This window comes from Argiope bruennichi, chromosome X2 (assembly GCF_947563725.1).
Source record: "Argiope bruennichi chromosome X2, qqArgBrue1.1, whole genome shotgun sequence".
Taxonomy (NCBI): Eukaryota; Metazoa; Arthropoda; class Arachnida; order Araneae; family Araneidae; genus Argiope; species Argiope bruennichi.
The window spans coordinates 113,742,757-113,865,691 of NC_079163.1; the positions used below are offsets into that span (position 1 = coordinate 113,742,757).

At 30.0% G+C, this 122,935-nt stretch overlaps 1 protein-coding gene across 1 annotated transcript; it reads left to right on the forward strand.

The window, feature by feature from the left end:
• Positions 1–20,316: 20,316 nt before the first annotated feature.
• On the forward strand, positions 20,317–121,665 carry LOC129960215 (equilibrative nucleoside transporter 3-like). The gene is made up of 15 exons (XM_056073456.1): positions 20,317–20,644; positions 84,622–84,915; positions 97,974–98,127; positions 109,358–109,439; positions 111,294–111,436; positions 111,599–111,696; positions 113,050–113,100; positions 113,754–113,839; positions 114,831–114,879; positions 115,165–115,262; positions 115,613–115,708; positions 117,935–118,043; positions 118,669–118,754; positions 118,861–119,057; positions 120,284–121,665. Exons 2-15 carry the CDS (start codon positions 84,693–84,695, stop codon positions 120,408–120,410), a joined length of 1,599 nt encoding a protein of 532 aa, XP_055929431.1. The 5' UTR covers positions 20,317–20,644; positions 84,622–84,692; the 3' UTR covers positions 120,411–121,665.
• The last annotated feature ends 1,270 nt before the right edge of the window (positions 121,666–122,935 follow it).

Below are 122,935 nucleotides of genomic sequence, written 5' to 3' on the forward strand. Positions count from 1 at the left end.
ATAGAAAGTCATGTTAAAGACACTGCCATAGTTTAGTCTCGCATCTCTTGAGTAGATACGGTTAAATGTCCGTACCTTCTAGAATGACAGTGAATGGCATGGAAGAGATAATCCGAATTACTAGAACATCAGTGAATTCTATATGGCATGGAAATAGTCTGAGCTTCTATCATATGTCTTCTCGCAGCTATAATGGATAAGATATTTGTATTAAAAGAGAGTAATTCCTCCGAGTTTAAGGAAATAACATGGTGCCTTATATTAAGAAAACGACGGTGGAAAATTTTCCTTGAAATGCGAGTGTCGATTCCAGTGTATATAAGCAGTGGCTTTCCAACTTATTTAGATAAAACCAAAAATAAATACAAAATCTTGTTTGTTATGAACTAGATATTCTAATGAGATTGTTCAATTTTAGTTTTGAATGTAATAAAATTCTATGTAATAGAATTCTCAAACATAATATAAAAATTCTTAAAAGTTTCACACATTCAATATTGTTTAGTTTAAAACTGTTTGATTAACTCTCTGGTTTGAAGTAACACGAAGCTTATTTTACTATAGATTTCGTAATTTTGAACCATAGTCGCATACCCATGTCGGCATTACAGCTGGCATCTATCTCCCTTTCCAAACTTCCACACAAAATAAGAGGGTGGGAGTGGAGAGTTTGATCCTCAGTCAACACACCATTCTCCATACTCCAAAGCTACACTGCCGCCTGGGCGCGGTGGTCTGCTCGTAAGGTCTCGACTTCGAAACCGGAATGTTTTAGGTTCGAGACCCAATTCCACCGAAGAACCGTCGTGCAAGCGGGTCTTGTGCACGTTAAATCTGTCTGGGCCAAACGTCGTCCCACTGGTGGTGTGGTGTGGAGAGGGGGGGTGCCAGTTCAGGTGTCGTCTTCTGACCACGGTTCAAAAGTACGAGGACCGTCCCGAAATAGCCCTAATGTTGCTTTAAAACAGGAAGTTAATATAACTAAACTAAGCTACACTGCAGGCAGAATGTTTGATCGAAGAGAGCGAATTTTATTGACATGACAATACTGCTTTACAGTTCCTTGGTAGAATGAAATATCAAATCCTTTACCCTTTACTATCAGATTGCCGCAGTTCTGTAAAGCTATTCATTTGTCTATATTGTAACATTATGAAATAAGCTCGATATTGAATCATTTTTTAGTGAGCTTGTGATCCTTTTTTTTACGATATTTGCATATTTAATGATTGTCAACAAACTTATATTCTTAAAGGTGGCAATTATGTAAAGAAATATTTTTTGATTCAAAAATTGTATTTAAAAAAAGGGTAAAACTGATTCATGAAAAACAGAGATCTGTAGTTAGAAATATAATAATTTATTTCACACATTTTCTTAGGAAAGCAAGAAAATGGCATGTGGAATTCATCAAGAATTAAAAATTATATTTAAATGCAAAAGATAGACACATAATCTTTCAATGAAATTAGTTTCGATTCTGAAACCGGAACTTCTTTTAAGTGTTCATTTACTTATTTCATTTGTTTTGGATGACGTCACACTTACGGTAGTTAAGAGATAATAGAGATCTAGATGTATACGTGAGACACAGCAGCAAACGCGTGATAACATGGCACTTCAGCTATTATGGTGAATGATATTACAATCAGAAGGCTAATTATCGATAGTATGATCATAGAATTTTTAACAAAATGAGACGTTTGATGGTGTTAAATATGAAATTCCTAACAGATTTTTAATTCATATTAAAAAAAGAGTTCCGACTGTTCAATTAAAACAAAAAACACATTCTGGAAAACCTAAAATTAAATCATCCAACAAGATAAATACTCTACTACAAGATATAAAGGCACTGAAATAGAACATTTTCGACCTATTTACATAAAAGTTTTCTACAAACAGAAACTACGGAATGGGATTTCTCTCAAGCTTATTGGTTTTCTGGCGCTCTAAACTTCTAACAAAATCGAAAATAAGAACAACAATGCCAAAGATTTCGACACATTTGCATGTGAAAAGAAATTCTGCATTTGAAACTCTTTGAACACAGATGTTTGATTCTTCAGCATTTCCTTGTCAGTTCGAAAAGAGCAGACTCCCGTGGGATGAAGTTCAATAGTATATGTGAATAGGACTTTTATTGTGTAAAAGGCATTATCGGAAATGAAAAATTCTATTCCCGGAAGAGTAAGTACTTTATCTAAATATTGTTCTCAAAAGACACTTTCAGATTGAAATGACACTTTTATTTCTCAAACAAAGCGCGTTGTTTACTAATTCGAATTGGTAAATTCTCAATTTTTCCTTTTGTTCATTAAAATTAGTTTTCTATTCTATTGAGAAGGATCCATTTTGTAATATCCTCAGTTTAAAAGTAACTTTTTAATTTCTTGTATATGTAGAAAGAGTATTACTGTCTTCAAAAACGTCAATATCGGCTTTTTCATCCATCTCCACATTTTGCACATTACTGAATCAGAAAAACCATTTTTGTTAATATATCTCCTTCTCTATTCAACTATTCAACTTGGAAAAACATATGAAATTGTTTCAAAATTATATTCTTTATATCAAAATGATATCGATATTAAATGTTGGGTGAAATCATCAAGTCTGGATATCTGTCAGTAACTCAAAGACACAACTAAATATACGATTTAGATTGGTACATGAATAGTTCATCAGATTTACAGATCTGTATCCTTTAGAACAAATCCGTCTACAAGTCAACTATCAGTGGGTCTCTCTATTCACGTGTGCATAAAACTGATAATTCAAAAATACAACGCGTTATATGAATGAAATTTGGTATGTGGTTTTGACGCCAAAATTATATATTTCTATAAAATACAAGCACAATCCGTTAAAGGGAAAAGATCCAAACTTAGAACTCGCTTTTCTCCATTATGTTTCAAAGATAAATACAAAATAAAATTCTGGGAAAAATCTGCTAAAAAGAAGAAATCCAAATGGCCTATAACGTCTTTACCATATTACTAGGTTTTAAATAGAAAATAAAATTAATTAACTCCATTAAAAGGAGAGATCCCAACAGCACACCTAGTTTACTTCAGTTAATGACGAAGCTAAATAAAAGCCCGCCGTATTGTGTGAGTATACGAGGTAGATACAAAATTTCATTTAATGTAGTTCTTTTGTTTTAGAGTTATTGCGTTTAAATGCTTCTGAAAGTACAGACCGACAGGCAGTCAATATTTTGTAGGTTTTGGATCAAAATTTGTTAGGTGTCTAGACTGTAGGTAATAAATCTGTGTATCGAATTTTATCCATCTAGCTCTCTTCATTTTGTAGTTAAAGTGTTAACTTATATTCTGACAATAAGACAGAATGTCGGAATATAAGTTAACACTATATTCCACTGAAAATAGTGTTAACTTATATGAATGGATATCACTCAAAATTTGATGGAAATCTATAAATTTGGTGTAAAGACCATGTAATAAATTTCTTTCGTCTAACTGAGAGAATTTTTTAATTATCTTGCTGACAGAAAAACATAATGCCAAAAAGGTATTTTTCTAGCTCAAGGAGATTTGAAAAGTGGAGATTCGTCAAGCTTTCGAGTTAGAATTGATTTGATGAGTACAACACTTTCTCTATGCTACATATACGAGAAAGGGGGAGGGGAGGGAGAGAAAACCTAATAGTTGAGGGCATTTGCTTCCTAATCTCACTCATTTGTCGTGTGATTTCTGTTTAAGTGGATATGGATGCTTACATTTCTATTAACGATGGTGATGAATGGCGCACTCCACCAAAATGTCGCCAAATGATCTTCCGCTAGTGTGGACACGCTCTCGTTAACTTAAACCCGTTGATTTCAAACGCCATTTCGCTGGAAAAGTGTCTAAACTTGGTGGAAGCGTTACCAGCTCAGTGTCATTCACGTCGTCTAACCGCGATTCAAAAATGTCTTGGTTTGTCTTGCTGTTTTGCAACAAGGTGTAAATATATCTAAACAAAATCATCTTTTCTTCAACACCAAATTTCGAATGAAGAGAATCAATGCATAGTAATTTTAATGAGTAGCTAAAAGCTTGACACATTTAACAAAAAAGTATCATAAGCACCATAATAATAAGGTACTATTTTAATTATTGTTATTATCAGTTACTGCAAATTTTTTGCTTGAAATATTCTCAATGAAGGAGAAAAAAAAGTAGGTTTAATAAAAGATGCACAAACAGTCTGAAAATATTTTTCTAAAAGTTTTCAATTTATTGGCTAATGATATTCAAACGACTTCTGGGTGGTGAGAGGAGAAAATGTAGCAATTAGCGAAAATACAGGATTGGTTAAAAGAAATAAATAAACCGAGAACTGAAAATGTGGCTTGTTATCGAAATCGGATTTCAGACCGGACCTTTCACGAATGGTTCAAAGAACTGAGTAGCATATCAAGTGTATCTGATACCGTATATTAATGTTTTATTTAACACACGCTCTTGTTACGATAATTGTCTCATTACCGATTTATGCACGATATAATTAGTCAAAAACATCGCATTTAACCTTGAAAGGATTTTCAACCCCATAAAAAACCCTAACACGCTTCATGATAGCAAAATCGATCCTATATTTCCTTTCTCATCCTAGCTTATAAATTGTTTCTCAGATTTTGCCCTCTTTTCTTGCATTATAACTTTTATTCTTGATATTTCGCTGCCGAAATTCTTAAGATATTTCTGAGATTTCATTTTGAATGTTATTTCGTGAGCAGGATTTGAATGTTGAAGCTTTTACCTTTGAATTGGAGTTACCGGAATTGCGTCTGATTATTGTTCACAAATAATCAGACGCAATTATAAAATAGGATTTTAAAACTTCTGATCTGTGAAAATTCTTTAAAATCTCGAGATGGAATTATTTTTTTTTCTTTTTTTTTGGTGATTATGAAGCTTTGGCTTTGCTTACGAGAAAGAACCATCGGAAGTGGTCTCCCCGAAACTTTCTCGCATTCTCCTGACAAAAATTGTTATCCCCCCCCCTTCTCTCTCTCCACCCTGTATAAAAAGTTTAGAACTTGGGCAAGGCTATGAACGTCACGACTGGTCAAATTTTTATTTTTATGCTCTGTACATGAGAGGTTTTCGCTTCGTATTTTAGTGAAGAAAGTTAGCATTTGAGAAACCTTCTTGTGCACCGATTTGACAAAAAACAACAAACAAAAATCTACAATTTTAATAACTAAATCACTTACCAAATTTCAGTTATGTTGCTCTTTGTGTTTTGAGTTATATGCATGTGAACGTATAGACCAGATGGTCAACCTGTACACATCGATTTGGTTTTAAATTTGATACGGATCTACGATTTAGGTGCTAAACTTAGGTGCTGTGTACTAAATTTTATTCATTCCAGCTGCTAACACCTTGCAGTAATGAAAGAAACTCAGAAAAGACGGACAAAGTGGATTCTATACAACATTTGAAAGAAATCTTCAAATTCCGAATTTCATCCATTCAGTATTAACAGTTTTTTAGCTATTCTGTTCAAAGAAAGACAAGCATAATTGCAAGTGTGTGTGTGTGTGTGTGTGTGTGTGTGTGTGTGTGTGTGTGTGTGTGTGTGTGTGTGTGTGTGTGTGTGTGTGTGTGTCGAATTCAGGAAAGTCTGAAACTGAAACATGGAGATTCGTCAAAATTCCAATGTCGAATTTTCTGACGATTATAGTGCTATCCTTTAGTATATTACATATGCAAAAAAGTAAAAAAGGGTAGTAGGTGACCTTTTGGCAAATTTGGCAGCAAATGGTGTATTAATAGACACCAAAGTCGAATTCTTCTAAAAAAACTTTCATTTATAATTTATTGTCTATAACCCCTGTGTGCAGTATTTTCTCACTTATGTGATGTGGAAATTTGGTGAGGCATGCACCGTCAGAAGTGTCGTTTCTTTACATCTCACCATGGTTTGAAACTTTAGACTTTTCAAACTCCATCTCCTTTCTCTTATTTGAGTTTCAGATTAAGATAGAATCTACGATGGCAGCAAAATTATTAAAGATTTATTGAACTTTTTTCAATTGTTGAAACTGAAATATTTTCCTTACAAATATTTTAATGCAATTATGTGAATATAAATCACTAACATATATTATGATCCAAAACAAATTCAAAGAAAATTATGTTCGAAATGCTATTTTTTTGAAGTATTTCATAAAAAGAAATGTATCACTTAAAAAATGTATAGTGAAAAATTTATTATTTCTTTTTTCACATTTTAGCTATTGACTATTCAATCTTTTCTACTTTTATAATTAGATAAAACTGGGAAACTTAGTTATTTCATTTCAACAGTAGAGCATGAAAATCTTTGTTTACAAGTTGTTGTTGTTTTATTTTAATTTACAAAAATACAATAATATTTAAATGATCGAGTCTCATTCCTGAAAACTTATTAAGAGGTTTGTATCATTCTAAAGCATTTTAAGAATGAAAATATTTTCCGGAAAAGGACTCCATTTATCAGCATCGTTTATAGAAGTTTAAGCATCGGCATAGAGAGACTAGGAAAGATTGAACCGTTCATTCCAGCCATTCATAGAAATTTAAGATAAGAATTAATGTTATGAAATAATTTTAAATTAGAAAATCATACTTTTAATTTATGATTGCTATAATTTAAAAATGCTGCTTTTGTATTCAAACGAAATAAACTAGTCTCACAATAAATCAATGATATATATATATATATATATATATATATATATATATATATATATATATATATATATATAATGAGAATGATGCAATCACATAAATGACAGAGGAGCTAAAACGATGACGCAATCATGTGTTTCTACTATAGACTAATCCAAATCGCTTTCTTTACAGCAGTATTGTCTGCCCAATATTTTATGCTATTTTCATAAAAAAAATATATAAGTGATTCGATTTCTGGGCCGTTGCTGTATATAATATGTCAATCTATAATACAATCAACATCGCCGTCTGAAGCGGAAGATGGTGTTAAAAAGCATCCCCACCCTTTTGGTTTGCTTTATTATCGAATGTGACATCCTAACTTTTTTTGGTGTCTAGCAATTGAGACAGTCTTTTTTAATGCTTAAATTGACTCATTTATCACGATGCGAACAAAGTTAAGCATGAACAAGAATTAGTTATGGGATCGTTAATTTTACATTTCATTTACATTTTTTTAGTGTTAGATTGTAGTAAATGGTAATGAGCTGAGGTCTGCAATTTTTATTAATTTACATTTATGCTGATTCGTAATTTCTTCACTTCAATTTAAGATTATTACTAATATTTTCTTTCAACATTATTTTTATTTTGTATTTGGAATTGCACTCTTTTCTTTTAGTGGATCAGTACTTGTTTCAAACTGATTTTAGTGATTAGTTTTCATTTGAGTACCGGTGAATATAGAGAAACAAATGGACAGACAAAAATTGCATCGCAAAGAAACAAAACATTCGATTTTACTATATATTTACATCTAAAGTGTTCAACAAATAATAATTTATTATTTATTTCTTAGACATGGCTAGATACTACTACTATCAATACTACTAGAGATACTATCATAGATTTTCTACTACTATTTAATCTGACAATCATATCCAAGATACTGTTAACTGTGTAACAGCCCGTCTTGACAAAAACAACTTCTAGTACAAAAATAAAAGGCCACCTCTTAAGTTTGATAACTAGGTATATGTCGCACACAATACATTTTAATAATTCGGAGTTTCGAATTTAATGGTGGCCAAATTCAATATTAAATTATTTAAACTAATGCGCAAATTGTGGCCCAAAATTCTAAAAAGTTGTAGAACCAAAATAATTTTTCAGAAAATCTTTCAGTTTCAAATTTAAAGGATATAATGAGAATTGAGTGAAACCTGTGAATGGTGCTGAATTTACATTCTTCGATGCAAATTCAACAAGTAGTTCTCTACCACAAGCTGGTTAAAATCACAATTGATCAATGGAATAACACCTTCCCTACTCCATTCATGAATATCATTCCTCCGGGGATTTAGCGTAAGTCGTTCTTTTCTAAACTGAGTCACTCATTTGTTGATAGAACTCTTAGTCATGTGATCCTGTGGGGAGGGACTATAAATATGCCATTCATTGTCCACATGTTTTACAGCTGAATCAAATTAATATTTATAATTGCAGTACTTGACTTAGATGAAAATTTTTCATTCCAGTTCGTCATTGGTTTGCCTCTTCGATCTAATCTCTTAAATTTCTTATTAATATAATGTGAAAATGTCGTCTAAAATTCGAATTTTATTTTAATTAGTTCGAAATCAAAACTGAAATTTTTTTAAAGAATATTTTTATTTATAAATTTCCTAGGTGAAAAACAGTTAAAGCCTTTTAATTCCTTCTAGTCGTAACTTCTGTACAATATAATCATTTCAATAATAAAAATGTAACAAAAGGCCTTTAGGCACCTTAGATCTACGGTTTATTTTGAAATTTTACTGTACGATTGCTGTATTCAAAATGCTATATACTATTTATTAAAATTTCTAATGCATTTAATAAAATTATTTTTTTATAATAATTATACATTTATTTATCAAAATTAATTACTTTTTACTTATTAATTATGGATGATTTATTAAAAATATTCCATTTTAAAACTAAATATTTACAGCTATTTTTAGTATAAAAATTGCTTTTTCTAGCTTTATTTGATTTTACTAGGTATTTATTCTTTAAATATTTGGATAAATAATCTTTTTCTATGGTCCCGTCAACTTCGAATCAGGTAAATGTGTCTTTATAAATAGCAATAAAACTGTTCAGAATAAATGTAGGGCATTTATATATGCTATATATCTTCATAAGTCATTCCAATAATATATCATCATAAATCAAATCATACCGTTATAAATCAAAATATAACCGGAATAAAGTCATTCATTACTTAGATAGCTTGGTAAGTAGAAAAAAAAGTAAATCGTATAATTTCAGCGTTTTTTTCAATCTTATAAATTTAATGTTTTTGTATTACACTGTGCAAGAATAACTCTTTTGAAAAATTCTTTATGTTATATTTCGTATGCGATATCTTTTTATTTCTCTTAGCATTTAATTCCAATAAAATCTTGTGCTCGGTCATAGACTAAATGACCATTGCCTGAAGCTTGAATGCATTACCCAGTCGATTTAAATACAAATTATTAATGTTATTGAAAGTTTATAAATACAAATATAGTAATGATAAAATTTAAGAATCGTAATTTGCATACCAATGAAAATGGTAAGCTCTACTTTATAGGCAAGATCTAAGAAAACGCTTCGAGTCATCCTGTCCGTATGTGTGAGTTTTAGAATGCGTATCATATTGTCAATCTGCATGTTTCAAACCTCTCTAAAGGATCTACATTTTTAAGTATTTATTTTCTTATTGTGTTTATATGCCTTTTAGAATTTATTGATCTTCGTGTAGATCAAAACGAATTAAAGATGAGTTATTTAGTTGCATACCTTTTCTAAAAGGAAAATGTTTCATTATTAACAATGCAGCATTTAAATAATTCTGTTTTAGTTATATATGTAGGTTTTTTTTTCGCTTCAGAATTTCCTGTTTTTTTTTTTTTTTTTTTTTTTTTTTTTTCAATCGTATGCTCAGAATTGTGCTTGTATCTTTTTCGAAAATATCTGTTTTCGATTCATGAAAAAAAAAAAACTAAGCTTATTTAATTATTTTTTCCTTTTTTGTAAAAATTATTATTTTTCTCAATGCTGTTTTTTTCTACTCATTTTCTTCTGCCACTCTTTTGAACTCATAATGTATTCTTTTTGTGCTATTTATTTTGTTTACTTAAACAGCGCATTAAGAAATTTTGATTTCTATTCAAAGCGAAAAGTTTTTTTTACTCTTCTATTTAACCTGATTTGTTTCTTGTTTATACAAATTGAATTTTGCCATCGTTTTTTTACTCCCTTCCTAAAGTGCTAGAATTTTTAAAAAATTTATACTTTTGCGTTTTTGATGAGATTACTCTATTTGAATGTTTTCAATAGTTTATGATCAGTTAATCGATTAATTTAATTACATTTTGATTCCATACTAAAGGCGCCATCTGGAAGTGAATATGAGAAATATCTGATTCCGATACTCTATAATATTTACTGCAATGCTTCATAGATTAGAAAATAAAAAAATAATTAAAATAAAGATAATATCTCTTTTTTTTAGTTCACTAATAAATTATTATTTTTAAAAATAGGTTTGATACATTTTTAATTAACCTGCCAGTCTATCCCAGCTTTTTTATTAGAATTAGTAAATTTGCTTCTCCAGACACACAGACATTCAATCGGAGATAGATAAATTTAAAAAATTGCGAGGCATCGCAACTATGGGAGTGAATACTAATTCAAATTTATAAAAAAATTTCCAATATTCAAATCTATCAAATTACAATAATTTCAGTTCATAATTTCTGACCATTTGAAAGTTTTGTTTTCGGAATTTTAAATGGTGGTGGCAACTATTTTTATGTGTATTCTATTTTGCATAATAGTCATCGTTTATATTCTTTCTTAGAAAAATATTTCTCTTTAGAAAAGATATTTATGACTATGAACGATTATTTTATGCATAAGATGGGGAATTCAGCTTTCTCGATATCGCTCGCCAAGCTATAAAAATTATTATACATATATTTTTAGTTTTCTTTGTGAAAAATTCTTGCTTCGCTAGTTGCTAGAGTTAAGTCAAGCAGAAATGTACCGGTGCATTAAATTTCTTTAAAATTCTGTATATCATTAACGGTTGACAGTTTGAAATTAAATCAATGTTAGTAAAATAAAAAAAATACTGCAGACCTGAGACTGAATTCAAGTTTCTAAAATGATATATTTTAGTAAAAGCAAAAACTAATATTTCACACTAATTAATTTTTTTTTTATCCAATTGAAAATATGAAAAACCAATGGGAGTGTCCCTTTCCCTCCACAATTTTTTTCTCGTACTTTCAAATAAAGATACTATTACATTCTCCAGCATAAAAATTGTGAACCTGGACCTTCAGCAAATTAATGCCTATTCTAACGGGATCGTTCACATAATCTAGATGGATGAATTTTGCATCTAGTTTTATCATCAGATTTATAAACGGTTAAACAAAAATCAGCGGAAATAGTCACCACTAACTTTTCTCGCTTACCCCCCAGTAAAAGTGCTAATTCCTCCCCCCCCATAAAATATGCCGACCTAAGGTAAGGTCATGCACACTACATATTCTCTGAGCTTTAGTTTTAGTGCCCCACCGATGAAAGGGTTGTGCTTCATAGTATAGAAATGTTAATGAAATATATATTTTGCACGCCATTTGTTGATAGATTAAAACTAAAACTTGGCAAGATATAATTTTAATCACAAATTGCATACCAAATTTCATTTATCTAAGTCATTGTATTTTTGAATTATGTTTACATGCATGCAAAAGTACTGACCTACAGAGCAGTTCTCCCTTTGACAAATCTGAAAAAAAATCGGATAAAGATTTACATTTTAACTGCTAAATCTGTGTATCAAATCTTATCAATCTACCGTTTTACTATTTGTAATTATTGTGTTGACTTGTACAGAAACAACTAGACAGATAAAAAAAGAATTTCGTTTAAAATTTAATAGATATCTACAAATTTGATTCTAAGATAATATATCAAATTTCACTCCTCTAGTTCAATGTGTTTTTAAGTTATAATGTTCATAGAAAAACAAAAATTCTAAAAATATGTTTTTCGAACTCAGTAAGGTCCGCAACGGTTAGATTTGTAAAAATCTCCGATTCGTATTTTTTTTATATAGAAAACAATATTTTTTCTTTATATACTTCATGCATCAGAAAATAAATATATTCAGAATTAAGGTTTAACTACATGCAGGGCACTTCTAGAATTAAAAATAAGCAAAACTGCTATGAAATGTTGCATTTTACTCTCATATTTATCGTCTCTGATATATTAAAATGTCAAATATCAAATTTGCCAGAATTGTATTTGTATTGATTTGTATTAATGCAAAAAACATGTATACGTCACCTTATTTGCTCACGAATTTTTAATTATTGTCATAATTGGGCATTAGTGGCTGCCGCTGCTTGATCAAAATGGCATCGCTATTTATTATTTTTTTTACAAGTACTTCTAAAGGTCAACTTTCTATAATATGATTAAATTACATAATTAAATAATTTATTATAAATGATTAATATAATTAATTAATTAATATAATTAAATTTTTCAGCTCGGGACGAATATTTTTCCATCTTTGAATTTTTCAACGAAACATAAAAATATGTAACAATCGCTTGCTTATTAGATTTCCTATGAAAATTTAGTAAGCCTAACCGCTTTCAGCAGAAACGATTTAGAATAGTTTTAAAAGTACAGAAAACGTGAGGATTGTCCCAAGATTGGATTCGTTTTCACACATGAATTATTGTTTGAATAAGAATCTTGCTAGAGAGATTCCAAATTATATTCAGTACCAAACAGAAATTTTAATATTTATATTCTTGACACTTAAGTTTGTTAATTATATAGTTTAGGATATAAAGCTTATTCAATATTTTTACGGACATGAAAAGGAAATTTGTTGAGAGCATACGAAGTCTTCCAATTTTCACACACTTTTATTTAACTTGACTTGTTTCATATTTGTAAAGATGAAATTTTGTAAATGGGATTTTAATGATTTGCTGGGTGCTAGAATTTTGAAATTTTATACACTTTTCTTTTGTTGATGACAATTCGATATTTTAGTATTTTTTGAAATTAATTATAAGTTAATCAATTAATTTAATTACATTTTATTCCATTTAGAAATTGCAATCTATTAGTGAATTTTAAAGAACTTGATTTCAAGTTCCCATAACATTTGTAGTAATAATTAAGAGACTAGAAAAAGAATGGAATTAAAATAAATAAATTGTACTCTTTAATACACTAATAAAAATGCACTAAATATCTTCTTATTGAAATTATTTAGTTGAACGAAACCTCTCTTTTTCTAGATATCAGTTTTAAGTCTGAAAATTTTTGGAATAAATTTAATATTCTTCTGTGATCTACCGATATTCAAATTCGAATTAAGCTGCAATCCTCTTCAGCAGTGATTCATTACAAATTCTCCTGATTTTAACTCTAAGTTAATGCCATTTCCCCATACCTTATTATTCCTCTCATATCAGGTACCGATTCGAGATTAATAATATGGATGAATGTATGTCTCTGAAAAAAAAAATCTGCAGACCTACAAGACTGCAATACAAAATCTTTAAATGAAATAGACAAAGGTCTTTTTAGAGTTTTTAATCTCAGCAGGTAAAAACGGATAGAATATTGGGAAATAAAATTAAAGCGCTTTTCAGTTATCTATATTTTTGCCTCTTTGTACTTTCTGTGCTTTCAAGATTAAATCTGCAGACTACTAAAATGTGGTTAATATACACATTTTATTACTATGCAGAAACTTTTAGAAGTGCTCTTGTCAATGTTCTACATCAAGATAATTAATTTATGTATTTATTTTTGAACCATTCATTCGAGACTCATAATATGATTATCTTGACTTTCTACATTAAAACGATGCATATATAGTTTTCTACATTTCGACTTGAAGCGGGGCTCTTAAAATAATTATTCTGAAGTGGTCCATTAATGACATGGTTTTGACATAGTAAGGAATGACAAGGGACATTCTGGGTAGTGTTTCTATCTCTGAAAGTGAAAAAATCTTCTAGAGATTGGAAACTAAAGAAGAAGAATGAGCAGAAAAAAAAAGTTACACGATACGAATTCAATTTTTTCAATAAAATTAATAAAACAAAATAATAATATAAATTTAATGAAAGTAAAAACCATTAAGAGTTGACTTCTAGAAACTTTTCGCATACTCCCTAATAAACATGTTATTCTCTTCTCCCTAATATAAAAATTGTGGCCATTGAGTAAGGCAATGAACGCTAAGTCTCATATTTTTGTTCTCAGAGTATTGCACATGAATATTTTTCGTTTTTTAATATAATGAATAAGTCAGGTGGCCTGGTGGTAAGATCTCATTTTCGGAACCGATCTGTTCCCAGTTCAGGACTCAGTACCACAGAAGAACCGTCATGCAACAGCATCTGGTGCACATATATCTGATCCAAATGTCCTCATGCCGGAGTGGTGCTGAAATTTGGAAACAAGAAATGCCAGCCTAGGTGCCATCCTCGTCATCTAAACACGATCAAAATTATGAGGTCCGTCCCAAAATAACTCTAGTGTTGCTTTAAAATGGGACGTTAATATAACTAAATTCAGTAGTATAATGAAAAAGTCCAAGAATGCATTTTGAATGTTTCAATGTCAGTCGAATGAAACCAGAATTTTACACAGAACTGCAATTTTAATAACATGATCATATGCCAAATTTCATTTTTAATGGCATTGCGTTTTTTAGTTATAGGGTTTGCATTTATACAAATGTACAGACTAAATTTGCAATCAAAATTTGATGAAGATATACACTTTAGATGCCAAAACTGTGTTCTAAAAAAACTGTGTTCTGTGTTAGATACTTAGACACAGTTAGATACTGTGTCTAAGTATCTAACTGTTTGTGTTTTGTAGCTATCGTATTCACACGTTCACAGACAGACAGATAAACATTCATATTTCCAGTGAATTTATTTCGCTCAAAGTGTGATAAAAATCCACAAATTTAATGTAAAGATTGCATACCAATTTTCAAGAGTCTAGCTCAAAATGTTTCTGAGTTATCGAGTTTGTACACCGACAAACGTAGTCCAAAAATGTATTTATCATATTCAGAGAAATGTAAAAAATCATCAAAACCTTAAGTTCAATTTTTATTTTTTAATTTTTTTTACCATTACGATACTTTCTCTTTGTACACTTCGTTACGAGAAAGTATATATATATATATATATACCTGTTAGAATAGCGGGACATAAAATGTTCAAACTTCAACTGCCTTTAAATTTCAGATTACGAAATTTCCCTATGCAAGATTTAATGTGTGGGCGTTCGACGTCCAATCCGTCACAATTACAATTTATTTAACATTAATTTATATATTTATAATCCAAGCTGATCCAGGAGGTTTAAAGCTCAAAGTGAGTCGGCGGAGTTGGCTTTAATTTAATTTAGACTTGCATTGCGTTGCTCGGAGTTGTTAGAGAATAAAATTTGCATACCAGTAAGGCTTGCTTAATGCTACCTGTTACTTAATGTATCGTGATTCCTTAATAATATTATTCAGATATATAAAACTAAAAAACTATTTTATCTATATGAGATCATTTGTGTCTGCATAAAAATTAATAAATAGCTCATGTTTGATTCAACAAAATTAAAATAACTTATTAGAGTAATTTTCAAATTATTTGAATTAATTAAATGCGTAAAGAAAAATTTTTAGCAAATGATTTTTTCAACCTTTCTAGAAATCGGATTTCGGTGGCTTGTAAAAAAATATTATTTATTTCCTGGAAGTAAATGATAGGATAAAGATCAAAATCTGTATTATATATACAGGGTGTCCCAAAAGGTATGCAGCGTCTAATTTTTACAGATTCGAATAGAACACGTCAAGATGAGTATTTTGTTGTTTAACATGTGGGGGTTCCGAATATAGCGTCATAGTCTAATTAACCCTTTCTAGGGCCGTGGGAAGTACGCTTCACACCAAATTTATTAATCTTTGTATGAAATTATGTAGGTTGACATAAGTTCTGACAAATTTTTTTAGTAAGTCAGAAACTTAGATGCTTCAGTTCTTTATCTCAGGCACAATGATGTGTCTTGATTTGTTACTTAATTATTAATTAACCAAATTAATTAATGAATCAAATTAAATTTATCTAATAAGCTAAATGAATCCCTTTTCTTATTCTAATCTCAAGCCTAAAAATATTTTAACATAATATGACTAGAAAAAAATGGCCCTTTAAAGGGTTAAAGTGTGAAGCATGTGTCATGAAAACTTCAAGAAATGAGAACAAATCCAAGTGAAAATAAATGTTAACTGAGAACTTTCAATACAATAGATTTTCAACATGTCAGCCGTTCGAACAAATAAAATGGTGAAGTTTGGAATCGAAGTTCTCAGTTTTTTTCTGCAAAACATCTGTTCCAATTTCCTTGACCTCGGTTTCAATTGCTGCTCTCAAGTCATCCAAAGCTGAGGGCTATATGAGATATACTGTGTCTTTCAAACGTCCCAATAAAAAAATGTCGCACAAGTTAAGATCCGGGGAGGAAGGTGGCCATTCTCTATCATTACTTGTTTCGTAAATGGAATCCAACTCGATAAGTCTATCGTAAAAATGTTCCGCTAAGAGATCGAAGTGAGGTGGAGTCTAGCACTCTCTTGCATAAACTAATAATCGTTTATCTTGTCCATGCCATGCAAAAATGAGATGTCATTGTCATTCAAAAACTTTTCACTCTCTGAACATTAGGTTCTGTTCTTGCACGCATCTCTTCTCTAGCACATTGTCCAAGACAGTGCCGGTTTCCTTAAATATTTCGTACGTTCTTTTGATCATCGTGTCGTTTTTGTTATGGTGATTGCCGAATTTTTTCTCCACACTGTGATATGATTGCAATTCATGATAAGTCAGCACCATGAAAACACGTTCAATCGAATATTTGCTCATTGCAGAACCACAATGAATACGCCCATAACACAGAAATTTTTTAGCGAATTACACACGACTCATTCTCATCGAACCTGTTTTCTAGCCTTATATGCCGCTTCAGGAATTTGCATATTCACTTGAAGACACGCTTTTCCTCTCATTGGTTGCCACGAATTTGCATAACCACCTAGGGAAGCTTCCATGTTGGCAATCATCGTATGCATCGCAATTTGGAATACAAACTGTCAAATTCATAATTAACGTTTTTCGTGTAATTAGACTATGACGCTATATTCGGGGACCCCACACATTATATATCAAAATACTCGTCTTAACATGTTCCATCCGAATCTGTAAAAATTAGACGCTGCGTACCTTGTGAAACACCCTTAATTGATAACTTTTAATTGACTCTGTCTGATTACAGGTAAGAATTTGCATTTATTCACGCTCATAAGAAAAGTGCCAATAAATTTGTTAACTTTATTTAAAAAAAAAAAATGACTGAAAAGAAAGGCCTCTGCTGTATTCTTAAGGAGAAAGTGAGCCTAATTAATAATACCGAAAATTCCCAACTTGGGAATTATAATAACATCCTCCGCAGCGATTTCATTGCACCCACTGAACCACGCCCTGTCAAGTAATATCTGGCATTATAAGGATTAAATAGTAGCTAATTGATTCATATAGTCAGATAATAAGTTGACATCTCATTTATATTCGCTGCTGCTGTGTCCACATCATGAGTTAGAATGTTACTGAGGTGATATCTGATTGTAAATCCAGATTTGTTATACCATGGATTAAGTATTTCCAAATACTGTCTAAATATTTTTATTTGTCAGTCTGTAGATTTACTCTCAGAGGCTATATATGTTTGGAAGATATAGAAAAAAAAATTTAAAGATGCGCAGTTCTATATAGGCTTTATCTTCGTTTCCTTCATTTCATGATAGTAATCATTTACGAAATCGTTCTTCGCATTTTGAAAAGAAAAAAAAAATCCTAAATAACAGCTGCGTGGTAATCATTTACGAAATCGCTTTTCTCATTTGGAAAAGAAGAAAAAAAAGAATAACTGCTGAAAAATAGTTGCATTCAATAAGAGTAACTTTCAATACCAAAAAAAAAAGAAAAAAGGAGGGGGTTGCTGGAAGTGCCTACAAGTTGTCTTCTGATTGATTCTGCTAAGAAAATTTAATTGAGAATATTATTTCGAACACTATCCGGGAGTTTTTTGTGTAAAATATCAAGTAAATCCTAAAAAAAAAAATGATATAGTGTGAGTTTACGTTTCACCAATTGGTCCTATTTTATAAAAGACATACCAATTAGCCAAAATTTTGAGAGAAAGCCTTTTCTTTCTTCAGATTATTCCACTAATATTTTCAGCGATCAAGAGCATATAAGTTCCATTTCCTTTCATCAGAAATCAGTAAGTAACGACACTCTTGTTTCCCAAGACGTTACGTATCTTATAAATTACGAATATTATTTTTGAATTTGGTCAGCATAAGAGGTTTCATATTGCTTTGCGTTTCTCTGGATATTCCCAAATAAAATAATTACACTGATAGAATAATTTTTCTGCAGTTATTTAAACTAGTCATTCGTATAATTTCTTTGTTTGATTATTTTCAGACTAAGTCCAAAATTCTACTTTCATGTCTTGATAAAGTTTTGAGTTTGCCTTCAACATTTTTTATATCACTCACATCTTTAAAAAAATTTTGATGACTATTTAATATTTTCCAAATTCTTTTGATATAAATCAGGGACTCATCTTTCTGAAAACAAAAGATTGAATAACACTTTTTTGAAGATTTAATCAGCTTATTTGCTTTTGGTATTATTGAAGATTTATGCAGAAAAACGTCAAAAAAAAAAAAAAAAAAAAAGAAAGAAAAAGAATTCGCTGTACTTCAATGATTTGAAAGCCAGTAATCTATAATAAATATAAGAATGAATGATTTAAATTTATATACTCGGACCTTGAATCCAAATAGTAGTGGAAGGCTGTATAGCAACTTTATTTTCAAAATAAAATGCTCACAGATATATTTTGTTTACTTTTATAATAAACATTTAAAATGTACGATAATTTTAAAATTTAATATTTATATATATTATGATTTAAAATTAATTAATAATCGCTAATTTTTCCCCTACCCTTAAAAGTTTTATGTTCGCTATCAAACAAAAAGTATTTTAAAACATTTTATTACTGTACGAATCGCATTTTTCGTGCAAAATATACAGTAAAGATGCTGTAAAAGATGACAAAAATAAATAATAAAAGCGGAGTTCCTTTATTATTAAAAATACATGATGACCAAAATCAAGCAAAAAAACGAAGATCAAGCATTCTTCTGTACTTATCAGATTTCTTTGTAGAAAAATGCTTTGCATTTTTTTCTAAAATCTGTGCTAAGATACTTTATATTTGAAATTTCAAGGCATAGAGCAGTCTTTATGATTAATTTTTAATAAATTATCGGGTATTTATAAAGTGTTCGAAATCAAATTAATTTACAGCGCTGATATTCTATAGGGGTTTTTTTTATCTAAGATATTCACCATCAATTTTCATTTAATCCGTTTATATTGTTAAAAAAATCACGAGAAATCGGTAAATAGGTCTGAGAAATAACGAATAATGTCTTACAATAAAAAAAAATTGAAATTATAAAACTAATTTGGGGAGATGTTGTCCTGTATTTAAAAAATATCTCATTTCATTAAAAAACAACTTAATATTTCCATTTATATTCAAGATAGTGCTTATGAAGTATTTCATGCAAAACATCAAAGTTACTGCTAATCCATAGCAATCGCAACAAGTTAGCAAACCCTTCATAAAACGAGTAGCATTTTCTATTCAATTAATCGCTAAGTATATTCAAGATGGTATCAACTTAATAAATTTACTTGTGGGACGAAAATTTCTTTTTTTCAGCATACCATGTTTCCGGTAATTCTCATTTGCAATTAAATCGACGCATTCATAAAAGAATAAAAAGAAAAATCAGAGGTGTGTTCCACGTTTTTCCTCAAGGTGGGAAATTAAGGGACTACACACAAACAACAAAAAGGCGTTCTACAAGTCGCAAGTATTTTTGCCTCCATCACTTTATTCGACACCCAAAGTTCCTCACAACCCTGCATTGTTCACGGAAAGCGCAGGTACAGTGCACCTTTCAACTTCCGAGACTGATAGCAGGGAAAACAATTTCCATTCCCGTCAAATAATATTTAGAATAACAACTTTCTAGACAAACTTTTTTCCTGTTTAGTAAGGTGTGTAGTTCCATCTACCCATCACTGTCTCCAAGGTTTCTACAACCGATACGAGAAAAAAGATTATTTTTCTATTTTCGGCTGCTCTAAGAATAATTTTTTGTAAACACTAAACGGGAGAAGGGAAACTAAGAAAGGCGAATCGACAAGAAATATGACGTCACAACCCCACTTTTCACTACTACTGTGAGGGGAAAGAAAAAAAAAGAGGGGCCCCACTTATTCTCTGCTTCACTCTGAACAATACCTTTGCTAGTAGAAATCTCATTTTTTACAACTTCCCCTCAACGGCGTGTGAGTCACATGACTGGAAAGGCCGTCCACTATTGGCCGTGTGCCGTAATGATTTGCCGCCGTCGTATATCATGAGTTTTGTATAAGCAGCCAGCTTGGCTGACTTAGTTCGAATTCTTTGATCGTGGTTTTCCAAAGTGTGAGGAGTGCGTGAAGTGAGTTCTTCGTGATTGAGAGAATTATGTGATTGTGAGTGAATTTTCGTTGTTCCGAAGTTTTCGTCTTTCCCGCGCCACTATTTTGGTGGTTGTGAACGGAGAAGAATCGCAAAAGTTATTGCATGTGACTGCCAGTTTTAAATAACTTTATCTTATACAGCCTTAAGTTTCAGGCTAATAACTGATTTTTATTTTTTTGTCCCAAATTTGGGATATTTTTAAGGTAAGTTTGTACAATTATTATTTTAACTAATTCAGAATTACATTACTAGATGTTTCATTCCATTTTCCTTTATAAGTTGCTTAACGGATGACTAAGATTCTGGTTTAAGGACACGTGTTCGCATTTCCCTATCGAATTCGTAATGTATTGTGACATGCAACGTTTGATGTTTGTAAATTCTTTGTCTTTCATTTTTTTTTATTTAGTAAATTGAAACTGTCGAAAAATTAAAATATTTAATTCATTAAAAAAAGTGTATATTCTAGCATAAAGATTATAATATTTTTTTAATAGTAGAAAATATTCTAATATAATATTTTTTTAATAGTAGAAAATATTCTAATATAATATTTTTTTAATAGTAGAAAATATTCTAATATTTTTTTAATAGTAGAAAATATTCTAATATAATATTTTTTTAATAGTAGAAAATATTCTAATATAATATTTTTTAATAGTAGAAAATATTCTAATATAATATTTTTTTAATAGTAGAAAATATTCTAATATAATATTTTTTTAATAGTAGAAAATATTCTAATATAATATTTTTTTAATAGTAGAAAATATTCTAATATAATATTTTTTTTAATAGTAGAAAATATTCTAATAAATGTATTATATATGGTCAGTTTTATTGTGGTCTCTCGACCTCACGACTTTGTATTTTTTTTTAAATAGATGTGTCTACAATATTAGTGCTATAAAATCTTAGTTAAGGATGAATTCAAGACTTTTTCAACCTTTCTTGCTTTGCGTTGTCGTTTCTAAAACTTTTAAAATTGATTTCTTCATTGTAGCATTTCTTCGGTATTAATAAAAAAAAGATGTGTTTTTTCTAGTTCCACACTAACTTTCACTTTTATGTATGATGTCGTTTCATTGTTGTAAATGTGTAATATATTTTATACAAGGTTCTTAAAGTGGTTTTACCTGCGCGCCTTGTCTAAATTTACAAAAGATAGAATAATTTATGAAATTTTATGGTTATATGCATATGTTAAGATTGCGCAAGTTGAATTCTATTTCGTATATTTAAGTGGATTAATAAATTTTCTCTCGCATTTCAATTTTAACTTTTACCCAAAATTCTTTATTATTGTAATACAAGGCAAAATTTCCCGCCATAATCTTTGTACTCAGTTTATTCTTTTTTTAAAAAATTTAAATTACATACTGACATTTAACTGTTATGAACTGATTGATTTGTTGAAAATGAAATTGAAAGTACAATTGTTCTGTGTCTGACAAACTTAAATTTTTAATTATTCTCCATTATGTTACGTTCTTTGAGGCCTTAACTCTATACAATAGATAATCTACTCGTGCTACAGTTATTGTAGACGATCAGAAGTTGCTGACCTATTTTTAGTCATTATTGCCATTGCTGCACGTTCAAAACTAGATATAAACCTGAGGCCATTCACTTTTATTTATGAGACAGGGCGAAAATTGTGTGTATTGCATTGGAACAGCATTCTTAGATTGAATTGAATTTTTCAGATATATGCAATCTTGCTAGAAGAAGTTTTATACTGTACTGTATTTTGTTTTGAATAATATTATAAAAACTGTTAAAAATTTTTTTTGAAACGAGAAATCTTGGAAATTACATAAAGAGTGTGTGTGTAAGTCATAAATTAGCATTAATACTGCCTTTGGATAGTTAAATGTTGAAATTACATGAACATTTTCTTCATGTACAAGAACATTTTTTATGAAGATTTTAAAACGATTTTTAAGAGCTTTTAAGTTTATTCCCCTCAAAAAATATGGCTCTGTTAGACGAATTGATCCAACTTTTTATTTAATGAAAAGATTGATGAATGTATTCTTTTGTAAACGTCTATTTGAAATGTATCTCCACAATTAACTTTATGTAGATAACATTGTCTTAGTTATGCATTTTGAAGATAGTTTTTTTTTCCTTCTAGATTTTAATAAGCATGACATTCAACTTATCTATCGTAATTAATATCAAGCAGTTCAAAATGTAATTTTTATAAATGAAAATGTTTGTTTTAAATTGCATGCAAACATATATCAGTATTTCAGATTCGATGCGAAATTTTTTGGAACAGCTGTGTCGAAAGCGACAGTTTCATCCCCTCCCCCTCGAAGTATTTTCAGGATTTAAAAACCGCTATCATACTGACTCGACAACAATTTAAAAAAAAAAATTTCGAATTTTTTTTATTTTTTAGAAGTAATTGGAAATGTTAACAAAAATCTTGGATTAGAAAATCAAATCGTAATTAAATAAATTCATAGCAAACTATTTGTTTCCTATGGTTTTAATTTGGTTAAAGGAATCCATTCTCTCATTTTCAATGAATTTCAGGTTACGAAGTTTAAGAGTAATAAAGCGAGTAAAACTTATTTTAACAATTAATAAAAATGAGATTTTGCGTAAATGTTTTTAGAATTATGCTAAGATTTTTCTCCACAATAGAGACGGCAGAGTATCTGTAGATCAAAGGCAATTTTTGTTTTTTAAATTGTTTCATAATTTAAATATGATTTTTTTTTTTCTTTTCAAATCTTATATTTCGTTTGCAGAGTACGGCTTTAGCATTTATAGCTAAGAGAATAAGCATCTGGTGAATTTCAAACACTGTAATCTTGGGCTTTTTTCATCCCGATTTCGCATATTTTCCCTTCCTGTTTTATAAACTCTAGATTAAATCTTTGGAATGTTCACCAAGCCTTTTAATTTCGTACGGATAATTGTATTTATTGCTGCTTCTATCTCGCCAAATTTTGCAAATGAATATTTTTTTTTAACCAGACGCAATTCTTTTATAAAATTAAATACAACCTTTTTTTTTTTTTTTTTTTTTTTTGCTTTCTGGAAACTTTTTTTTAAAATCTGCGTTCAGTAATTTCGGTATTGTATTAATCTCAGCTGTAGTGAAAATGATACCTAGTAAAATACTACCGAATATATTACGATCTCTGAATAAAGGCTTATGTTTGGTTAAAATAGCTGTACATCACTAAGGCTGCATCATTTAAGAGATCCTGTTAGATCCTGTTATTGCATCTAGTTAATGAATTTGGATATCCTTCATATTGGTATAGAGGAGTGGATTTCGAATTGGCAGTAAATGGGTCCTATTGTACATAAATTCTATCGTTTATCGGAACTGAATGAGAATATCTATGTATGTGAATGATATTGGGATTCAAACTGTTAGGATTTTATTGCTGTGTTAAGAAATATTCTGATAGCTGCTTAGATTTTATTCTTATAATGCAGTAATTAGATTCATTTTGTGTCATATTAATTCCACTGATTAGAATACATGAGATATTAAGCATCATTTAAGCACATTGAGATATGAGATATAAAAAGCATTGCTTAGTTTGACCCACCTAGTTTTTTTAAAAATCTTTTTGGTTGTATAGAGTCTCATTTTAATGCATGTCTTGTGTGAATTAACATACTGTGCATCTGATCAGCAATCAGTTTCCAATTATTTGAAATTTATTTGCAACGGTAAACTTTGGTGAAGAAATAAACTTCGATTAAGTTCGTTAGATTATCTGAAAATGTTTGTTTCAAAATGTCGTGTACAATCTGTTAATGGAATGTAAAATTTCTAATTGATACTTCCCTAAGAAAATAAAATTGCACACAGAATGGTAAATGAAATTACCTTAGGAACGTGAACACGTGAATATGGAAAGGAAATATGGAAACTTGCTTTTAAAAATTGATATTCCCGAGTTTTTATTGTAAAGAATAAAACTAAATTGTACAATACGCAGTCCAAATATACAGAGGAACTTCTGATTTATTTAGTTAGGCTAATAAAACTATTCTGTAAATTATGTTTAATGATATGTATAACAATTTTTGACACCTAATTGACTTCAAATCCAAAATTTTTTTCTAAAACATTTACACCTTGATTTTGCTTCCGAGTTGATGTTATTACGTACATTCACATCAAGAGCTGTGAATGTTGTAACGTGTGAAAACTTGGCATTGCTCTTGAGCAATCCTTCGTCTACCCCAGCAGACTTGAAAATCTAAAAATAGCATTTACCGTTGACTTCCCAACTATAGATGATGAAAAGACGCTTAGCAAACTGTTTATTTTTCCCTCATCTGAAGTCGGTATATTTTTTTGCTGCTTTTGATATTGCTATTCGTAGACGAAACATAACTGTTGTGTTTGTTTTCCTTTTGATTTAAAGATAGTTATTCATTCATGAATATTTGGATTTATTCAAATATTTGAAACAATTTTCATTTCGTACAAAAATTCTCAAGTAAATATTTAACTTTCTTCGCTTTGAAAACGCATTAAAAAAAAAAAAAATCTTATTCGGTTTGTTCTCAAGATAGTCTCCCCCCACCTCCTTCTTTAAATTCACGCTTTTATAAATTTGTTAGAAAAATATTTATTTTAGTGATGAGTTTTGCTTTAAAATAAAATTATAACTGTGATGTACAGAATATTACTGAACTTCACTATGAAGCCTCGCGCCGAGAAGGTACCGATTTCCTTAGAGCTGGCCATACTCTGACTGATTTTTCAAAAGGAAAATGGTTTCGGGTTATCTCCCCCCACCCTTCTTTCAACCTAATACACATTTGAATATAATTACGAGATTTTTGATTACTTACACGCAATCCAAAGCAAGAAGGGTGCTTTGATCTCGGTGCAATAATAAAAATAGTAACATTTGATATCCTGCATTAGTCAAAAACGATTTACCATATTAAGCATTTTTTATAAAGGATCCGAATTAAAAAAAAAATGGAGCTATCATTCTTGTAAGTCGCATATCAAGTCATATATATATATATATTGACTATTGAAATATTGATTATGTAAAGATTTTATTCGTTCTTTTTATGTATTCCGTAAGTCCGTATTATATCGATTTGTGCAATGTAATAAATAGCAATATGCAATATAGTTTTGTTAGAAGTTTGTTTTAAGATTCCGCAAGTCATCTCTGTACCAGGCCCCACTTTTGTTCACGCTGCTAATTACATGGAATTTTTGTAGTTTTTAGTGTTAGCGATGCATTCTATAAAAGTTATATTGACTATATCATTTTGCGTGATCCTAGGGGTAATTTTATTTCATTATTTATAGTATATTCTTTCATTTACTAGTACTCAACATCCTGTAAAAGGGATCATAATTTATTTGAAGCACCAAATATATACTGTATAAAATATTTTATTACAGTATTATCTGTAGCTTTGTTTTTCGTGTGTGATTATATACATTGCCGCAATGCAGATTCATTTGCTTAACTATATATGTATTTATAATATATATATGCTCTGGCAATTGCTTAACTAATTTGACATAATTCTGTCATAAAAACTATAATGTAGTTTAACTACGATTCTGTAAATAAAAAGAATTGAAAATATAGATTGGATCTCATAAAATCCTTTCAGAATCCAAATGAAATGATCATGTATTTCAAGTATTGAAAATCAGCCTGAAAGACATTAAAACTGCAGATGCGGGTTAATGAGTTCCTGCTCTAAAATAAAAACAATCGTCAAATACATTTTAACACAAGTTCATTCGAAATAAAATGAAGCTCGAACTTCGAAAAGGGGTTAAATTTGATTTCCATTGTGAAATAAATAATTTGATTTAAATATATAGGTATATTTTGTACGGAAATTTTTGATAAAATACGGTTTATAAAATTTGAATTTTGTGTAATTTTTATATCTGTCAAACTACAAGGGCGATGAAGGGATTCTGAAACGAAACCCGTTTCCTAGACACGACTCTAAAAACTGGTCATTCATTTAATACCACGGTTGACCTGATTCTGATATCTAGGATGCTGATGCAATCGTTTGAGTCTTGCATTGCACGTGTGTGATGCTTATATTTTTATTGAAAGATTCATTTGTAATACACTGATGGTTCTAATCCTAGAGGATTCAATTTTAACTGATTAAATGAAATACCTTGCAAACTTTTTATTTTTGCTTGAAATGAACAAAATTGAAGTGTTTGCTTCAAATCTTGAAGGCAAGAGGATTTTCCTGTTACAATAATGTTTCACCTTCTCCTTACGTTTTCAGAATTACGCTTTTTAGAAAACTATGTAAGCCTTTTCTCGCCTGTATGCTGGAAGAAGCTTGATATTTAGATCTAAACTTAAATCATGTAGCAATAGAGAACTTAATTTTCGAATAACTTGTGAATTGACAATAGGTTTCTTTCAACAGAAATTCAGTACTCAACAAGTTATAAATGAAACTTAAAAGCTTAATAAACTAAAACGGTTTGACGTAAATAATTAATTTTTATATACTTCAAGTTATTTTGTTAACGTTTTCCTTTTTGATAGTTTTGATTCTTGCTTATATATCTATTTTAAATGGGTTACTAATATGCCATATTTGCTTTCACAACAGCATCAGGAGGCTTCCATGTTTATTGGCTTTGATCGGAATCGGACTTAAACTGTATAATGTCGGGTCTGAAGCCGTTTTATATTTCTTTCTATAAACCAGTGAACATTAAAACCTGGCTGTGTGAAAATACATGCGAAAGTTTACAGCTTCAGAATTTATATTTTTCAACTCGCTAGTTCTTTCATGCGGCAGTTTAATTCTACTAACATATAAAGAATTTAGATATTTCCTTTTAATTCAAGCAATATTCGAAACAAACATGATGACTTGCATTGTTCAGAAAAAGCGTACAATCTTCCCTCAATTTGAAGATATGATATAACAGAGTATCACCCGTTGTCCCATATTTGAAAATAAAAAGTGAAGTCTCAAAATAATATTCTGTATTTTTTTTTTTTTTTCCCCATGAGAGATGCAGTGAAAAAGGTGAAAGAAAAATTACTTTTTGCTTTAGCTTGGACAAGATCGATTGCATATAACTGTTAAGATTCATTTATTCGCAATTACCTTGTTTCTTATAAAATGTTACCAATTTTTCATCTTGTATTAATCAAAAAAAAATATCAAATTGAGATCTGAATAAGAATAATTCAAATTTAAATGATATTTAAATCTCTCGACGCATAAAAGGTAAATATCATCGGTTTCTAATTATAAAATTTCAAAAATAGCTTTCTGAATAATTATTTCTTGTCCATCATTGAAACTGTTTCACAGTAAAGAATGATCTATAACAATGCAGCGACATGTTTTTGATTTTTGAAATTTTAATCGCAAATTCATTGACCGCGGGGCAGAAGAATTAGGAGTGACCATTTTGTAGCTATCGAATTTTGGTTCAGCTTGCATTAAATCAAATATTGAGATTTTAATTTGGAAATCTGACATCTTAAATCCTGGCCTTTAATAATAATCGGACATTAAATTTAAACGCAAACGCATTTCCACGCAATGTTGCTAACATGATTGAATTCGGACGATCATATGATTGGATTTCCGTTTGTTACAACGTCTTCCCCAATTAAATTTCTCCAATAATATTTCTACGTTCTGTTTATGCAAATATTCATTTGATAATGTCTTCACACTCAGTGTTATTTATCTTTATTTTCTTGGATATTCTTAGTGCTATTTATAAAGCTTGAAATTTTTATTCCTTGGACATGTGGAAACGTACTGAAATTAGAATGTGAAACTTGACTTTTATTCTTTTCGTGTAACTTTTTATTAAAAATTAATTTTAATTTCGATCTAAATTCTTTATTCCATTTTTAGTAGAACGTCATACTTCCTCATGATGGTGCATGCTTCCAAATTTTTCTATTTTCGAATCAATATCGGAATTTCTTCTGTATATTGTTTTTATTTGATGTGTTAGAAATAATTGAAAAAATCCAAGATGGTAGGAAACTGGAATGTATATTTTATGACCATTTAATATATAGAATTCATCGCAACTTTTTAAATATTTAAATTAGTTAAGGGAATTCTTTGCATAGAATTTGGAACTTTTTAATGTGCTTTTGGATATAGGATTTAGCTGGAATAATTTCCAATATTTTAAATGAGTTATAATTTCAAAACTACTAGATTGCGAAAATTAATTTTGTAAATATCTTTTGCGTGATACGTTCAATTCGAACTATCTAACTTGTAATTTAACCAACAATAAAAATGTGAAAATATAGTGCCTTCAAAATATTCCTTTAATTAGGATATGCAATTAAATTTAAACTCTTGTTGTATATCTTGGACATTAGCTATTTATTGTGTATTCTCAAACATTTATAGGAAAAAATTAAAGCTACAAAGAAAAATTAACATTACAATGTTTTTCTTGGATTTTCCTGTTCATACTGTAATTTTTGAAACCGATTTTTCCTTTTTGTCTCTTTTAACAATTAGCAGGAAAAATATTCTACATTTTTGAAATGACAAACCTTGATAAAACAGTTAATTCCATTTCTTTTTATTTATAAATTTTCGACAATCTGACCACTTTACTCTCCTTTTAAAAACAAGCTATTTTGTTTATGAAAATGAGTGGCAAACCTCTAATCACTCTTTAGCTAAGTTTTGCGCACGCAAGGATAAAAATATACCGATTCCTCTGTCTGGCACTTTCCAAAATATAGAGTAAATATAATGAATCTATTGTAAACAATCGTCTGTTCTATAGTTTTCGAGTGAAGAATGCAGCTATTAAAAAGAATTTATTCCAAAATTCAGTCGTCCTGACAGTCGAGTTTTTAAGACGATATAAAAGCCATGGAAGAAGGATGGTTCCAGCAAGAACTTTTTTTCACTGGAGCCGTTTTAAAATATTATTTCGCCCCCCCCTACACACTCTATTTCTTCAATGTAAATATCTTTTTATAGCCTCATTAAATAATACTGAAAATTTAATGCCTAACAACGAATGACAAATTTTGCCAATTGCTCAGAATAAAAATCTCAATCGTAAATATATTTTGTATTTGTAGGTTCTTTTGTTTAAAAACTGCTTGCCCCTGATTTGAAGGTGTGATCCAAACACACAACTGAATGAGCATTACCTTTGCTCTTAATTTGTACGATTTTTTCTTTGAACGTTGAATCGAAGAATTTGTCTTGCTTTAAATTAAAAAAAAAAAAACTTTCGTTATTCCCATCCTATTACGATTTTTCCTATCGCAAGTCACGAAATCCTTTGGAACCTGCGTTTTTCGACTACAAGTAACTTCTGTTTTCTACTCAGCAAAAACTGTTTTTCCTAAATCGTCTTCAGTATTTTCCGAAAGTTTCTTAGTCGATTTTTTCCCGCCCGTCTCCATTGGCTTTACGAGATTTCTTTTATCTAATCTAATTTACTTCTTGGAGTTCATGAAGTTTTGACTGATGCTGGTTTGCTTGAGTGGGCGGAGATAATGTCGTTTTTATTTTTTCACTTTTCTCGTCTGTTACATAATTATTTTTGAAAGAAAGCGACGCGACCGTAGCAATGATATTGTGAATGCCAACTCCACCCTTTTTTTGGTGAGTTTTTGACTTACTAACCTCGACTTCTGAAAGCTTTCGACTGGGCTTGAAATTGATATATATATTTTTTGGCTTATTATTTTTGTTGTAAGTCTCAATGTTTACTAAGATTTTTGTTGTGAAAGCAAGTAATTTAAATCCAATTTAGTTTTAATATTTTTAGAAAACTTTGTTAAATATGCCGTCGGCAGTTCGAATATCTGTCTCGTACATTTAAAGCGAGATTGCATAGTTAGTTTATTGTTTGATGGGTTTGATACAATCTAATTTCTCAGACATCTTCTAATTCTTTAATAAATGCATGTTGCTGTATTGTGCATCAACGATAATTCCTAGAATGAGTGAATTTTGTTGAAAACAATTATAAAGTTGCTTTTAGAATTTCAAACTGAATTATTGATAATCAAAAGCATTTATTCTATTCAATTTTTTTGGGGGGGGGAATTTGTGCTTCCCTCTCCCAGAAATGTGAGATATTTTGATAAAAATACTTGTTTTGCAATTTTATATTGATGCTCCATTTGTAATTACCTCAGTGTGCCAAAAAGAATTAAGTTATTTTCATATATAATATTGAAATTTTGGTGTTTTCTGTGCTTATTTATTGAAATACAAAATTAGTTTATGCTTTTTTTTATTATTATTTTGTAGAGATAGGAAAAAAAATTGAGCCTGCTGTCCTAGAAGCATAAAGCGAGAAGATTTAGCTTTCCGTTCTGTTGCGAAATTTTTTTTTCTTTAACTTAAAAGTTGACTCAAGAGCTTAACATTATTTTTATGAAACGCGAAAGGAAATGTGTAAACATTGTGTTATGTTCAAGGTCTTTTCTTGAGTTTGACGACATTCATAACGTTCCTTGAAAAGAAATATCTTCTAAAAATGTATGAAATATACTTTTGGTAACCAAACAGGAAAATAATGCCTTTAAATGTTTTACGTTTTTACTAGGCAAAATGCTCATCTTTTCGCGGTTTTTGAAAATTCATTAAATTATGGGCAGGAACTCAACTGACATATTCACCACAGTGATGTAGGAAACTGGAAAAGTGACCGTGGGAACGAATTCCAGTTATATAGCTTCGAGAAGAGGTTTTTATCGAAATATAGCTGAGTAAGCATTTATTTTTTAAGTGCGATATTTTTACATGATATTGCAGTTTAACGTTAGATAGAAATTAGTTACAGAAATTAGGCCTTCAGAAGCATGGAAAAAAACCTAAGCCTCACGGAACTCGGAAGTTAAAGGGCTTTTTGTTTGAATTTAATGGTAAGGAAAGTAATTTTAAGAATACGAATAAATTGAATGTATTGCATAGATATTTATTTCAAAATTGTTTTCATTACTATTAATCAGAAGTTTCTGCTGAATAAAGCACATCTTTATTTAGATTTCCTCTTAAAGTTGTATTTATTAGTCGTATTGAACTTCCCACTGTGCTAAGATATGCCTAATTAAACAACTTTGGGAATGCGCCTATTTAAGTAACGTCGCTGCCTATGCCATCGAACATCTTACTCCACTCCGTCTTACACTGTCATGTGCATCTTGCATTTTAATTGGATTCCACAGTTAAACTAACGCATCGTACGTTTAGCTTTAAATTAATTACCTTCTAATAAACAGAAAGAAAACGTTGCAGCATAACATCAAAGCAAGAATAATATTCATGCATGTTTTGGCATTGAACAAATATTTAAGAATTAAAAATATTTTACCAGCATTTTTCCGCGCTGTGCATCTTTCCAGTGAAACTAAATCGTCCACCGAGTTCCGATGTATCTTTGCCATTATTTTTTAATTTCTATTAGTATTTATCAAATATTTCTATTAAAGTATTTATTTATCTATTAAAGTATTATCATTTTTAACAGGTGACGTATTTTACTAATTTATATATATAATATGAAAATTAAACCTATAAAATGATTGATGTATAAGTACTTATTTATCGGTAAGAAATAACATTGCCGCATTAAATACTACTGTCCTACCCAGTGTCCAAGGAATTTTCATGTTGGTGAGAATTTGATTTACTAAACTGGTATTTCATTTTGATTTGCCTTCTAACTAGCAATGCCTCCTCTAGATAAAACACCGTATCCCATACCCCTGATATTTGTAGCCATTATGGCTACTGAATGGACATAAAAACGACGCCTTTGTTAAGGATCAAAAAGAAAATAGAGATCTGCTTATTATACTTTTTAAGAAATACAAATGAAAACTACCCTAATACAGAAACATTAACACAGAAAAACATGAGAATATTTACGGCTTTTACACTGAAATTTGAACAGTAGGTTAAAAAAAATGAAATGGATATTACATTAAACACCGAAATGAAGAAATTATGGGGAAAAAAAGGAAAATATGGAAAGGAATACTAAAACATAATTGAGAAAAAGGTATTTAGATTGAGAAAGAAAAATATTTATTGCTCACTCATAAATATACACACATAAACAAAAGTACTCAATCAAAATGCTCTAATGCATTTTGAAAATTCGTCATTGGGAAAAAATAATAAAATGGAAAAGCCCTTCATTTCTCAATCTAAAGTCGAAGTAACAAAGCATTGCGCTATTGTTAATTTTCAGTTTGCAATCGCGGTTCAGGAGTTCTGTCTGCCGAGATTGTTTAATTCCATTAAGCAGTTTTTCTTTTGAAGAGAAGTGATTATTAAAACTGTTGAAGAATTTACCATCACCTTTCACAGACAGCAAAGAATTATTGAAAAACTGTTCAGCTTTAAAGAATGAAATTAATTATCTTTTAAGGATCTGGAGAACTTGTTTCAGGCGACTCCCTGAAGCCAATCTAATCGGTTAAGATTTCTATTATATTGCTTGATTTGTAAAATTTTTATTTATAAAGCTTCTTAAGATTCATATCAGTAATGTTTTCATTTTGAAGATTAATTGGTTAAAATATATATTTTTACATCCTTAATCATTTAAAGAGTAAATTTTTTAGAAATGGTATATTAAAATATTTTTGGAAGTGAAATAGGTATCATTTTTTAAATTATTAGATAAAATTAATTTTTAATGTGATTAATAATCAGGAAGTCGAGGCGGTTCATTATGGTTGGGGGGGGGGGGGTTGAAGACATGTTTCAAGGAAACGCCAATCTTTTTAGCTTTAGATTTTGACTCATTATCTCAGAATAATAATGATTGTTAAAACTACATTATGTAATCCAAGTTTTATAAGTTTTTTTGTAGTTTTTAAGAATAAAAGCAGCTGTAATTAAAAGTAATAAAAAGGCTTCATTAAACTGGAGTTTTAAAAAATCGTAAAACCTTAAACTGTACGTTTAAAAATCGCTTGAATTTGCAAGAGACAATTCCCCAAATCTCTTCTCTATATAACTTCTTGATTTCATTTATTAAGGAAAAACTGAACATTTTATAAAATAAACTTGGGTATGAAAAGTCGCTGTCTTGTGGGAATGCTACCAATGAAATGTAATTAATAAATTGTTTTTCCCGTTGGTCCTTGTTCTGGAATGTTAATGAATCTTGGATTTAAATTGAAATTTGTCTTTCTCCGTCTTTCAATTCTTATTCTGATTTTCGTAAGATTTATTTTGCATTTTCTCTTTAAAGTAATCTGAAACAAAATGTCTTTGCCATAGGAAGTAAATGGATGAAATGTAATTTGTTGAACTTCCACACACATTTTGCTCTAGTAATAGTCTTCATAAAATATCGAAATGCGCGACTTCGGAATAATCCGAATTTCCTGTTGCAAAGTTAATTACTAATCTATTTGCATCTTTTCCGCACTTTCGGATTCTCAAATGGTAGTTATATGAAATCGCCTTCAAGTGCAGTAATTTACGACTTAATTAAAAGTTTGAAAATATTACCATGTTAATTTTCCGTCTAAATAAGATACGTTGGATAAATTCAAAGAACGAGAAATAATTCATAGTTAATTTCTTTGGATGTTCGCACATGCTTATTAGAATGAAATTAGAATAAATTATTTCTAGTTTGCAAGGTTAATATGCTGTAAAAATTCATTTAATTTATAAAATCTAAAACTTACCCATGACTAATTTTATATAATATTTGTAAGTTTATTAAACGCTTGACAGTCCCATGGTAGATTAGTGGTCTTTGCTTGGGTTCAAAACCTGATACCACCTTCATGTATGTGAGCCTAGTATACTTTGTCTGCCATTGAGTTTGAAATGCCTTCAAGTCTTGAGATGCAGAAGTTTATAAGAGTGGGTTGTCTGCGCAAGCACCGTCCACATCAGCAGACAACAGGTCTGTTTTAAGACAGCCTTCGTGTAGCTTCACAACGAATAGTTAATCTGATTTATCCAAAGCCTGGCTGTCTCCAAATGCTCTTAACTACACAGTGCCATCTGGAGTTCGGGTTACTGAAGTTGAATAAAAAAAAAATGCATCAAAACGTAGAGATTGTGAATTAATTTTCCCAGTGAACATTTGATATTATCAGCATAATTTAACATAGGACTATTTTGGTGCAAGAAAAATGTAACTAAAAAGTAATGTAAAATTAATTATGGAATATAAGTTGTCCGATCAACTAATTTGCGGAAGACATTCATGTCCTTGCTTTCTTAATTTTTAAACGCATGGCCAACGAAGAACAAAAATGCTGTAATTTGATACGTCAGAATAATCTTTGTTTAAGCTTTAGTACTTCTGTTTACGATAGTTTATTCGAAGATGACTTACTGATAGATATGTTTTCTGTCCTTGATTATTGTCATTTAAAGCAAATTTTCTCAAGATTCAGACAAATTAAAATTCATTCGAATTTCAATGAAATTGAATAGATTTAACTGCTTTTGTTTTAGAGGAAGGTTACAATATTTGATACATGTACAAAATATTTAATTCAAAATACGTTTATTCTAAGCATATATTTTACAGAGGTATTTTGGGTATATTTTGCAATACTTACATTATTACATTTAAGAATAGTTAGCTTCCTATTCACATCTTGAAAGCACTGTCGGTAAATAAAAAGAAAAAATGCATTTATTGTATATATAGCGCAGTCAAACGACTTCAAACGTGGTATTATTTTTGACTTCGAAATTTTGCTAGCGTATCAGTTTCATTGCTGATGCTGCAATAAAAATAAACATTGGCTTTTCCTGTGTTCGACATGCCAGACAACCGAAAAATTGTACACAACTTTCTTTAAAGAAAGTCGCTGTTTTTTTATAAACTAATAGTAACTTCCTATGTTATATATCCCGGATGTTGTAGGTGGCCTCTGTGGATGACTGAAAACATGATGTTGGTCTATCATCCAAATGTATCGCATTTCTGTTTTCATTTTTAACTTTCGACTCGCGTCCCTGATTTTGGTCGGAACTGATCTGCGTCTGGCTTACCCAACATCCTGTCAAGGTCATTCAATGCGATGCCTCCTCCTCTTGCAATGCTGGAAAACATCTGCTCTGTGCAAATAAAACGATGAATTCTTGACTCTTCGTCTTGTTTGTAATCTGTCTTGAACGATATGTCCTGTGGCGTATCAACAACTTCATGCACTATAATTTGCGTTAACAAGGAAACAAAAATGCTGTTATCATTTTTGTGCTGTACTGTTGGCAGTGCAAAAAAAAAAAAAAAAAAAAAAAAAGCCTTGTAAATTTTATGAATGTGAAATTACAATTTTTAATTGGAAATATAGTTGAAATAATTTATAGAATATTTCCATTTGTATTATTAAATCTTATTAGTGATATTGCACATTGTTGCACTACTTCTCGATGTCTTTAGGGAATGCATCATCTCTGCATAAAAGCAACGTGCTATTTGAAGCAGTGTTTATCCGGGATAGTTTCATTTCATGAATAAATATAATTTATTTTGAAATTCAAACATTATATCCGGTTTGTTCGATTTAAAAATTTCGAGCAGCATCTTTTCTTATGTAAGCATAACTATATTATTAAATAAAAACAATTTAAAGGTAAAAATTATTTGATTGCGTAAAATTCATTGAAAGCATCTGCAAAATGCTCTGCCAACTTCCATTTTCTCATTAAAGATATCTTATACAAAAGCTCGATATATATATATATATATATAATATAAAATTGAGAACTTCACACAGGCTATATTCCATTAATTTCCAAGATATAATTATTTAAAATAGTTCCACACTTTAAATTAACCCATTTTTTAATACTTGATTATAAAGAATGTTTGATGTTTGATTCATTAAATTGGTGCATTTATGTTTCTATGGGGGTTTTCCCTCTTAATTGTACTGCATCCAAGATTTTGATAACCTTATTAGAACTTTAAAAGACCAATAATTCATGTAAAAATCATAAAAATAAACACATTTTACATTTTCTCTAATTAGCTAGCTTAGCAGAAAATAAACGGAATGTTTTACTTTCTACTTGGGCAGCAGATGTTTTTGACTGCAAACAGTATGTTTCTGAGGTAACTTATTAGCAACCCTATATCAGTTAGGAATGCTGTTTTCCACAAGTTCTTCGTGGAGTAATCTTGTGAATCTAATTAAAATCCGTCGTAATTTAATTAATATTGCGGTTAATGTATTCCGTGATACTGTTGCATGTGCTTCAAAGTATAATAAGTTGGGATAGAAAATAAAAATCGCTTGTTATGAACCGGTAGCAAATATGTTTATCTTCCTCTTGATAATTGCGAGATTTTAACAAACTGCCCTCTTTCCGGTTCCGCTTATTATCGGTGCTGGGTTCAGGCATCGACCTGATAAAATGTAAAATAACGAGGTATTCACCGACGGTCTTATAGTTTAAATGTTATATTACGCCGTCAGAAGAAATCAAATGTTCTATGAGAAATAAATTGAAATAATAAGTATGTTAATCAGATAATACAAACTATGCATGCGAATACATTTTTTTAATGTTATTATTTTAAATATCAAAATAATTAATGCTATTAATTTAAGAACTTACTGTACGAATGCACAAAATTTTATATTATGCGATTTTTTATTATATTTACTCCACTTTGAGCAGTAAAATAATTATTTTAAAATGGTACACTTACATGATAAACTAACATTTTGAAATAATGCATATGCTATTTCTATCGATAAATATTTACGTCAAGTTATTAATCACCATTTTCGTTATCCATTTTGTATTGATTGGATAAAAATGGATATTTGCAAGATTTCATTAGAATATCAACGTTCTACTGCATATTTTGTTTTGAAATATTGAAGCAATAAACCAGACAGAAATAGCTTCGTCATATGGCTGATTAAAGGACATGAGAAATCTTATCGGAAAAATAAGCGAAGTTCATCGACCGTAGAGGATCTGTGATAGTAATTGTGTCCAAATATGCAAAAAAGATTTTAAGATGCAAGATAAGAAGGGTGGAGTTGATAATATTTCAATGAATATAATCGGACATTGTTATTTTTTCCCCTCAAAACATATCGACTCTTTTGATAAAATAAATATTGATATCTGAATAGCTTCATTTACTCTATATGAGGATGCCTTCTTAAAAAAAAAAGTTTTATATTCATAATCGTTATTAACTAATCTAATTTCAATTTCTTTTTTCAGTATTGTGCGACTTTAAAATTCCATTATTTTATTTGAAGTCCTTTAATCTAGTTTTTCATTTTATGTTAACACTATGCCATTCGCGTGTCTAACTGGAATTATTTTGTTTTGCGCCGATAGGACTTCTACCACTGGCGGTAGAAGATCGTAATTTTTATTCTCGTAAAATAATTAGTTGAAATAATTTTAATATAAATAATGGTAAATGTTAAAATAAAATGAAATAAAAATTCGCGTGGCATCAGCATTTGCACGATTGTTTTCGCATTACACCAACGTAGTGCCACCGGACGTCTTAGTGTTAAGAAATTACAATTGTCAGAATTTTTAAACCCATGATAGTGACTTTGATAAGCAGTAAGCATTTAAAATCAGCCATAAGTTGCCAATGTTCATTATAGAACTTTAAGCAGGAAACTTATCAACAAAGTTTAAGCTAAATGTTAACCAAACATTAACATGAGAACTAATGAAAGTACATACTGGGTTACAAAGTATATAAAAGCTTTCTGAAAGAATTACCAGTTTTACCTCATGTTGCCTGCTTTTTAAAAAAAGTCTGCCAAACGTTCTTTAACAAAATCGTTAAATGCTCTGAATGTAAAAATCTAATTTATCAAGAACACTAACCCGAGAAGCGTATCTGTGTTATTAGTGCTTAGAGTATAACATGTTCAAGACTTAGTTCCACCGAAGGTTGACAAATGAACTCCAAAGGTTGTGAATATGACAAATTGGGATATTACATCGAGATGTAGAATTTTGGATAGTGTGGTAGGGGCTGGATTCTGTATATTTGACCTATATTAAAGGTGACGAAATTTATTTTTAAAAAACGAAAACTACTTAAATAACCATTTGAAACTTGCATGTGCAATAATATAACTTGCTTTATTATATGGATTATCTGAAGCTGGTATTCTCCATGAAAAGACCGATTTCAAGTTACTCGTGAGATTTTGAATTGTTTACATTATCGGTTATCCAGTTTTCTAATGCCTCATCAGGAGGCAGTTGCAATCCATATTTCCGAAACAAGTCTTGAATATTTTCCTGTGGGAATTGATCCGCGTGCATTGCAGCAGAAAGTTTTAAGTACACCCTCGGGGAATCCCTGAATTATAATTTTAAGTGCCAAACATACAAGAATGAATTAAAGGAAGTTTTAGAACAACATATAATTTTCGGACAGTGCGAAAATTTTCTCTTTAGGATATGGTTATAAATCCCGTTCGAAAATAAAAATAACAATATTTGAAATATTTTTTATTTTTGTATCTCAAGCGGCAACAGAAAGTGAACAACAATTTAATTAAATCTTTTATAAGAATATCTTAAGCACGGAAAGATGTTTTTAACACTTTCGTTTTAAGATGCTCCTTCTATTGTGCAATTACGGAAAGATGCATAAAATTATGATTTATTGACAACTTAGTACTATTTTTGAGTTTTCATTTCAGCCTTTATTCTTTTTATGAGCTTTTAATATTTCTGAGAAACACTTGCATTATTTGCGGAATTTTCGCGAAAATTTTTTTCAGCTGAATAAATTCTTGCACTTTATTTTTGGAATAGAAAATTTTTAAGTGTTCTAAAGTTTAATTCTTTCCACATTTTCTGACTCGTATTTTGAGTTTTAAATCCTGGAATATTAAACTAAAACAAATTTTTCCTTTATACAATAAAATGATGAGAGCAAGGAAACTTCTGGATTGTTTTTAATCATAATTTAAGAGATTTACGTTTTAACCTTATAACATTTATCGCCCAGTGAAATCGATTCGTACACACGTGACTCGCGTCAAGTGCGCCGCGCCAGTTTAATACTAGAAATCATTTCAGTTCTTGCAAAAGCAAAAATGACTTTACGCCACATTATAGCATAAAACTATGTTCTAAATTGTTTTGTTTGAATGTACTTCATTCATCTTTTACACACCGATTACATTAATTCTTTTATTTCTGCATTGTTTAAATCATTGAGATGCAGAAAGATCTCAAATGCTCAGCATGTGCAGAAATATTCTTTATTCGCTGTTTTTTATTACAACGACCCCGACTGAGATGTAGACATAACTTAATTCAACGTCGTCTAATTTACTTTATGTGAAGCATTAAAGGAAGTCGGAACAGCCCTCAGATAAATCGAGTTCCTGCAGTTAGGCGGAATTATTCTAAAAACCAATTCCCTCTCATTTGAAGTACTTCTCTGCCTGAGGAAGCGTAAATGCATTTAATTTTGAGTCTCGCTTCCACCTCCGGAACTGACAGCCAAATGGTACAAGTCGTGGCGGTTCTGCATCCTTTTAGAAACTGTAGTCGAATATAAAAACTTTTCTTGATCATGTAGTTTTAAGTACGTGATGCTTTAAATTTACTCGACTACAAGCAAAAGTCGGCGTTAAGCTATGAAACTTGAATGAAAAAAGAAGTTTTGGTTTCAAGTTCCTTCGTCGGATAAGTATTGCTGTCTAGCATTGTACCACTGAGTCAAAAAACCACTTTAAGTATTAAGCCGGGCTTCTGATCTTTAAATCAGTCTTTAATAGCATGGGTTTAGTCTCTCTGGAAAGTGATTTCTTCTCCCCACATACTTACAGCTGCCAATTGGAACAAAACACAGAAGAAAGATACTTAATGCCATCTTTGCATTTCGATTAGTGTTTCAATAGATGAAATGGCTAAGAAAAGCCTTAGAATTTTCCGGATAACACCCTTATTTCCCTTCTAGTTTTTTTTTTTTTTTTTTCTTTCCTTCCACTCGTGTTTTTAAGAGGGGTAAAAAAAAAGTAAATGAATCTTTTGTTGCTTTCCTACCGTATCATATTTCCGCATGGGAAGAATGTATTGTTAACTATTGCTTTCCTTTTTCTGTACAAACTTTCAAGTGGATTCTTTTAAAAGCAGTAAAAGAAGGCTCTTTAAACCGTTTGTTCTATTTAATATGTCTTCAGATTTACTTTTTTTTTAACTAATGGCATTAATAAATATAAGAAAAGGGGACAAGTGTTTTGTTTTGCTTCATAATTTTATTTATTCCTTGTAAAACCAAACATTTCTATAAGAAACCGCTTAATCATGATTGCTTACAGCATGCACGGAAAATGTAACTGGAGTGGGAAATTAAAAAAAAAAAAAAAATGTTAAGTTACAGCAGTAACATTCATTTCTGGACGTTGTATGCTTAATGGCGCATTTTAGAAAGAACTATCGCAAGTAATTTTAAAATCCCAAATCGAACACGCCTTCGTGTATGTTAATAATGTATAAACAAAATATTTTGTATAGTTTTGTTGCAATTATATTCCTTTTCCATGAGCTGGCTATCGTTATTCAAATGTTACTTTTTTTTTTTTTTTTTCAGACTAGAAACTTTTAGCTGTAGTTATCTGAATTTGAATCTCGCATTGAAATATTGTTAATTTGTTGCATCTAACAGATATCAGTAATCAATTTAACTGTCAAATAATTGCTGCAAATATTCGGAAAATAATTAAATTGATTATTGATTGATTCATTTAATTGTCATTGCATTTATTTTGTATGCAACGATGTCACTGTCTTTTGAAAGTACATTTATATTATTAGAAAGTATTTTAATTAACCCTTTAGAAGGTCATTTGTTTCTAAATTCCTGATATTTTGAAATGTTTTTAGGATTGAAATTGGTTTAAGAAAAGTGATTAACTTTTAAAATTTTAATTTGATTAATTAATTTAGTTAATAATTAACAAATCAAAACTCGTCATTTTTTTGTGTGAGCTAAGGAACTACAGCATCTAATTTTCTATCTTATTGAAAAATTGATCATCTTATTCGAACACTTATCATAATTTCATACAGAAATTGAAGAATTTGTTTGGAAGCATATTTCCCAACGCCCTTGAAAGGGCTAATATAGAAAAGCAATTTTTAAAAGTTTTGCAGTTTCATTTTCTTTTCTGAAGGGGGTGGAGGGTGGGATGAGGTGAGATTCCATATCAGCTAATTGATCATTCAGTAGAGATCATGCTACTGATGGTATGAGTGCGGTATGATTAAAAGATGCATAATAATGGCGCATAATTCAAATATGTATTCTTGAAAATTTATTGGAACTGTTTGTATGAACAGTGCTGCTGAAGATATGTATTACTCGGGATCATTAGATGTGTTAATAGCTGCCAGAGATTTCGGGATACATTTTTGAAGTATTCTTAAGGTGAATAAGAAACTAAAACAGATGAATTTTTTTAAATTATAAAACTAATGAAAAAGATGCGAAATAAAATCTAAATAGATCTTGTAACTACTCAAATCTAACTTATTCTGGGTCGTTTTTACATAACCAATGCAAGACGCAAGTTCATTCATAGCTAAAAATAATTTAATTACCATCAAGGTTGCACTCCTATTGATAATTCTCTGTATATCAATTAGCTGGGAAAAGTTAAAATTCAATTAATGTCTTATAGTATGTAATTGCAATTCAACTTGGTTTTAACCATCCAAACACATCTGCTCTGGGGTTAAGTCCTAAATCCAATTTGTTCAATTTAAAACAAGGTATTAAATGGGTGGTAATTACCTGCTAATTACTTATCAAGCGAGTTACCCGAGACCAACCTCATCATTGACTTTTTTTTTCCCGTTTGAAATGTAGATATACCCCAAAGAAAGAAACGAATTCCAAAGAGGATTCTTTATCTGATTAAATTTAATTCGAGTTAATTAACTACCCGTTCCCTTTTTTTTTTTTTTTTTTGAAAGGTTCGAGCTTTTACAAGCAGTTTCGTCGCGAATTTTCTCTGAGGGCAGCAAAAAAAAGCTGTTAATCTTCGTGCACATGCTTCTCCAGTGGAACTGGCATACTGTCACAGAAATACTAGAAGGGTTTTTTCTCTCTCTATCTAGCTTTCTTTCTCAAGCGAAAGCTGGAAATATAGCGCAGGCTTGTGATGGTAAGCAGTTAAGAGGATATTCTAAGAGGTGAGGGAGGTTTTCTGTGTGCGTAACACATAACACTTTATCATAGTTTTGAGGGAGAGGGAAAGGAGAATACAGTGAAGGTTTCTTGAAATCAATACACACCATATTGCTGTTAGGAGAGTGATATTGCTTGGAAAGAAAATCTTGGCGGGAAACTGGTGCTTCTTTTAAGCTTGTTGAGCATGAAACGTTCTAGAAACTCTCCATAGAAGGAAGGGGAAAAAAAAAAAAACTATTCGCGTGTATTACTGAGTCGCATAAAAACAAAATGAAAGAACCACGAAGTATTTTAAAGTGAAAAAGTACAGGTGTGCGTGTATTTCGTGCTTAAGTTTCGGTTTAGAACAAAAATGTTTAATATTAAGTAATTGCTTTAGAAACGCGGCATACTTTTTCTCTCTCATATAATGAAATACGCTTCGGAAACTAATCATAAGTAGAACTATTTTATTTATGAAGAAGGGATGGGGAAAGACAATTACATTTTATTAAATACGTTTAAAAATCGGATTATTTTGTTCTATCTACAACTCTCATTAAGTTTACTGACTTTGGAAGAAATGTTTATTTTTTTAATACTAGATAAATTGCAATTTACAAGATATCAACAAAGTTTTTCAGATTTTATTGAGAAAGAAATAAACAGATCTTTTGGAAAGAACAGATTGTGGAATAAACATTGAAGGCTTTTTATTTTCCCTAGTTAATATATTTCAATCCCGGCACCAGTACTTGCAAAGACGCACCTTAAGACGGTGCTTAGTTTCTTGCCATGTTCACTTAAACTTGCGTCATCAACTGTGGCAAAGGCATCAGCTCTGATTTCAATTATTAATGTACTGTATCTTTAATATAGCTTTATAGAAAGATATTAATTTGTGTCTTCCTGTAAGGATAGTAACCTATTCTGGAGTTCAAATTTTATTTACGCAGCAAATGCCTTTTCAGTGTTTTTTCATTTTAAGAAATTTTAGTCAACCTGTATTTTGTGTTTAAACTTAAATACCACATATTCAAATAAACGCCGAACTCATCAAAGCACTTGTTTGAAATAGTCCTGTTTGGTCTGATTTTTGAGGTTCAGAATGATTCCAGATTGTCTGGACTTGTAATTTTCTTTCATCGGTATTAACAAGGACAGTATTTTATACCTTGTATTCGCAGCTCTTATTAAAGCATAAAATGTTAGAAAATCTAAAGTCACCTGAGATTTGTTGGAATAATCCAAGTTAAGATTTTGGAAGCTGCGATGCACGGAAGCTTGATAATCGCAGTTTTACGTCTGTCTGGATCTTTATCTTTCACCCAGCACTTATGACTAGAAACAATTGATGCTCTGCACCAAATTGGATTGAGCAAACCGAAGACGCTCTTCCATTTAAGATATTATCTTTTATTTATGCTGCTTAACCGAGCATTTTGCGACCTTGCAAATCGATCTGGACTGAACGCTGGCTATCGTTAGTTTCCCCTCTTATGAAATTGCACACTTCCTTTTTAAAGCAGATCCGTATTTATGACGAACATTAACTGGTTCTTTCTATATTTGCTCTTCATTAAGTATGGAAATGCTGTCCTATTAACACAGCGAAAAATATTCCCTTCTAAGGTGAAAATTGTGTAAGATGTATTTGCTGAAACTCAATTCTTTTTTTTAGAACCCAAATTTGCTTTACGTCTCTCCCTATTTTGCGATCTGTTACTATAATACGCTGAAACATGTTTCCTATAGCAATGGGAAAACTAATCCCAGTTTTTCCCCCAGTTAGTCCTGTTATTAGATATGAAAATTCACGCTGTTAAATCTTTTGAACTTGACCACAAATAACGAGTCTAAGAGTCTTGATGTGTATAGTAAAATAAAGGAGCGAAGTCTTTTAATCATGCTACAAATGTTATATTCAGCATTTCATGTTTTGGTTTCAAAAATTTTGCTTCGATGAAAGAAACGTCATTTTTATGTGAAAGCTCAAAGGATGAATTATAGCTTCTCTTCTATTTATTGTATAACGGGTACAATTGAAGATGAACCAAGTGTAATAATGGAAACGAGTGTATTGTTATGTCTATTTTTTATTATTAGTTAATTTGTTTTACCTAAGCATAATCAAAAGCCGTATATTTTTATACCTTTAAAGAACAGTGAATACCGTCAGTAGTGTTCTGTTGAACCGATCGAGTATCTTTTCGTAAAATAAGGCTTTGATCAAGTTTAGTTAATCAGGAAAACTGATTCCTCTTAGGGCTTCCCCCCCCCCTTTTAGAGAATAAGCCATATTTTACATCTAATTGAATATATGATATTTAACATCTCCCCTTTAAGTCTTGATTCTTCCTGTTTATAAGAATGCATATTGGTATGAGATGGATATAGTGAATGAACAATTTAGTCGGTGTAATATCCATTTTCAGTCATTCCGCGTCCAAGCTTTAAATTTTTATATCCGGATACTCGATATACTGTTTAATTACGCTTATATCTTCTTATAACCTTTCTTCCTGAGGTATTTAAAAAAAAAAAAAAACGTGAAGAACATAGTTCCGATAGCAAGCAATGGATGGCAGCTGAAGATAGAAATGAAAGATTTTTAATTAAGTTGTTTTAATTTTCAAAAAATTTCCTTCTCTGGAGCTATTCTGACCTCATACATAATTTTCGATAGAAAAATTAAATGCTGATAAATTAATTCGGGGTATATAAAGGATTAAACCATCTCTATAACTAAATCTTAATTCTTTTCGTGTGGTCATTTGATATTCTCATTAGTAATCTATCATTGTTTGTTAAGATTCTTTCGAGTTTAAAAGGAAGAAATGCAAGTCTGATATATCCATCTGCAATTCTATAGTATAATCAAACTGAATGATGTCCTGTTTGTTACCTGCATAGATAGATCATGCATATCATGCTCTTTTGTAATGCTCTTATTCATTTAAGTATTGATAGATTTAAACAGCTTATAAAACAAAACCACTTTGAAATTCGTGAATTTCCTTTCTTTGCGAAACGAAGACTTCTTTGATTTCGTTTAGAAAGCCCATTAATTTCGAGACACTAAATGATGACAAAAAAACATCATATCGTATTGAAGTTTGTGTCTTGCTGGGGAAAAAATACAGCTTCGAGATCAAGTTTACACCACTTTTATTTGGTTTTCTTGGCTGCGAAAGATCTTTGATCGAAAATCGATTAACGCTAGATTAGAAATGAAGGGAAACTTATCATTTTTATCCTTAAGCCAGCGATAGCTAAAGAATTTTATCCAATAGAATTCTTTGAGACTCGGGTATTGCTTGTCATTTAGAATGTCCATTACTTTTCGTGGGCAGACTTAAAACCGAAAGACTTGTCTTCGATCAATGCCAAGCTCACTATTTTTGTAGGCATTCCTTATATTTTGGGAGGTATAGTAATTTTTCTAATTTTTGTATTGCAATCTAAATCAGCCCTTAATATGTATTTGTTTTTAGGTTTTCAATATTTCACATCTATAATGCTGTTATTATACATTTCGTACAAAATCAGACTGCAACTTATCTTTTCAACAGGGAATGTAAAAATGTTATGGTTTGTGGGGAAAATTATTACAAACTCCAGTTTTCAAAAACTCTTTTGTAAAAAAAAATGATTAAAGCCTATTTTATTTGTAAAGTATAATATCGGAAAGAAAATGTTGATTTCACTTCATAATTTAAAAATTTTTAAAAAGTAAAACTGAAAGTCAAGCTCATGCAAATTTAAAATCGGCTTTTCATACGCTTTGAGTTTTTAAAGGCATTGTGTATTCATTTTTGCAGTTTAATTAAAGGGAAAAATGGAATTATTTTTTACTACTGTAATTAGTTTTATTTTATTTTTCAAATTTTATTACAAAATTGCACTGCATTAATTGTTTTGCAATTTGTGTTCATATGAAATAGTGGTGTCTACCAGTTAATTTTAACTATTCTCATTTCAATTCACTGTCCTCAATAATCATTAATATTTTAAATCCAACCCGTGCCTAGCCAGTTTTGGCTCTTGCGCCATAAAAATCCAATATCCATCCATCCATCCATCCATCCAACCCGTGCCATTCGCTAATTTTTATCTGTGTCACTGTTTTCCGAAGACATAAATTGAAATCCCTTTTTTAAATTTAAAAAAAGTTAAGTTTGACTAATTTATTTTTAAAGACCTTTAACTATCAAACTAAATTGCGAATTGTTTAGAAAATGTTCAATACTCAAATTACGTTTTCATTTTTTTCGTTCGATATTTTTATAGATAGTTTTAAATTTATTTTGGGTAAAATTTCCATCAAATTTTGCTGCTCATGCAATTTATATTTCATGTTGAAATTTTGTAGCTTGGGTTATAAGGTAGCATTAACAGCATGAACTGCGAATTCCCTTGCGCCTAGGTAAGCTAAACCAACAGAAAGAATTCAAGATAATTTTCTAAGAATTTTTCCTACGTATCTTTTAAGCTTTCCCCATCGCCGCTTACACATTTTTGGTAATTTTCTGCTCTTTAAACATCCTGGCCGATGCCAAGCTGTTAACAAATTTCAGTATAGAGTAATTTGTTCTAATTGCCTTGGGAATAAGGCTGGTAAAGGTGTTTGCATAATGCAATCGGTGCAAATTTAGAAATGTTACTTTTAAATTCTTCGGCTTGAACGAATCAATCTGAACTTTTCGAAACTCCAGGCAAATTAAGTGATTGCTTGGATTAAAAAATAATTTTGTATGAGTTAAAAGAATGATTTGAGATTTTCCCATGATTTATTTTGCATTACCTTTTGTTAAACTTCGATGAGTTTTCAATCTTTGAACTTAGTTTTATTTCTTGCCGTAAAATGTTTATTAATAAATTGTATATAAATTTTGTAGAATGATCCGAAATGTTGTTGTTGTTGTTGTAGGCTTCAAAGACGATTTAATAATTGATTGGGCTGATTTAATAATTTTGATTGGAATGCAAATTTTAAGTAGCTTCGCGAAATTTTAACTTTTGACGTTATTTTTTACATGATTGTATTTAACACAACTCTATATTTGTGAGGGGGGGGGGATTTCGTAACCGATTATATTTAAGTGTCTTTAGTTGACTCATCAATTTTCAGTATTAATTATTTTTGATTTCTTATGTAAGTTCATAATTCCTTTTGCGAATGCGGATCTTAACTCTCCTTAGTTTGGTATTTATTTCAGATTTTAAAAGACCAAAATTTTCAATTGTGACTCTTTTAATTATTAAGAGTTGGTACGGTACTTAAAATACAGTATAATGTTGTATCTTTGAGGGTGTGTACCTTTTATCTTATGCCTGATAACATAAACTAAAAAAGGAATTTAATTCACATAAAATGATAAGATTATTTTTAATTCTCATATTTTAGTACATAAAAAATAAATCATTTACAAGAGTTTATAGTTTTTAAAAGGTTATTTTTTTAAAGTATATTCATTGTTACTATTTGAATGGGAAAAAAAATATTTATTTCATAATTTGAAAAGAATGTCGTTTCTTTCCGAATTCATTTTTCTTATACTTTTTTCGTTAAAGAAGCAAAGTTTCCTTGGAGATCCTTTCTATATTTTTTAGTTTTGGGGCCATCATTTGATTATAGGGTCTGCAAGACTAGTTTTTCAGGACGGTCAGTGATAATCATTGATTTAAATTTTGTTTTTCTTTATTTATTCCTGTTCTTCGCTGAGCCTTGGGAAAGGTCTCGCATTTTCAGGGGGTATTCCTGAGGAGATGAATGGTATATTTAGATTGACAAGAGTTTGGGTAAGAATTTATGTTGACGAACTTATAATGACTGAATCATGCGTGAGACATGGATGTCTGTTTGTTAACATCCATTTTTTGTCTTTATCTAGTTGCAATACGTTTTGAATGGGCTAGATGCATCCTTCTCTGATGGATACATTGGATTATTGTTGTAATGGTAACCGGTTCTTTTTTTTTTTTGTCATCTCAATAACAAGAAGCTTACATGAGTTTCGTGGTTGGCAAGAAGTAATACAGCAGATTTTCAGGAAATGGTGGGATCAAGAAAGTGCTTAAATAATTGAAGAAAAGTAGTCTTGTGAAGTAAATTAATATCTCAAGAGAAAAATCGTATACAAAAAAAATCTTAAGATTATAATTAAGAGATTCCGTATTATCGTATATCAAATTATAGATTGAAAGTATGTATTAAACTCGGAAATATTTTAATTAAGCTAGTTTCAAGAATAAATTTTCAATTTAGTGAGAAGTTTTTCAGAATTAAATGAAATTAGGCCATAGACTAAAACCATTTACAATAGAACCCAGGATCAAATATACATATCACGTAAATTACCATCTTCCTCACAATCTGAGGAAATGATCTTGGATGAAAATATCTAATTTCCTCTAAATAAGAAATGTTGTACTTCTGACGTGGTCAAAGGAACAATATGGTACACTTTCACATTTAAACTTTATATAACTCATTTTTTGTTTGGAATAAAAAAAAATGCACAAAAGATTATTAGCCAGTTTATAGTGTGCATACGCGAATATCGTTTCTCATAATTGTATTAAAAATGACTATATTATATTTGCAATGCTTACTTTTTAATAGTGAAACCGGATAAATAGTTTTATAGATCGAAGTATGTATTTCTTTACAGTTACAACAAGTTAAATTAAGTAATTAGTAGTTAATCTGTGTAATAAACTCACATTTTCACATTGTTTCTCCCATCGGCACCACAGACAAAAGTGGTCAAAGGTACAACTCTCTTCCCTACTAAGTAAAAATTTCTTTTCATTAAAAATATAGAAGCAAATAAAAAAAAAGCTTCATGTGTATAATAATACTGCAAGGAAATTAAGTCACAATACTGTAAGAAGATTTCTTAAACATTGTTAAAAAAATATTACATTAAGAATATGATTGAAATCTCATTTAACTTGTTGTATTTCTACCAGTATCTCAGGTTCTTATAATTTTGTTTTGAAGTCCAAATTTTTAATGAAACTCTTTCCTTTTTAATACATTAAGAGAAGCATATATTTATAACCTTTTATTTTTTCGAAATATGTTAAGAATTATGGTTGTTAATATTTTGATTACTACGCATTTAAACTTGATAAAGTCTCAAAATCGTTTAGATACACATTTAAAAAAAACCCTTTTCCACAATATTGTACAACGGATTTTCTTTTTGTCAGAGTAATAAGTTCGATTACGTTTTTTAACCATGATAACATGTGCTTTTTTCCCCAAAAATGTTTAGCAACCACTTTCAAATACTCTTGGATTTGTTATGAATAATTACTTTATCAAATTTTTAGGGAATGCATGGATTTATAGGGAGCTCAAATTATTTAAATGTTACTTTTCTTCTGTTAGGAAGCAACAAAATTATTCGATACATACAACTGATCTTTCCTTTTTCATCCAAAAGAAAATATTTTTCTGGTTTCCCTTGAGTAATGGCTCGAAGCACCTGGCCGAAAGGGAGGGTTAATATCCACCTGTCTGTGATAGTCTTGACATCGATCGCATTTTCTCCTTTTATTCTCCTGTTATTAATTAATGTACCTCTTATATAGCAGATCCTAACTACTTATTGACCGTTTTCTGTGCTCTAGAGATACGTTCGGTATGAAAGACTTATTTTTCTTTATACTAGCAGTGGAAATAAATTACTTTTATTCTCCGAGGGTGATTTAAGTGTTTTTAAAAAGCAGAAAATGCCCAAAATTTTTATGTATGCGTAAACGATGATAAATTTTGGATGTATTATTTCATGGTATTTTTTAGGAAAAACGTAGGTTTAAATATTATTTTCTTATAGAGGTTTTGTTAGCGATAATGTGGCTGATAATTTTTGCGGAGTGTGTAAAAATAAATGCATAATTAACAAGTGTTTTTTTTTTTTTTTAGTAAAGTTTCAAAAATGTTTTTTATCCTTTAATGTGTGATACGGGTAACGTTGTTCAAAATTTGTTTCAATTTAGAAAAAGAAAAAAAAAAAAGAATGCTAAGTAAATAAATTTATCCTTTTTGTTTTTACAGACGAAATTTGACGAAACAGGAATTTGGGAAAACTGTAATTTTCGCACTAAAAGTGTAAAAAGAAGTAATTTCTTTCTAAATATATGTAAATCTGATATCGACTTTTTCGCATTTTCTCGTTGCTCAAATGATTAATTCTCAAATATTTTGTTTGCATTTTCAGGGAAAACGTCAGTGATGTTCTTAATGTTCAGATGAATTTCATTATGTTGTATATGTAATTACACATTATTACTTCATAAATATAAATGAAAGCTAATGACGTAAAGCTGAATTTGTCAACAAATGGGACGTTAGACAAGAAATAAAAATATTTCTGGAAGAAATGAAATATCTCAATTTGGACACGCATGGAGCTGTCATCGTGTTTACTTTTGAGAAGTTATTATTCAATCATGTTTTTTAAAGAACCAGATAGTGACATCTTAATCGGACAATTCCGTCTTTTAAATATTTATTCCGTTTAAAAGCTGACATTCAGTTGAGTCTTTCAAAAGTGTCACTCAAAATGAAAAGATCCATTTCCTATCCAGAAGCAAGCATCCATTGTGTTTCTAATTGACGGAAGAGTGGAAAACTTGTACAAAGAATTCAGCCAACGCAACTCAGCGTGCAGTCATGGTCAATTTGTTCCTTTTTCATTGGTCCCACGAGTGTCGAATGTTGAAGAAAATGACTACTTTTAATGACTGCTCCCAATTGAGTACAAACTCTCAAGAAAGATAAAACTTTACGACGAGAGGAATGAAGCTGCATTAAGTTTACGATGGTATAAAGATTACTGGAACTCCCTGGAAGTTAAATTTGTCTGGGTTCGTAAGAAAAGGATTAAATCTGCATTATGCCTGTGGGATTCAGCATATCCATGTCGCACACATATGCACCAGGAAAAGTCCTGGAGTTGGGAGGAATTCCCTAACGTTGCTGTGTTTGTCTGAAAATGTCAGAATTCTTAATGATTAAATATTATATAGATTATGTATTCTGTATATTATGTTGCAGTCATCTGCTGGAGTTTTTAGACATGAAATCCTTAATCGATCACAATTTGGTATTTTTCATATGCTCTGTGGTATATGACAACATATATCGAATGCAACGAACATTTTAAATAGTCTTTACTGCTAGATTAAAAGATATTAAGTAGATTTTTTTACGGCTAAATTAAAAAAAATTTCTGACTTGAAAGTTTATCTTGCTGAAGGAGACAAAATTGTGATTTTTTTTCCCTTTGATTTATGCCAAAAACTAGAAATGTTATTAATTTCCTCTGAGTATAAAATGCTACTCTAGATCTCAAATTCTGAAGCTTCTGAAAGCCGAAAATCAAGGAAACCCCAATGACATCATATTTGCACACCACAAGCAATTTGATTTTACAGTTTTTTATAAACACCCAAATCTGTTTTAGTTTACTAAAATATTATGAATGTTTAGAATAAAATCTTAACACTACTTATGAGGTTTTAAACTTAAAATGACAAGATTCTCTGATAGACATACAATTAAATATTTGTTGTATGCCGCTGCATTTATGCTATATTCCGTTGGATATCAATATTCAATTTAAAACTCGTGATTTTTACTTTAATCATACTTGGATGTTCTTTTAATAAATATACAGTTCCACTAAATGTGAAAGAAGATATTTATTCGCCATCACTCTGAACTAAGTTTTCACGAAATTTCGAAATCGGTTACAAAAACAATAGCAACACAGCTTGTCTTTTTTTTTTTTTTTTTTTTTTTCCCCTCTTTTTTTCTCGAACTGGGCGGATGTCATACTTCGTCGTGGCAAGGCGGCATGCATATCCTTTGAAAAACTCTCCTTAAAAATATACATAAAACCTGAATTATTCAGAAATCTGAATAGTGGGAAAGAAAAAAATATATATATGTCTGCTACTGTCTGCAAGATAATTTCCGCCACTTTGTCTTTGTTTTCAATGCAGAGCTTAAATATATTCAGAAATATGATTAGTTTATTAAATTGGATACTTCAAAGGCGCAGAAAAGCTGCGCATTGAAGATGATTTATGTTGAATAATGGAGCATAAAGCAACACGTTCTTGAAAAGGGGGGATGCTTTTTTTCCCTTTTCTTTCTTCTTACTGATCTAAAACCTTCGGACAGCCACAGGTATGTCTCGAAATCTCGCATAAAATACATAAATAATGAGCGATGTTGGACATTTTGTAATTTGTCAATGCCATACAAATCAGGTGATTGCAACACTTTCACTTCTTTTTCTTTGAAGCATAAATTAGCACACAGTTGCATGAACGTGTACGTTAAATTACTTCTTCTTTCGGAGAAAAAGTTCCTTCCTCAAACTCTAAATATTGCATGTTTGCCCCTTTTGAAGTATTGAACTGTGCATATTTTTTGCCATTCAATTTTGGTTGATGCCTCATTAGCCAACGCTGCTTCAGTTGGCGATTTCAAACAGCTTGATTGTGAATGAGAAGATAATCACTTCTTTTGCTTACCTTTCAACACAGATTGGGCAAGAGGAAACTTCTTGCTTCTTTTCTCCGGAATATTTGGTTTTGACATCTTAAAATATGTAAATGATTATTAATGCGGGTTTTTTTGTTTTTGTTTTTGGAAATCGGATAAGTTCGCGTAGTTTGTTTAACTTTTGATTCTTTCACCATAATTAGTCTTAAAATGAGTGTTTCTTTGTGCATCCGAGATTCGACCTAGATCTTGTTTATATATTTCAAAATTAATGTTTTAAGCTCACTTTCGATTTAATTTGTAATTCGAATTTTCCTCTGGTTTTCAGACGTGTTATTAAAGCTATAATTATTAAGCTTTTCTTGTTTATGTTTACATCTTGATTCCTCTTCCGAATTAAAGCCGACTAAATATTTTTAAAATATATAGCGGATATTTCATATTAGTTTATTACGCATGGTTAAGTTTCAAATGTTTAAGTTCTCTTATCGCCCATATCAAAAGATGCAGGTAAGATGTGGTTAATTTATTAATAAATATATGTTGTATGATTTTTTTTTTTTTTGCAATATAACAATGGACTGTTGAACATCTCGACCCAACTTTGTTGGTCATTTAGCGTGTATTCACATATATTTCTTTCATTTTTAATCTGGTATTTTTCTTTTTTTGGCATGGTAAAATCCAAGATTGCTTGAGAATAGCATGATTAGGTTATCAGAGTGAATGCATTCATGTCGTCACCGTGGATTATTATTCCAATTTCTCCAATGTTAAGGAATAAATATCAAAATAAAGTTTTTTTTTCTTTATTAAAAAAAATCAGGCCATTTTTCTGGGAACATCAAATTAAGGTTAGGAATTACGAATAAGTCAATTTGTAGAATTTAATAAAAATTAATGAAACTCATTCATCTTTCTTGTATGATCTCTATGGGAGCATAAATAAATAAATCGTAAACCCTTAACCTTTTACATATTTTTAAAACTTATTAAAGACAATCGTAGGATTTTAATAAATCAAACAGGCAGAATAATTTTACTTGCTACTGTAAAAAAAAATGCATTCTACTTAAACAAATGTTTCACTTTCATCAACTAGAATAAAATGAAATCAAATGTCTTTGAGGGATTTCTTTAATTTATAATAAATAAATTTGAGCAATATTAACTAATTATATTTTACGTATTTTCCTCGTATAGTTAATAATTATACATCACATTCTGATATATTTTCACATCTATAATAATATTTGATGTCAAAACCTTTTGAGTATGGTAATATAATTTTTTTTATCGAATATTTCGAAAGAAATAGCTTTGCTTTTCGATTTTCATAAATGCATCAAACATCCATCAACGGCATGGCTAAATTTTGTAATAAGTTAAGTGTAATAAGTTTTGTAATAAGTTTTTGTTTTGTTAGTTCTTAATAATTAAAGTTCTAATTAAATATTAAAAAAAAGGGACCGCAGGTGCGCATGCCCGACCGCCAATGTCTACATGTACCAAATTTGGTAGCTGTAGGTCAAACGGTCTGGCCTGTAGAGCGCCAATACACACGCACGCACACATTGAGCTTATTATAAGTATAGATTATATTTTGTCGAATAAAAATTGGGAATTTGAATTATTTAAAAGCTAATTTTTTTAAATGTAACGAATTTGTATATATATTTTTTAATATGAGCTGTTTACTTGTAAATAAAATCCAGGACAAAAATCCAAATGTGGAGCTTTCCGGATAGCTAATCTAGACCATATGAACACCCTATTTGATAAATTTTGAATGAGGTTAATCATTGAAGATGTTTTACAAATCCTTTCACATTTCATTATTTCTTTAACCGTTCTTTGTGCAGATGTTTTTTAATCGCTTCGGAGTCTAGATTATCATTGGGAAAGTCTTCTAGACATGTTCCCAAGAATCCCACGCCTTTGAATGCCCAACGGAATCCATTTTCAAATTGCTGTAATCATTAGTTTCTTCTGTCGTGGGCGTATATTATGTCGAACTAAGAATATCCTCAGAATACAAGGTTATTGTCCATCCTTTAATTTTAAATAAAGCTTTGCGAATACAATAATCGAAGTTGCTATGAAATATTGAGTTCAGATATTAGTCAAAACTTTCACTGCCTTGACTGATTAAAATTTTTTTACTTGTTTCCTTATTGATTGAATGAAAGCTAGTATTGCCATGCAGGATTTTCCACGAATTATTAGAAAACTTATCGTTTGATTCCCTTTTACTCAACTCAACCGATTTATTTCGTATTCTAAACGTTGAATATTTCCATTTCTCTGAAAATAAATGAGGACAAAGTAGTTAACATCTACTAAGATTTTTTTGCGAAAAAAAAATCCAATTCAATTTTGATTGCATTTTAATTTTTTATGCACTTAACTTGATTAGTTTCGTGTTTGAAAAATCAAATTTTTATTTTTACATTCTTGTTTTAATGTGCTAGTTTTGAAATCTTTTACCCTAGTATATTCTCTAACGATTCAATTTCAGCATTTTCTGAAATGAATTAATCGATTGATTTATAATTTCGATTTCATACTCGTGGGAATAACTTGAACCCTTAAATACGTGATTTTTGAAAATTTGAAAAATAGTTTTCGGCTTTCATTTCTTGAATTCATGGGAAAAATGCTTAAAAAAAGCATTTTGTCACAAGTATGATTTACGACTAAGAAACAGCTTATTACTAATCGTCAGCACTGCGCTTAAATTTAGAAAATAAAATCTGTAAATGATCAAAGACTTAAGTGTACCTAACTGTTCAAGTAACAACGTTTAACGCCAACGCAACGTTACTGATTAAAATGTGGTATTCTCAATTGTGCAAACGAAATAGAAAGGACATGTACTCACAAATGAAAAATATTTTTTCCTTCAGTATTCGTTCTCTCATGAAGAATGCTATAAACAGATTTTATTATTTTTTTAATATATATCCCAATGATATGAATTGGCATTAAAGCTTCAAACTTATTCTTATCCAATTTTGCCTTCTAAAAATATTATTTGTTGCTTAAAGGCAATGCACGAAATTTAATTAAGGGAAAAAATAATTTCAAGCATCCATAATTATTATGAATCATAAAAACAAAAATGATTGAAATAAAATTCCTTTTAGTAGCCAGATAAGAGTTAAAAACTGATTTTATTAAATTTATTTTCAAAGGAAACGAGAGTAGTTCGTAATTATTTTCAAAAATCATTTTTTTTTTCTTCTCGAAATGTATTGATGCCTTGCATGTTATATTGTGTGCTATAATTTTTGTGGGCCAAAGCTATGGTGTCTTATCCAGAAATAAAGATGAATGTCGAATAGAAAAACGACTCCCTCTTTTCCGTTTGTGGATTTCCTATTAGAGTGCTTAACGAAAGATGATGGATGATTCTTGTTCGTTTCGGATAGGATTCACGCCTTGCTGACTCTAGATTATTGTGTTAGTGATATGAAATTCTCAGATGTATAGTGTATTCTAGAGAAATATTCCATAATCCTAGAAGGATTTTTTCCTTGCTTACTTCTGTTATTCAAATATAAATATTTAGTGAATGAAATATATAATTCCATACTTTGTTCAGTGTTCTTAATTCAAACATGTGCATTATTAGTAGTTTGCTAAAGCATGTACCTATAACTTTTTTATAATTAATTTTTCTTTCAATTTTAGGGAAATTGCGACGTTTTTGTATATTTAGAGAATAATTTACTTTACTGTCTTTATTGCATTAGTAAATTGCCGCTTATTATTCAGTAAAGCAAAACTGTTGCACCGCCTATAAAAATTTGCGTGAAAATTATTATAGACGCATATTTGTTTATAACAATACTTACAATATATCCAAAGTATTTGATAAGATCATATATTTTAGATTTCAATATGTGTTCTCTTGGAGAATTTCAAAGCGCTATTTTGGTTCTTATCAGGTGTTCTTTAATTTGTCGTAAAGTACAGTTGAAGTCATCCTTTTATATTTTTCTGTAGTTCTTCAGAGATGGCCATTAATGTGACAAAGACTGTGCCCTTGACATAGCTCCAAAAGAAAACGAAGAGTGATTTGAGAAGTGGGTATTTTATACCATTGCTTTTTTGATGTGGCACCAGGATTGCTCCCACAATAATATCAAGTGCATGTTGAATACAAATGGATGGTTTCATTTATTCAAATCAGAGCACACAGTTTGCTTTTTCCTTCATTGACGCCATTTCGGACAAAAATGTCTTCTTTTCATGAATCGGTTGTACATTTTTAAACAGATAGAAGGAGCTTCAACTATTGCAAAAAAAAAAAAAAAAAAAAAATAGGAACTGTTCAGTGATACCAAGATTACATTATTACATTCAATGGTTATTTTTCAATAAATTTTTATGAGAACAACATTTTGTTCTACTCTTTACTATTCATATATTTATTTTAAGAAATTTAGAATTTTTTTTTTTTACTTAATTGGTTTTTTGACACTTATATATTTATTACAGAAATCGTATTGTGTGTGCGTGTAATAATTATGATATATTTTTTTATTGTGGTTAGTGGCATGAGATACAGGTTTAAGAAAACGAGGACTCGGAAGAAATTCTTATTTTATTTATTTTTTTACTTTATGTAAAAATTTCCTGATTTTTCCTAATACAATTTTTCAGAATTATGAAGGAGATTATATTTAATTCTACTACATGCGTTTTTGCCTCTTCAAAATTTTAATAATTATCGAATGCAAACAATCAATTATAATAGTAATTAATATTTACTTGAATGCGTTGCCGATAAACCCTCACTTGCTTCTTATACTAAAATAAGCAGCAAGCAATAAGTGCACATTAATTTATTTTAAATAATGAGGTTTCAATACCTTGAATTATCATTCTATCTAAAAAAAATTTTAACCCCCCCCCTCAAATTAATAGATTATAAGTGAAATAAACAACCATGCAAGTGCAGAAAAAAAAATCTTGCTGTTTCTGAAAAAACTAGCATTTATTCCAGTTTCGTTTAAAAAACCTATCTCCTCCTGTATATAAGGACCTTTTAATAAATCAATGTTAAGTACACTCGTTGTTGTATAGTTGACGTTGGAACGATATTAAATTTGCCCGAACTAATTTCAACCACCAGCGAGGAAAAAAAATCCTAAAAGCGCTACGCATTATTCCCCTCAGTTTGTAATATATGTATCTCATCATTAATATTTCGTGTGGTTTACGTTTTGCACGGTTGACTAAGAGGGGGCCGAAAGTAGGAAAAAAAATCGTAATGGAGTTGCAGATGGTTTCCGTTAGAAGCAGGGTAATTTTTTGGGGTCGACGGTTCCCCCTTTGGAAAAGGCAGTCTATCTGCATCATTATATACACGTACACCGGAAAACAACGGAATTTTCCGCTTCCCACACCCTCCAACTTTTTGTGCGTGCCTTTGGAAGGCTATAATCGTCTTGGCGTGATTTGTGTTTTGATTTCTTCAGTCGCCCGTTCATCGCATTTTTATGGAGCATTTTTTTTTTCCCCCCTTCCCGTATTCTCTTTCGGAATTTCGAACTTGTTTGGCATGTGGGATTTTAATTATGAGATTTGGTGATTTTGAACCTGGTCATACATAATTAAAATAATTTCTTATTAATGCATTCTAAAATGTTAAATACAACATATTTCAAGGTTTTTCGTTTTACTAAATACAGTGGACGGCTCTTAATGTGATCATTCGCTTTATATTCATCTGGTTCCGAATCGACGTATTCAAATGTACACAAAAATATTCTTTTAATGTGATCACTACATCATTTAATGTTATCAGTTTTGAAATAAAGAATTGAACAATCCTTCATTTTCCAACTTTAACGATGGATATTTAGGAAATATCTCGTTCCATTTGTAAGGAAACATCTGGCAATCATTTTCTCCATCGGATGAAATTCGTATTTCTTTATCTGCACTAGAGCGGTATGATTTAGTTTAAAAGTATAGATATGCTGCCAAATTTGGGTTAAAATCCGAACATTCACAAACCACTGTTAACCTACGACTAAATCTTGAAAGTAAAATGGTTTTTAAAAAGTGATTTCAGTGTTAAAAGACAAAATTAAAACTCTGAATAAGTAGGAAAATTTACCTAATATGAGAGCACAGCTTTGCAGGGCAGATGAAAATTTCAATCTCTTTGTAAAAACCTAAAAACCCGTTCGCCATTTATAAACAAGACCAAGAAATGCTTGTTCACGGGTCATTTGGGACGAATGTGTAAATGCGTCAAGCTCTTGCTATTTTGAAAGCCTGTCCGCAAGTTTTTTTGTCTAAAATTTTTTATTAATGTATTAATTACAGCTGCAGATTATATAATTGAATGCACAATTCAAGCTCGTAGTTGTTCGTTGAAGAAATTAAGTGATCCGCAATTTTACATCAACAGTTTTTCGTTTTAGTATGTAATGAGCATTTATGGCATCCTGTTCGTTTCAAATCTTACGTAAGGGTTTTAATCGCATTTTATTGTGTAATCTGAAAGAAATTTTATCTTTTTCAGTTTCCAACATCCATATCTAATCGAAAACTGTAACTTATAAAAAACGTAATTTTTAATAATAGGGCTCAAATTTTGCAAAATTTTTATTTTATTTGATACTAAAAATGCGCAAGGTTTTTATTTTATTTTTTATTTATTTTGCATTCGATCAACTACTGGTTTATATATAAATCCATTAGTATTTATATATAAACCATTGGTCAAAGATTATTTTTTTCTTTAGCTTCTTGGGTGTTACCTCTTGCGTTCTTTTGAAAGGGTTTTGAAATATAAGGTAAAAATGCCTATTTTGCAAGAATCCTGCATTGTATTGTCCGAACGGTCTGCAAAGCATTGGTCGAAGAGCTTTCTAAGGATTCAGAGGGCATTGTATGATTCAACGAAAAAAAATCCACTCCGTATATACGTTATTTGAAATAGGTTAAAATAAAAATTTTTTTACTTTAACATTGTTGTGTAGAGTATGTCAAGGAAAATTGTGAAGTCCAGAAATATGTTTCAAATATTTGGTTGAAAATTTTAAGTTGTATCCGAAACTGTGCATTTATAATTCTTAAGTTTTTCAGAGTTAGTTTTATTGAATAATCTATTCTGTTTTCAAAGAATAGAAAAATGCATTCTTATATTATCTGTATTGTTGAAAGTATAATCTGTATTGCATTTTATAGTGGGACAATTGTTGTATCGTTTTATTCAACTTCTTTCATGTTTCTATAGATGGAATTTTCAATCAGTTTTTCTGAGATACCAGAATTGTAGTTTCGCTCAGTTGTTTGTTCTCTATTACAGTAGATTTTAATATTTTCAGCATTTATTAATTCGTTTAATTTTATGTGTGGTTGGTATATTTGGTATTAGTAAGATTGATTTATTATTAGGATTATTTTATTTATCCTGGCAAGTTTGTATTTATTTTTAATGTTTTCATTTTGGGAAAGTTTTTTTGCGTGATTAGATTTACTATAGTAATACTGTCTTTCTAAAGAATCCCAAATAAAAAAATGCTTTTCTTATTCAATCAGAGATATCAACGTAAAACCTTAGAAATTTAGCGCGATCGTAAAAAGTAATTTCATAACTATTAAATTTACTCCTCTTTATTTTCAAAATGAACATAAAGAGGATTCACTGTGTTTCTTCATAAATGCCTGTATTAAATATTCAGAATTTTTTTTCTTTACAGAAGATTATTCCATATTTTAAGATTGAAGTAGAGCAGATTTCTGATGCAGAGGCGGCAAAACCAGATATCTTGTTTATTAAAAAAAAATGACGCGCATTAAAAATCCGCACTCACTCATTCAGAAATGGGTTTCAGCTGCTCTAAATTAAGTTTCTCGTGAAAGTAATCACGAGAGGGCCGTTAAAAAAGAAGAGGTGTACTCGAAAATAAGACAACTTCTCACGCAAAATAAGGAAGTAAAACTCATTATACGCAATAATCAGGAATGGAAAAAGGGGTAAAAGAATACTTAAATGCTCTCAAGCTTCTGAAAGGAAGAATAAAGGCCTGCTTTTAAAATACCTCTTCTCTTTTTCGGTTTATTTTGTTTAGGTTGTACAATATTTAAACTCGCGTCTTTCCTCTTAAAATAGATTCCATAATTTTAGTCGAGTCTTAACCAGATACTTTTATCTCGCTTAAAATATCTTTCGTGCTGCGAGAAAAAGCAGATTGAATTTTTCAGAATACGCATCGGTTTACATAGTTAATAGTTACCCCGAAAATGCCGTGTAAACTGAAATATCGAATATCGAATTCATACGGCTTCAAAAACAAAATAATAATAGTACGGTAATGTTTATTTTTGCATTGTGTACTATATGTATATGAACAGTGATACACATTTTTTTTTCTTCTTATTAAAGAATTATTTTAAAATAATCGAAGGAATATTTCTTCGGCGAATATTATTTCACACCACATACTTTAACGTTATATATATGATATAATGTTCACGAATATGAATTTTAATGTAAAAAGAAAACTAAATTGATGAGAACAGAGAAGTAAAAATGTAATTTTAAACACCGACTGAATAGAAGCGCTGTGTCAATTTATATAGAGCAAAAATCAATAACAATTTTTCTGAGCATTATGAAGAGCGATTGCAAAGTGTATAGTGAATTCTAAATTTCAATTGTCGTGACGTATATGATTGTATCGCATCACAATGAATTGATTCTAACATCAAATCGGATCGTGCGATTTTAATATGCAAATCGAAGACTCAGGCGTATTTCGTGTGGGCGAAGGCATCTTGTGAAACGGCTCAGTATTAGAAAATGTGCCGTATCTCTTGTTTAACTTGTAGTTCTCATTTTGATTGATTCGGCTATTTCAGTTTATTTTTATTTGATAAAATTCTCTTAGTTGTGATTTTCAACGCACTTGTTTTGGGGGTTGAAACCATTATTATTTACTTAATTGAAAAATTCAATCACTTAGTTTTCGGGGTTTTCTTTTTTAACCAATTTATTTTTTGATTCCGTTTGTTTCACAAAAGAAATGGGTAAAAAGTTTTCCGTTTTTATTCGCAATTCGATTTTTTTTTTTTTTTAATGTTTAATCGGGGGAAAAAAACAAGTTTACTGGTGAAATAAAGTAGCGAAATCTTTCGTGTTATGTGATTTTTACCCCCAAATTTCTCAACAGATAAGAACAGTATTTATTTCGAAACTTTGATAAAAGCAAGTTACTTATCTGATATTTTTAGCTTTTCTGATAAATGCTTTTCTTGAACGTTCCCTAAACTTTTTAACTACTCAATCGCTCTATTTAAAATAAAATGAAGGTAAAACTGGATATTACCTTGTGTATTCATTGAAGTATTGTAATTTCGTACTTCAAAAACGTCATATGAAAATCTTCATCGTTTATTTTAATGACTTTGTATAATTTTTAAAATACATTTTTTGTTGTTGTTGTTGTTGTTGTTTACCGTTTCTCCATCCCCTTTCATCTGTTTACGATGTGCGTTAAAGGAATCGGGGGGGGGGGTTACTAAGACTTGTGCAAGTCTTCTATGAAAACTTTTCCTTCTGATTTATTTCTGGAAATAATGGAAACGCTTCAAATATTTTTTGGGATTTGCTCAAGAAGTTGCGTTATCGTTTTCAGTTTGTGCCAAGAATTTTTCTGCGGCTTTTAAATCGAGAATTAAGTTATTTCTTTTGTTGACGATAATATTTTACTTTTATTTCATTATTTCACTTTTCTTTCGTTTTTCAATGAAACACGTAACTTCCAATGTTTTAACTTTATCGCCTTCCTCTTTAAAGCCTCCCAAGTCTGTTTAAAATACTGAAGTAGTGTTTTTTTTTCCCTGTTGCTTTTTTAAACAGGGATATTCCACGTTTCAAAGTTGTAAAAGGCCCTGCCTTAAATCTGCATTTTCTCACAAAGATTTGGTGTTCACAAATGATGCGTGCAACTTCACACATAATGTACAAACGTTATTTGGTTTTTTCCCAATCTGGGAAGTTTTATCCAATATCTTATTCTTTTAAATTATGGCATATCTAAAAATGCTTTATCAGAATGATGGATTCTTTACAGGGAATGTCAATTGTATATTTGATTTTGGGAATTAAATGAAAAGAGAATCTTAATGTATGATATAATATCAATTATTTTTATTAGCGAAATATAGGTGATAAATGGAAATTTGTTTGAATATTGACTCTTCTCCAATGGTTTAGCAGTTTTTCATATTCTTGCAACTTGTCATGTGTTAGATGATAAATCGGTGATTAAAAAGAAAACTACTTTTTTGAAAAAAATTTGTTGAATATCTATTGAGTTTAAGGAATAATAGGTCTGAAGATTAAAAATAGTAAGAAAAAAAAAAAAGCAAATGATGCCGATCAAGTACACTAATGAAAGTGTTTAATTAAAACCTTTCTATTTATTTTCAAGTTTACTATGCAATATTTTATTAAAATATTCTATATACAGAACATTCTAATTTCTTTATTAACTTTTTCTAAAAATAGTCATGCATAGTGTATGCTAGGAGATAGTTCGTCGAGATTTTAATCGGTTTTCCCGTGTAGAATAGAATCGCCTTGGGGGAATTCTGTTTTCATCTAGTCTACCTTCTCTTAAGAGATAAATGGAAATCGAATGATGAAAACTGAGCGCTTTCGCTTAACTAATTGCATTTGTGATTTAAATAAATGCACCAGAAGGCGAACGAACTACCCTGATGCTATTGAAAGTCTATTTCTGCTTTGTTGGGGGAAATGGGGATGCGAGCGTTTTGTGCCCGCATTTCCTATCGGCAAATTAACAGACATTGCAAAAGCACCTGTAGGAGAAAAGATTTCGTACTCTCTCACCGGAAGTGCTGTTTCAACAGACATTTGCGCTAATACAATGTTCGACGTGACTGCTAGTATCGGTTTCCTCTGAAATGAGCAATGGTTAATAATGTGGCTAATCTTTTTTTTTAATAGTTAGAGAACTGAAATGTTTTCTACGATAAAAAGCTATTTCTAATTCATATTTTGTTCTTGTTCCAGCTGTGGAAACTTCACAATATATCGAATTATGAAATTGCAGGATTTATCTTCAAGAACCGCGGATTTCAGTAATTCTCGATGACCTATGTATATTTTCTAAAAACGATGCAATAATTATTCTTGAGTAAATTTAATGATTAGATTTTAAAACATACTTTTATATTAGTATATTAAAAAGCAAATTTTTTGATAACTTATTATAAATACTATGGAAATGTTGGAATCAATTTTTTTTTCTCGGTTGCAATTTCAGTTGGCTCTATTTTTATGGATTTAAAGTGTAATTAAATTGATCGATTAACTTACAATTAAGTCCTTAAAATATTAAATTTTTATATTATCAAGAATACAAGTGTTCAAATTTTCAAAACTCTAGCATACAAGGAAGCGAGTGAAAATATGAAATTTCATGCTAACGATCATGGAACATGAAGATAAACAGGTAGGTAAGATAATAATTCGCCAGAGCTAACCAAGAATGGGCAATGAAACGCTTCTTGATATATACTTAATGCCTACTACTTTCTGTCTTAGGTATATCTAGTTTCTGTAATCCTACCAACCCCATAATGACGATCCGAGCGGCGATCAATGCCTAGTCATTTAAAAGCGAGAATAGCGATTTCTTTGTGAAAGATTTAAAGAATTGGATTGGAATAAAATCCGAGTTATTTCTTCTATATCGTCGCTTAGCAAGCCACACTATCTCAGTTTCACAAAGGCCAGAAAGATTTGAATTTTTCGCAAGTTATAGCAAATAATTTTTTTATGCATCTAGTTGAAACACATGTGTTAAAGAGAAAAAAATCCACTATACTCATTATTAATAGAAAAAAAATCGGTCTGTTGTAAAATTTGGAAAATTGAGATGGAGTTTTCTTGTTAAGCGACGATATGGAGTTGTTTTGGCTATACCAGCTTCATTACCTGGCTTCGACCTGAAATAATTATTTATTCTTTACATTTTATTAATCGTGATATCACAAATTTGTTACAAGACTATTGCTCTTCATTGCTTGAAATGCTAGATTGGAAATACAAATATTTGTTTGCTTTTTAATTTAAATAATGATTTTTATTTCAAAAATAGTCACAATCTTTTCCCTTACCTAATTGAATATCTTTAGAAATAATTATTTTTAAAGTTAAAAATGACACATTTGGCCTAGAAATAGACCCAGAATGGCGTTGCTTATTTTCAAGAAAGGAATTAGAAAACCGATTTCAGGAGATTTCTCTTGGTGGAAAGTGTTTGTGATTGACAGATACATTATTTTAGAATATTTATTAACACTTTACATAACTTGACTTGTTTTTAAAAAATTAATTTTCAATCGGTTTTTTCAGTAACTTTTTGTTGTGGTATAGGTTTAAAATTTAGTGCATTTTGTGTTTGCATATCTATGGTAATATTTTCGAATCTTGAATACGAGTCAATAAATAAATAATATTTTGATTCTGTATCAGTGACACAGCTTAGTTTTAATCTAATGGAAAAAAAATTGATCTAAAATAAATTGGAAAATAATGAAAGAATTTCTACTGTTTAATGCATTAATAATTTTAACTCATTCTAAACATTATTAATATCCTTGCTTTTCTATGTAACTTATTAAACAGAACACGAAACTTTAATGAATATCAAGCCTTGCGTTCATCTTTGAATACTTGTGACTCAGTCCTTAAAATTGTTAGGTTGCCTTTGCGTGCTACTGGTAAGTAAACATACCACAAATGCCAAACCGTTTAACTCATCAAGAATTATAACCCATGTTTTTTCTACGAATATATTAAAAGAACGCCACTACGAACCGGTTTGTACCCATCCTTATATCAAGGAAAGTCAGTGGCTTTAAATTTGTTTTTATTTAGTATTGCTTACTTCTACTCATCAAAATTAGTCATTACCATTTAAATCCTTCCCCCTCCACCTCCTGTGAATTTTTCTTTTCCAGTGGACTAACCCATTATGTTAGTCTAGCAGTAAACAAGGATATAAAAAATCAAAATGGTGTGTACAGAAAAACGTCTGTCGCCTTGAAATGGGAGACATATTTTGAATGTCGCTTCTGTCTAATTTATCACTTTACACATAAAATTCCCATAAAATTGTTACTTGATTCGATGAATACTGGCGTGTTTGTAGAGTTGAAGGATGTGATGTCAAGGTCTATCATCTTTTTGAAAATAATTCCTTCTTTGAATTGCGCAGTTTTATTGAGATCGGTGTGGGATCTATTTTAAAAATGTAGTAAAGCCGATTGTGTGGGCATCAAATAAGCCAATGAGTAAAATTGTAAATTCTTATCAATAGATTGTTTGTCGGCAGTGAGAAACATAATTTGCTGATAATCATTCTGCATTATCAATCTCCAAGAGAATGATACCGTCAAAAAAGAATCTATTTACTGTTTTGTACATAAAACATTTTCAACATGCTTTTAACTCTGTATCTAGATGTTTATAAATAGTATAACAAATCCTTTTTACTTTCTTGTATACAAAATAATGCTTATTATTGCAATCCCAAAAAAATTCGACCGCATTGTTTTGATGAAACTGTGCTTAACGCCTTGTTCCTTTGGCCTGTGACTTGACTTGCCTGAAATCCTTCTTGGGAGCCGTGGTCATTCAGAGTCAGATCTGTGTCTCTTATACCGTCATTTCGTTGACTCGCTGGCCTTTGATGTCTAGCCTTTCGCTAGAAAGGCCTGTCCACTTCAAGTGTCCGGCGCAACAACGGATCTTTGTGTTCCCACACGGGGAGTATGGCATATTTATTGTTAATTTGCCTCAACGCAGACTATGAGAACTTCAAGATTCGGAATGAAACCATTTTGGTAAATACGCATGTCTGTGAACATAAAATCGAAATTAGACGAATGTGATTTAGCTGCTGATTATTACTCCGAAATAGTATATCTTATTCTATTTTTGGACGATATCTCTCTAAAGGAAATATGTCTGTCCATACGAATTCAATAGCTCAAGCACAACCAGTTTGGCGAGTAAATGTGATTTTAATCTGAATTATAGATCTGTCAAATTTTGGACCATATCCATTAAAAAGTTGATTGATTTTCGATCTACCTATTCGTGTTTATGTAAATGTAATTACTCAAACGCAGAAGATCACTCGGTGATATTTTATGTGATCATGTCACCAAAATTGCCCTGTCTCGAACGTTAGATCCAATTTTTCAAAGGGAAAAGGTGCAAACTACATATTTGGTTTTCTTCGCTCTATTGGAAAGCTATACCCTACGCGAAATATTATGCGCATATACAAGAAAGTCGAGAAGGGAACTCTTCCACTGATTTTCTCCATAATGTTCATTCATTGCAACGCGTTACTTTTACTAATATGTATTTTCATTGACCGTGTTAACACGTTCGTTGTCAAACATCTTAGATTATCCCTTTGCTATCTCTTAACTGTAGTAAATGGGTCGGCTAATTAGATGCGAGTAACGCGGCAGCGAACTTTTTAACCAGCGTTTATTTGACGGAATGCAATACAGTTCTAGATTTAAAAAAAAAAAAAAAAAAGGTTATATGAATAGTCATGTATTTATAATATGGGTACTATGGCATGACAAATTTTTATATTGATACTTGTTGCTATTTAATAATAAATATGATAAAAGGCTTAGTATTAATGCAAAATAATCGGTATATTAAAATGCGTTTACTGCAGTCGTGCAGTAATTTTTTCCCCCTCTTTCGTTTATCCACTAAGATTTTAAATCTGTTTTATATTTAAAATATTTCTTTTCAGTTGATTTATGCCCGCATCATCTAAAAGAAGTTTAAACGGATAACATTTTTCGTACTATTTCTCTCAAATGTTATGGGCATAAATCTTTTCAGCACTTTTTTTTCTCTCGAAAGTTGGATGGTTAAAGTTTATCTGAGCACGTAAAACTTATGAAATTAGAAACTTCCGTAAAATCGATCACGAAGCAAAACCGTTTGTCATTCTAGCTGGAAGGAAAAGGCCTCTTTTGATACGGAGTTTCGCTGCCATATTTCATCAAACTAGTTATTGCTAATGTACGTTACAGAACATTTCTGCACGTCTTTATAATATAGATGTGATTTTTTTTTTCAGTTTTATTGCTTAGGTTTGGTATCGATAGATTTTTTTTCCCTCACTTGTTTATATAGCGCAGAAAATTTTTGCTGAGAAAAACCTTTTGTGTTAAAACTTTGAACATTAAAGCACTTTTTTACTTCAGATAAAATTTCTTCTCTAGAGTAAGCTTAATTTCTTGATTAAGCTTACAAGTGATATGTCTTGTCAATCTCCTGCATCGCATGACAGAATTTTTATATTTAAAACTCTGAGTTAAAAATTAACATTTCAATTAATAATTTACGTGTGTTCCACAGGTATTCATTCGGGCTCTATGAATCGCATGCTACACGTGAAATCCTTTGCTTTTATTATCTATAGCTCAGCGATGGTTCATACTGGTCATATAGCTGGCCATAATGTCGAATTTAAGTAAAATGTTTGACCTTATGGAATGTAAGCAGTCAAAGAGGGGTTTTTTTTGGAGGGGGGGATTAAACGTGCGCATTTTTCTTTTTAGGTCTGGGGGCCCTGAAATAGTTCTTGGTAGAGTAATGATCCACTGAATATTACAAAGGGTTTATACAAGGTTTTGCATTCTGTTAATTGCTGGTTAATAAAGTAATAATTTAAATCCTAAAAATATCAACACCGTTCATCGCACTAAAGTATCCGATTATTAATACTTTATATTGTAAACATAACAATTTCCTGGTAGTCCTGCAAGTAGTTCAAAAGAAAATGCAAAGAGGTCATTAGTGAGAACAGATTTTTGAACTTTTCCAGCAATTTCTATTTTGACATTTGCAACTTTTACAACCATTAGGTCCACAACATTGTGAAAAATTCGAAAATAAAGCATTTACAATTAAACGTTTTCTTTCGATGTTCCTTATGCGTCTAATCGAAATCTTTATATAGAACTCAATTATTATTTGTAAAGTCGTAATTTTCATCGAAAACTGTTTACTATATTGTTGACTCTAATCCCTTTCATCTATTAGATGTAACCAGGTGCTTAATCCTTGGGCTGTTTTTATTATTATTATTATTATCTGATTGGATGACACTTTTCTCATCGGTTGAAGGTGTTGCCTTAATGGTTCAATTAAGAATTCATAGAATACTCGAGTTGGGTTATGTGTAAGTTTTGCATCGAATTATAGCGTCTTTGAATGATGTCATTTCGGCTTAATTTTGAGAAGCGATAATTCGATTTCCATATGACGCGCGATTATGGCGTTTAAGCGAAACAGTCGTTATAAATGAAAGTGTTGCATCTTCTGTTATTCAAAACGACCTAGAGATCTTGAGTAACATCTGAGATAAAGTCTGACTTAGCTCTTATGTATATGGGAACATATTACCTTCGTTTCGTCCTTTTAGAAAATTTTTTCTTCATTAGTGTTTCGATTGAAGTGAATATCTCATAGCCAGTTGGATAACGTGAAGCATTCGTTGTTAAAGCACGCGTCGGATTTGTTTTTGAATAATGCTGGTTAAGATTGCAGCCTGAGAATAGAACACTTAGTCTTCAACAAAATCAGGCCTAATCTCTTTTCAGAAAAAGCAATAAAACCGTATATTTGTTGATTTTATTGAGCTAATAAAGGACTTTTTTTTTTTCTTTTTGAAATTCTTCAAATTACTCTGTTTTATTCAGATTATTGAAATATTGATGTTAATGGTGTCATTTACTGAATGCTATGCTTTAAGCAATATGTTTTACTCCATTTTTGTTCAATTTTAAAAATCGACGCTTTTTCTTCTAAAGCCATCTTCTCGTTTGTACCTTTCCATTTTATTGCTTTCTGCCTCTTTGCTCACTCAACTTATTTGAGATCTGGTTTATTCTTCCGTCGGGTAAGAGTTTCATGATCTCTCTTCTACTGACGGGGCCAACATTTGCCGGTGCCTTTTTACTGTTTTGGGGTCTATATGGAAGGCTTCTGTGCATCTTTCAAAATGTTTTGGGGTGGTTTCGGAGGAGCCCATTTATTGGGTTCCCGGTTGTTGGTTGGGCATTTTCGAAGCTATTTTCCTTTTGTTCCATTGCTTTCGTCGTTTCCCATACATTCCCTCACTGCAATACCCGAAGGGGAATTTTTAGACTTCGACTTTTATTTTCCTCGTGTGCGGAGGGAAGGGGGGGGGGTGGTATAGCGAAAAGAGAAGGGGAAAAACCATTTTAGGAATATTCGTACACTTTCTTGTGGTTTGAGAAAGCTTTTGAGTCCAACTTTAGGGATTGGTATTGTAATCCTTTTGTATACAGATTTCTGATGCTTTAGCATGATTATACGATTTATTTTAAATATTCGATTCGATACCGAACTTGAAAGCTACTGTGTTGAGTGGATAAAATTTTTAAAGCTTGAAAATGAAAATGTTTTTATTAGTGTACTTTCCTACTTTTGTCTTTAATGTATTTTATAATTCACTGACATAAATATTAAAGAAATTAGAACCCCCCCCCCAATTCACTACATGCTGCTGTCTCTTACATGAAAGTAAGTTATCGATTAATAATTATTTTCTCAAAATATAAAAAATGTACAAAATTTCAAATTTCTGAATGAGTGAAAAATTTATTATGAAATCATTTTCTTAAGCATGGCTTCTTTCCTAATTGTCAAGTTAAATGAAATTGTTTAAAAGTCGACTATTAACTAACTAAAATTAAATCAAAAACTAGGTTTCAAATCAGAGAAATAATTATGTACTCAAAAGCCTGATGGGAAATTCTCGACTTCGAATCTATAGGACCACACGTTCCAAACCTAATTCTGACAAATATTCTGTCATAATAAGTATCCTGATATGCATTAAATATACCAGCGCCGTCAAATGAACTTCCATTGATTGTGTTGTTGAAATTTGGAGGGGCAGTGGTTGGTAGATTAATTATTGCCTCCATCATATGAGTACAGTTCAAAATTGCGAAGTCCTTTTCAAATTTAAACTAAACTGAGAATAAACGATATATTCAAAGCCTTCAGAAAATGTTCGCAGTATAACATTTCTCGCATTCTTTCGATTTGGGCTTTGTACCTTTATGCAACAGTTTTATAATATTTAACGAGTGCAATAAATTGCAGTTTTCGGGTCTGAACTCGTAATTTTGGAATGCCAAAGTAAAACGAATGATAAGGGATTTATGGTACGTCATCTGTATTTAAATGTTTCATCTCAAGAAAATGCGTGTTGTAGCAAATATATTTCGGATAGAAAATTTGCTCTAAGCAATTTATAAATCACTTCGTAAAATCTCAAAACTCTTATTCTATAAATGACTGCGCATTTCAATGTATCAAATAATGAAGAAAAAAATATTAATGAAATATAGCAAAGTAGCCACACTCCAATTCAAATGTTGTGTATTTAAATTGCTTAATAACACCTATAATCGTGTATGCATGCAAGAAATTCTTTATGTATAAATTTCCACTGTTTCAACCAGATCATTTGTTCTTATTGAATTTTTTTGTACCTCTTTAAAGCACCGAATTAACGATTTCGCATCTATTGCATTCCTTATTACAAGGTAATCACCGCTCAAAGTTATAAGAAGTCCAGCAGTTTATTTGGCGCTCTTTTCCTGCGATTTGGTATAAAATGACCATGGACTGGAAAACATCGAAATGTTTACTTTTAAAAAAAATTCTATTATGACTTCCAATTCTAAATATCATGTGAAGATAATGGAATATTTTCTGAGAATGCCTACAATACTCTGAAAAAAGATAACTCCAACTACGTTACTTATAAATAATATAAATTTTTATTCGATTATATAGAAATTGGGACATTCTTCATGAAAATTTTATTTCGTTACTTGATTTTTTTTTTCTGTTGTAATCTGTAAAATATTTAAGAAACATTGAGCTCCTATAGAGATAATAAAAACTACCTTTATCCTGAAAGCAAACATAAAAGCTACACTTTATACGCTTTAAACTATTGAAACTCAGTTTTTGAATCGTAAATGAAAAATAAAGCGTTGTAAAACGTAACTTGAAATCCGATTCGATTTCAAAACATTTTTCGTCCATAAACAAGCTTTTTACTTTCTTGATATTTGACCATCACACCCAAGTGTCCCAGTTTCTTTGAGTGTAGATTTCATTTACTCCCTTGTAAATAAAGTTGCACAAATGTGTTGAATGCTCTAGGCAAGTACTCGAAACTATCCTAAGTGTTTTTTAAAGCACCTGTGTTTGATGAAGCTGACTCAATAAAACTTGGCTGGCATTTCAAGATTACGCATATATTTTAGTCTTAGTTTCGATTTAATAACAACCTGTACTTCTCCACACTGAGTAATTTTGTTTAATGTACACTTTTATTTTGTTTGACTTGACTATTTTTAGACTCTTCGTGGTATGTTTGAGTTTTCAGTTAGTACACTTATATATTTGAGCTTGCTGATTTTTCCGAAATTCTCAGCATTAATATACTTTCATGTTTTATATTTTTAATATAAAACTATTTGGGTATGAAATAATTCACAACTTTTATCGTTGGGATCGTTTTTTAATTAAAATGAGAATATCAGTTAAACCAGATTTTTAAAACCGCCGATAGCCAATTTTCTCCATGAAATGTAATCAATAGTTGTCAACCGTCTGATTTTCAACTTTTCATTTAGTATTCTTCCACAGTTTTACTAATGTGTTTTGGCAACTGTTCTTCGTATAAATTCTTTGAAAATCTTAAAAAGTAACTCTCAATTTTTTTTAAAGAAGAAAAAAGCAGAAATATCACAAAATGAAAATATAGAAGTTCAAAGACTCAACATTTCCTAACAACGGAGTATCAATAAATTTTCTTATTTCAAAATTGTCTGCATCTACTCGTTTATTAAAATTTTGAGCTGATTAAAACAGAAGCAAAAATTTATATGGAAATAATATTGATATCATTAAAAACATTTTAAATTTTATGATGGTGTAGAAATATTACTTGTGGAATAAATTGGTTCCGAAATTGTTGCAAAAAAAAAGGTAAAATTTCTGTTAATTCCTAATGAATTGAATATTTAATTTATGCCTCTTTGAAAGTTCACATTTTTTTTTTTTTTTTTTTTTTTTTTTTATCTTAAAGAATAATTCGCAGAAAATTTGGTTGAAAGTTCGGTCCATGTGTTTAGGAGGTAATGTGGAACATGCATACATAGATAGCCACAGACTTTTATTTATATTAAGATAGCATTTCACTATTTTAATTTTTCAAAACTTAATTATCTGTTATCGATTCACTTAGATGGGATCCGTGTGCGCGTCGCCATCTGCTGGTGAATTTGAGAAAAAAAATTACTTCACAATTCCGTAATACATAATTATGAATTATAAATTAAATGTAAAATAATTAAAACAACATCTTTTTGAGGATACTAAAATGTTTTTAGTCTTTTCATTAAATTTGTTCTTCTGGTGTTATTTCTTTTCTTCTTAGTCGAATTCATAACTTATTGATAAATTATCTTGAATTTATCAGTAAGTCAAACTTGTTGTTGTAAGAGTTATATTGGTTAGTAATAGGCTAACCTAATATAAATATTATAATGTACGGCATAAAATGGTAATATACTCTACTCTCCAAAGCGAATTGAACATATAATTCTTACTCCAAATGCGATGAGTGGATAATGAAAGTGAAAAAAAGCAGTGAATAGTCTGCATTATCATACAACTACTATTTATTGCAATTTGAAATTATACTGATGATGATACAAATAATTTTTAAAAAAGAAAAGTTCTTTAGGAATAATACTTTGTCTGCTTCTCTGAAAACGAAACTATTTTGATCGGATAACAACCAAGACTAATAAGTGTCGCATTAATGACACGTTTGATTTTTTTACTATTAAACTATTACAAATTGGCCGCTTTTGGCGATCAACTGATTAGCCGGGAATATCTGTGCTTAGTTTTAGTTAAATGGCCCATGCGTAATTTCACGTTTCCCTCACAAATATTTTTAAGCATAAAATTACGGTAGATTTAAAATCCGTGTTTTAATGTCCTCGTGCATCTATTACATATCGTGTATATGAACTAGCCTAATGGAGTCAAGCTCCTTGACATTACCGTGCCATTAAAAATGTAATTGTCCCCGTTATATATCTTCTAATTGCACATTTCGGGCTGTTGTAACTTCATTTTCTTATTTCTTATGTGAACATCGCAGATAATTAACTATCAGTCGACCTCAACCTTCAACAATAAATTAATCAAGCGATTAAATATTTGATAAAGCAACAGAAACCTTTTGAATTTAATTGCAACAATGAAAATTATTGTTGGAAATTATAGAAAAAGCATTTCAAAAATTTCAAAGTCAGTCTGTCCAGTGAAGTGTCAGCAGACACATACAGATCTTCTCCTTTTTATTTTTAGAGACGAAGGACTATTTATCTCGTGCAGTAATTTGAACAATGCGCTGCTGATATATTGATGTCATAGTGATAATTTCTGAAGGAAAAAAAAATGAAAGAAAGAGCCTATAAAAAAGAATAGCTTCTTGATGAACTATAATAAACTACACCCATTTCAACTTCATTTTGTTATTTCTGTCGACTAGAGAATAAGACAAAACAAAGGTAACAAACCTTTTCACGCCTGATAATCTTTCCACCAAAGCACTGCCATCCGTATCTCACATCAAAGCTATATGTACAGTAGCGTATTCCTTCCGAAATCTTATTCGTGAGATAAATAAGCATATATTTGATTGGATTGCTGTCAGATATAAATGGGATTTGTATCTTCAGAAAACATTACAAATAACAACTATAACAGATATTTTCTCCTCCATGGCTGCTGCTGGTGTAATGACAAGTGTAATCAATTTATGTTCATAATCCTCGGTAAACTTCTAAAAATGACCGTCGGAAGAAAGGCGAGTTCATGTGTTTTTGCTGTGTTTAAATGTCTTTTTCGGCGCAAGAATTTTAAAATAAGAAAACATTAACTCATTTTCCTTTTGGCTTGGTCACTGTTAGCAGTATACCAATGATATGTCAAACGTCCTGCCAATTTCACTTTTGAATCCGTTGTGCACCAATCAAGAGGAAAGGGTGCCATAAAACAGGCAATTAAATTTTATTGGTACACTATCGTGTAATCTCGCCATTGTGTAATCACATCTTCCCCCAAAACGGAGGAAAGAAAAATTTGCTTACCCAACCTGGTCCGCAAGCAGTCATTTACTCTCCATCAGAAAAAGTCAAAACTTTTAATTCATTATTCAAGAAGTTCGCCTTAATTCAGTCATCTCTAGTAGTTATGTAAAGTTTAATTAGGTTTGTAATGGGACTGTGACATCATTTAACCCTTCAAAGGGCCATTTTTTTCTGGTCATATGTTAAAATATTTTTTCAGGCTTGAAATTAGAATAAGAAAAGGGATTCATTTAGCTTATTAGATAGATTTAATTAATTTGGTTAATTAACAATTAGGTAACAAATCAAGACACATCATTTTGTCTGAGATAAAGAACTTTAGCATCTAAGTTTCTGATTTACTAAAAAAACTTGTCAGAACTTGTGTCAACCTACATAATTTCATACAAAGATTGATAAATTTGATGATAAATTGATAAAGATTGATAAATTGATTCCATTCTCATATCATTATTGAAAAATGCCTCATGTCAATTTCTTTAGGTGTCGGATATTACCGGCTTTTGTTATCAAATAATTTGTTAACTGTTTTCACTTATAATGAAAATTCATATTTTGATATTCAACGAGTATAATATGTGGCGAATTTAGTGCCCTTGGTTGATAAAGAAGCTAGAATTAAGAAAACGTCCAAAACGTTCTTAAGTATTTTGTAAATCTTTTAAACACGCTATCATTGCTTTCAGCGTATTTAGATTTTTCTCGTAATGTAGTTTATCACTTCCAGAAGTTAAATTCAAATTATATTTCCAAAAATCCTTTTTACAGTAAAAATTTGAACTCTGAGTTGTAATTCTAGGCTCCAATAAATTTTCTGAGCTGTTGGAATCGCATTTGATGAAGTATAAGCTCCTAGCTTAGAGACATCCGGCATTTCATCTCGTTATGGATCTCGTGGCGCCTAACTACAGACGGCTTTTTTAGTATATTTTCTTTACGATATAATAAGTTTGGGAACGAGTTGCTGGATTTTTTTTTTAAGTACTGCAAAGGAATTTCTCTGCACTCAAACCCATTTCTCGCCTGCTGTCCTCTTAAAGCCTTATCGCACATCTTACGAATTTACGACTCACTTAACCACCCTGGTTTCAGAAGTAGTTCCCTCTAAAGGTTAGAATGGTTGTTTGGGATAGTTAGGTTATATGCTATGCACATAATATAACCTTTTTCAAGAGTTTTATACCTTTCTGTTTTCTTTTGGTATGTTATATAAAACCTGGAGATAAGATATTTTATAATTTTTCAAATATTTGGATACGCTGTCTTTATTTTATTCTAAGATTTGCATTTTTAGATTTTCACTCCCACACTTTCCCTTTACCTCTTTTATAAAGTTATAAAAAATATAACTGAACGCATTTCTATGATTATTTTTTAATGAAACTTCAAGGCAAACAAAGTAAATTATAATGTTTATCGTTGATCATTAACTCCTGAATTGTGATCACTGTGAACCGATGGTAAGATTCGGCTTCGGGATTGGGGATTTCCAGGTTCGAACCTCGATTCCACAAAAGATCCGCTGTATGTGACCTAGTGCACTTAAATCTGACATTGAGAAAGCTTTGTAAGGGTATGCCACCTCGGGTGTCTTTGTCATCTGACCGTTTGGTTTTGAGATGCATCTCATGATTTTAATTATGTTGTTTCAACATAGGATGTTAATGTAACTTGACTTTCTCGCTAATTACAGACGTTAAAACGCTGCAGCGTTCAACTTTCTCCAGCGTTGCCGATTTCTTAACGAAATGAAGCTTGCATTTTGTATCCTGTACCATAAAATTATGTAGTTCTCATTGTACTGTAAAATGTAATAACATAAGTGTAATATAGCTCTAAATTCTATTATGTTGAAATAATAAGCATTTTTTTTTTTTTTTTTAGTTCTTGCAAAGAATAGTTTTAGCTATACAGGTTGCATTAATTGTCATAAATGGCAAGAACTTAAATTCAAATAAGCATACTTTTCCACTTGATGTAGTTAGCGTTGAAATTTCTTTTTTCTTATATCATGGAGATATGTTTTTGGTTAATTTCCTCTTATCTTTTGTTCCTGTATTCTTAATTTTAATGCCCAGAGATAAATTCCTTTTGACGAAAATAGTTATACTTTTAATTCCCATTTTAGTAGTTTCATATTCATATTGTCATTTATATATCAATATCCAATTATTCATTTAAAATCAATACCAATAGGTGTTAAGAATTCGACAAACCATCTATGTTAAGGTAAATCTTTGTGTCCGGCACAACCCTTTTGGATTTTGAGGTTCCGTTTACAAATATGATGTATATCAACCCAATAAAGGAGAAAAAAATGATTAAACAAATAAAAACCTAAGTATGAATACAACAAAGGAACATATGCAATATGTATTCTCATCTATATATTAATTCTTAGTTTGCACCACGTAAATGCATATTTATATTTCCTTGCTCTAATTTCAGCAATTTTGTCTCTTATCCTACTTAAATTTAAATCTACGGATAATTGTTCTGTGTGAAGCAACGTTGTGTTGGATAATCTTTCATGTGCTGTTGTAGATCTTAAATAGTAACAAAATCATTTAATGAGTTTCTAATCTAAATATAAGGTACTCTGCTTTAGGCCCTATTAGCTTTCGGGACGCACGATAGTGCCTAGCATTCCATTTAGATTGTATAGGACATAGGTTCCCAAAGTGGTCCAGGTGGACCCCCAGGGGTCCATAGGAGACCACACGGGGGTCCACGTAGACGTGAAAAGAAAACAGGAGTTCACAAGTTGTAAGTGGGGGTCCAAAAAATTTTCTGGTTTTCATAATAAGGAACAAAAATTTTGGCTTGGATTTACCTATCAACGTAGGCAGGTAGCATCATTGACTAGGTAGGTACTCAAAAATATTCGAGACGGTGAATTCTGAAGGTGAAATTTAAAAAAGGCTATCAAACATTTTGGCTGAAGGCATAAATCCCCGAAAAATATCATGGGCTGTGGAGAATTGCGAGAAAATTTTTGATAGCTTTTCCCTCGTCCTACTTGTCGAAAGAAGTTTTAGTGCCGTTACCAACCTGTTAACAAAAAGAAAAAGGAGCAGATTGAACATCACAGAACGGGGAGATTTGAGATTACTTCTTACAAAACAGAAGCCAAATATTGATAATTTGTTGTCAATTCATTAAGTACATCCGTCTCATTAAAAGTATGACTATTTTTTATTGTTGATTTACATTTCAGAGTTCATTGTTGATTTTTTGTCAATTGTTGATTGTAATAATAAATGTTTATAATTTTGAATAACCACAAGTATTATTTTAATAAATAGGACACAAGAAAATGTGCTACTTTTTTTTCCTTCTTAACACCCCCAATTTAGGGTGATATTTTTTAGGAGTTTTGGGAATACAGTAGAAATGTAGCATCAGGGGGTCTACCGAAAATAGTAAAACTTTGAAAGTGGTCCACGAGGAAAAAAGGTTTGGGAACCTCTGGTATAGGATCACTATGAGATCTTAATTTCACACTGTGATCTTATACAATTTTATAATTAATAGAAAAATTTATATTTGGACATTTTTCTCGGTTATAAGAATAAAATTAAACTGATTTCATTTTCTATTGCTATTTTAAAGCCTGTTTTGACTCGTGTATATTTGGAGTTTACTCTTGAACTTTTCTGCGCATTTTAAAATTTGATGTTTATTTCCTTTGAATAGAAATGAGTTATAAAACTAGCATAAAAATGTCTTCCTGTTATGTCAAAATTTATGCGATGGGAAATGCGTGTTTCACAAGCATTTCGGACATTTAAATTCATTTAAGTATAACGCATGATTTGCGGCTGTGTAAATTTGTCTTATCGAACAGTTTTGTTCATGCCATTTTGATAAATCATATTTCTGAAATAAAATATCGAATATCTATCTTGATGTCGTAAGTTTTTTAAAAATGAAATAAACTTACCGCTATTTTTTACCACAACTTGACTAAATTCCGTTGGTCTTCAAGCCCATTGTGACTTGGATTCGAAGACACTCACATTGAATGTGCTACAATAAAAAAAAATCTTCCAAAATGTTTAAAAAAAAGTTTTAACAAGCCTTTATGAGCAAATTTTTTTTGTGAAATATGGATGCCGAAACAAAATTGTAAAAACATATGATGTCGATAGAAGTACTCTAAGAAATAAGTAATTTCAATCATATTTATACAATTGCTCGCATGTTTTTAAATTCTTAATGAATGTTGAGTAATTTTAATCTTCATTGACTTAATTTCTTCATAATATTTTCTGTGCCTTGAGCTTTTGACGTCCATAAATTGTTTTTAGAATTTTATTTTTAGTTCATTTACAAAAGTGTATTTTTTAAAAATTATTATTTATGTATTTGTTAATTTACTATCGTAAAATCTTTCAGTGAAATGTTAATCAAACTAACTACCAGATAAGATAGCACTATACATATAGAATCAAATTTAATTTAGTCACTCAATTATTTGTAAGTACCAATATACAAAATTTCAACATCAAGGAGTGAGTGGAAAATCGATTACAAATAATTGCCTTTACTGACATGAAATCAATCAAGTTAAACAAAAGCGTGTAAAACCAATATGAAATACAATTTTTGAGACGAATAGGATACTGTATTTATATATACAAGACGGATATTTTTTCAGAACTTGTAATAGATTATCACTTTTGTCCATTTTTTTTTTTTTTTTTTTTTTTTTTTTTAATGCTTAAAAATGTTTTAGCCAAAGCTATTTTGAAAATACGCTGCCCGATCAATTAAGATTAATCATTCGAGTCGTGAATTATTATCTGATTAAAAGATATATAGTACAGTTTCTTTGAATTTCGTTTAAATCTATGACCAGTAGTTTTCTATCTTGCTGTGAAAGAATTTCAAAGATCAACCATTTCATGCGTTTTCAAACTTTATGCACATTTGTTTCAGTTAATGTGATAGAAAATCATGACTTTCAACAATGCTTACATCATTCTCCAATTACATATGCACCCTTCAATAATTTAAGACATCTAAACCAAAGATGAATCTTCAATTTATCTAGAAAGCCTCAGTGTTTTCTCTGTGTATGATTTTTCTTTGTGCGTGTTTCTGCAAGTAAACGATTTGTCATCCAGTTTTATATCCCTTCCGGGTTTCTCCTTTTTGGATTTTCATTTTTGGACTTTCTTATTCAAACTGAAATATTATTTTATTGGCATATGTTGCGGAACTTCCGTGTAAGTTTTGTGGTAGCTATTGTATTTCCTGAGATACTGGTGACGCTAGATAAATTTGCTGTCAGATACAAAAGTTCCTTGTTTCCACCATCGGAATTGTTTCTTCCGGAACAATGTTATTGCATTTATTGGCTTGCGCGTGTAAGAAAAGAAATAAATCTTAAATATTTCATTCTTATTTATCCGTTTCTGTAAATATAGGTTTGAACGTAATTTTGTGACTTTTAGTTTGCACATTGCATGTGTATTGAAATTCGAATCGTTAACAACAAAAAAAAAGTCTTGCTTTGGAAGTTAATTAATCTGTTATTTCATAATTTTTCTTACAGAAATCTGAATTCAGTGTTTGTTTTGAATTATTGAATTGTTGCCCTGTATTTAGAATGTACTAGTATTATTGGATTTCTACAAATATGCGTTTAGAAAATATGAGTAGTCGTCTAAATGGAAATTAATCAGTTCTAAACACTTTTATTTGTTAAGCCTCCAATTACTTATCTCGCGATTTCTACTGGTTTGAATCGGTGTATTTATGCCTATCTTGCAGTTTTTTACATATTTGAATAATGACGTGCAATTATCGGCTAACATAATGAGTTTGCCTTGTTTTAAAAATATTCAAAATTGTTTGCAAATGTTGTATCTAAATCTTGGTTTTTAGGAAAGCGGCAGTCAGAGGATTAATATAATATTGCGCATCTACCTTCTCTTTTAACATTTTCGGGCCGTTTACAACATTTTTTGCTGGTTCTCTCATAAGTTTAAAGTAAGTAGTTTCCAGCAATTTATATCTCTACAATGGCCTGGTGAGATTCGGGAATGCAGGGTTCCATGTTCAAACCCCGATCCCAATGAAGAATCTCCATGAAAGTAGATCTGGTTAGACTACATTCGTTCTCTGCCAAATGTGTTGCGCAGAAATTTGGAGAAGAGGATGCCTACTGAAATGTTCTCATCATCAGACAATGGTAAAATGAAGTCCGGGTCGAAGTAATAAATTTTACGTCAGTCAACTAAACTAAAGCAATTTGCATCTTTTCCAGATTACATTTCTATTCCTCTGATCCTTTGTAAAGTGTGAAGGAGAGATTGCATCTAAATAAAGAATTAAATTACTATTAAGGGCAAAATTTATACAAATAACAAAATCGAACAAAAAAAATCGAATTAAACGTTTTATGTGGTACTATGTACGTTTACATGATATTCAATAAAATAATTCGCTGAAATAATCCCATTTTAAATTTCTAAAATTAAGAAATACCTATTTGAAATTCAGTTTTAGTTCTTTTTAGAGAAAGTTGGATGACAAAAATGAACATAAATCTTAGCTGGTTTATTTTTAAACAGAGATGTTGTAACTAAAATGTATTTCTCAAAGAATTTTTTCTAGTTGATTTCATATTTGTAATTTTCATAAACAACTTATTTCTGCAAAACAATGTTATGTATGGTTAAAGAATACTGTTTATTATTATTATTTCTTTAATAATTTGTAATGTGATTTGAAGATAAAATTTAAGGCTACGATTATAAAAAAATTAACACAAACTAAAGTCGTCAAGTTTTATGATTCTGTCTAACAATGGATTCATACTATTTTTATATTTAGTATGTATTAGATTTGTGTGATATTCATTGTTTTTATTTTATATCTGATATGTGTTTAATTTTAACATGTATCAATTTCAGTTGCTTTTGAATGAATTTTTCTATTCTATCTATGAATGTCATATTAAGTTTATTGCAGCTATGGCTCGTTTACTATAATTACGCCATTGTTGAACTTATTTCTAACTTAAAGGTCTGGAAAGCTTTTCAATATTAATTTGCCTGCGAGTAAACAATGTTTTCGGATTATTAAATTATTAATTAAAATCTCCTTCTCCCTAATTTTCAAGGACTCGGAATTATAGTAGCGTAATTAATTTCGTGGACAGAAGACGCAATAGTGATCTTTCTTTTGAAACTTGATAGCCTTACGCAGAACGTAAACAACGTGCTTAACCTTTTCTAACCTAACAAAATTTTCGCGATTTCTTATCTATGAAAAATGATTTCATTTGAAATTTTATGATTCGATCAATGAATTTTGAAATTTCAATTTACTAACACGTAACTAATAACTAAGTTGCATTCATTATCATGTTTGAATATTAATTGGGAGCTTTTTCTGACATTTTATAATGGAAATAAAATCTCGAAAATACTTCTGAAATGCGATTTTTTTTTATTGATATTGATTCATTCACGTGATACAAATAATTTATAGTGTTGGGAACAAATTGCCGCGATTTCAAGGGTTTTTGCCTACAAATTATACTTCATTTTAGAGGAAAATAAAATATATTTGCATCAAGAACAATTCGGTATTTGCGATACTGTGTATATTTTTCAAAACATAATGAGCACAGTGGCTAAAAAACAGTGTTTATTGGTTTTTCTAATCCGAAAGCATTTCCTTTATTTGAACTTGATTTATCTTATTTGGTGCTTTTCTAATTTTTGTAAATTAGACTGATTTTAGTTTTCAAAATCATGCATTCAATAATTTTAAATTTAAATCCAAATATTTTATGTCCTTTGGCTACCTACATTTTTTAAAAAAAATCATTCTCATAATGTTAGTTTAAATTATAATAGTTCTGTCGATTTTACGGTTGTTGAAAGATAGCATCTAAATTTGGTTTAAACAGCATGAAATTGGAATTAAATCCAACTGCTCTAACTTAAAAATATTTCATTTAGTTTTTATCAATATGGTAATAATTGTAGACTTAAAAAACGATTTTCCAGCCGCATTAGTTGAACGAAATTTTTTATGCTAATATTGTTATAATTTTTAATGTGAAATAATAGTAAGAATTTTAGCAAAAACATAAGACTTCCGTAGTATATCAGTTATCATTTTTTTGTGGTAATATATGGAATATCAGATATAAGTGCAAACCATTATTAAACACTCTAAATCCAATTTTTAACATCACTTTCAAATGTTATAATTCATAAGTACATTTCAATTTTAGTTACGAACCGAAAGAGAAAAATTATACTGTCGTTCAATTGAAATCGTGCAGTGAGGTACGAGGAAATCGTAATTCAAAACTATATTTTAATTAATAATTTTGTCTTTGGTTATAGATTAATTCATCTTTTAAAATGTTTACGATTTTATTTAAAACCAGTAAAGCGTATTCTTGTAAAATGACAATAAATATTCGATTAGTGTTTTTCAGTTAATGTAGGCAATCATTTCATGTAATTTCGCAATTTCAAACTGTAATATAAAACCATGCTTTATGTATTGTTTGTATAATGGGATTTGGTATATGTCTGAGCTCTAATCTATTTATTGGAAACTATTTTTTGAAACTATTAAAATTTGCCAGTTCTAGACAACAATGCCTACATATATTATCCCTTGTCAAATGGTAATATGAAATTTTCCTCTTCGTTTTCGAACTGTGAAATAATAGCAAAGTGCGGTCAGAATGGGCGAAGATCGTGATGCTAGGTCATAAACAGACTTTATAAATTATTTATCAATTAATTTAATTTTTTTTGATACCAAATGTTTTTTGCAAAATGCAATTTTTTATATTTATGCTCCAGATTAATGTTAAGAATTTAAATTTCAGATTATTTATAATGTGCAATCGAGAATTTTAAACAAATTTCTATATTATAATGAAAAGTCGTTTATTCTAAATATAAACCATATTTCTAAAAATCATACTATAAGATATTATTGCTGTCATAATTCATTAAATATTTATAATAAATTGTTTTCATAAATGTTCTAAATTAAGAGCATATATTTATAAACATGTTTTTCTGAAAATTTCTTAATAGTGAGCATGTATTTATAAGCATATTTTCCATAAAATGTTTTCTATTATGAACACGTTTTCATAATATTGATCTTTTTATATTTTGTAGGTTGGATCATTCAACTATGCTTCTATGTATTGACATCTTATCATAACCGTTGATATCTTCAAGTAGCAAAGATGCCGCTAAGAACTCCTTATTACTCGGACTATAATCCTACAAGTGATGAGCACTCATCTGATCAACAATACCTAATGTCAAGTGGCGCGAGAGGACGGAATGGTCATACCGATCCCAGTTATTACAGTGGGGACACCATACCACTTCGACATATTTCAAGCAACACTGGTGGAACCGGGGAAATTTCCATCACACCGGCCAAGAAACGTATAGGAACATTGGGTAAGTTGATATCCCGTCTATACAAAGCTATTAAAAACTGTTACATTTCAATAAGAAATATTTCACAGGCTTTAAAAGAACAGGAATTTAGTAACTATTCGCTGAAGGAAGGTGGTTGAAAACAGAATCGTGTAATGTTTGACTAAAACAGAAGTTGTGCCAAATTCAGCTAAAACTTCCGTATCAAATACCTTTCACTTCAAACTACACTTAATCAAATTTAAGTTCTATTTTTCCATGTAGTCCTCAAGAAATAAGCTCCCCGTAATGAAACTGTGGCAAAGAATACTGATCGAATGACTTGCCCAGAAATTGCAATTTATCCTGCCGTTTATTCAGTATAAATTGCGGAAATTCTACTTGAAGGGATATATTTTTGCATATATTGCTAAGCAGATTTTTTTTTAATATATTAAATGCTCCAAAGCAAAAAAAAATTTCCTTGGAAAAGATTTAAATAAGTACAACAGCAATTTATCTAAAGAGATTAGCTTTATATAGGTGTTATTTTAGATGATATAATGCGAATTTCCCAATATTTTTCAGAACCAAAATGTTAATGAATGGTGTGGGCGCACTTGCCAAAAAATATCTTATAGAATTAAAATTGAATATTCATAGGTTCAATTCATTTCAAAACAATAAAGCTCACCCTATTCTGGAAAATGATAACAATCTTTCTGTATCGTTATAAATTCCTGGTTGGTGTTGACACATTGAACATACTGATAACGACTGTCATGTTAAAGTACTTTGCTTCTTCCATGAAAAACCTTATTGCCAACGGTTATAATAACGGTTATCGGATATTTCAAACATTCCTTCTTATAAAATTTTTTTGTCTTTTAATTTATTGGTGTCAAATTTTGTGGAAGAAAAATGTTGATATACACTGCATTATTATTTGTGTACTTTATGTTAATATCCCGTTTAATATACGACTTGAATTTTTGCTATGTCTAGACTTGGGCGCCGGCAGTCTGGCAAAAAATAATAAATGGAATGTCTGATGAGCAGATTAACGCCTAAACAGGTTGAAATTCAGGTCGCTAATGTTGCAAATTAAACGGAATTGTGTTAGAGTACTGAACTGCATATGAATTACTCACTAAATTTGCGTTTGTCAATTTATTTCAGAAAGAATAAAAAGATCTTAGTCTTTTGAGCTAGATGACTAAAAGAAAATCTCCGAGCATAGATCACAAAGAGTTAACTACTTTTCAGATTTTTGTTCTGGGACGCAGTAAATTGAATTAAAGCTATTCAATTGATTCGTTGTCTAAGAACCTCCCCCCACTCACACGCACACACACAAAATCATTAGTCTGCTATATTTCTACGTGTGAATGGTTTCCAGTCGTGTTTTAAATAATTGCAAAATAACAAATTGCCCGCTAAATGCATGCAAATCGAAACTACGGAAATTTTTGTTTTCGGCTCTTTCTTTTCCTCAACCAAAAAAATATTCTTAGTGCTTCCGTATCCAATAACTGTTCTGGAATAAATTCCGAATATATCAAAGTAATTGTTTGTTGTTTCTTTTTTAAATTGGTTATGTTTGCAATCGTTGAAACCTTAGAGAAAATAATGTTAACTGAATAGCTGGTATATATTGAAGATAATATTTTTATTTCTTTGCCCCCTTTTTGTAAAGGATTAAAATATTACATGCTTAAAAGTTATCTTCTATACTACCTATTTAAAATGTTTATCTCTCCATTCCTTTTATTTCCTCATCGTCAGTTCTTATTTTTAGAGCTTTATTATATTTGATAGTTCTTTATTTTCTAAATTCTATTATTTATACATTTTATAGTCTCGTCTGCTGCTTGTGAAAATGTAGAAATTTCTCATTAAAAAAAAAAAAAAACTTTTTAAATTTGCATAGACTAGTAACTTATATTTTAATTGATTATCGTTACGTAATATTGCTCATATTTGGTATTACTCTTGCACGCAACTGTTATAGCTAGAGTTAACTGACAGCTGCATTCAAATTCATTTTGGCATAGTTATCTTCAGTGAACTAAGATGTTTCCTCAAACCAAAGAATTCAGAATACCATTTTATTCTTTAATTATTGAGGTTGTGCTCAACCATTATTTGGAACATTGCGATCTAAATGCAAAAGCTGTGCGAAATACTCTTATTAGTTGTTTTTAACCTTGATTTACTCTATTAGATTACTAAGTAACGAAAGGAACATATATTTATTTGGGTCATTTATTATTTCAGTCCAAGTAAGGAATACTTCAGCATGTCCAAGAATTTTTCTAAATGAGTTGCTACTTTATCTTAGTTAGATTTAAATATTAAAATCATTTGTTTGCATACTAACTGTTGGAACAAATTTTATCCCTTTGTTGGTTCTGCTACGAGAGCACATGTTGCTCCTACCCCAAGACTGATAGATGAAGGAAAAAACGAGGGTAGAGCTAGCTACCTATGATTGTCAATTCATTGACGACCTGGTGGTCAGTGTATTAATTGCATTCTTCATTAATGTATTACTAATAATTTTCTAAACTTGACTTGTCTATTCAACTGTTGCTGTCACCATCGTTGATCAGATATACTTTGGTTTTGAAAATGTTTTAATATTTGGTAAATTAAGCTCACCTGCTGTATTTGGCTGTATTTTCCAAATAAAAACCGTTCTGAAGAATTTTTTCAAAGTTTAGTATTAATTCAACTGGCTTTAAAAATGCGACTAACTTAAGATGACCATGAATGTATGTTTATATGTCTGTATCGGCTCATATAAACATACCGATTTTCTTCACATAAATACAATGAAGCAGAAACATTGTATTTTTTTTTAATAAACTTCTTTTTAAATAAATCTGTAAAGTACAAAGTTAGTATATGCATTAGCAATGAAATTTTGCTTAAAAGAAATTCGTATAATTTCTTTTTAAGCACCGTTCATTACGTATGAAATGGCTGGAGTGTTTAAAACTTAATATCAACTCAAACTATTATTTTTAATCAAATATCCTCCATAATATTCTTTTTAAAGTTTATCAAACGAGTAACAAATTTCCATTCCATGCGACACAAATCATTAACTTTGTATTTTAACTAGTTAGATAGCTTTCCTGCATGTCATGCTACGTCTCTTAACCAAGCGTAAATCTAAAAACGCTTTCAATCTCGTAATTTCCAAACTGTCGTATCCATAAACTTATCATGCTGAAGTTTAAACGGAAGCCAGATCTCTTTTTGAAATACTCTACACGGTGTTCTGAACATTTTCCTGGTCTGATCAATAGACTTTAAAGTACTAGTCAAAATTTTGCCATCGTCGTATTATGCAGCTGTATAAACTTTGGAATGAGTGCTAAAATTGAGAAAATATGCAGATTGCGAAGTGATGATTGATAATATAGTAAAGCACTTTTTATGTATTTTTGATTTATGTCATTCCACCAGTCGCGATTCATTTCTATCCATTGTAAAGAAAAAAATACTTCAGTTGCACATCGCTTTCCAATTTTCTAAAATTCGCAAGTCTTCTGCCTTGATTATTATTTCTGTTACTGTTAAAGGAAGCTTTTCCTACAAAGCAGCGGACATAACGTCCTTTTAATCCGTGTGATAAAGGGAACGTGAAACATATAATATGCCATGGCATAAATTGAGAAACATATAATTAGTAATAAAGATATGATTTTACTCACTCTTATGATTATAAAATTTGTTTTCAATATTTTGTAAATATACCAGTACTATTTTTTTTTTAAATCTGAAGTTACTTTAAAATTAATTTGCAATAGTAGCGCACAATTTGTCATAATCAGTTTTATTTTTAAAATATCAATTATACGTCTTTTCATTTATGTCGCTGCAACGTCAGTTCCTAAAGACATATAAACGGCGCATTTTGTATTTATTTTTGTATGTATCTGAGTACAAATCCAAGGTAAAAATTAATTTAATGTGATCTAAATTCAGATTGTGATAGTTTGAAAAAAAAATGTTTTTTAACTGTATTTGATGAAAGTATTATTTTTAACTACATTAAAAGAGGTCTAAGGTAATTTGTCTCGTTTCATAACATAGGTCTGCAAAAAAAAAAAAAAAAAAAAAAAAAAAAAAACCTTTTTGAAAATTATTTAAATATTTTTATATAGTTTTCAGTGCTGACTCCAGAATGGAATTTTTTTCCTTTCGCGTTCAGGAATTTTTATAAATGTATTCAGATTTTTAGGGAATAATTCAAATCAATATATTTTGACATTTTTATTTTATCGTCTCATAAATATGTATTTCGCATTTATATCCTAATTCTGTCGCGATATAAATGAGTTCATTAAAATTGTTACCATTCCATATAAAAGTTCTCGTTCTGAAATGTGCGCTTTTTATTTTTTCGTCTGGAGAACATACAAATATCGTCTCTTTACAAAAGTCAACTATAGTTGGTTATCAAGGCATCTTCCCGATATCATCTTTCTGTTTTCTTTGGAAAATCTTTCACCTTGCTGCATTCTGATTACTTTAAATTTTCAAATATTAGGCTAGTTGCAAATAAAGGAAATGAAAATTTAAACTCGCATTTATATTCTTATCTTGAAATTAGTTACATTTTCTGCAATAGATTTGCAAGCAGTTTGTCTCGCTAGTTTCCAGAAAAAAAAAGTTAGGAAGATTTGCAGGCTTTTTTCTTGAATTTTTCAATTTTGAACTCAATTATCATTTTCCTGATGCTAAGTTTCGCAAATACCTCTTCCTTCAGGTTTGATTTGTGTAAATCTGAGAAGCTGTTCATTAAAGAATTTGAAACTTTCTCACCTTTTTGGTAGTGTTTTAGCAAATTGTTTTTAAAGCCTAATTATATACTAATGAAAGGATGGAAGCGAAGCATTCTATGGATTAATGAAATGTTCCCTTTCAATTTATTTGGCCTCCAGATTTCAATGTGCTTTTCTTTCTTTCCAACAGTTTTATGCCTTATTAAAGGGGGAAAAACACTTTTTTTTTTCATAAAATCTTTCTTAATTTCTTTATTTTATACCATAGCACAAATATAGTAGAAGAAATCCGGCGGTTCAACTCATTCTTTGGAAATTATTTCTCTCAGCCGCAACACAAACTGGAATTTAAAAAAAAGCACTTGTATTCAATGCTCAGAATTCTGTGAAAGTACACAGCATCAAAATATAATTGACATTCGTGGGTGGATAGAATGTGGAATGATGTAGGGGGGAGAGACTGTATTCGAGTTTAACTTGATTTTTCTGGCTTTACTTTTGTGTTTGACAGAAAATTTACCATTTTGAAGAGGTACTGCTAAATAAGTTTTTCTTCTATAATTTTTATATAAAGAAAATTGTTTAAAATACTTAAATATATTTCAAAAGTTTTCGATGCTTTTATTTTTTATTATGTTATTCTAAGATATTTAAAAATCAAAATTAAATTTACTTCTTTCTGTTTTCATCAAAATTGATCGATATAATGTTAAAAGCATCGAAATGGCGGGTTATTAATAAGATTAATATAGTCATGTCATTCAACTTTTATTAACTGCATCTTATCTCAAAAAGATGTCATATTGGTTTTATAATATTTTAAATTATATTCGAGTAATAATGATAAAACATTCCGAGTGGTTAGCTATACTTCTAAGTGGCGAATTTAATTGGCGATGATCCTGCAGTTCAAAAATTTCGCTCCGTACTCAAAAAAACTTTGCATTTCTATTTCGTTCATTGCGACTGGATCTTCTTATAAATGGTTTAATACTTTTAATTGCTTTCTCGTTTTCTATGATTTCAGTTTATAATTGAAACTACTCGAGAGGGTGAGATTAGCTTCAAATCGTGCTCAACCATAATCGGTCTGCTACCGAGAAGCGATTCTCGCATTAAAGATGCAATTTTTTTCAGCTTACTATATTGCAAAATAATTCCAAATCAAGTATTTGGAATTTTTGACTCTCTTAATCGTCTTTTATTTTTTTACGAACAAATGTGTAATTTAAATCTTTATAACAAAAAAAAAAGTCTAATCTAGTCGGATTATTCGATAGTTTTTAAAAAAAGTCCATTTTCCAAAACTATGCATTCTATTGGTTGCTACAAATGCTATGTAGTTGCCATGACAACGCGTCATTTTCGCCTTTTCTGAAATGGGGGATCAAATCTCCAGAGCGTAAAATTTCGAGATTTGAAAATTTCTTAAACTGTACACCTCTCTTCATGTAATTTTTTTGAGTTTTATTCAAAAATAAGATGTCTTGGAAATTCTATTTATGGCCTCTAGACCGTTATTTTACTTCGCTTTATTTCTAAATAGAACCCCTGCTCTTTGTATACTATAACGCCTAAAAACATTTTTCGGCTTTAGTGGGAAAAATGTATTTCCATTTTCAATTTATTGAATAAATGGTGTGTGAACTTTTCACGATTCTTATATTTCCCGAAAAGAACATATTACATTATCGAATAAACCAAACTATTTATTCTAAATATTTAAATCTTTGATTATACGAAGAGAGGCACCTCCTAACATTTTTGTTTGGAATAAATCGATCTAATATTTTTTTTTTCTTTCCAAGTATAAAGATAGAGGAAATAATGAGTTTTGTAAATATTTGCATCTGCTATTTAAAATGTTTGATTATTTAGAACTAGCCGCATGGAAAAAAAACCCCTGAAATCTTACTCATTTGGCGGTGGGGAAATGGAAAGATATTTTGTTGATAAAGTTAGTTTTTAATTAATAATTAAAATTCTAATTCAAAATTCAAAAAAGGGACGCCAGGTGCACATTCCCGACCTCCAAGGTATGCATGTGCCAAATTTGGTAGCTGTAGGTCGAACGATCTGGTCTGTAGAGCGCCAACACACACACACACACACACACACACATTGAGCTTTATATAAGTATAGATTAAAAAGTAATAATATTAACTAAAACAAATCTCAACAAACTTGGTCAGTGTGTAAATATTCCTAATAGCTGCGTTGTTTTGGAATCATGGGCAGAGGATGTCGAGAATTAGTCCTGGTTCCACTAGCAGATCCATGGTGTGCATGAATCTTCTGTACGTTAATCAACTGAGGGTCAGAATGTGCTCTAGCTTAGGCGGTGGTACTAAATACAGATTAATATTTTAACCACCAAGGTAAATCGCAGATTTCCAGTCCTGGAAGCCAATATGATTCAATCGCCATGAAGTTTCTTTGAGATAGCTGGTAGTCGGCATCCTGGGCGCTAATTACGAGACAACTCGTAGGTGGCAGTCATTGTTAAAATCACAATGTCTGCTACCTGTATCCCTTGTATGGCTTCAGTGCGGGACGTTTATCTAACAGATCATTCAATCAATGCATTTTCCCCTTTACACCATGTTCTATAAGGTTGAGAAGTGATATTCTTTATTCACACTACATACTTTTTATGACTTCACAGGAAATATTGATTGGTTATTTAACAAAGTTGTATCTATATTGATTTTTTTTTTGGAGCTTCGATAATATATTTATAGATCTTTTTTTTATCTTTCAAAAATATCCTTTTTTTCAATATAAATTTCTTTTAATTTTCCACATTGTCGGTAATATTGATTTAAAAAATATATATATTTACTTCTTTTCTTTTATTCATTTGTTTCTCAGGCCGCGGTGGCCTGGTGGTAAGGTCTCGGCTTTGGAACCGGAGGGTTTCAGGTTCGTGACCCGATTCCAACGAAGAACCGTCGTGTACGGGGGTCTGTTGCACGTTAAATCCGTCATGACCAAATGTCCTCCCGCTGGTGTGGTGTGGTGTGGTGTGGTGTGGAGAGGGGGGTGCCAGCTCAGGTGTCGTCCTCGTCATCTGACCGTGGTTCAAAATGACGAGGTCCGTCCCAAAATAGCCCTAGTGTTGCTTCAAAAGGGACGTTAATATAACCAAACCAAACCAATCATTTGTTTCTCAGCCGTTTTGAATTCAGTTATAAACATAATATATTTATTCTGCGAGATAAATTTATTTTGTAAGTGATAATTTTTTCTGCTTAAGCACAAAAGATGTTTCTCACAATGTTCTTAAATTCTGCCATCCATTTTTCTTGGTGGCTCTTCCTAAGCAATTCATTTCTTTTGTTTCTAAAAAAGTATGTTTTAGAAAGGAAAGACAGAGTCATTGTATGAAAATGTCTTTTCTTCATCGTGGTAATTCTGAAGAGCTCTGCCAGTTGCGAAACGGATTTATTGTCGGAGATTCTTTGCCGTTTTTTGAAGTCGGGATGTCCTTGATGTTTGCTAAAGATTTTGAATAATAAAAGGCAGCACGCATTTTTTTATCGTAAAAAAATTTACCAACTGAAAACTCGCTCTCGTTGTTACTCTCCAGTTTTCTTTCAGTGTGGCATTTATAATAACAAATGAATCCTGGAATCAAAAACTCAGTTATGCGAGTTTTATTTAGCTTGTTCTACACGTTTGCATCGGAAATCCCAGCAGCCATTTGATCTAATGTTTGATTCAAATGGTTTGTGTTATAAAAACGAATGTTCCTGTTGCACGGTGTGGTGAATGTTGATCCATTTAAACTCGATTCAGCGCTTGGTGGTTTGAGTAGACAGTTGATGGTGGAATAAGTTTCAGTTGTTACTGTTGTGGTGGTGGTATTGACTCGTTCTAATTTATTAATTAAAAAAAATGATTTTTATATTATTAACGGCTGTGAAATGACTCGTGCCATATAGCTGTAGGCCTACTCTAAGGAATGGTATAAAAGACTTGCAACCAGTGCAATATCTTTAAACACGAATTTTCGATGCTTAAAATTGGAAGCACCATCGTGTGGTGGGACTTCAAATTATGTACATTGGAAAGTGTTCTTAGTATCACTCGCAGATAGTTTTATAAAGTGTTCTATTGATGCAAATTCTAGTGTCATATTAAAATCAAATGCAAAATTAAGGAAAAAAAATATAATAAAGCACTAAAAACATGCTTTTATAAATGTGGGGAAAAGTATAAATATTTTTATTTCAGTAATTGACTTCTTTCTAGTTTTTAATTTAATTCATTATTAAAAAATGTAATTTTGTTCATTTTTTCATATTATATAACTGTCACCTCTCGCATGAAGTGAGAACTTAGTTTAATCGATTCATTGATAGTTAAATTTTAAATAGTGTATAGCTATCGAAAGCGCAAATGGTTACAGAATTTCAACTCCGTCACTGGTAGCAGTGAGTGAAAATTCGATTAGTAAATTCCATTTTTACATACACGAAATAATGTTAAATGAAAGTGCGTGGTGAGCTCACAATAGCTAATATAAATTAAGCATCCATTTCAGGAAAATGAATTTAAAATTCGAATTCCATTTTCTAAAATAAAACTCAAAGTGAAATTAGTTATCAATGAATAAATTAACATTGAATGCAATACTGAAAATACTTTTTTTCGGGTCGCATTAGTTTTTAATATTGCTCTTAAAGATGTCCATGATTTCAAAAATATTTTCGGTAGCGTTCTATTCATTACTAGTATTCATCTGAGCTTTAATATTAGAAACACTCAGTTAAATCAAAATCACGGAATTGTATTTTTTTTTTAAATCCTTCTATTACCTCTTATGCTTCCAAATTTAAAAAAACTCTTTGGTTAATGTGAATATTCTGCTTTTTGACAGTGGGAAAAAGTCTACAAACACTGTAGTTAAGATGGAAAAGATTTCTTAAAATGTAAACTATACATAGACAACTCGAAAGAATGATGCATCATACTAGACGACTTATGCATTTAAATTTTCATTATGCGATTGGAACATTCTGTACTCCGAAAAAAAACCCAATCCCATTCAAACATCGTCCTCTAACTGCTCTTCTGTTACTACAACTATTACTAAAATAAAAAACAACCAAAAAATTTACATTTCTAATTCCCAGCCAGCTATCGGCTACCGTAAAATGAATTGAATCAAAACCGACTGTTATACAGTTTTTTTCGTATGAATTCTTGCGAAAACTATTTTTCAAGAACAATTCGCTGCGAGATTTGAAAATACGCAACAAGTTTGATGCTCAACTGTGATATCAAAGATTTTGAATGGGAACATCCTAATCAAATATATCTGTATTATGAATCTAACGGCCAAATATTAAAAATAAAAAAAATCCTTTTTTAGTATAACATTTTTCTTTTCCGTCTCCTAAAAATCATTTCCTTCCTCGAGAAAAATGAATATTTTTGAAAAAAAAAAAAAAGTTTGCTGAAAGGATCCATCTCAAGTATGCAATGCTGTTTTGCTGAAAAATGAATGGACATTTTAAGTATCTTCATACTTAAAGAAGCGACCCAAGTGTGTCGTATATGACATCAACTTTCTCCTCTAATTTATTCGGTGGATTTCTTAGTTAGTATAAATATTTGTTTCAGCTTAAATGACAACCGATAATATTGCCAAACTTTTAGTTGATCTCAAAATATTTTGAATAAAGTCTTCACATTATTTTGAAAAGTTCTATTATATGTTTCCTGAAGTATGTGTGGGTTTATTGCTCCTCCTGTAGTTTATGGTAGATTGTTTTTCTCTTCTGCCCTGATAGATCGCTTAATAAACTTATCTCGATTCTTATAATGCATGCTATCTGATATAATGGGCTTGATTTACCTAGATTTGAGGATTAATAATTTAAGTAAATAAAATTTCTGAGAGTAATTTTGGAATCTTAGTTTATCGTCTAAATAGAAAAGTAATTGTATTTTCTATTCATTCGCTTTTTTTTTTCAATGAATTCTTGATTTCAAGTCAAAACAGTTTCCCATACAAACAGTGCATTCCATATGCATAGTGTCACTGTTATATCTAAATGTCGAATGTCAAATTTTCCAAAATATTTTGATTCAAAAACATTTCTGTAAGTTTGCTACATCTGTTCTCAAATTGTTTTATATTGTATATTACTACAAAAGGACAATCGTCTATAACATATCGCTAGTGGCCCCAGTTGTTACATCAAAATTCCTTGCGCTTTACTGCATGATTTTTAACGTACGAAATCTTGGTATAACAGCGATGATAATTCCACTATTATTTTTTGCCGAAATAGATAGTCTAAGAAGAATAGAAATCTCCTAGTTTGGACCGAAATTTGTGTTTCAAATTAAGTTGAATCTAAAGAATAGCTTTTAGGCCGGAGATAGTGTTTGTAAACTGGATGATGTTTGTTAGATTCTAATCTTTTTGATATTTCAGGGTAAGCGGGAATTTGCTCAACCCGTGAAGGAATCTTTTAATTGTAAATATTTTTAAATGAATCAAGCTATAAAAAGACAAATCAGATTGAAAAAGATTGAGAAAAATTTTAATCGTTGTAAATCTTCAAGATGAGGCTGTTTTCCTAAAATATTTTTATAAATATGAAGTCTTAATTTTTCAAATACTTTCTCAATGTAAGGACCCATTATTTTTTACCATTTGCTTTTAGTTCAGTGCTAGTATATATTTGTCAGATAAGTATGGGCTTTTTGAAGATCACATAAAAAGGAATTTTCCATTCCGTTGGTACAAAGAATTGACATAAATCACTTACATTAAAACTTATCGATCGCTTTCATTTCGTCAGGAACATGATGAGAAAGAAAATTCAGCTTCACTGATCTTGGTGCATTCCCAAATGATAAGTTTCATCGCAATGTTAGTTCCTCAAACTCTTTTTGTTGAAAAGTGCGACATCATATTCTTGATTTCGTTATTTCGTCCAAACTTGGAACGACGAAAGGCAGCTTCATTTCTTATCGTGAACGCTCTTAGATTCTCAAAATTCGCTTACCCTAGTGGATTATCATTATCGTGTTGGACTTACGAAAGCATCTAAAAAATCATTTTAAACGCTTCAGCAAGTATTCTTTAAGAATATGCTGTGAGGTAATACTAAATCAAAAAAAATTTGTTCTGTTTGTGAAAAACTGAATTTATCTTGCACAAAACCCACAGTATATAAAGCTAACTTATAGACATGACACATTTCTATGGAAATATGGTCTTCGACGTTTTTGGAATCGATTTTATCATTAAGATCTATCAATTTTCTTTTCATACTAAAAATATTGTAGAATTATTATATCTCAAGCTCTTTTTTTTTTCCCTATTTTTATTGTTCAATGATTCATTTGTTTTACTTCTCAGTATTTGGCACAGCTTTTTTTTTTAAACGGAGTTCAGCTTTTTTTATTACAAACCTGTGTCATGTCTGAACTTAACATCATAAACTGCTGTTGAATTTTGAAGCGACATATTCATTGCAGCATAGTACTTGAAAATGTTTTAAAACTGTTTGACACTAATAATTTTGGAATTTTCTCCAATTTAGAAAGTTTGAATTGCATGGATTTTCGATCACCCTGCTTATTTTGTTGCCGTGTGGTTTTGATATCGTATGTTGATTATATCAACAGTTAATCGAGTTATGTAATTTTCTTTCACAAATATTTATCTCATTATCTGAAACCCTTTCATTTAAAGCTTCATCACATTTAAAACTACGATTTTCGCATTGACAGTTGCTGAATAATCACTTAAATCATCCTGTTCACTAAAATTTAGCACTCCAAAAATGTATCGTTATTTCTAATCGTTATATTTACCAAATATTGTGCGTGAGCAAACTCTTTGAATGCTAACTTCAAGATTTTTATTAGTAAACGGAGAATACATTTTGATTCATAACAAATTAATACAAAAAGTTGGCATAAAATAGTACATAATCCAGTCCTTACGTGATTTAGAAACAGTGAAACGCAGCCGCCGTATTCTACAAGATTAACCTCTTTGAAGCCTTCCGATACGAACCATATTATGCTGTTCGAGGCGCGACCGGTCATCAGGATGCCATCGACGTGGCCCTTCTAATTATATACTGTTGATTTACTGAGAAAGAACTGATGAACGATGAATTTAAACCTGAATATCTTAATGTTCTTTCATGTATAAAACATCTGACAAAATTTTCACCCTATGCATTGAAAATTAGCTATGTCATGTATAAATTTTTCAGATGTATTTACTACTAAATTTGTGTTACTTATTGAATCCTATTTTTTTTATTTCAGATGTCATAAACCCTATGGAACAAGAAACTTTGCTGGACCCTGGTCCGGTGAAGTTAGCGCCTTGTTGGGAATCTCGACATGCCCCAACCGATGAGCTTAACTTTAAAACTACTACACCGAAAGGCGAATTAGATGGCAAACCACCTACAGATAGGTAAGTAAATTTTTCGGGTCACTTGAACAATAAAAAAAGTAAATTTTGATGAAAAAAGTTTACATTTCATCGATCATTCGATTTTCTGATATGAATATTTTTAACATTCTTTGGTGAAACATGTAATTACTAATATGTGAATACGAAGAAAGCACTAATAACTAACGCAATATTATCATACATTCTGAAAGAATTGCGAAGATATTTTATTCATAATTAATTTGTAAAGATAACTAAAGTTTGCGTAGGCATTTATTGTCACTGTTATATCATAATGACATTTGTCAAATTAGCCTAAAAATGCGTTGAATCCTGTTAATCAAGCGAATTTGGAGCAGTCAATCAATATTAACTTTAAATCGAAGGCGCATTTGAACAAAAATGAATCGCTGTATCTATGCGTACTTAATGACTAAATATTTACACATAGAATACCGATACTTCCCCAGCGTTTTAAAAAAAGAAAGTTTAAACTTGGCATTATACGTATATCTTCTTTTTGTCCTTACTTTATGCGTTGCGTGAATAGCGTTTGTTATCTTATCATATTTTACTAATTTGATTTGAATGTGAGAAGACGAGTCAAAAAAATGTATTCTGCAAAGATTCTATCACTTCAAAACAAATTGTAGGTATTAGTTTGGTTTTTGTTGCTGAAGTTTCTTTCTTTTCTTTCTTTTTTTTTTCTTTTCCCCATTTAACTTCGGATTAAATCTGCGAGTAAATTGCACGGCCGGTTTCCTTTGTATTCAAAAAATGTTAGAATGAAGAATTGACAAATTAATTTTTTTTTTCATGAAATAGCATTTAATTATTTTCTTTGGATTATTTTAAAAGTGTGATAAACGCACTACAAGATTCCGCCGTTGCATAGACAGTGGAAAACCTCTCCGACAATACTATATACAGACTTCGAATCAGTTGACGACCAAGCTCTATTTGTATAATCTTTCATTTTATAATTTTTGAAACCATATGAGACTAATTAACTTCACTGAATCAAATTGGACCTTGAGAACTAACACACTAAGGCTCATCAGCAAAACTATTCGCTTAGCCAATTCAATTAAAAGTCAAATTAAGATTATTACTTTTGACAATTGGTTCGTGATTGTACTCCTGTCATTTCAGCTTGTAAATGGACTACTTTCTATTGGAACTCAAAGTTAGTATGTGTAGTGATACTGCTTTGTAATAAATCAAAATTGTTTCATTTCTGTATTTGTGAAAGATAGCAGTTTTAAAATGAGATATTCTTTGAGCAGGAGTCAAGTTAACTCGATATTGTCATTGAAGGAATGAGTGGGGTAGCCGTTATAGGATTAAATAATTTTTTTTCTTTACCCCTTGGTCTACAAATCCCATTACGAATTACAATTTTTATATTTGTATTTAAATTAATGTAACAATTTTAAAAACAAAAATCGCATAGATACGCATTGATGTCTTGAATATTCTTTCCGTTTTCATTCAAATGGAAATAGCAATAAATATCCAAAATAAAATATCATCTTATTAGGAATTTGAATAAACCTCAGTTCAAGAGTTAACTTGGATTTCGCAACGAATACCTTTTCAAAACAATATGTAGTTCCTATCTTTGTTTCATAAAATTATTTTTTAAAAATACGTTTCCTTTATTGGGTAATATTACTAGTTAGATTCTAAAACTACGACTCAACGAGGAGGGGGGAAAACGTATTTATAATTTTGCTACACGGTAGTACGGCTCTTCCAGTTTCTCTTATAAATTGAGTAATCTAGACTAGCGGTTGTCATGAAGACGTCATTTCATGACAGGAGATAATTTATCCAACGAAAGAAAGGGTGTGAAGTGAAAGTATTTGGCCTTCTGTGTCTTTATTGTCCCGTTATCTGCTGCGCTGATACTAGTTTCTCACCCTCCACACATATACACACGCAATCGCGGCGCTTTGAATGACAGCCAACACTTTTCTTTGCTCGTCCCGATCTTAACTCTTTCGGAAACTTTCTTATCGCTTTCTCTTCCCAAATATTATCTGACTTCTTGAGTTCTTTAAAGTCCGATTTCTAACTTGGAGGGAGGTGGAGAGAATTTATTAAACTGAGAAAGGCGTGGGTGAGGTATGGAAAATCGATTCGGATCTCGATTCCTTCGACAGCGATTTCAAGTTATTTCTATTATCAGTTCTATAAATGAACTTTTCTTTTTTTCTTTCCGCATTATAGTATTGATTTTTCTTTCAGTTCTTTCTCAGAAACCAATGCAAAGTTAGGAGCTTGAGTTTTTCACTCTATCGGTCATTGAGTTTTTAGTGAAAAATGGTTTATAGTAGAAGTCACTGAGATATGGATTAAACGTGCTGGCGCCATTTATGCCAATTTTAATAGTCACGTGAATGATTTCACCATTTGCTTTTGGACGATTCTTCAATACTAACAAAAAATAAGTAATTGTAGCCAATAAGTAAAAGAATTTTGGATTTGAATTTTTATGATTTACCTGTTACTGAATTTTCTTTTATTATCTTTAAATCTAATATTGTCTAACCTTATTAACACAAAATGCCCAGCAAAACTGTTACGATACTGCATGATTTCAGAATGTTGAACAGTATTGTGCAGATATCGTACAATATTTTGTTCTAATAGGAATTTTCTTTTTTTTTTTTTTAATTTCAAGGTGCGTAGCGCCATGAAAAGTGTTTAAAAAGTGCTTAAATTTGAAAACCATTTTTAAGCACCTTAAAAGTGCTTAATTTTCAGAAAAAGACCTTAAAAAAGTGCTTAATTTTCTTATGAAGACGAAGAAAGCTTTTCGTTTTGTTTTGTTCCTCCATAAGTTGAATATAAATATGATAATTCGAAATCATGGTCGTAAAGGCTTGTTTATCGGATGTATCAAAAAAAGAAAACCAACAAAAGGGAAGAATTCGAAGAAGTATTTCCAAGGGTTCCAGCACGTTTTAAGATAACGATTAATGATTTTTTTCTTCAACAATATGCATTGCCATTTATAAAAATACTGGAATAGTTATCTGGAAGGGGCAGTACAAAAATGCGTACTATGCGAATCGAAAAACATTCCAATTCCAATTTTTAATGTTTTAGATGTTAAAGAATTTATTTAAATTATGCTGCGTAAGTTTATATTTAAACTTTTATATGTTAAAGCAGAATATGCGATAATGTCCGATAGAAGGAAAATATGAAAATAGCAGGATGAATTTGATACGATATATCGAACTTGGAAAAAGCTGCTTTAAAAACACTAACATATTCGATCATCATTCTCATTAATATGTCGTTTTTAAGCAATCACTTGAATGACCTACTACAGGTATTCAACTGAACTATGTTGAATTGAAATTGTGTTAGTAAACCGCGTAAAATCTAGAATATGGAAATTTTTAACTTGAAGCCTTGAATTTTCAATGATCGTGATATCTTTCTCGCTATTTTTTGAATGTGCCCATCCATTTGAACGTTTGTATTTGTTGGACTAATCTTGCTAAATTTTTTATAATTAAGAAAAAAAGAAACTGCTGGATCTAATACTAAAAGATTTTTAAAAGAATAAAAAAAAAAGTTTTTTACAATTTTTTTCAGGATTTAGATTCTGTTATTTTATAACGATTTTTTTTTTCTTTTTATAACTTTTATAGAAATATTTTCCTCAATCAAATCTCTTTATATATAAAGTCTTGTCCTGAGCAACACTCAGCATAAAACCATTGAAGTTAGGAGCATGAAATTCGGAAAGTTATTTTTTTGCATTAGAGGCATACTAAGAACGGATGTCTCAGACTTTTAATTCGAAGTTTAGTTAAAAAATAGAATTTCAATGTGTTTTCATCATAAGATCAAAGCATATTATCGTCTAAAAATTATTTTAACGTTGTTTTCAAAGTTAAAAAAGAATAGCTTTTAAATATTAATTTTGTTTGGTTGAATGTAATTTTTTTTTTTAATTTCTGAGAAATTGATTTTGGACACAGTTTATAACAACGATTTTTATTATAATGAAATTCAAAATATTGATTTTTCGAATCGTTGAATTCCATTATTCTGCAGCTGTTAAAATTGTTGTAAAAGAGAGAGAAAAAAATGCTTTCTTTGCTTGTTCATTGAATAAAATTTTTCATGTGATACGTTTTGTTAAATTTTGAAGCAGTGCGATATATTGTCTCGCACTGGATTCAAGAAAGACTTTGTTTTAAAAAAATGCTTCAATTGGCACTTTTACTTTCTCGTATACAAAATTTAGAGAAAATATTGCAATCGTCAAAAAAAGTCGTACTCGAGATTTTAATGAATCTCCACGTTTCATACCTCTTTGAATTCGAAAACGCATTTTCGGAAAATTTGTCTGTTCTGAAAATTTCTGTGACAAAAAAAAAAAAAAGTCTGACAAAATTTCTGATTGTCTGTGACAAAGATAACACAAACACTTTGAGCTAAATGGATAAAATTTGGTGCACTGCCTTCACACCACCAAACTAGTAGGTTTCGATCAACTTTTTAGCAACACCCTTTTAGAGGAAATCTGTTTGTCTGTCTGACTGTTCGAATATAAGTTAGCATGATAACTACAGAACGTAGAGCGCTAAATAGTTAAAATTTGGTGCACAGATTTAATATCTTTTGTATAAATATCTGTCAAAATTTGAACCAAATCCAACAAAGGGTTGACCGCTTGTCGATCTGTACTTTCAGATATGTAAACGCGATAATTTAAAAATGTTGCGGCTTAAATATATCAAATTTCGGATGTAATTTTGTAACTAAGTGTAGTTTTGAGTCAAATTTTTTGTTTTAATCGATTGGGAAGAATGCAGTTAAAACCTAAATTCGCTTTTTGGATACTTTCGACCGCATGCCAGGGATGCTTATTTAGAACATGGCATTGCTCTATCATCAATTTCACAGCAGTTTTGCTAGTCGTATGATGATAGCCATAGGAATGCTTTAGTTCTTAGCTGTATAAGATTGCAAATAAAATTACTTAATAAAATGAGTCAGCGCAGTTAGAAATTTACTTTTTCCATTCCAGCCATGTTGGATCTTAATTGTTGTTGCTTATATAAAAATCAAATACAAAATTTGTAACCGTGCTGAACTTTTACATCACTATCGACATTTTCAGAAATGTATCAGTCTGAAATTTTAATTTTAAGAAAAGTTGAAAAAGCTCGCAGATCTTTATTGTTAATCTTATAAAAGTTTTACTTAATTTCTTTGGCATTAATATTTTTTTTCATTTTTATGATAATTTCTATGTTTTTATCAAATCCAAAAAGGCATAATTTTAAATTAGAAGATGTTATGCAAATACAGAAATAAATATTAAAATTTAAAAAGTAAGCAATTAAAATTAATTTTTTAGAATTTTTTTTCAATACAAACTTAGCATTATTATAAAACAAAACAAAACAAAAATATGCTTAAAAAATACGCAGTGTACATATGCATACTCATACAAAGGGGCTTACTTTTGGGGAGGGGTTAAGGTGCTTAAAAAGTGCTTAAAAGTATTTAATTTTTGCAGCAGTTTCTTACTACGAACCCTGAAAGTCAAAAATGTTCTGCCTGAAACACGATCGCGATTTGAGAAAAAGCAACGCGATGTTTAATATTTATTTAATGTTTCAATTGGATCCTGCATGATTAAAGAGTAGCTAAATATTTATTCTAGTGTGACTACTTTTAAATCTTCAGGAGATTTTCATTTTCTTCAAAACAATTTTCTTATTGCTTACGATCCAGATAATTAACAATTACAATTACCCCTCTTTTACACTTTACAAGGCACCCGAAGAATAATGGTGTAAATAGCTGGAAATCACTTGTTTCTACAAACAGAGGCGGACTTCTGTATGAAGGGGCCCGGGTGCAAGAAGCCATTTGGGGCCTTAATTTTTTGTGAAGTAAAGAAAAAAAAAAAGTCACGGACACATATTATTAATGCATGTTTATTTAATACGTGATTTTGTTTTTGCTAATACATCAATTACTTCAGAAAAATTACAATTTTTTGCAATTTCTTTTTCGATTAATATAGCAAGGGCGTGTAAGCGTTCTGAATGCATGCTTGACCGAAGATAATTCTTTATTAATTTTAATTTACTGAAAGGGCGCTCAGCACTTGCTATAGTAACTGGCAACATAACGAATATTTTTAACGCAGTTAATATATTTAGAAATAACTCATTATAATTATTATTTAGTATGTATTGCAATATGTCTTGTGCGTTATTTACATCTCTTTCATTCAAAATCGAATCCCGTAGGAAACAAATTTCCTGGATTAGGTTTTCATCTACTTCTTTGTTAGAAAACTTTGTAACGTTTTTGGAACATTTCTCTAATTCGGAAATGTTCCAAATTAAATTTCTAAAATTTTTATATCGGTGACTAATTTGAAATCAGAAATAATATTTGGAATACTTTAAATCTATCTTCTATTTGTACAATAACAGTATCAATTACTGTGTTAAGAAAATAACTCCTAAATTTCTCTGCCGGGTTTTTTATAACTTCATCATCTGCTTATTCGGAATATAATCTTTTTCTTTTTCGAATTCGTTTTACAGGAAAATGTTCAAATTACGTGCTAGCACTTTTGCTTCGTCTAAAAATGTGTTAAATTTTGTTCTTAAATTTTGAATTTCAGTTTTAATTTTATTGACTAAATTGAAAGCCGAGTCAAGAACAATTGGTTTTTGTTTGAAACAGTTTATTGATAGTGTTAATTTTGGACAATATTGCAAACCATACTGTAAAACATAAAATAAGTGGCATTTCTAGTATTGCATTTAATAAACTTTTAGCTTCGGATACCGCTGTATTATTACTTACATCAATAAATTCTTCTAAGACATTACAAGCTTGTTCAAACTGTGTATACACAGCTTGTCCATTCTAATCGCACAATGTATTTGTTCAGTTTAAGTATATTTATTCCATTCAAGCTTGTGAAAAGACTGGCATTTTTAGTAGGAAAGCTTAAGTTGTATCTTCTCATGGTGGATTATTTTTTTTATTCTCCCTTTTTAACTAAAAAGTTAAAAAAAAAGTCAAGGAAAACTAACATTGTTGTCTAATGGTCTACTCGGTTTCCTTTTGTTATAATTAACGTGTTTATTCTGTTTTCGGGCACGCCTTGTCCAATTAGTGATATGCTTGCGAATGAAAGGGTAAAAGCGAAACAGTTACCTACTTATTTACGATACATTTCTTACTCTAGAGAGAGGATACTTAATAAAATTTATCATTGCCATATAAATATTTCATTTTATCTTTACGTTGCTTATTAATTGTGTAGACAAGCACTTTTGAATTCTGAATTGGGGAAAAAATACTTATAGCATTTTTTAAAAGTGAGTTAACACGCTCATATTACTTACATATTTATTGTACTAGGAAAAACATACTTGTGACTGTAGGTGTTTTAAGATTTTAAGTCATATGTATGATTCTTATTCCGCAATAGTTTTCCTACTGTATGATTTTACTATTTTTTAATAGTATTTAATCAAATGAAGTCGGGAACATTAATCAATGTTTTAGGAAAAAATGCCTTCCAGTATCTAAAGACGTTGATATTAAATTTGAAATTTATGGTTGTAAAAGTTTAATTCATGAACTTAATTGGTTTTAATTTGTCAGATTAAGTGACTTCAATTTAAAATATTAACATGCATAACATTACACCATCCTGTCTCTCGTGCCTATAACATGATTATTAACATACATGCATCTATATTTTATTAAGTTAAATTGCGTAATGTCTATTCAAATATAAATTGCATTGTTTTGCTCAATCGAATTTTACTTCGATACAGAAAAATGACTAAAATATGAAACATTTGTGAAGTAAAAAATGATTTTCTTTTACTTTTTATCTTTGAATGACAAATAAATATAGCATGGATAACTGAAACGTATAGAACTATTTGGTTTTTCTGAAATAAACATTTTCATTTATAAATTTTCAATAATCTTATTGTAATGTGAAAACATTGTACTTTAAGTTAATAAAAGAAGTCATTCGAATTATGTTTAACCGACATTGCATCTAATTCTCCTAAATTTCAGATTTATTTCATAACTTTATTTTTTGGCTATCAAGTGGTTGTTTATCAATATGTGTATGAATAATAGGAGTAATCTTGCCTCTGCAATTTATTTGTGGAAAGTTGAATCAATTTATTGGAATTCTATTTCCCTAACTTTGTATAACTTTTGCAAAGTACTACGGGTTATACAGTTGTATTTGATAATAAAAATTTATATTTAAGATGATATCTATACAAAATATTTGTTAATAGCAATGAAAAATGGATTCTTTACTATAAAGACATCGCATGGAAAATTTTCTCGTAAATCTTGCCTAAAAAAAGTCATGTCACTTCAATGATATAAAAAGGTTAAATGACAAAATATAAAGTTTTAATTTTTTTTTTTTAATCCTGTTAATTTTTTTAAAGGACTATCACATTTCCATTTATATTTGCGCTGTCACACGCAATCTTGAGGGCAAAATTTTCTCCCGTCTCCCATGCTTGCCATGTTATATTCCATATCTATAATATTTATCATCCATAAATTTGTTAGCGTAAGATTATTAGCCATGCTAAATTTCTATTACAAATTTGAAATTACAATTTCAGTGCTATGTTAAATAATGCTGTTGCATTTTTAAAAGCCTACTGAAGTCATGAAATTTTACCTCAGAACAACCGTCATTAATAAAAACAGAGATCGATAGAGGGCGCTAAAATACGGCTAGACTGCAGCAAAACTTTCAATAGACAGCAGCAGTTTGGTATCGCAAGCGAAATAGGCCCTAAGTATACTGCTAAATTAAGGCTTGTTGAGATCTGTAAGCAGTGTAGTTGCCGTGACTTCCCTTCACCCTCCAGAACTTCCAAAACCAGATTGTTTTGATTTTAATTAAATATTTGTTGCAAAAGCAGTTTTTAAATTATAAATATTATGGCAAATAGCGACCCAAGAGAATTGGGTTTCAATTATCTTGTGTATTAAAAAAAAGTAAATTGAAAAATAATTTTAAGAAATTGCATAAATTTTTTAACATAATCTAAATATATCATTATAAAGTTCGCTATTGCTGTTGACTTCTGAGTCAGTCTACCGACTGCAAAATAAAATTTTCATATTAACCTGCAAGCGAATTTGAAAGCATGGAGAGAAAAAAATCCTAACAATGTTTTACAATTTAAATGACTTGATTTTTAGTTTGTATAAATTCGAAATTTGTATAAGTACACCACTATGCAAATGTAATAATTTTAAATTGCTGTATACTATGCAGATGTAATTATTATAAATATGTATACCATGCAGATGAATTTAATATAAATCACTATGGTATGCAATTGTATTTCTGGTTATAATAATTATCAATGTCATCACGTGATTCTGTAAAGCCAGTCATTTAAATTGGTTTCTGCGTTTTGATTGCAATTTATTTCTTTCGTCTAATTCCCAATAGCTCAAGATATTTTAAGATGCATCTTCGATATTATGAATATGGTAGAATATTGTGAAAATATTGCAACAATGAGGGACATTTTGTGATAATGGGATGTTTAACCTTAATTTAAATGCAAGGTAAAAATTTTTCTTTCTTTTTTCGTTTTTTCCCCTTTCCACTTTATCTCCAGAAGAATCAGAAGTGGAGGGAATTTTATTTCATTTAGATGAAAAGGATTCAACAGATTACCGCAGATAGATAAGGTTTATAATGGCTGGGTTTTTTATCTAGTCGTAATTCATTTATATATAAGGCCATCTCATTCTCCATCTTGAACGGTGCGATTCCAACCCCATCTTTGTCAAACTATTTTCATATTGACACTTTTTCTATTTTCGGAATTTTGAAAAGAAACCTATGTTCTTGCGAGAGGCCTATATTCATTTAGGGGCGCATTTTCTGCGAGTGTGTGTGTGTGCAGATCGGCGCTCTTTCGAAACTCGGCTGTGAGTGGCTGACAAGATATTGATTTTCTTTCCCATCATCCATTGGTATACCTCGCTGGTTCACTTCAGTTCTTTGGTTTCTTTTCTGAAGTTTCAGACCTGTTCCTGGTCTGTTTTGGTCACATCAACCCTTGAAAGGTGGAACAGAGATAACTGCCAGCAATTCTGTTCCTTTGATTCTGAACCGGAATAAGTGCCTTCAGATTATGTTAGCAGTTGACTATTATATCTGTAGTATTCTTTTGGGATTCAATTGTTTCATGGTTCCAATAGATCGTGTGAGAGAACGATTTTATTTCCTGAATGATTGTTTTTGATTGTAGTATTGTTTAGAATTGTGACAAATATTTATAAACGAATAAATACGCATTTATTAAAATATCGATTGCCAAGATGGAAAGGCAACCAGATCGTATACCTCTTGCATCTATGGAAGAATTGAATGTAGAAGGTTCGCCACCAACTCAAGCTAGATTGCAAGATGCTTCAAATGAAAACGATACAGTCAGTTATCCTTCAAATGAGATGCAGCGAGGTTCAGATGATACCGTTGGTACACCTATGCATCATCTGTCTAAATTTGGCTTTAGACCCATTCCTATCAAATCTCCTGTTCATGATAGGTATTTAGATTCATAGCTTTTTTCCTCATTAAATATTTTTTTAAAACTGTTTTGCTCTATTTTCAATCATTTTGTGATGTTTCTATAAATATATTAAATGAAATTCAATGTATTTATATATAATCCTTCATTGAAATAATTTTTTTTGAAGTTGTAATGTTTAGATGAATGTGAATTAGGTTTTGTAAAAATATGAAACTTTTATAGCAGTTTTCATATAAATAATATGAAATATTGAAAAGAAATTAATTTTATTCTTTAGAAAAATTCATTTGTTGAAGTAATTGCTAATTCCTTATGCAACAAAACATAATTACTGTCTTCAATGAAAATTATTTTTTTAATGTTAAGTTTTCTTCTAAAATCATTTTATTTATATTTGAAGAATTTAAAAAACTGATTACATTCCATAAAATTTTTCTTATAGAAGATTAATGAAAAGCCTCCATAAAGCTAAAATTTGGAATGATGTTTCTTTGCAAAATCAACATTATATTTTTTAAAAAAATAAATAATGGCTAATATTTTACCAATAGATTCAGTTTCTAAAGCTTTTTATTATGTGAAGTCATAAGTAAAATTTAGAAAAAAATTTAATGGGCATTATTTGTTTCTTTTAGGTTAAATCTTGTGTTCTTGATACTTATGCTGCATGGTGTTGGCACACTCATGCCTTGGAACATGTTCATTACAGCAAAGTCAGTAAGTAAATTCCATCCTCTAATTTTCTGTCAAGGAATTTTACCAATAGAATTTGTTTCTAGAATATAGATGGCAACTAGTGGTTGCTAGTTTTGCACTCTATAAAATATGTAAACTGTTTTATATGTAATTTGTTAACTTTCAAATTTAAATCGGTCATAAATTTTCTATATAAGCAAATTCTATATTTCATACTATTCTTGTATGCTATAGCTGAGCAGAGTTTACTGAAATGAAATTTCTATGAGGAAGCTGCAAATTAGAAGGAACTATGTAGGAATCAGAGTTAAAATGCTAAAGGACTTAGAAAACTTTAAGTATATAAAGATTTGCATACCAGTTTATTTTAATGTAGTTGCAATTTTAAATTAAACAACATTTTGTGTACTTTGTTTTGGTATTTAAGTAGCTTGTCTATTGATGTTGCTTTAAAAATTTTAAAGTGTCATTTAATGACTTTATTAAGTTTGGTCTAATAAAAATACAATTAAAATCATTTGTGAATCTCATTTTTTGACTGTCATGAAAACTTTTTGCTATTTCAAACCAATAATGCTACTGGACACTAAAAATATTAGCTGTAGGAAAAAAAACTGCTGAAAATCATTGTGCTTTTGTCCAAATAGTATGGACAAGAAAAGAAATGCTTCCATTCTTATGTTCAAATTGTGAATGTTGTATCGTACTGATTCTTTTACTAATACGTGTTTTCTCGCTGCATTCTCACCTAAACTGTTCTTTTCGTGTGGGAGAGTGGGCTTTATTTTTTTTTTTTCACTTGAGAATTCATTAAAAAGAAACACTCCTAACAATGCATCTTGTTTTTTTCTTATTTACCTACTTTAAATTGATCCAGGTTCAAATAATTTGTTTGGAGATGATTATACTTCAGGCATTAGATCCAGCATTATTTAACAAAGGTAGTAACCAATTATATGGCCTTATGTTAATGCACATTTGTACAGATATGATTTTCTCTTTGTATAATTAGAATTAACTGAATGGAATACATTTAATATTGCTGATTTGATGCTATTGAAATGCAGAAAAGTTCAGTTCTTACATTCCATATCAGATATTATTTCAAATATGTTAAGCATTTCGTGGGAGGGAAGAAATATTTCAGATGTCAAAATTTTCTTCGCTGCTTTTCAATTGATAAACCATCATTTGATCCTGCATCAGTGTGATATGAAATTATTTGCAAGTGTTTTATGTTATTGTTTGTTAGATTTATCAATGGCTTTTGATATCTCTTTTCAATGATCAATCAGAAAACAGTGACCAAACAACTATTGATGTGGGTATATTGGAGCTTTTTTTTAGGTTGTTGGAAATTGGATATTTTTGCTTCATTTTGATTAACAAATTCCACTTTTCTAACAAAATATGATTTTAAAGCAATTATTTTAAATGAGTTTCTGAATTTAGTCACATAGAAGAAAGATCTTGTAAATTAGACAGTTTTCTTTGTTACTATAGTACTGATTACTACTTGGATTTTAAGAAGGTTGTTATCTTGATTCAACATAATATCTGTTATTCCACAACATTTATCTCGTATATGTAGATTGATGAAAAAAATAATAATAAATCGTCTTTCTGAATGTTTTAATAATTAATTTTCTGAATGTTGCAACCAAGTATGTTATGCTAAAAGTTTATTTAACTCGTAATCTTGAAATATTTAAATTTCATTCTTCATGCTGTGTTGAGATATTCAGAGTTTATTTTATTAGTTAATTGTTAATATGCAAAAAATAATCAGGTTATAATTTTTAGTGTTTTTTTAATAGCATTTTTAATGCTTTTATAGAATTGAAAGATGTGCATACTTATAAAATTTTCTGACAGTATTTTATAGATTACAAATTAAATGTCAATGATACTGACGTGTCCACAGAAGAATACAGATCGCATTTTTTATCATATTTGGGTGTTGCTGCTCAAGTACCGAATGTCATATGTAATGCTCTAAATATTTTTGTTCAGTTTGGGTAAGTCTTTGCCATTTTGTTTTTTTATGTATATTGTTGACTTGTAATTTAAAACTTCTGTTCCACTCGTTGAATTTTGTATAAAATTATCAATTTTGGGGCACTGTATTTTCATAAGAATTCTTGGCTTTTCCCAACAACCATTTTTTTTTTTTTTTTCAGAGGAGGAACATTGACATTTCGAATTATTGGTAGCATTATAATAGAAATCATTATATTCATAGTCACAGTTTTCTTAGCAATGGTGGATTCTTCATCTTGTGAGTTTTGATTTTTTTTTATCATTAAAAAATTAATTTTATTACATGCATGAGTTTTTATTAAAATTCTTTACTATTAAATGTTTCTAATTTTTGTTTCCAATATACAATATTAAATTTCCCTCTTTGATCTCTACAGTTAAGACAAAATTTTAATGAAATGATTGAAATGTAAGTACTAGTGTAAAAGATTAATTATTTTTAAGCTACTTTATTTACTTAATCTCCAAAATAAATTCGTTAACATAAATATTTCATTTTTGCCAAAAGATACAGGTCATATATTTCAAACTTAACTTAAACTTAAGTTTCCTTATTGAGGATATTCTGAAATTAGCACTTTTCTATTAAATTTATTCTATTCCAAATATTTCTTTTTTAAAAATAAATATTTTCAGTAGTGTGATTTAAAATCAAGTGCTATTGTTTCAGAAAGCAAGTCTAAAATAATGAAAAACAGTCTCATTTCATTTATATGTGAAATTCTGCATGGTATGAGGGTTTTGAAATGCATGGCATGCATAATTCAATTTTTATAATTGTATTTTGCTTGCCTTTTTAAGTTAATCTCATCAAATAGAATACCAAAGCAAATTTATAAATATCAAAAATAAATTTGATTGCGAGAAAATAGAAAATGAAATGCTGTGGTATTCAGTGTTGTAGCGGCAGAGGAACGAGGAAATATAGATACCCTGGACATCACAGAAATAAGACGTTATGCAACCATTTGAAGACAAATATGATGAGAGAAAAAAATGATGCATGCAATTTATAATTGCTGAACTTTAGATGACCACTAAAGGACAATAATAATAATAGAAAAAATTATTTCCCAAGTGCATTTTACCCTTTGTATGCCTTTATACTCTAGTGCATATTTTCACCATTTTTTTACCTTGTTTGGTTTGGTATTTAATGCTGATAAAAGAAATTATAAATTTTTACTGCTTTATTCCATGAATATGAGTGATTAAATCAACATAATTTTGTATATATCAAAATTTGATGGACAAATATATTTTATGGTACTTATTATTTTAGACTTTTTTTCCCTCTGCACGCATCTGTCTTTGGAGCACTTGCTACTGTTAAATCAGTTGATTTAAAAATGCTACATTTTTTAAAGTTGTTTGCACCAATATACTCGTATACATTGTATAAATGACTTACTGCATGCAGTAAACTTTTAAATTAGAATTACCTTGTGATGCAATGCATTTTTGAATTTTAAGATATTAGGAACCAAAAATGTCGATTCATTCATATTATATACCAGTTTTCATTCTTATGAATTGTCTGTTGGGTACTTGGGTTTAGAAATTGATGAAATATAAAAATTCTTTGTTTCAGGGCCTGGTATTTTCTTTTATGTCACCATGACATCTGTTGTTATTATAAACAGTAAGTTTGTTTTAATTGTTTCACTTTAATAAAACTATTACAATTCCAATATTTTATATTAATATGTCTTACTTAATGTTAATCTGTTAGTTTTGGTTTGCTTTATTGCATGAAACATTCTTTGTAGCAAAATAAACTGCAGCAAATTAATGTAAACACTTTTTTTTATTTAAAATTACCATTGATTATTAGTATATTTCAAAATGATTAACATTTGTTTTCAGTTATTTGATTTAAAATTTTAAGAGCATACGAAATTTTTAATTGCATGCATGAACTTGTTAAATTGCTCAATACTAATTTGTGTGAATATCTTGTATCTCTTGCTAAAAGTTATTGGATTGGTTAGTTCCCTCCACATCCACCCTCTTTTTTTCCCCATCATACACTATGGTCCTTAATGTTTCATTTGATGTTAAAGCTTAATAAATTTGTAGGTACCCTGTAGCTGAGTATCCAAGTGTAGTTATTACAAAATAGAATTTTACTACCATTAAAGTATTTTTGAACATTTTTAAGGGAGGAAATGTGATAAGTTCGTTCAAGTACAATCTTTTGAACTAATGTGATTTAATTAAAAAAACTGTCAAATGTGTATTTTTTAAACTATATTGTTAAAAGTTTGAATGTATTAAAAATATTTTTGTTTATAGTGGCTAATGGAATATATCAAAACAGTATTTATGGGCTTGCTGCTAAACTCCCTATGAAGTATTCTATGGCTATTGTGCTAGGAGCTGTAAGTTTCCAGTTGCAGTATCTTATTCTGCAATTTTATTTGTTTAGTTTCATGTTATTAGTTTATATATTTTATGAAAAATAAATGCTATTATAACTATGTATTTAAACATGCGTCGGTTTGCATATGAATTATATTGCTTTCTTGATGCTCCAACTTGTGCTTGAAAATATGGCCTATTTTATAGCTTTAGATATGATCAAATATATTTCTACTTGAATAGAATGTCTTAAGAGAGCTAGGTTTATTTTTCACTTTGTCTGACTAATGACATAAAAAAAAATTAGTTAAATGAGCTATATCTGATTATGTTTGTTCCCTAAATATAATTTTGGTGAAGTGAAACTATTCTATATAATGAAATATCGAATATTTCATTTTGGTAAAAACGTTTCATCAGTTTTGACCTTTATAGAACTTTTCTAACTGCACTGAGTAGCGCAGTTAAGCATATATTTCTCTTTTATCTGCTTCTATGCTATTACCATGAACTAATTGAAAATAGTTCTTATAGAATTTGCTGCTGAATAATTAAACTAAGCTGTTACAATTCACGTCAAAAATATATAATTTCTCACAATTGGGAAAGATTATGATTTTTTAAAAAAAATAGACTATTCTCTTTAGTGAAATTTGCCTCTGGATTAATGCAAAAATCTTTGAATTTATTGTTTATTTGTAAGACAATTTTAACTTCCATATAAAGGCTGGTCAGTAACAAAAAGTCTGGCCATTTTTTTTTCTGTAAATTTTATTGATTAATTTCGAAAAAAAAAAAATGGTTTGCAGATTTTTCTTGTATATTATTTTGATAGTTATATGAAGCTTATAATTGATATAGTGTATGCTTTGTATATTGCAAATCGAGGATCTGTGCCTGAACTGAAGTGTTTACCGCCTGATGTAAAACAATTGCTGATAGAATTCGTTTTATTGTGTTTTCTGATTTCATGCTCTTTATAAAGTTGTATTTTCCCCCCTTTTGTTTTAGAATACAAGTGGAACATTCACATCATTAATTCTAATTTTGTCGATTGCAGGTATGTATTAAAGTTTTGTAAATTTTTTTTCTTTTATAAATTGGCTTTTTATTCTTTTATTTAAACAATATGTATTATATTTATACATTACAGTTTACTGTATTCTATTAATATTATGTTAAATTAGTTAATTATTAGTACATTTCTTCCTGTACTTAAAATTAAATGATCAAAGATTTTAAGAATTTTTGTCGTGTTTTCTCATCTAGCACATTTTTTTTAAAAGTAACTTTCTGTAATGTAGAAAAATCACTATTTTTCATGGGTCTTTTTTTATGTATGTAGCTTCACCGAATCTAAGAACTGCAGCTATTTATTACTTCATCACTGCTTTATTTGTACTCCTTGCTTGTGTTGATACATACTTTGCATTGCCCTTAATTGTGAGTATCCTTTAGTCATTACTTTCTTATATGTCTAGATAATAAAATAGAATTCTGTTTTCTGAAATACTTCTACATTAGCTTTTAATGGACACTAATTTAATTTTCAAAATATTCATAATTTCTTTCAAATATTTACTGTTAATATTTAATAACTTTTATATGCTAGTCTTTCATATCAATCACATTTTGGATAAATGCACAAATCCATTTTTTTTTTTTTTTTTTTTTTTTTTTTGCATAAAAATGTCTAATAAAATTAATTTAGTTAGGCTCTTGTAATTTTATATTTTTATTCTTAATTGTTAAACCTTAAAATTTCACCCATGGCTCTTTATTGTGAATTTTAGCGCTTCTATCGATATTATGATCGATTAACTGAGAGAGCTATGATTGAAAATCGAGCAAATACTGGAAGACCACCTTACTGCAAGATATTTTGGAAGGTAAAGAATTTTATGTTTATAAAGATTTTTGTCTGTTATTTTTTATCCTTAAGCCTTCCATTTAAAGAAGTTTATCAATGATTTGATTGTATCATTTTTGTGTGCAAAATTTTGCTACTGGAATTTAAGATGTTTGCCTTCGTTTTTGTTGTTTAATAAACAATGCAAACAAATGCAGTTGGAAAGTTTTTACTAGTCAGGGCAAAACAATTTTTCTTCCATGAAATCTTCTGATGAATTCGGTATAGTTTTGCATTATTATTCAGCTACTGCAAAAATTTAAGGGAACTGTTACAGCTTTGTTACATTTCTCTCCAATATCATAGGCGAGAATATAAAAGATAAATTTTTCTTTCTTAATTTCATAGGTAACTATTCCCAAGATTGTGTCGCATTGCAGTTAATCTCTTGAAGCATGACGTCTGCTGTCTTGAATTTTCTTTACTAATTTCTGAATCTGCATTTTCAAATGTAGAGTTTTGTTATCTTTATTTTTATTTTTTACCCATTAATAGTCGCGGCATAAATAAATGTTTTACTCAAGAGTAAAACAGTCCCATCTTTAGCAGTGAATAATTTATAGTAAAATTTCTGTTGTTGGAATATAAAGATATTCTTTGAAAATTAATCATGGTCGAATTCATAAATCTTTATTCCGATTTTCGCATATCACTCAACTCAGTGAAAGATAATTGAATAATTTTACAGGGAATTTTTGGATTTTTCAAAGTCATGGCCATCATAGAAATATTACACGCTGTGCAGCACTATAAAAAAGTTAAGAGCACAGAAAGTGCGGTGACCATTTTTAAATTTCCAAAATCTGTGTTCCCAGGATTTTCGCGAGATCAGCATTTTATAGAGCTTGTTATATTAATGGATAAATCTATTTTATGTCCAGCCAGTAAAAGTTAACCAAAGCCTGTTTAAATCTAAAATTGCTCACTTAATTCTAAAAGTGCGCACTATGTATAGTTAATTTTCTGCTGTGAATTATTCAGTTAGATTTAATTGGTAGAAAACTAAAATTAATTCACTCTAATTATGAAATGGCCATATTCGGAGTCAAGCAAGATTATTTCAGTTTTAAATGTTTTTAAATGTGCTTATTGTATCATAACACTTGTATTAAATTTCACCAATTAAAAACTTGAAAGAACATTTCTAAGAACCTTGGTTGAAATCGCATGGCTACATTTTTTATTAAATATAAATAATAAATTTGCGGTTGATCAGTGTTCATTTTTGTCTTTCACCTCCGTTAACATTTTGTTTCCCGGATATTGATCTTTTTTTTTTCTAGATATTAACAAAAAAAAATTTCTGCAGGAAATGCTGTTTAATAAGAAATTAAATGTAGCTGTGGTTTGAATCTGAAAGTATCCTCTATACAGAATTTGAGGGAAAGGTGATTTAATCGAGGAAAGTAGGGTTCATCTTAAAGTTTTATTAATAAAATGACCGTTTAAATTAATATTCGGCGATTTTTTCCCATATTATTATACTTTATTATAATTTTAGTAACTTCATCGATAGCTTCATTTTGACTCAATTCCATTTTCTCTTGATTTAAATTCATTTCCATTGTGAAAAGAGCATTAAAATTAATAATTACCAATAAGTTATCTATAAGCATAAACTCCCCAATCCTTAAATACCTAGACGTTTTCATTTGTACTTTAAAAATAATGCATTGTATATTACTTTATAATCTTATAGTTGTCTGGGGAATTGATTTAAATTCAGTAGATATAAAATTAAATAGTTTTTAATCTTAAGAAATGTGTCATTTATCACACAGTATTGAACCTTTTGTGGTTAAGTTATTTGTGAAAGTTTAGCTGCTCTCAAATATTTAATGAGTTTTTTTAATGATGTAATGCAGAATAGAAAATGTAGTTTATATTTTCTCCTTGAATAAATGGAGACGGAAAGAATTATCCCTACATTAAAGTATCTGCCTATTATCGGTGTTATAGTTTACACTCGAATTTTTGTAGCATTTAAAAAATGCTGTTTGCTTTTGAATATATTAGTAATTTTGCTATTAATTATTTAGCATGAATTTTCAGAATTTTTTTTTTCTTATTTGAAATTTGTTTAAAGCTTTAATTATGTCCCATTTGCAATTTTTAAAACTGTTTTAACTCGTATTGCATTGAATAAGTTACATTATTTTTATTTATTTTTTGCGTGCTTTAATATCAACTAATTTTTCTTTTATAGACATGGACTCAGTGTTTCAACGTTTTCTTTGTTTTTTTTGTCACACTGACTGTTTTTCCTGCTATACATGCTGATATAGAGATGGTGGATAAGGATTTCATTATACCTGGTAAGTCATTGTTTGTTAAAATATTCGTTTTTGTATTTACTTCAAATTTTACAGTCTTTGAAAATTGTCTTTCTATTACGGTTTGATGAACTACTATGGAATTTTACGAAAATCTTCCACTAACCACCTTCATGGTTGTTTAAAGTGCTATGCCCCCGATTCCAAATGGATATTTCCAAATTAAGATAATGAATGCTAATGAAGTATTAGAGATGAATAAATAAAAGCGGAAATGCTTAGTTTTATTGTATTTTTTCTAGCTGAACTGTTTTTTCTTGATATTTGTCTAAAATTGATTATGAATCTGAGAATTATTTAAAATCTTGTGCAGTTTTTCATTTTATCTTCCATTTTATTCCAAATCCTTCTTTATTTCCACTTTCACTAATTGCTGTAATTTACTACATAAGTTTCTATCAAACCGTAAATATAATGATTTAGTTGACAACTTTCCCCGTACTATTGCTGAAACTGTAATGAAAGTTATTCGAAAGGAAAAGTCAATATTTCCTTAATTATTATAGAATAATTGCTGTAATTATTAGAGATAGGTATTAAGTCGAAGTTACTACATATTGAAGCATTTTGAAGGTATATAAAATAACTAATTTTAATTTCATTTCAGAAAAATATTTCACTCCTGTAACTTGTTACTTATGCTTCAACTTTTTCGCCATGATGGGAAGTTTGGTTCCAAACTGGATAAAATGGGTATTTTCATATATTTGTTTCGATTGTCTCTGAGCATTTTCTTAGTTTTGTTTTGAAAGTACTCTAATTATTTTATCATTAATTGCACATTTTCTTTTTTCTTTAGCCTGGACCCAGATTTTTATGGATACCAATTGTTTTGCGAATATTTATGATACCATACTTCATGTTATGTAATTACAAGCCTGATAAAAGACAAATCCCAGTTTTAATAGATAATGATTGGGCTTACTTCGGAATGGCTGTTGCTTTTGGATTTACTAGTGGCTATTACAGTAGCTTAGCTATGATGTATGCTCCAGGGTTAGTATTTTCCATATCTTTCCAAATTATATTTAAGATCATGCTTGAAAAAGGTTTGAGAGCAATTCTTTAGTCAAAATTTAATATATCGTGTAACCTTGCATTTATTTCACACTCCCTTATGCAGTTTTAAAACTTATTTCTCGCATCTTGCAATTATTATAATTTTCTATATTGATATGAATCCTTTCATTGCAAAATTAGAGCTCATGATTCTCTAAAAATGTTCAAATTTTTAGTTCTTAAACCAGACTAGAAAATTATGTACAAATAATGAAATTAATATCCTTACACTTCTTATGTGCTCAAGATATTGTATGATATCCCCACGACATTGTTGAATATCATGAATGTCGCATAATATCGTATGCAAGGCATCAGGTGCAGTTAAGATTTATTTTCAAATGATCCATAAAAATAAGTTTGATAATGTGAGGGGGGGGGGGGAACTGACTAGTAGCAAATCTTTAAAAGACAGAAATCGTGTGGGCCCCATTGAAATATTTTGGGGTCTTTTGTCTAATGTATATGATCAAAACAGAATGTGTCTTCCAATTACAAGAAATTAACCTTACACTGGAAAATATCACTTCATTGCTGTGTTTAATTTAAGGATGTGTTTGAACAAACTTTCACATTTTTTATAAGACACCTTCGACATTTCAGACACACTAAGTAATTAATGGATTTTAAAATCAAACTTATTTTTATTTTGAACAGTCAGTTTTTCGAATACAATAAAGGTTGTCACATTGGAATAAAATGGAACTAATAAATGGGATATAATTCTGATTAAATGCATCGAGTCTTGCCAATTATAGGTGTCTTGCAGGGTTACACTTTGCCAAATTCAGTTCATTTTCTCATAAACCTAACTCATTAAATTGTATTTTTTTAAACTGTGAAAATTTTCTACTGTCGGTTTAGATTATAGGTTGATGTATTGATTCTATAATCTTTGAAAACTAAATTACCGTCTCCTTCTTGGTAAATCTGTTTCATTTAGAATGTTTCTAAAATTGCATTATTCCCAAGTTTGATATTCAATTGTTCTTCTAGTTCTATTCTCTTAAATATTTTCTATATGCCTGTTAATCTTATCTTTTCGTTGGTGATTTTAATGAATAGAAATACATCATTGTTTATTAATTAATACATTATTAGTTGCCGAAGCTCTTTAGAGTAATTTCTTGACATGATTTACTAGGCAATTTTTCTGTTTTCAGGTGTGTTGAAAAAGAACATGCTCCAATCGCAGGAATGATGGCTGCATTGTTTTTAGTTCTTGGTATAGTCTGTGGTGTAAATTTTACTTTCTTTGTATCCTGGCTGGTTGAAACAAAGCTATTTTGATTTCTTTTTATATCGGATGGGAAAATTTGATCTGAGTAAAATGAAGTTTCCTAGAAGAAATAAAACTTGAAAATATCTTTCATCTTCATTAAACTTCCAGTGTTTCATAATATGTTGTAAATAAAAACAACATCCAAAATACAAGAGTTTGTGACATTTCCTTTGTACAGACTGTTTACATAATCTCTAGCGGACTTTGTTACGAGTTGTACTTTTTACAGCTGACAGAAGTTGCATTTGTTATACATGTCATGTATAGTTTATTGCTGTTTTCTATTGTAAACCGTACATTTCTAATGCCCAGTGGATAGAAGATAATTGTTAATTCTTTTTGTGTGTGTATGTAAATATATTTCATTTGTACTTAACAACAAAAAAGCTCTCCCTCTCATGTTTTGATATATCTTGTATCTTTTCCCCCATAGGTTTGTTTGAAATGTTTCAGTATTTGTTAACCGTCCTTGATTGTATAATTGTCTTTTATACTATTTGATCAAAACATTGAAACTTTGAATTATTATTTATATTCGTAATGCAATGCATTGTGTAGCTACGAATGCTAATGATAATGTGCGATTATGAATTACAATGCCAAAATTTGAAAATATTGCAACTGTTTTTTACTTTACCTTGACACCATTGAAAGATGGTACTAGTTATAGTTAACGATTTATTTATTCTACCATTTTTTAGAATTTTACTGTTATATGCACTCTTGAAAAGGCAAATTTTTTTTTTACTGAAAACCAAGCTTGGATGCTAACAATTTTTCAGGTGATACTGTAATTTAAAACTTTGAATACTATTCGATAGTGTGCACTTACTATGTTACTTGAAAAAACTTTTAAAACGGCTTTAATACAAACTTTTGTAGCAGAATAAGTTGATTTTAATAGTAATAAATATTTTGAAATTAACAATGGTTAAAGGGTAGTTTAAAATTTGATTCTTTTTTAATGTTGATTGATGTCTGATATCACAAAGCAATTGTTGTAAAATTTGAATACACAATTTATAATTTAGATCTGTGGCATTGCATTCTAAATGTTATGCATATCAAGATGTTGTAATAGATTCTTTGTCTTTTTGATAATTATTTATAATAAATGTTTATGTAAAAGTGTAAAAACATTCATAGTTCAATAACTTTGGCTGTTTAGTTGGAAATAGAACTAGTCTCATTGCAGCATTTTGGAATCCTGTTTCAAACTTTGTATTTGTAACTCATGTTCATGGAAATAAAAATAAATTTCGTAACTTTTATAAAATTGCTTCTTTTTTTTTTTTATTTATTAACATATGAATTAAAACGTGTCCATTCTGTCATGTCGCTTATATGTCATTTTTATTTCAAAATATTGCAGTAAATATAATATGAAAAAATATTTGGGATATCTACTTCATACGAGCTGTAAAAATTCATGATTTTAACTTTAAAAGAAGGTAAAACTGTATAATATTATCACAAAGATGTAATAAAGCGTAAAATTTGGAATTGTTGAGAGTATAAATAAATAACATTTAAAATTATAATGCCGGTTCATGGTTGAGATTAATTTGATAGACAATCTAGTTAACTCGGCGTTAACTATTTGCAAGTCTTGCGAGACTCAAATCATCCAAATAGCCTTATATTAGGACTATCCTTAAAAATTAACTTCGTAAATTTTAATGAATAATAATTTAATTTTTAATTTTATTAATTAATAAAAAAGTATGAATTAATTTTAGGTCATTCCATTTTGTTCTATGACCTAAATAAAATATTTCCAGAAAAATTTCAGATTTAAAAACATTTTAAAGGTTGCTAACAAGCTTTAAAGTTTTGTAAACAGAAAAATTTCTCCAAAAATTAATTTATCTTCATATCAGTCTAATACATAAATAATTATAAATAAAAAAATAGTTGAATTTAGGGGAATACATTTCATGTTAAGAACAGGAATTTTCATGACAAGACGACATATTGAATCACTGTCAGCATCTAATTCGAGCAGATCACTTCATAATTTTTGTATCGAGTATAGCATACTTTTCTGAGTATTTTTACTTATGTTTGAGTTAAGTTATAGTAGACGAATTAAAGGTCATTTAATGACCAAAATAGTAAAATATTATTATAAAAGTGACATTAATATTTTACTTTATATATTTTTACTAATATAAAATAGTAAACCATCTATTTTCATAAGACAATCTACAGACATTCGGTATGTCCATCAAATGTCTACATCACTTTGCCAAGCAAAGTTGCAATCAAAAAAGTTATCAGTATATTTTCGATTTATAAAAATTACATTTCAATATTCGAGATTCCGCCAACTACATTGATGGTGGTGTGCTTTTTACTGGAAAAGAGGATATAATTCTTGCTAGATTAAAAATTCGTGTTGTAAATAAAACTGAAGGATTCTTAAAGAATGGCAATTTAAAAAGAACACGGAAAATAAAACCAAGCGTTCAGAAAGCTTGGTAAAGAAGGATGGAGAACGGCTGTACTAGACCCGTTTGATATTTTTCGCGCT

Coding starts and splice junctions, on each gene's coding strand:
- LOC129960215 (XM_056073456.1), top strand. CDS start 84,693: ATGCCGCTAAGAACTCCTTATTACTCGGACTATAATCCTACAAGTGAT. Junction 113,101..113,753: donor ATCTGTTGTTATTATAAACA/GTAAGTTTGTTT, acceptor TTTTGTTTATAG/TGGCTAATGGAATATATCAA. Junction 115,709..117,934: donor ACTGCAAGATATTTTGGAAG/GTAAAGAATTTT, acceptor TTTCTTTTATAG/ACATGGACTCAGTGTTTCAA.